General features: G+C 32.8%; 18 protein-coding genes and 2 long non-coding RNA genes across 51 annotated transcripts in view; 10 read left to right on the top strand and 10 right to left on the bottom strand.

The window, feature by feature from the left end:
* LOC118644915 overlaps positions 1–29 on the bottom strand; it is an 844-nt gene extending 815 nt beyond the window's left edge. Inside the window, exon 1 of the long non-coding RNA XR_004962695.1 lies at positions 12–29. This is a non-coding gene — a long non-coding RNA (uncharacterized LOC118644915). The remainder of the gene's footprint in view (positions 1–11) is intronic.
* A 23257-nt stretch (positions 30–23286) lies between these two features.
* Positions 23287–28932, bottom strand: LOC105831843 (methyltransferase-like protein 7A). The gene is made up of 3 exons (XM_012672276.3): positions 28368–28932; positions 24255–24514; positions 23287–23593 (listed from the first exon to the last, which is right to left on the bottom strand). The coding sequence occupies exons 1-3, from the start codon at positions 28642–28644 to the stop codon at positions 23333–23335; spliced, it is 798 nt and encodes a 265-aa protein (XP_012527730.1). The 5' UTR covers positions 28645–28932; the 3' UTR covers positions 23287–23332.
* Positions 28933–40392: 11460 nt separating this feature from the next.
* Positions 40393–42195, top strand: LOC114254554 (putative nuclease HARBI1). Of its 2 annotated transcripts, XM_036284355.1 has the most exons (4): positions 40393–40532; positions 40617–40741; positions 40857–40961; positions 41091–42195. In XM_036284355.1, the coding sequence occupies exons 2-4, from the start codon at positions 40625–40627 to the stop codon at positions 42036–42038; spliced, it is 1170 nt and encodes a 389-aa protein (XP_036140248.1). In that variant the 5' UTR covers positions 40393–40532; positions 40617–40624; the 3' UTR covers positions 42039–42195. The 2 variants fall into 2 exon arrangements, with proteins under 2 accessions (XP_036140248.1, XP_036140249.1); XM_036284356.1 differs by lacking the exon at positions 40617–40741 and having other exon boundaries at positions 40430–40532.
* LOC118644794 lies at positions 42191–44839 on the bottom strand. The gene is made up of 4 exons (XM_036284357.1): positions 44508–44839; positions 44006–44185; positions 43359–43577; positions 42191–43144 (listed from the first exon to the last, which is right to left on the bottom strand). Exons 1-4 carry the CDS (start codon positions 44593–44595, stop codon positions 42534–42536), a joined length of 1098 nt encoding a protein of 365 aa, XP_036140250.1. The 5' UTR covers positions 44596–44839; the 3' UTR covers positions 42191–42533.
* Positions 44840–46624: 1785 nt separating this feature from the next.
* Positions 46625–54055, top strand: LOC105838957 (regulator of nonsense transcripts 3A). 2 transcript variants are annotated; one of them, XM_012684917.3, is made up of 7 exons: positions 46625–46936; positions 48296–48710; positions 48870–49021; positions 50569–51217; positions 51816–52036; positions 53478–53645; positions 53732–54055. In XM_012684917.3, exons 1-7 carry the CDS (start codon positions 46799–46801, stop codon positions 53741–53743), a joined length of 1755 nt encoding a protein of 584 aa, XP_012540371.1. In that variant the 5' UTR covers positions 46625–46798; the 3' UTR covers positions 53744–54055. The 2 variants fall into 2 exon arrangements, with proteins under 2 accessions (XP_012540371.1, XP_012540370.1); XM_012684916.3 differs by having other exon boundaries at positions 53478–54055.
* A 4693-nt stretch (positions 54056–58748) lies between these two features.
* Positions 58749–60640, top strand: LOC105837029 (tRNA-specific adenosine deaminase 1). Of its 4 annotated transcripts, none has more exons than XM_028190514.2 (4): positions 58750–59552; positions 59634–59882; positions 60213–60283; positions 60363–60383. In XM_028190514.2, the coding sequence occupies exons 1-4, from the start codon at positions 58885–58887 to the stop codon at positions 60368–60370; spliced, it is 996 nt and encodes a 331-aa protein (XP_028046315.1). In that variant the 5' UTR covers positions 58750–58884; the 3' UTR covers positions 60371–60383. The 4 variants fall into 4 exon arrangements, with proteins under 4 accessions (XP_012536952.1, XP_028046315.1, XP_012536961.1 ...); XM_028190515.2 differs by having other exon boundaries at positions 58752–59552; positions 60228–60283; XM_012681498.3 differs by having other exon boundaries at positions 58749–59552; positions 60213–60640.
* LOC105837058 (RNA 3'-terminal phosphate cyclase-like protein) lies at positions 60611–64267 on the bottom strand. Of its 2 annotated transcripts, none has more exons than XM_012681531.3 (7): positions 63719–64265; positions 62831–63070; positions 62583–62752; positions 62336–62510; positions 62094–62244; positions 61921–62025; positions 60611–60783 (listed from the first exon to the last, which is right to left on the bottom strand). In XM_012681531.3, the coding sequence occupies exons 1-7, from the start codon at positions 63858–63860 to the stop codon at positions 60642–60644; spliced, it is 1125 nt and encodes a 374-aa protein (XP_012536985.1). In that variant the 5' UTR covers positions 63861–64265; the 3' UTR covers positions 60611–60641. The 2 variants fall into 2 exon arrangements, with proteins under 2 accessions (XP_012536985.1, XP_036140529.1); XM_036284636.1 differs by having other exon boundaries at positions 60646–61829; positions 63719–64267.
* A 3365-nt stretch (positions 64268–67632) lies between these two features.
* LOC105841018 (hydrolethalus syndrome protein 1 homolog) lies at positions 67633–69375 on the top strand. Its single transcript, XM_012688120.3, has 4 exons — positions 67633–67890; positions 68117–68758; positions 68822–69006; positions 69116–69375. Exons 1-4 carry the CDS (start codon positions 67791–67793, stop codon positions 69161–69163), a joined length of 975 nt encoding a protein of 324 aa, XP_012543574.1. The 5' UTR covers positions 67633–67790; the 3' UTR covers positions 69164–69375.
* LOC105841019 (39S ribosomal protein L4, mitochondrial) lies at positions 69255–71695 on the bottom strand. 4 transcript variants are annotated; one of them, XM_028191205.2, is made up of 4 exons: positions 71208–71690; positions 70710–71118; positions 70561–70609; positions 69483–69553 (listed from the first exon to the last, which is right to left on the bottom strand). In XM_028191205.2, the coding sequence occupies exons 1-3, from the start codon at positions 71502–71504 to the stop codon at positions 70593–70595; spliced, it is 723 nt and encodes a 240-aa protein (XP_028047006.1). In that variant the 5' UTR covers positions 71505–71690; the 3' UTR covers positions 69483–69553; positions 70561–70592. The 4 variants fall into 4 exon arrangements, with proteins under 4 accessions (XP_012543575.1, XP_028047006.1, XP_036140525.1 ...); XM_012688121.3 differs by lacking the exon at positions 70561–70609 and having other exon boundaries at positions 69255–69553; positions 71208–71682; XM_036284632.1 differs by having other exon boundaries at positions 70561–71118; positions 71208–71695.
* A 2012-nt stretch (positions 71696–73707) lies between these two features.
* On the top strand, positions 73708–75670 carry LOC118644886 (protein ANTAGONIST OF LIKE HETEROCHROMATIN PROTEIN 1-like). Of its 5 annotated transcripts, XM_036284631.1 has the most exons (5): positions 73710–73913; positions 74100–74405; positions 74479–74772; positions 74941–75008; positions 75381–75670. In XM_036284631.1, exons 1-5 carry the CDS (start codon positions 73850–73852, stop codon positions 75426–75428), a joined length of 780 nt encoding a protein of 259 aa, XP_036140524.1. In that variant the 5' UTR covers positions 73710–73849; the 3' UTR covers positions 75429–75670. The 5 variants fall into 5 exon arrangements, with proteins under 5 accessions (XP_036140522.1, XP_036140520.1, XP_036140523.1 ...); XM_036284629.1 differs by having other exon boundaries at positions 73708–73913; positions 74941–75670; XM_036284630.1 differs by having other exon boundaries at positions 73709–73913; positions 74479–75008.
* Positions 75671–77265: 1595 nt separating this feature from the next.
* Positions 77266–80145, bottom strand: LOC118644884. Of its 2 annotated transcripts, XM_036284624.1 has the most exons (5): positions 79931–80144; positions 78712–78861; positions 78441–78500; positions 78182–78318; positions 77266–77993 (listed from the first exon to the last, which is right to left on the bottom strand). In XM_036284624.1, exons 1-5 carry the CDS (start codon positions 79935–79937, stop codon positions 77325–77327), a joined length of 1023 nt encoding a protein of 340 aa, XP_036140517.1. In that variant the 5' UTR covers positions 79938–80144; the 3' UTR covers positions 77266–77324. The 2 variants fall into 2 exon arrangements, with proteins under 2 accessions (XP_036140517.1, XP_036140518.1); XM_036284625.1 differs by lacking the exon at positions 78441–78500 and having other exon boundaries at positions 79931–80145.
* Positions 80146–80515: 370 nt separating this feature from the next.
* On the top strand, positions 80516–88066 carry LOC105831809 (polycomb protein suz12-B). 4 transcript variants are annotated; one of them, XM_012672217.3, is made up of 10 exons: positions 80516–80784; positions 82674–82720; positions 83129–83312; positions 83412–83521; positions 83646–83838; positions 83902–84267; positions 84351–84658; positions 85159–85210; positions 85277–85412; positions 85495–88036. In XM_012672217.3, the coding sequence occupies exons 1-10, from the start codon at positions 80685–80687 to the stop codon at positions 86135–86137; spliced, it is 2139 nt and encodes a 712-aa protein (XP_012527671.1). In that variant the 5' UTR covers positions 80516–80684; the 3' UTR covers positions 86138–88036. The 4 variants fall into 4 exon arrangements, with proteins under 4 accessions (XP_012527671.1, XP_012527669.1, XP_028050285.1 ...); XM_028194484.1 differs by having other exon boundaries at positions 80685–80784; positions 83430–83521; positions 85495–86137; XM_012672215.3 differs by having other exon boundaries at positions 80517–80784; positions 85159–85412; positions 85495–88066.
* Positions 88067–88176: 110 nt separating this feature from the next.
* LOC105831811 (methyltransferase-like protein 22) lies at positions 88177–92414 on the bottom strand. Of its 5 annotated transcripts, none has more exons than XM_028194486.2 (7): positions 92397–92414; positions 91820–92004; positions 89747–89819; positions 89535–89666; positions 89288–89473; positions 89058–89225; positions 88177–88977 (listed from the first exon to the last, which is right to left on the bottom strand). In XM_028194486.2, the coding sequence occupies exons 2-7, from the start codon at positions 91913–91915 to the stop codon at positions 88679–88681; spliced, it is 954 nt and encodes a 317-aa protein (XP_028050287.1). In that variant the 5' UTR covers positions 91916–92004; positions 92397–92414; the 3' UTR covers positions 88177–88678. The 5 variants fall into 5 exon arrangements, with proteins under 5 accessions (XP_028050287.1, XP_012527675.1, XP_036140519.1 ...); XM_012672221.3 differs by lacking the exon at positions 92397–92414 and adding an exon at positions 92081–92175; XM_036284626.1 differs by lacking the exon at positions 92397–92414 and having other exon boundaries at positions 91820–92163.
* A 955-nt stretch (positions 92415–93369) lies between these two features.
* On the top strand, positions 93370–98322 carry LOC105831810 (protein disulfide-isomerase). The gene is made up of 8 exons (XM_012672219.3): positions 93370–93812; positions 95347–95678; positions 95858–95995; positions 96114–96344; positions 96489–96860; positions 96952–97080; positions 97169–97255; positions 97417–98322. Exons 1-8 carry the CDS (start codon positions 93665–93667, stop codon positions 97465–97467), a joined length of 1488 nt encoding a protein of 495 aa, XP_012527673.1. The 5' UTR covers positions 93370–93664; the 3' UTR covers positions 97468–98322.
* Positions 98323–98519: 197 nt separating this feature from the next.
* On the top strand, positions 98520–100927 carry LOC105831813. Its single transcript, XM_012672229.2, has 6 exons — positions 98520–98659; positions 98802–99005; positions 99112–99582; positions 99671–100009; positions 100093–100372; positions 100453–100927. The coding sequence occupies exons 1-6, from the start codon at positions 98615–98617 to the stop codon at positions 100704–100706; spliced, it is 1593 nt and encodes a 530-aa protein (XP_012527683.1). The 5' UTR covers positions 98520–98614; the 3' UTR covers positions 100707–100927.
* A 106-nt stretch (positions 100928–101033) lies between these two features.
* Positions 101034–106450, top strand: LOC105831812 (dynein intermediate chain 2, axonemal). 4 transcript variants are annotated; one of them, XM_012672227.3, is made up of 10 exons: positions 101034–101231; positions 101310–101471; positions 101553–101811; positions 101971–102137; positions 102214–102373; positions 102978–103170; positions 103238–103373; positions 103448–103594; positions 103968–104183; positions 104270–104627. In XM_012672227.3, the coding sequence occupies exons 1-10, from the start codon at positions 101058–101060 to the stop codon at positions 104345–104347; spliced, it is 1692 nt and encodes a 563-aa protein (XP_012527681.1). In that variant the 5' UTR covers positions 101034–101057; the 3' UTR covers positions 104348–104627. The 4 variants fall into 4 exon arrangements, with proteins under 4 accessions (XP_012527681.1, XP_012527682.1, XP_012527680.1 ...); XM_012672226.2 differs by lacking the exon at positions 104270–104627 and adding an exon at positions 104740–105108 and having other exon boundaries at positions 101058–101231; positions 101884–102137; XM_012672225.3 differs by having other exon boundaries at positions 101058–101231; positions 101884–102137.
* A 154-nt stretch (positions 106451–106604) lies between these two features.
* Positions 106605–118974, top strand: LOC105831814 (jouberin). 3 transcript variants are annotated; one of them, XM_012672232.3, is made up of 7 exons: positions 106605–109796; positions 109909–110054; positions 113201–113554; positions 113737–113892; positions 116891–117339; positions 117816–118540; positions 118613–118974. In XM_012672232.3, the coding sequence occupies exons 1-7, from the start codon at positions 108245–108247 to the stop codon at positions 118801–118803; spliced, it is 3573 nt and encodes a 1190-aa protein (XP_012527686.1). In that variant the 5' UTR covers positions 106605–108244; the 3' UTR covers positions 118804–118974. The 3 variants fall into 3 exon arrangements, with proteins under 3 accessions (XP_012527686.1, XP_012527685.1, XP_012527687.1); XM_012672231.3 differs by having other exon boundaries at positions 106606–107959; positions 108096–109796; positions 117816–118974; XM_012672233.3 differs by having other exon boundaries at positions 106606–109796; positions 117816–118111; positions 118220–118974.
* On the bottom strand, positions 117485–118074 carry LOC114255513. Its single transcript, XR_003626772.1, has 2 exons — positions 117966–118074; positions 117485–117890 (listed from the first exon to the last, which is right to left on the bottom strand). It is a non-coding gene; the product is annotated as an uncharacterized LOC114255513 (long non-coding RNA).
* On the bottom strand, positions 118975–128534 carry LOC105831815 (tudor domain-containing protein 7). 6 transcript variants are annotated; one of them, XM_036284621.1, is made up of 19 exons: positions 128156–128534; positions 127843–128010; positions 127174–127223; positions 126481–126642; positions 125807–126021; positions 125382–125551; positions 125032–125131; positions 124633–124905; positions 123218–123361; positions 122797–123138; positions 122518–122709; positions 122187–122444; positions 121854–122102; positions 121453–121776; positions 121125–121345; positions 120698–120896; positions 120488–120597; positions 120270–120421; positions 118975–120187 (listed from the first exon to the last, which is right to left on the bottom strand). In XM_036284621.1, the coding sequence occupies exons 4-19, from the start codon at positions 126560–126562 to the stop codon at positions 119940–119942; spliced, it is 3279 nt and encodes a 1092-aa protein (XP_036140514.1). In that variant the 5' UTR covers positions 126563–126642; positions 127174–127223; positions 127843–128010; positions 128156–128534; the 3' UTR covers positions 118975–119939. The 6 variants fall into 6 exon arrangements, with proteins under 6 accessions (XP_036140514.1, XP_036140513.1, XP_012527688.1 ...); XM_036284620.1 differs by having other exon boundaries at positions 127174–128010; XM_012672234.3 differs by lacking the exon at positions 127174–127223.
* Positions 128535–129669: 1135 nt separating this feature from the next.
* Positions 129670–136469, bottom strand: LOC105831816 (polyadenylate-binding protein 4-like). The gene is made up of 4 exons (XM_012672238.3): positions 135666–136469; positions 133183–133493; positions 132127–133075; positions 129670–130560 (listed from the first exon to the last, which is right to left on the bottom strand). Exons 1-4 carry the CDS (start codon positions 135856–135858, stop codon positions 130106–130108), a joined length of 1908 nt encoding a protein of 635 aa, XP_012527692.1. The 5' UTR covers positions 135859–136469; the 3' UTR covers positions 129670–130105.
* Between the last annotated feature and the right edge of the window lie 2547 nt (positions 136470–139016).

Here is a 139016-nt window from a genome sequence, read left to right as displayed (position 1 = left end):
TATTAAATAACCTTAAAATTGCCGATTCGGTCTGCAGCAGATCGTGCTCTAAATAATTTTTCTATTAATTTAATATTCTCAGTTCATATTATAAACTGCGTGCCGACAATTTCGTCGGTCTAGAAAAATTAATATTTTTATCACTTTTTAAACTAATAATCTTTTTTTTTTTCAAACATTCCGATGATTTCATTCCCAACAAAACATAATCAGATTTTTATCCAATCTAAATATCCGTTTGTTACTTTTTAATAGGATAGCCAATCACTATTCTCTGGAAATTTTTCTCATTCACAATTATCAGTGTATTATATTAAATTGACCATTTTATAAGAAAATATTTATATGTATTTATTATGTATGTATTTATATATTTTTTATATACTAATTTGTTTATAACTATGAACGTTTAACTATTTTTAAATTTTTTATATATTAAAAGTTTTAATGAATTACACTACATGTTAAAAAATGTATGCGTTTGACATACATAAATTAAATACTTATATATATACAAGCATTATCCGTCTTAAACCTTACTGTCTACTTGTACGTATACAAATCCATATCGCTTTCTCTTTCTCCTTCTCCCTCTCTCTGTCTCTCTCTCTCTCTCTCTCTCTCTCTCTCTCTCTCTCTCTCTCTCTCTCTCTCTCTCTCTCTCTCTCCCCTCTCTTCTATTTTTATAAATTTATATTAATAATGGCAAAGAGATAGGTATATGGAATAAAGGAGAATAAAAAAGAAAAAATTTTTTATTATAAAAACCACTAAGAAACAGATATTATATTTCTTGTTGCAAGTATTAATAAAGCAATCATATCTTATTTCACACACACATACACATACACACACACACACACACACACACACACACACACACAACACTAAATAATATTGAAAAATTATTAAAAAATTATGTTGTAACATTTTCTTGTTTACATACAATACTTATTTAAAAAATTTTATATTTCTAAAATGGGATGCATATTATGAGAGAATAATTGGATATCATATTAGCATATTATATAAAATTAAAATGTAAAGTATTTGATTAAGTTGATATTGCTAAAAAAAGATATTGCAAAATGACGTCACTCAACTATGTAACATGTAAAAAACAAATTTGAAGATACAGATATACATATATACTTACACGAAGAAAATGTACGGAGTAGTAGACACATATGTTTGTGTGTGTGTGTGTGTGTGTGTGTGTGTTTGTGTGTGTGAAACTAGAAACCAGCCATGCTTGACAATAGAATCGCATAAACTGCACGTCACCCTGTTGTGTGTAAACTCGTGGGGCGCAGCGCGCGACAATTGGTGACAACACGTCGACAAAACGTCGGAACGAGCCAAAACGAGTCGAAAGAGCTATGTAGCGAATGGCGATAAATTCGAGCTAGCGATAATGCAAATCAACTTTAATAACATTAAGTTTAATAATTCTATATAGAATTAGTATATAGATAAACCAGATAAAATTCGATATGTAATGTATTAATAGCAAAGTACAATAATAAAACATATATAATTGAAAAGAAAAGTTTTAATTAAAATTAAATGGTTAAAATACATCAACTTTATTTCTATAATACAATTTTCTTTGCTTAATTAATTATATATATATATATATATATATATATATATATATATATATATAAAACTTATAAGTAATTAATAATTATAAATTGCTTGAAATGAATTTAAACTTTAAAGCCACTGAATGTTTCACTTTTTTATTAACAATTTAATGTTAATAAAAAATGTTATATTTTGATAATTTTTAAGTTTTTTTACAACCAAAGAAAAGAAGAAATGTATGATGTACATATTGTGTGCATGCGTATCCTTGTAAAAATATAAATCAGAGCATAACTCGAATGTAAAGAAAGAGCAATAGAAGCGTTAATGAAACTTCTATGAAGCGTAAATTGAAACATTAAAATGTAAAAAAAGCATTAACATTAAAATATGCCGCGCGCGCGCGCGCGCGTGTGTGTGTGTGTGTGTGTGTGTGTGTGAGCAGGAAACATAAGTAATTTTCAAATTAAAACGTGTTCTTTTTCCTATCAAAGATGCCGCCATTTTACACATAAAGAAGCATCATTTATATCTGTATTTAGAAATAATAATCAAAGCGATAGTTCTTTGTCGATCTATTTTCGAAATTTTTATAAAAAATAAAAAATTGTCGAACTTTTAAAAAATATTTATAAAATATTAAAAAACGTATTATATAAAATTATTACAATAAATGCAAGTTTGTATCAACATCTTGTACAAATTCGAAAGATGTTCGTTGACGACACTAGACGGTATGGTTCCTGAGCGAGTCATTAATCACGACTGCGAGTTCCCGATTCTCCGTCATGTCAGGAGTGAAAGAGGGGCATCATACCAGGAAAGATAGAAAGAGATCGTAGCATGTTCGCGGCAAGCAAAAGCCTCGAGGTTAGTTTCTGTATAGCGGGTAATAATAGAGCCGTAACCGTGAACGGGCGCAGCTAATAGTAATAATGTTGGAGCCGTGCAACGCGTTGTGGGGGCAGTACAACAAATGCATACCTGTGTATCTTCGTGTATGTACACGTGCGGTACGCAACGTGGGACACAGGCCAGGCAGGAAGGAAGGGTCCGAAAGCAGTATGGCCATCGGCAGATCACAGAGAGAATGTATGCTTCAATCAACCGACTTCTTCCTTTCTGCATCCTTCTTGGCGCATTTGTCAAATCCAACCAACGACATATCCCACAAACTCAACCGTGCGTCATCCTCGCGCCGACAAACTCAACACACTGTCGCCCTTTTATAGTTTGCTATTTACTTCGAACGTTGGAGATTGATTTCTTAGCACGTCAAGAATTGTATGTTTGTTTGTCCGATGAAAACTAATACTTACCAATGAATGCCAACAATGTAAAAATGATAATGTTGACTTGGTTATCGCCTTAGACATTTTTTATCTCTTTACTGAAAGAAAAATTTCTGTAATACAAAATAATGATCGGATTATCTTCATTTTCGGGCATTCCAATGATTTTATTTCCAATGAAACGTGTTTGGTTTTTGTCCAATTTAAATAATCATAAATATCCATTTGTTACTTTTTAAAAGGATAATTTAATCAGACAGTTTCCTCAGTATTTAATTAAGTATCTAATCAACTTTCGACAAATTTTATTTTTAAAAATTCGTAATATTTATGGTAATAAAACTGTTCGAATAATCTTTTCGCGTCTCGAGCAACGCGTCGCAAATACCCATATGCGTACGTACCTTTCGTCTCTTTCGATTAACACGGTGCAACAAATAAGAACCGCTAAATCATTTTTGCACGCGGGAGAAAACGCGACACAATGTGAGCGATCGAGCGTGAGGGATGAGAGGTGGATCAGTATCTCTCCCCTTGCCGGTCAGGAGATTTGCGTTCGTCGGTTTCTGTGTGGTAAACACGTTGTGTTAGCAAAGGTAACGATGGCCCATCGCACCATTGATTTGTGGCTCTATTAGTTCTGGGCTCATCTGGTTCACACCTGGCCGCTTTCTGCCTTGCGCCTGAACCTCTCTTCGCCCCTCCCCCTTCTTTCTCTCGTTCTTCTTGCACCTCCCCTCTCTCTCTCTCTCTCTCTCTCTCTCTCTCTCTCTCTCTCTCTCTCTCTCTCCCTCTCTCCCTCTCCCAAATTATTTCTTTTTCAAGACTCCACCAAAGTCAATCTGCGCCCATAACGCGCAGAGAAATAAATTTCACCAAATGTAACATTGCAAATACATATGTGAATCTGATATAAATAAAGACATTGATGTAAATGCGTAGTTAATATTTGTAACTTTAAAACTTAAATTTAAGAAGTAATTTGTATTATCAGTCCAAAACTGCAATGTTAAACCATATCAACTGAAAAATTAGGAAATATAGACAAATAACTCTTACCTCTTACGTTTATTCAATTCATTTTTCCATTCTGAGATATCTAGAAAGTTGAGTAGATAACAGAGCAATTATTAAATAATTAAAACTTAAACTAAACAGAGACTCTAAATTTTAAGAATCTAGTTGATGAAAACATTATAGTGATTTCGCTGATAACAAGTTTGAAAAATTGCTTTTTGTATTTTATATACGTCTTGCTGCTTTTTCTTTGTTTCTTTCTATCATAGCGATTTAAAATAATTAATGTAAACATTGAAAAGTTAATGTTCGATATTATTTTCCACAAAATCTTTCAGCTTTTAATTCAAAACAAATTTATTTGTTTTATTTTATTTTGCTGTTATGTGTATAGTAAAGGTATTATAATATCTGAGTAAGCCAATTCTCGACTTTGATGTAATTTTTTTGCCATATGCTCCCCCCCCCCCCACATACATAAAGAAACGTGCATTAAAATACACGAAAAATAAAAAATAAGAGAAGTACTTGAAAGCATTTAATAATATTTTATGTGCGATGTTCTCAAGCATGTACAAAAAAGGAAAGATTGCCACTGATGGGAAAAAGGCAAGACAGTTAACGTTGTTGACCGTCGAAAGATGCCGATAAAGATGAAAGCAGCGCCTTTGCGAGACCACCCTCTGTGAATCCAAGTATTAGATGAGGACCTGCCTGCTCAAAATAGCTCCCATATAAACAACTCTCGATAATTTTTGAGCTAACAAGTTGATAATGAGAACCGCTTCTGCTCTTCTATGTTGGTGAGTAGAAAATCAAAAAATGAATTGTTTTTCAAGTGTGTGTCACAAATATCGGTATAACTTTCCCACCAAGTCTCCTTTAATGATGGTAAAAATAACTACATGAAATTTGATCACATTTTGCTAATTAATAACGATGAAACAGTATACATATGTTACAATACAATATGTATGGATGTATACATGCATGTTATGTACGCAGTAAAAAATTATGTGTTCTTGTTAAAAAATATCCTGGTTAAAACTTTTATGTTAAAATTTAACATATTTGCTTGTTATTTTAACATATTGCTGTTGTGTTAATTCAAATAAAGTGTTAAATTATTAGAATAACTAAAAAAAATTGTAAAAGTAACACAATATGCACGTACTTGTAATTTTACACAATAAATATGTTCCTTATTATTAGTGATAGGATTTATCTGTTAAAATTGACAGGAAAAAAAGTTAAATTTACTGTATAGTTGAGTTTTAACAAGGACCATTTCATTTTTGAGGACTTTACTATCCGAGAGGGCGCATTTCTCGTGAAAAAGATTTACCTACTAGGTAAATAAAAGGGGCTCGCTAAGAACAGGAAGCCAAGTACGATTGCATTCACATATTATAATATTGGACTGATTCCAATAATATACACACATAAAATTTTTATTGATGATCCTGACACAATCTATATATGCAATTGTAAAAAATTTTTTTAGCATTTCTAGACTAATTATTATTTAACATATATAATATGCTAAATTAATATATATATAACGTGTTAAAATAATATTATAATTATGTTAAAATAACAGATATAATATGTTATTGTTACACGTACATATGTTACATTAACATTATAATAATGTTAAAGTAACATATTACATGTATTACTTTGACATAATTTTCTCATTAAATTGTTACATAAAAATTATGTCCAATTATAAAATTTACATTTATTTTTATGTTAAAATATAACATAATATTTATGTTGCTAGTTAACATATGCTTATAATATGTTAAATTAACAGAAAAATTTCTGTGAACCGTTTATTGGAGATGCAATATCTGTTAAATTTAACACAAATTTTTTTACTGTGTATGTATGTGTGTATGTGTGTATGCACTCACGCACGCACGCACACACACACACACACACAGATTATTTGTAAATTATTATAAATTTTTATGCATTGTTCAAATCGTTGAAATTAGTCTTTCTTAAAAACATATAGTATGTATACATATTTATATTTTGATATTTCTATTGTTTTTTTCTTGTTAATGTACATGATTTAAATTTACTTTATTCTTGCCTAAAATGTTTTCTAAAGTATTGACTAGGTTCTTTTCTTTGAATTCTTGATGTAGGGAGTTGAGGAAAATCGGGATAGGATTCTTGGTTCATATAGGGCTAGTAAGGGCTAGTCGGCGTTCTGTGTAGTTTGATCGTGGGCGGGGCGTCGCGGTGCACGGCGTCGTGTGTGAAGCAGATATTGTCAATGGATAGTATTGTTAGTGCGTCGTTCTGCGGAGGTGAATAATAAATGGCTGCGCTGCCATATTCTAGGGATGCGTACGCATGGATATTAGCCTTGACGCGTGTTCCCCTCACCATTTCTTTTCTCTAGTGTACCATTTGCTACCATTCGCTACCATCGATTCGGCGCAATCGATTTTGTGTTTCTCGTATCTCTTCGAAACTTATCGGCAAAATGAAATTTATTGACAACACTTAGGAGAGAGGGTTCGGGTTTTTAAATGTATCCTTAAATGTATCCTCGTCGAAAACCCTTTGAACCATATGGATTACATCTTAACATCTTTATCTCTACATAATTTGTCATTTGTAAGAAAATAATCATTATTTCATTACATCAGTGAGAAATAATAATTAGTATGTATTCGTGTAATCGGTTAGAATTTGTCACGATATTAACAATATTGATCATCGTCTTTTCCACTAATCAAGCAGATTAGTGTTTTACGATAGTATATTATCGTTACGCATGTCACTCTAAATCATATTGTCACCGTGTGTAACACAGCGCAATGCTTCGCTTCACAGAAGGGAAGTAAGAAAAAAATGACGGGACTTATGTTTCACAAAACATCGTCCAGTTAACCATGTCAAAAATCACGAAGGGAATGTTACCGTACACAGTAGCTTTTGCTTTGGAAAACCGAGTTCTCATTACCCATCATTTAACCATAACGCAATGAAGATCACTATTTCATGAGATCGGAACTTTCATCTTCCATGGTTTAATTATATTTTTCTTTTTTTTTCTTTTTGAAATCAACAGGGTTCCATGTGAACAAACTTAACCTTCCAAAATACTCGCACTGTTTTACACTCATACAAATAAATACAACTCCTAATAATGTATAAAATTGGTAAAAGTCGACAAAAAGAAAATAAAATGATAAACTACAATAGGAAAATTTTAAATCTTATTGTCGCCAGTAATAATTAGCAATAAATGATCGAACTTTTTCATAGTCAACTATATTAGCATAGATTTATTATACAATAAGTAGGCATAATGTTTTTGGTGAATATCTTTGAAAATATAAGGTTTATGAAAAAATATTTTATACAAAAGTTTTATGGTATATTATATCTACAATGGTATATTTAGGTTTTTCAAAAAATTTGAATTTTTTTAATTTACCTATTTATTTACCTCTTATTTTGCAAAATTTTGAAAATTTTGTGTGAACAAAAATTAAAGAGCATTACAAGCCAAATGCATTTATATATAATAATATATGGCTTCCACCATTCAATTTTTGGGAAAACAATATGATAATCTCATGCTATAAGTGCCGCGCTAGAAATAGTGCTGCGTTATTTCTTTAATCGCCTCACATTCAATAACTGCCTCTTCTGCATATATTTTTTTATTAGAACATAAAAATTAATCTTAATACGCAACATATTATACGATATAAATCATAAATGCACATATAACAAAAGTAACATATGTAGGTAAAAAAATTTGTTGCTCTGTTAGTTTTTTTAAAAATCGATGTTTCGCTAAAAGAAGATTAAGTTAGCGGAACATTATATAAAAATTATAAAATTATACATAATAATGATATGGGAATTTGTTGCTCATTTGTTACTAAAGAAATATTTAATTTGTTGCCCCCAAAATTAATTTAAACAATAAATAAGAAAAATAAACATAAAAAACATAAGAAAAATTATAAAAAATTTGTTGCTCGTTTAAATTTCATATTGGGGCATCGTCTGAATTTGTTGCTCTCGAAATATGCAAGTTTTATAATTTTTGCTTGCAATTAAAGTTTAAACAATAGCGAGAAACCGACCAGCGTGCAAAATTCAAACGGTGCCCCAGTATCAAATTTAAACGAGCAACAAATTTTTTATAATTCTTTCTTATGTTTTTTTGTTTATTTTTTTTATTTATTGTTTAAATTACTTTTGGGGGCAACAAATTGAATATTTCTTTAGCAACAAATGAGCAACAAATTCCCATATCATAATTATGTATAATTTTATAATTTTTATATAATGTTCCGCTGATTTAATCTTCCTTTAGCGGAACATCGATTTTTAAAAAAACTAACAGAGCAACAAATTTTTTTCTTCCGCAACTTTTTAGCAACAAATAAGCAACAAATAAAAAAATTATTTAGATTTAATTCTGCTCACTTTGTTCCGCTAACTTATAAGACGTGGTATTTTTATTATTTTTTTACTGAGATATTTAACCTTTTGTGAAATGCAAGAATATAAAGTTTTAAGTACGCAATAAGTAGGTAATAGAGAATACGTACCGGCCAAAAGTATAATGTATCACCTTTAGGTTTTTTTAGCATAACTTTTATTTAAGTAAATCAAATGAATACACAGAGAGAAAGATTTCTTTAATTTTAATAAACCGTTTTGTTCAACTATTCCAAAGCATATATTTCTTTGTTTCTAATAAATTTTATTAAATCTAAGAAAATCTGTGTAAAATTAATTAAAACCAAAGAAATATATGCCTTGGAATAGTCGAACAAAACTGTTTATTAAATCTAAAGAAATCTTTCTCTGTATAAAGAAATCTTTCTGTGTATGACTAATTGTAAGTAAATCAACTTTTGCAATAAATATCTAGTATTAGATACATTTTGTATATAATATACAAGATTTGACAAAATATTTATTGAATAGAAATAGATATCGAGTGTTGAAGCCATTTGATTTACTTAAATAAAAGTTATGCTCAAAAAACTTAAAAGTGATATACTTTTGATGGGTGTTGTATATGTATTTATATGCTGTATTTAATCGGCCTTATACGTAAACTAGAAAAATGTAATTGTTATAATTTATTTGTATAAGTTAATTATAATTGTGTAAATATAGTCGATATTTTATTATAAGTTAATAATTAAAATTTATTATAAGTTAATAACTAGTAGCATAGATAATGTTGCCGTGGTGATACTACAAATTATTTTTACAGCTAATGCAATTAAAATATCTTCTGTTCTAATAACTATAATATAATTTATTAAACTATGTACAACTATGCACAGTTCCATGAATAAAACTTGTATAGTTGTTACTTGTGCAGTTGCCACCATGAATTTTTAACTATGAATTGTTCTCTCAGTGCAGAAATCTGATTGTTTAAGCGTATTAATTTATTTTTTATTTGAGTGGGAATTGTGCGATTATTTGAAATTCTTGTGTATCGAAAAAATTTAATGGTTTATTCTTTAATTTTTTTTGTAAACACTGGCGTAATAACTTGATCAAGAAAGTTCTTCACATTGCTATATTTTCAATGAACGAGCTAGTAAAGCCTGAAAAAAGTTTACCTACCGCGATGGTGAATTCCGACAAACGAAAATAAATAACACCACAATCTCTGGAGAATATCTATTTTTCACCATATTCTCCATTGCACGTTTTCGGTACCTGAGCGGGCACAGAAAAACAGCACCACCGACCACGGCGGCATCTGAATCTAAAGATCAGCAAAGATCGCGTCAAACAAAGGCTCTCACAAATCGGCAGCTCCGCCTCCGTCAGAAACGAATCGGGGGCTAGAGACTTAACAATGCCTGGCATGTTTTTCAATATTTAGCCATCATGACTTTTCGTCGGGCCTTTTGCCTAAAATCTCCGCGTCGAATTGGAAACTAGATAATTCAATTAGGCGACAGCTGCCGTCGTAGCTATACATAGACAGGTAGACCCCGTCATGAGATTATAGAACGACTATAAGATGCAGGCAAAAGGGGAAGAGAGGAACGCAGAAACACATCCCCCGTTACGGTAACGGGAATCACGATGTGTTTATTTGCCCCATTGATACTTCCGCAGAATGATCTGTGCGATCAATCTTCCTTTTTTTCTATTTTTATCTATCAACTGCCTGGTAAAAACTAGATCTAAAACATTGGAAATGATTGATGATATCAGTTTGACATATTAGGTGTACAAATAAGTTTCCGCCGTTTTTTATTAAAAATTGGGCATTTATGATTTCAACCGATATGAAATTGCTTGTTAAGTCACTCCTAATGTAAGTGCAAGTTCTTGCGTTTGGCATGAATCTTGATCCAAGCATTATTGGTAATGCTTCCAATTCCGCGTCTTCGTACACTTTCAACCTTCCGCTACGTTCTTTGTCTTCGATGTCAAATTCACCGTTCTTAAACTTTTGAAACCACTCACGACAACTTCTCTCACTTAAGCCAGTCTCACCATATGCTTCTACAAGCAATCGATGCGTCTCAGCCTCAAATTTCTTCAAATTGAAAAAGTAAATCAAAAGTTCCCGCAAATGACGCTTATTCGGCTCAAAACTCGACATTTTCGCACACAAAAGAATATATTATACTGATAAAAATTCACTAATATTTCAAGGTTATGTTGTTGATAAATGTCCAACCTTACGATAATGGCGTTTTACATCTGACAATTTTAACTAGTGATGGGTAAATAATTGATTTATAATCGATTAATCAATTATCTAGAAATAAATAATCGCAAACAATTAATAAAAAAAAATTTAATCGATGTTAATCGATTATTCAAACAATTAATCGACTTTTTTTCGTTTTTTCTTGTTATTTTGACAATGAATTCAATTATTCGCGATATTATTAGATTGCTTTCTATTTAGAGCCACAGCACAAGCTTTTTCGTAACACGCTACGTTACGTTAAGTACTCTACAAATCTAAGTTTGCACTTAAAATTTAACTTAAATCAACGCACAAAAAAACTTTTGACTTAAATTCTTAAGTTTTTACGTTAAGAATGTTTTTGTGCGTTGACTTAAGTTAAACTTTAAGTATAAACTTATATAGATTCATATGGAGTACTTAATGTAACGTAACGCATAACAAATATTTTAAAATACAATAATTTTAATGTAATTTTATAATAAATATTTTTAATAAAGATTTTTTAAATAAAAATTTTTTAATTAAATTATTTAATATTTAATATTTTATTAATATTTTTAAAAATATTTGTAGTAAAATAAGTGTTAAATAATTATTGTATAATCATAAAAAAGATAAAGTTACACGTTTATTGTCGATTAATTAATTATTATAATAGTTTAATCGATTACAATTAATTTCTATTTTTACTATAATCGATATAATCGATTCTTTAAAATGACCGATTATGCCCATCACTAATTTTAACCATAACTTACTGGTGACGCCCACTTTTGTCAAATGGTGGAAACTTATTTGTACATCTAATAATAAATATGTGAAAATATTAAAATAGTATGCACACACACACACACACACGCACGCACACACACACGCACGCACACACACACACACACACACACACACACACACACACACACACACACACATACATACGCGCGCGCGCGCGCGCGCGTAGGGTACACTCAAGTATGATGACGATAGTTTTTTTAAATATAAAAGATATACTTCTGTTTTTATTATTTTTAAAAATGTTTGGTATATTACTTTATTGGAAGCTTAAAGCATGTGATACTATTGACATTAAAGTGAAAATATTCAACAAAAATTTTATATTATCAAAATATTGAAACATGAGCATTGGCTATCGTTTCTGAGTTTCAGGAGTAAGATAGCTACAGTATTAAAACAGATATTGTTGGCCATATATATTTTATGTACTTAATCTATATAAATAAAAATGTAAATGTTTGTTCCTCATTTAAAATTTCCGTAAGTTTTTCACCAATTGCTTTGAAATTTTGACACAATGTTGCATTCGTAACCGGGAGTGTTCTTATAAGGTCTGATTTTGGAAATATCGTGTGTTTCAAAAATGATGGCCATAATTTAATTTTAAACAATGTTTTTTAAATAATATTTTTTTGTAATTTTGACACAACGTTGTATTGAATTTAGTTAGAAGTACGCGAATAAATGAATATTAGATTTATTACTGGTCGTTTCATAAATGCGAGCCTTTAATTTGAGAATGTTTTTTTTTTAGCTTCTGTATATGACAATTTAGAATCAATGGCAGGATTTGAAATTTTGACACAATGTTGCATTCGAAAATAGGAGTGTTCTTAAAGAGTTTGATTTTGGATATACCGGGAAACAAATTAATTGAATACAGTGCCAAAGGCAATAAATAAATGAAGTAAGTTAGAAGTATGTGAATAAATGAATATTAGATTTATTAAAGATAGATAAATGCTTGAATGGTAAATTTAAATAATAAAGAATTTGAGAAAAATGTTTATATTAAAGGACAAATATAGGATTACCTTAAAAAGGGTTTATATTAAAGGACAAATATAAGATTTACCTTAAAAAAGGTAAAATTGAACACTAATTTCAAAATAATTATAGATATGATATTAATTATTTTAAATTAAATCATTTTAAATTAAATAATTTCAAAATAATTATATTGACCGAGAGAGATCGGGAGAGACCGGAAGAGACAGGGAGAGACGGGTAGAGACGAGTAGAGACGGGGAGAGACGGGTAGAGACGGGGAGAGACCGGGAGAAACGGGGAGAGACCGAGAGAGACGGGGAGAGACCGGGAGAGACGGGGAAAGACGGGGAGAGACCGGGAGAGACCGGGAAAGACCGGAAGAGACCGGAAGAGACGGGGTGAGACGGGGAGAGACGGGAGAGACCGGGAGATTAATTGATTGATCTTTTATTAGCTTTCTCAGCTATTTTCAATACATATATATACAATTTTATGCTACATTATTAAAAACAAACTTTTTTAGCATTTGTTTAAACATTTCTAAACGATTACAATGTTTAACTTTGGGTGGTAATGCGTTATACATTAACACACCTTCATAAAATAAACTTTTTTGCGCGCTTCTTGTTTTTTGAAATTCAATAACAATATCCCCTGTCTGCCTAGTTTCGCGTTCTCCCTCTACTATTTTAAGTCTATTACTAAATTGCTTCGGCATTATATTATTTAAGATCTTAAAAATAAATATGCACATATTGTAATACAGCCTTTGTCTTATGATCATAAATTGCAACGCTTGGTGCATACATTTAACTTTGGTACGTCTGTCACATTGCAATATGACTCTCATAGCTCTATTTTGCGCTATTTGGAGCCTACTTAACTGTGTATCTCCCATATCTATTAGTAGCGTCGCACAATACTCAAAGTGAGGTGCTATAATTGTCTTGTATATTGTACATCTAGTGTAAGCCGAGATAAAGTTCTCTATTCTATTTAAAAAACTTATTTTCTTTCCTATTTTCTTTAGCATGTAATCACAGTGACCGCTGAATCTAAGTCTATCATCAATAATAATACCCAAGTACTTTATTATTTCTACGCGCTCAATCTCATTTCCATCCAAACATTTCACAATAGTATTGCCTCTCAATTCTTTTCTTATATCTCTAACTAACATATATTTTGTTTTCCCCGCATTCATCTTCAGTTTATTAATATTCATCCATTCCTCTACTACATTAAATGCAATATTCAATTTCTTCTCTACCTCCGCACTACTCTCACCTGTTACATATATTAAGGTATTGTCCGCAAACATTTTTATATTACACACATCCGAGCAAACGTTAACAATATTATTCATATATATTATAAACAACAATGGGCCCAATACCAAACCCTGTGGCACTCCGTATTCCGTAGTCAGTATCTTAGACCCTCTATCATTAAATTGAACTTGTTGCATTCTATTTTTTAAGTACGACCTAAACCATTCTAGAACTGTTCCTGTAATACCATACTGGTATAATTTCTCTAATAATCTTCCTCTATCAATTGTCTCGAAAGCCCGTTTAAGATCTACAAAAATAACTCCTACTATTTGTCTCTCACTAATAATCAATTTCCATTCATCTATAACTGTTTGAATTGCTGTTTCACACGAATAATTTTTCCTGAAGCCCGACTGATGTTCCGTTATGATATTATTACTTTCTAGGTAGACCTCAATTATCATGGATATTTTCCACTCTTTCAAAAAACAACCCTCACTCAATGATTTATTTATTATATCACAATATTCCTCTCCTATGACACAAAACACCGTTTTTAATATATCGCTAGTTATTTCTTCTTCTGTACCTTTCTTTTTTGGTAATTCCCTAATGATTATTCTTACTTGTTCTGTCTTATTGTTTCTATCTATCTTCTGTTCTAATTGACTCAAATTTTTCTAGCTCTCTCTTCTTTTCAATACAATAAATAGTTCTCTTATTTATGCTTGTTGTATAATTCTTATCTATAGATTTTATTATGTCTTTAATACTTTGTATATAATATAAGTTAAATTTATCAGCTATATCACACTCTATATTATTGTCTAATATTTCAAAATCTATTTTTCCTACAACTTTCACGCCTATTGGTCCTCCTCTAATAATAATTTCTTTTAATGATTTCCACATAGTTGTGGGATTGTTACTATTATGATCAATCATGTTTTTATAATATTCTTTTTTCTTTGTTCTAATTAAATTAACTACTGCATTTCTTTCTATTTTAAATTGTTGCCAGTTTTGTTTTGTGCTATCGTACAGTGCTTTTCTATAAGCCTCATCTCTTCTAGTCGCTAGCTCTTCTATTTTCTTTGAATACCATTTTTTCCCTTCCCATATTTTCGGTATTCTAAAAATTTTCTTAGGTGCTGAGATGTCTAGCGCATCTACAATACTATTAATTAAATTCTTTGCCCTTACATTAATATCTAACTCATTAATATCTAAATTATATCCTTTTTCTAAATTACTCTCCACTAGCTTAATAAACTCATCCGCATTATATCTACTATAATCCCTGCCACTGAATTTTTTATATTTATTTACAATCTTGTTCGTATTTATCACGACTTTTATCCACGCATAATCCGTTATCTTAGGTTCGTACTTGACTTTTACATTTATATCTTTATTCGCAAAAATCTAAAAAAATAGATCTATAATTGTTTTACTATTTTCGGTAACTCTCGTTGGTTTATCCACATATTGCTTCATACCTAGACTTTGCATAGTCGTTAGTAGTTTATTTGTATAATAAGAGTCTGTCATACAATCTATATTAAAGTCTCCTAATATTATACACTCTTCTTTTATCGTTAATTCTTCTACTATCTTCTCTAAGAATTCTATAAACTCTCCATGTGACGCACTCGGTGAATGATATATTACCATTAACACTCCTTTAAACAATTTCTCTTTTACTTCTATTGCAACGCACGACACAATCCTTTCTAATTTTTTCAATACTACTATTTCATACTTGATATCATCTCTTACATACAGAGCAACCCTCTGTATTTCTATTTTCCACGTCGCATCTAACCACACTGTATCTCGGTACACTTATTTCACTGTCTTCAATTTCCGCAATCAGTCTCGACTCCGACAATGCAATAACTGCCGGATTTAATTTCTTCATAATCTGATGCTGTATCTCGTCCTTACGTGCCATTAAACTTTGCGCGTTTGTATATATTATCTGATCCTCTTCTTTCTGTAATTGCTATTTTTTGGCTTCCCATCCACCTCTTCTCTTCTCCTCTTCGACAGCCCTCTTATATGTCGGACATTCCGGATCCAGAGCATCATGATCGCTTTATTTTTAAATTATGTTTTTATTTTAAACATACAATTTACACATTTGTTATGCTTCTCTCTACATTCACTTGCTTTCCTGTACATTTATGACACGTTTCATCCCTCGTACAGTTTTGCAATGTGGTAGAATCCCCAGCACTTGAAACATCTTTTTATGCTGAAGTGATTGAACACAGGACATTTTCTCCAGCCTATATTCAACTTTTATTTTTTTAACATCAATTCATGTGTTACTTTATCTACTTCAATTTTTAAAGACCTTCTTTTCCTTTCCTTCTAGACTGACTATTATCTATATTTTTTCTTTTCGGGATTTTTTTAACTATGCTTATACGAGATTCACCAATACTATTCTGTTTCTTTATTGTATCTATTAGCTCATCATCATCCAACTCTATTTCTTCCTCGCTAATATTAACAATTTTTATTTTTGGCTTCTTTTGTAGTGATTCTGTAACATTATAATTGTCACCTAGTTTAGACTGTACTACATCTTTTAATTTATCTATTTCATCTCCGGTCTCACATCCTAGAATTACTGTTCCTTCTCTTCCTTTTCGGACAGACCGGGAGAGACGGGTAGAGACGAGTAGAGACGGGGAGAGACGGGGAGAGACGGGGAGAGACGGGGAGAGATGGGTAGAGACGAGTAGAGACGGGGAAAGACCGGGAGAGACGGGGAGAGATCGGGAGATACTGGGAGAGACGGAGAGAAACGGGGAGAGACCGAGAGAGACCGGGAGAGACGGGGAGAGACCGGGAGAGACCGGGAGAGACGGGGAGAGACCGGGAGAGACGGGGAGAGACCGGGAGAGACCGGGAGAGACGGAGAGAGACGGGTAGAGACGGGGAGAGGCGAAGAATGTTTCTATTGTGTTTAAATTAAGGTAATAAGAAAAATGAAGATAGCTGTTATTTTATTTAAAAAAAAAAGAACTTATTTAAAACAGTCTTTTGAATGGATTTCTAAATCCATGGCAGCTTTTAGAAAAAAAAGTTAGAAGTACGTGAATAAATGAATATTAGATTGATTAAAGATAGATAAATGCTTGTTCAAAAATAAAATAAAAAGAGCAACAGTAAAGCAAGGCTCTTGAAAGTTAAACAACGAAAGCAAAAAAAAATTTAAAAAAACGTAGCATAAGAATAGAGAGCCACAGCAACGCGTGGCAGGGCATAGCTACTATTTTATAAAATAATAAAAAACTTATAATTTAATATATTTAGTTTTATTGCACATTACATTTATTGGCACATTACATTATCATAAATTTAGTTTTAATTTTATCTAAAATCTAACATTTTTAACTATAAACAGCATTTTTTCAAACAGAATTTTTACAATATATGTTTTGACATATAAATAAACAAAAAGAACTTGTTGACCAGTACATTAATTAAAATTGTTTACAATTAAAAAAATCTTACCCAAATTGTAAAATAACTGTAAAAGAAGACCTGGTTATAATATACAAAAAAAATAGAAAAGAAAAAATTAGAAGATCTAATCACACAATGCAGTACCTTCGTTATGTGTCTAACGTTGATTATGACAATTGACAGCTCAATTTTTGAAATTTATTCGATGTTGTGGCAATTTTTAATGAACATAAGAAACTTTACAAATAGTCAAAAGTAAAAAAAAAAGTAATAAAATATTTATTACAATATTGTTATTTCAAATAATGTACGCACATAAAAATTAGTGTTCATATCTTTGAGAATAACCATCACAAGAATATATTATTTAACAATTATTGGAGAAATTATAGTTTATGGCCATTTTTTCGATATAGTCATCACGGTACTATAGTAACCCTAGTTTACCTTATATATTCACTTAGCAAAAAAAATCAGGTGTATATATATATATATATATATATATATATATATCATGAGTGATTATTGCAAAAATAATTTTATCTTTATATTAGAGTAAAATACAAAAGAGAAAAAATGCTACGCGACAACCGATGCATCATAAAACATCAAAAAAGTATAAGCACGTAAATTGACTTGAATGGCAATATTTGCATTTGAACATTTATTATTGATATATCATAACTGCTGTACAATTATTATATAAAATCTTAATCAGTAAAAACATTCTAAATAAGAAATACTGCATTTTTTAATATAGAAATCTGTGAAAATATTAACATTTTTTAAATAATTATAAAATAATAGGTTTTTGTTGCGACACAATTTCTTAAATTAATTTTGTGAATATTTCTAAAAGTTTGTAAATATTTCTTAGTTATAAATTTGTTATATTTTTTTATTTAACAATACATGCCGTCCAAGAATAAAAAGAGTCCCTTGATGGACAAGTACTATACATTCACAGCTCGTACTACAGACAATCCCGCTATATGAATATTGAATATTAATTACAATTCACCAACAATGAAGACTTCACTGTTTTAGCGACATTCTAAAAAAATGGTTCGATCATCGCCTTCTCCGCCATGTTGCGATGGATACTATATCAAAACAACATAACCTTCATGCACTTTGTTGTTTTACTCACACACGCGCGCGCGTGTAAATATGAAACCTACAGTTTAACATTTTGAATGACTAAGATGAGAGAGATTTCAAGGCACAGAGTACTCTTGATAAGCTACCAATCCAATGAAGAGGAAAACAAGCGTATAAAAATTTTCTAATTTTGTCTGGAACCTGGGACTTTCGAGAACCCGAAACTTTTAGCATAAGCTCAATGCTATTCACGCTACACCATATTCGCTCTTCATCATTATTTATCACATTAATAAAAAATGTTTCACGATAATATATCAATTTAAAAGTATTACTGGTAAAAATATTGCAGATAGTATACAAACAGAATATACATATATAAATTATTATTAGTGCAAATAAAAGTTACTGTTATGTTCACTGTATGGTATAAATTGAACTTTAGAAACTTTTGTCAAATTTATTACGGCGCATTAAAAAACCAAGTATAATTTTTATTTAAATAGATGTAAACCGATTTTTGCAACTATTTTTTCAAACATTAATTATTTATTATTAATGTCAAAAACATTTCATATATACAAGTTTAAACAATAGGTTTCCGACTCTCAACTCAAGTAGCATGTTTGAATGCTCTTTTTTTGCGCTGACGTAGTATTGGATTTGAATCGTAACGTCGATTGCAGAATTTAAATATTTTTCACTTTTCAGAGATCAAGAAGATAAACGGTTCGTGCTTGACAATAAGCTACAACGACACTTGAAAATATTGGGGACTATACATATACGTGTGTAATTCATAACTGCTGACGCGTGTTTTTAGAAAGTATCTGGACTTAAAATTGAATAACAAGCAACAAAAAAAAAATAATCATTCTTTTTTTTTAGTATGTTTTAGCAAAAAAAGAAAGAACAATTTTAAATACAAAACGGGATTTTTCTTTTTTTTTGCATTTATTTATCAAGAAAATTGCAATGTTTGATTGCAATAAAAATACTTTATTCTTTAATTTTTTTATATTTACTGCTATACATTTTTGTTTAGAATTTTACATTTCTCTGAAGCTATAATTATAAAAAAGACACCCTTATATCTTTTACAAACAAGTACAATGTAACTATTTTTTTTCTGAATATATATTGTGTTTATGTGAAAAAAGTAAGACTGGAATTTATAGAAATTTTCGAAAATAAAAGACAAAAGTGAGTTTTAAAAAAATTAATTTACAGGCTTAAAATAAAAGACCGTCATCTTTATGTACAATCTTTATATAATATAAAGAAAAGTTGCCAAATGCGTATCACTTAAATTATTTTGATTATATTTCGCATTTTATTTGGAATGGAAACAAACGTTGGAAATTGTGGCTTGATGTTTAAAATACCTATTATTATATGCAAACTTTTTATTAATAACAAAATGTGTTATATTTTCTAAATAGCAATCAGTTTATCAGCTCTTTTGGATTGTAACCGATAGTTTCGATCGTGATCAAAAATGATAAACTTGATGGAAATCAACGAACAAGGATAGATCTGTAGAGTCTAAATTTTTTATAGGATGTTTATACGTTCAAACAAAGAATATTCATGCGAAAGCGCAGTTTAAAAGACTAAATACAAATCAATGTGTATATTATTAAAACGTGTCGTACGTACGTTTTCGTAGTAAAGAACAGCGCGCGATGACGGAAATGCACAACAGCAGATGTGTCGTTAGCCGCGCGGACTTTTTTTCTCTTTCTCTCCCTATTAGTTGCGTGCAAGGATAAGCGACAGTGAGCAGGAGGCGAGCGATTACGTAAAGTGTGGCGGCATTTAGCCCAACTAATTGCACGAGAGCCGCGATCAAAGGGAGAGTGGCACAGCGCGCGTGCGCTCCTCGCAAGTGACGATTCTTTGACACGCGACGCCAACTTGTTAGTAACGCACGCGGCCAGCATATGTCGTCTTTTAGACAGCATTAATTCTCTCGATTTCTTCTAATATTTGCATGAGTTAATTTATACATATATCTACATATATGTCTACGCGCATAATTGATTATTTTTCCTGTAATACAAACTGTAAAATAAATCTATCCAAAATGTATGTGTGTTGTTCCCTATAACGTCCCAGATAGCACAGAGAGTTCAAAAAGAACTCAATTGTATGTCACCAACTATGTTACCAATTAAACATTTTTTTTATATATTTTTTTATAAATTGGTGATATAAAATTAAATTCTTTTTGAATCTCTGTGCTATCTGGGGTTATATGAAATACTAATAAAAATAATAAAACATATATAGCAGTATCGCATGCGTGTGACGCTTCAAGACGTACAAATTGAATCTTTATCACCGGAAACATTTTGCGGTAAGCATATTGTTCTCTTGTGAATAGGAATAGTGAAAAAACGGATAAACATTATCTAATCACGTGAAACAATAATTGGAAATTTCAATTTCACGATCACAATTCAAAAATATTTAAAAAAGCAAAAATATTAACAAATTAGTCGATAAATCTTTTTGATTGAAAAAAATGTTCTAGTACAGCGGTTGTACTATAATACAACTTAAGAGTACAGACGCGCACGCGACAAGAATAAGGGCCGCAGGATAAATTTTTGCATAACGCATGATGCATAATGCATATAAGAGAATTAATCAATAAGAATCGTCTATTTTCCTCCCCAGAATAGAAATAAAGCTTTCTGGTTGGTTAATAATTTTCTTATGCGTTATGCGTTATGCAGAAGTCTGTGCTCCTGCCCTAAACCTTTTCAGCAAATTGTATAATTTTGGATATGATGACCTCTCTTGTACCTTATGTGTACTACTATCAAATGGTGTAGAATGCTTTTAATGATTAAATCATATTGAACTATATTACATTGAATTATATTACACAGCTTTTTTAATCTTGCCCTCCTCCTTCATTCCTTAAAACTGACATTGTTACTCTTCTGCCCTCATCAAATGTCAACTTTCCTTGTTTCTCCTTTATTATTCTTTTTCCTAGCTCTTTTTACTTCTCATTTCCTTCTTTTTTTCGCGCTTATCTTCACCTTTTAACTTCCAAATCTGCTCACCTTCATTTGCGCATTCTATCTCCGCTCACTATTTTGGTCATATTCCCTCCAATTCTATCGCTTTCTTGCTTCCTCTTCTTTCTTTATTTGCTTATATTTTCTTGTTAATTTTCTAAGTTCTATCTTAATCCTGATCCCGTTTTCTCTTGTACAATTTATACATGTATAGTAACACACGCACACACACAATAAGAGAGTTTCTTATAATAATAATATACCAAATTCTTTATTTTTGTGGCAGTATATTTTTAAATTAACATTTCTTATATTTCAATAAATCCTTTATTATCTTTTTTTTACACCAAAAAGAAATTCCTTTTTGCACTATAAAAGAAATCATAATAGATTCAAAAAAGTATCTCGATAAAGTTCCATTAGAATACTATTTAAAAATAATTTAAATTGAATTCGAATAATTTTTATAGAACATAAAATGAACTTTATATGCATTACAAAAAGGACTTAGAATTGGTGACAAACAAAAGAACTTTTTTTGAACTCTTAAGAATCCTTTTGGTGCAGAAATGGATTAGAAAAAGACTTTATTTCAAAATTTGGGTATCTAAAAAAAATTCTTTTCGAATCCATCGTTGTGCTATCTAGGACTTCCATTCACACACGCCACCCTAATCAAAGCCTTTGCAATAAAATATTATAATTATATAGCTTCAACGTTTAAATTCTACAACAGTATTTGATCCATAAGCAGTTGCATAAGAAAATAGACCAATCGAATTTTTTATGCATATGTTTATGCGCTTATGCAAGTTTATATGGATATACCTTAACGCGGGGTTCCACTGTATGTGATAATTTAACACATTGTCGTTATGTTACTTGGACTTTTGTATAATGTTAAACTTATGTTATTAACTATTTTCAAGAGTTAAAATAACACAATTTATATGTAAATATATAAATTTTTAATTACATTTTATATTTTAAAATGAACAAATAAACTTTGATACTTTTCTTTTTGTAACAGTTATTATGTGTTACATGGACATATTTCTTATGTTATTAATCATAAAATTTCACTGTCTTCTCTATTGTTTGGTTTCAGCTAAAGTTTTTAATACATAAATTATGTCAATTTAATATTTTAATTGCATGAAAACTATAAACAACTACTTTTTAAATGTTAAAATATTTTATTTCAGTCACATTTAACATTAAGTATCCCAGATAACACAGAGATTTCAAAAAGAACTCAATTGTATGTCACCAATTATGAATTCTTTTTGAGATGCAAAAAGAATTCATAATTGATAACATACAATTGAGTTCTTTTTGAACTCCCTGTGCTATCTTGGATGTCAATAAAAACATTTTTAAGTTAAAATTTTGTACATATTATTTGTGTTATTTTTTAACACATTTTTGCTTTATGTTAAATTGACACAAAAATTTAACCAAGATGATTTCTTTGTTCGACACGACTGGCTAAATTTATTTTAAAAAAACTTATAACAACGACGTTTCGACCATGGTTTTTGGTCCTTATCAAGTAATAAGCATTTCAATATAAATCCACACTTAAGTTCAGTCGTTGTTTGTCCATTGCCAAGTGTTAACGTGCTTCCTGATAACGATTTGAAACTATTGAATCTAACGAATTTGACAAATAAATTTGTACGACTTTATATCTCACACGACACGCAAAAAACACATTTTCGGGCTTGTTTTGGATGCCTTAAGTGTAGATTTGTATTAAAATGCTTATTACTTGATAAGGACCAAAAACCATGGTCGAAACGTCGTTGTTATAAGAAGTTTTTTTTAAATAAATTTAGCCAGTCGTGTCGAACAAAGAAATCATCTTGGTTATTTATTTACTGGCAAAGAGAAGACTCACATACTGTTAACAAAAATTTAAGTGGATAAACTGGGACATGTGAAATGTATTAAATTTAACACAAAATTTTTTACAGTATATGCATTAATACAAAAGATTGTTGATGTTGAAAATTTGGTGTTTATTGCAGCGGTAATACATGTCTATCTCGTTGCTATACCGAACACGTGCTGTCTGGAGAGAGTCAAATGAAGCGGATGCGAAACATATCCTTCCAAAGCTAAGAATGTCCATGATACTTTCTTGAAACCAGCATTTTCTATATCCGCAACACAGTCAACATCTAAACGACAATTGCCAAATAAGGAAGGCCATATACCGCAACGTGTTAATGCTATTTGTAACCATCGTATAAAAGTGCCTTCTTTTTCTGGAACGTGTTCCACAAAGATATATTTTCCGCCCTAAAAGTTTACAACAAAAAAGGAAAAATGTATCTGCGTATACATGTTACATTTAATAACTGTGTATAACTATTTATATTTTGCAGGGTTTAAATTGAATATATAAAAAAGGGAATTATACATAATGTTATGAAAATATGAAAGGATAAGATTAATCAAATGTTGACTTGATGAAATAATATTATATATTGTTTCATATTTTGCATACAGTAGAAAAGAAGATATTATTCTTGAAAATTCTACATTATTTTTTATATTATTATTGTTTCGAGTCAATCTAGCAATATCAATAAATTTGACGACAACTTGTAAAAATATAAATTTAACATGCCGTCTGTAATTATTTCGCAAACACGATATAAAATGCATTTTGACATTATGATATAATACAAGAAAAATATATGTATACTTGTGTTTTTACATACTCACATTTTTCTTTTACAATATCATTTTCTCTTTTGTAATGAAGGCAAAAATCACATTTAATCAAAAGTTTATTGTATTTAACACGCACACACACACACACACACACAGAGAGAGAGAGAGAGAGAGAGAGAGAGAGAGAGAGAGAGAGAGAGAGAGAATTGCAACTATTAAATATAGAGCGAGTCTAAATTTTGATGTAAGCTTACAATTTAAAGTTTGCGTAAAGAAATCTTACCGGAGCTAATACCCGTCGAATTTCTTGAAGAGTAGATTGTATTGATTTAACGGAACACAGTGATCTAGTTGTCACAACTACATCCACATATCCCGTTAATATTTCCTTCAAGGAGCTTCCATCGCCCATTATTAGTCGTTCGATAATTACATGAGAAAATTGCCATGAACGATTTCCTTTGATTAGATACTCGCCTAGTTTGACATTCCAATCGACGCCGATGAGATGTGTACCCTCCGGATAAAACTGTATGTTTTCGCCTATGAAAATGCTTTATCAAATTTCTTGAATAACATATTAATTATTATATTATAATAATATTAATTTATGCCAAAAAAAATGAAAAAATTTTACAACAGTATATGTATGCATGTATATGTATATGTAAAGTCTGATTTTAGATAGATTAATAAATAGTTAATTAAACGTCATCTTATACATATATTGTACATCACTGATAAGTATTTATAAGAAAGTCTGTTTTGAGAAGAAATTGGAAAAATAATATTCACAATTTAAAATTACAGAAAAAAGCGGTTTTTATTTATTAAGGTGGTTTATGCATTTAGGTCAAATATAGATAGCCCAGAAAAAAAGACATTAAACAAAAGGTTAACGATTCTAGAATGTCTGCAAAATTTCAGACTTGTTTACCGTTTGGTTCCGGAGATATATGTATGTATATCCGAAAACTTTGCCAATTTTACATGGTGATAATAAGGAAAGATGAATCAGATTGTACATTCATGGAATATGTTCATACTTCTCGACTAGATGAACGAATAAAAAACCCAGATAGCACAGAGATTCAAAAAGAATTCAATTGTATGTCACCAATTATGAATTCTTTTTGAGATGCAAAAAGAATTATTTTTATAAAAAAATATTCAAAAAGAATTCATAATTAATGACATAATTGATGACATATAATTGAGTTCTTTTTGAATTCTTTGTGCTATCCGAGAACTTTGTAATCAATACAATAAAAATTTTTAAAGATACTAACACGACACTAAACTGATTAACCGTACCGTATATAAATAAAGTGTATATAAAAAAATTTTTTGACAAACTTTCGGCAACTTTTGACACGACACGAGAGTCATGGCGAACGTTTTGAATGACTGTTTGGCAACGTTGCATATGTCAACTGACGCACAAGGCGCATCTCGTATGGAAAGGAACTATTGAGAACTATTAAGAACTATTCAAATTTTTATAGTTACTATTCAATTTCTGTAGTAACTTGAATAATAACTATTGGTGACTACGTGCATAAATAGTAATTGAATAGTAACTACAATTGTTGGTGAATAGTTCTGAATAGTAACTATTCGTGACTATGTAACCGAAGAGTAATTGAAAAGTAACTACGACTATTGGTGAATAATTTCAAATAGTAACTAATCGTAACTACGTAACTGAACAACAATTGAATAGTAACTACGACTATTGGCGCATAGTTCCGAATAATAACTATTTACAACTACTTACAACTATTTACTACCTAACTAAACAGTAACTGAAGAGTAACTACATGAATAGTAACTATTTGTGAGTAATATTACTAATGATTTGATAATAATTGTAAATCCAAACACATGATATTATTCTATATTTGGCTTCAAAATATTTCAAACACACGACACACACGACACATGCCACACACACACACGCGCGCGCATATATACTCTGTAAATTATAAGATTTACTTATTCATGGTAGAAATTTATTTAATAAATATTGGATTACGATTTATGTATTTTTACAATTATAAAAATTTTAATTATAAAAATTGTACATTTTGCAAAACGTATATATACTGCCCCATACAGCACATGTAGATGCTAAGAATGTTCGAAGAATATTGCAGCAGTACATTGCGTAAGTTCTGAGAACATTCGAGATACGTACTAAGAACATACTGAGTACATTCCTATTTCCGCCTTCTTCCGCTTCGTAGAATATACTGAGAATATTTTGCAGTAAATACCAAGAATATCACTAGTATCAACGTAGAACCAATGATAAAATGTGCACGGTATATTATGTTAACTGGGCATCGGGTGATAACGACGATGACAATGACAATACCCGCGTGGAAATTTCGCCTTGCATATAGCTAGATTCTGAATAGTTTTTCTAGATTTTGTCTAGCATCTGTATATGTAACTTTCTGAATCTTAGCCTCTAAACATATAATCTATCTAGAAAGTAGCTATAGTGTTTTTCGCTCCTTCCTGGCCACTGCATAAGACCAAAGATGAAGAGTTAAAATTTTATTTTTATATTTTCTCAATTTTCTGAAGCTCTATTCAAGGCCTAAGGGACTCTCTTCGAGTGGCAAAAGTGATACTACACTTTGCTGTTAGATAAACCTATTGAGCTCATTATACACATCGAGAGATAACTTGTTGCTGTGGGTGATTTTCTTTTATAAGCCTTTTGGTGTAAATTTTCTCACGAGAAGGAGAAGCGCCGTGCCCTCGCCTAGCAGCGATCTCGCGAACTACTCGCGGCTGCTGCGGAATAATGATATACATATATATGTATACAAAATAGATCTTATTACAATATTCTCACTATATTATGTACGGTATATATATTTACAGTACAGTAATCAAAATAAAGAAATTATTTCGTCATTTTTGGTAACGTTACATTTTTTGACACTAAAAATAAACTTTAAACATTAAAAGATATTTAGATTGCAAAAGTAAATTCTAAGAATGAACAAGAAATAATATACTAATTTAGATATAACAAATCCGTTCTGATAATATACGAATAATGATATATTATAGACAATATTATAAGAATATTCTCAGTACATTATATACGGTACGTATGTTCACAGTATGAGTATAGAATATTCTAATGATATCATGTGCTATGTGGGGCACATATTACACATATCTATTATAATAAATTTGTTTGGTGTGTCTGTCTGTTTGTTCGCTGTGTAACTCGAAAGCGGCACAATAACATTTACAAATTATTTTTACATCACCATCTTCACTATGAGCTAATCAAGCTGTATTAAATTTGAACCCACTAAGACTATGGCCATCCCTTGAGATGGCTTCGCTTTCTTGTTTATAATATTTACATATTCTAATATAATATATTAATGTATAATATATTATATATTATATTATTATTATTATTTAATATACAGGGTGTAACAAAAATACCTAACACAAAATACACGAGATTCTTTGTATAAAAGTGAGTAAAAAATGTTTTGTGAGTAAAAAATAAGTTATTAAGAGAACTACAAAATTTTAAGTAGTAAATTCAAACATTACTATTCATTATTATTGACGTACGCCTATAGTTACTATTCACTTTAATAGTAAACTATTGACGATTCCAATAGTAATAAATAGTAAACACCTACAGTTACTATTCACACCAATAGTAAACTATTAACGATTCCATTAGTAATAAATAGTAAATGCCTATAGTTACTATTCATTTCAATAGTAAACTATTGACGATTCCAATAGTAATGTCCAAATTTACTACTTGAAATTTCAAATAGTTCTCTCAATAGTTTTGAATAGTTATTTTTCAATAGTTTTTAATAGTTTCTTTCCGTACGGGCATGGCCTACCATTTTTGTATCCTACCATTCTTTGTTTCGTCGGAATAATCTTTGCATCGAGGCTGTTTGCTCATATTTACCAAATATATGGTTCCAACTCTAATCAAATTTGTGACATATCGCTGTTGTGATATTTTCAGTTTATAGCGACGGTTCAATGAAGAAAAACCTTACGAAATAATTAATTTAAATGTATGCTGATTTTTACATATTAAATCATTCATATTTTTTACTAATAACAATAGTTGCCTTTGTGACTTCAAAGTACACTGCAAGAACCACCTTAAATTAGAGTAAACGCATAAGATACTTTTAATATAAAAAGAAAGGAAATAAATAAAATGAAAAAAAGAAAGAGAAAGAAAAAGAGAAAAAAAAAGAGAAAGAGAGAGAGAGAGAAAGAGAAAGCTCTGAATACAATAGATAAACAATTGTTCAACCGCCCTTCTCTGTAACGAGGACAACAAAAAGATCTTAATTCTATGTCGTGATAATTTTATTCGCACCCGTTTTAACACCAATTTCGAGAATACGAATAGAACCCATAGATCGCAACATTTCGTCGTTGGAAACAATATCCTGTAGCGCTTTAAAAAGATGTTCCTTGTATGGATTAGCCAGTTCAGCGCATTCCATTTCAAATCCCACAAGATGAGTTCTGTAGGTATCTTTTTGCAACATTGGCCATTTCTTAATCGTCCAGATCACGATGTATAAAATGATTAATGCGATTATTCCGTAACTTCCAAGGACGTCACATATCCATAAGTCAATACTGCTCATTTTTACTCAACGAAATAATTTTTTTAACAAAATAATCAGCACAATTCAATATTAATTGAATCCTTCAAGTATACATGACATTGTATAATAGGTCGTTTTCGCGTATCAGTGTTGTAACACAAAAATATAGTATCTTTTGTTTTTTTTCTTTTTTTTTACACTTACAATTGATTCATCTTTTTGATCAAAAACAATGAGTACGTATCTTACATCGTGATTACCTTTTTTATTTGTAAATACGTAAAGAAATAATTTTCCGAATTTATTTTTAAAAACACACACACATGCATATTTTTATATACATTATATATAGTTTAGATAAAACATTATTGCTGCATGATTTTATTTGCGATTTTATATAATGAGATCTATATTCTGATTTATATATCTAATTTTTATATTTATAATATTCACTCAAACTTTTAATTAGTTTATATTAGGATTTTACAAGGCGTTTTATACTTCTTTACGTAAGAAGATTATTATTCTGACTGTTTACTTAATGCTGAACGGCATAAATATGTTGTCGAATCTCATTTTCAGAGACGGATCTATATTTTTGAGAACCTATAGTTAATATGTTCCAAAATTTATTTTAAATAAAAATTTGATTTAAAAATATTTATTGAAAAAGAAAGAGAAAGAGAGAGATGAGGGGGAGTATTTGTTTATTTGTTATTAAAAAACTCATCGAAAAAGAAATTTTTTAGGAAGCATTATTTTACCCCAAAATAGATACGTCGTGTTAATGTATAAAATGATATAATTAATGATTTTAATCATAAATCAATAATAAATTTGAATTCACATTTTTATTGTGCAACTAAAAGCTAACATAACAAAATAGAAAGAAATAAAAGCATTTGACATTTACGTGTGATTACAAAATACTATTAGCATGCAAAAGTCCAGAGTTTAACTTTTTGTTAGCTTTAACCGATAAATCCACTACTGTCTACGATAAGATAAGAATTAAAATTTTCTTTCTTCTCAGTATGTATAGTACAGATCAAAAGTATTACATCACCTTCAAAAATACAGGAAATGCAAATAAATTAAGTTTTCTGTTTTTTCTTTAAAATGTTTATATCAAAAAGCATAAAATAACAGCGTTAAAATAACATTTCTTCATATACGTACATTTTTCTTCATCAAAGCAACAACTTTCCTGTTTTCATAAGTAATATAATACTTTTTATCAGTACTGTAAGTTAATTTTATTCACGGTCAATTATTAACATTAATAATTTCTTATATGATTCTTTACAATAAAAAAAATTGTTCTCTTTTAAGCTTGATATCTTGAATCTGTATACATAATATGTACTTAATTTTCTCTTAATTGTATGAAGCACATTCATATTGTAATAAAATATTGTTATTATAAATTACGAACATATATAGATTATGAGATTGTGTAAAATATTAGTAATAAAATCGTAATGTTAAAAGATACGTAATTGTAATTTATTTTGTAATAATAATATAATTTATTTATGAACGTAACGTAATTTGCAAAAAAATTTTGCAAAATTGATGCAAACTTTTACTTTTGTTATCTGAATATATATATTTTAATAAAAAATCTATAAAAATTTTATGAATCAGTAACTCTTAAAGTATAATTAAAAATTCTTTTTTATATCATTAGCAAACAGATCCACAACAAGGACCTTTTTCCTTTTAGTAGTTTAACCTTTTATTGCACAAATTTATCTATTAAACATATTCTACTGAATTTTAATATATAAAGGTTTTTAAAATTGTTATTTGCAAATATTAAATAAAAATTAAAAAATAAAAATAGCATATTTAATATAGCCCGGAGGAAAAAATTATGCAAAAATTACTGCATAAAAAATTGCATATTTTTGTGCATAAATTTCTACAGATTTTTGTACAAAGTTTTTGCCTTCAGAATTTTTCTACAGAATATTTTGCAAAATTTTATGTAATGTTTTTTGAAGTTTTTTGTCTTTAAAAGAAATTTATGCAATTTTTTGTGCAATAATTTTTGCATAATTTTTTCCTACGGGGGTCGCCAAATTAAAAAAATTAACTATGCCCAGACAGCACATGTAGATTATGAGAACGATAATAGGATATTGCGAAAGTATATTGCAATATTCGTATAATATTAGAGATACGTCTGTGATATGGCGAGTATATACTCATAACGTACTATGTCCGCGTTGCCTTATCCCATAGAATTTCGCTGGCAGTTTATGAGAATATACCGAATATATCTTAAGAATGTTATACGTATGTCTAAAGTATATCTTCAGTATATTCACAATATGTCTACAGTATGTTCACATTATATGGGCTCATGCATAATGAGAGGAATAAGGAACAAGGAATTAAACATACAGAATTAGCAAGAAGAAATAAGAAGAGGAATTAATCATTTTGCACATCAGGAAGCTATCGCGAGAAATGAAGCGTAATATCTGTTGAATACGCTGGGGTGCTTTGGGAAATTATGCTCAGATAATTGTAGGTTATAACCTAAATAATATATGTATATATACAATATATATATATTATTATAGTTTACGTTACTATATTATATCTTATGTACATACCAGAGTTATCTGGGCGTAATTCCTGAGAAAACCACGTTGTCCGTGAGTTCGTGTTCGCACGTTCACACCCTACACTTCACCACGTGTCTGCATCACACGGCAGACGAAAATGCGTAACGTTACAGATCATAGATAGCGTTGACATGATTCACTTTCGATATTACGTGGATATTTTGGAAATATGTGATAGATATACATGAGATATATCATAGGATATTTTACGGATGTTTTGAGTATATTAGATATAATCTCAGTATATTCGGTAGGAGTTGCGAAGTTCAGTCGCTATATTCTAAGTTTATCTTGAGGATATATCAAAATGACATTCTACTGAGACGTTATATGAATGTTTTACGTATATTCGGTATGATCACAGTATATTACGTATGAGAGTATAATATTCGTACGATATCTGGTGCTGTCTGGGTTTAGAAGTGAGGTTATATCCCTGGTGAAAATGTAAAATCGGAGCGTAAGTCAAATGTAAAGAGAGAGTAATAGAAGCGTTAACAAACATTCTACGAAGTATAAATTGGAACAATGAAATGTAAAAGAAGTGTTAACGCGTTACATGTAACTTTGTGTTTGCTGGGACGAAGCGTAAATTGGAACAATGAAATGTAAAAGAAGTGTTAACGCTTCTTTTACATTTCATTGTTCCAATTTACGCTTCGTCCCAGCAAACACAAAGTTACATGTAACGTGCTTGTTAGTTGTAATTTCCCACTCAATAATATAATTGCAATATAACACACGTGTTATATTACAATTACATTGTTGAGTGGGAAATTACAACTAACAGGTACGTTACATGTAACTTGGTGTTTGGTGGGGTAGAATGTTTGTTAACGCTTCTATTACTCTCTCTTTACATTTGACTTATGCTCCGATTTTACATTTTTACCAGGGATATTGAGATAATTTTATCATTAAAATAAGCGTGATCACTTGCATGTTTCTTTAAATCACAGAATAATAATGTCACTATCTGAGTATAAAATACTCACGTTACTAAATGACTCAGTCTCATTTTCAAATAAATGAAAAGCAGTAAATATCTTTCCACTACCGCTTGGGAATATTTGTTATAGATCATTACAATAGATGTTGTCAGAAGGATGAAACATATATAGTTAACTTATATTTTTATAAATAAATATAAAGTTTTACAGTTTTTTAAAGTCATTTTTACATATGCGCGCGAAATAGCATGTGGAATAACTTATTAAAAAACTGTTTTTGCGCCGTTTGTATAAAATAAAATTAAAAAATTATTTAATGTCATCTTTTATAATTTTTTAGTATTGTTAATATGCCATATTGTTTCAATAAGTGTAGACATTCAATCTGACTTTAAAGTCAACATTTTTACACATTTGATTTTGCAATACATTCTAGAAATACATACGATATTCAAAGATTTCTCACTTGCTATATTAATTTACGTTTTTTTTCAAAAATTACTATACGTCCAGGATGTCCTGAATACTATTTTGGGATGTCCTGAGGACTTTCGTAGGATGTCCTGAGGACTCTCTTAGGACGTCCTAAGGACTGTCTTGGGATGTCCTGAGGATTGTTTTAGAATGTCCTGAGGACTGTCTTAGGATGTCCTGAGGACTTTCAGGATATCATTCTTAGAACATTCTGTGCTATCTAAAATGTCTGGTATTTATACAGTCATTATATTTAAGTTTATCTTCAGACATTTTGTAGCTAATGAAACTCTTTATACAATATTTTAAGAATAACGTTTTCAGCTAGAATACATATATCCTCAGGACATCCCAAGGATGTCCTCAAGACATGAGTAAAATTTCAATTTATATTAATACTATTACAGAATTTAACATTCTAAACTTACTTTAGAAGTCAAATTTATACATAAAATATTTACAATAATACAACTATTATATCCTGACAAGATCCCAGGACATCCCGGGACATATTCAGGATAATCCTGAGGACGTCCTGTGCTATCTGGGTACGTATAAATCAAGCCAAATCCGCATTCGAGTAAACATTAAGGAACAATACCACGTTTTCAGATTGAGCCTAGGCATTTTAATAAAAAAGTAGCACGGCAAAAAATTTGTGTCTGAAAAGAGCAATCTAAAAAATTTTTTTTAATTCTCGGTATGAAATTCAATTCATAAGTTGATATTAATACATAAACTTTTTAATTCTAGAAAAGAATTTTTTAAACTGTAAAAGAAATACATACAAAATATTGTTAATAATGTGCATGACTCTACATTATCGACCTCGATCAAATTTGACGAGCAGTTTAGCATCCCTTTAATGTATTGTAAAAAAAGTACATTGTGTAACAAATACAGAAAGTCGATTATTTGCAACAAATACATTTACCTGCACGAGTGGGCAATAGCCGATTCGTACAAGTTGCACATACTATTTTTTTGTTACGAGTGCATAGAAAGTGTCGGAGACAATAAAGCCCGTATCAAATTAACGATTGGGATTGAGATTGGATTGAAATTTGACGAATCAGAACAAAGTTTTTAAAACATTTGCTTAATTTACTTGCTCTGATTGGTTTATAGATTTCAATCCAATCTCAATCCCAATCGTTATCCACATAGCACAAAAATTGTAATTACATTATAGCAATATTGCTGCAATTTTGCAACCTTGTTGCAACATTGATGTAATGTAACTGCAATTTTTTTACTACATGAGTAGTCTGATACAAATTTAAGGGGTTTAAAGAAGAAGGCAGGAGGATCAGGAAAAAGAGGAGTTTGCCAAATAAAAAAACTTTATTTTTATATTATTTTTGAATAAATTAATTTGCAATAGTCTCTTTTACAGTTTAGACAATCTCCAGAGGTGTAAGTTTGCTGTCACTTTCGCGGGTAGTGTTTTGAATTTTTAATGTTGTAAATTCATCTTTACTGTCACTATAATCACCACATTTGATTGATTTTACGCGGCCTTGTTATGACCGCGATGTCTGATCTGATGTCTTCGAATGACATGAATTGACAGGTTAGTTAAGATTTAGGTTAAGTTTCCGAAAACGATGAAGCATCAGTGGTTCTTCGAGAGTTCGTAAACCATATTACCCAAGTGGCATTATTTTTATTAAAATAATATCTTTAATTTTCAATACTTAATTTAATTCCCGTAGTGTCTAATTTCCGAGAAATAAGGAAATGTCGTTAAATCTTTATCAACGTTGGTGATCCTTTAACAAGAATAAAAGAATAAAAAACCAAGTAATTGATTTGATTTTTAATAAAATAAAATTTCAAAATGGAAGAAAATTCTACACTAGAGAGAGAAAGAGAGAAAGAGAGAGAGAGAGAGAGAGAAAGAGAGAAAGAAAAGATGAGGGAAAAGAAAGGAGAAACGTTGGATAAAAACAAAAACATATCGACGTTGAAAGAACCTTCTTTGTTCTAGCCCGCCTCAAGAGTGACCATAAACAAAAAGCGTGATGTCAAGCAAATTCAGTCCGTTTAGCCGAGTACTCGTGGTACGCATACGTGCGAGCATAAATTCCATTGAAGAGCATTTCACGAGTCTATGGAGAGGCGTTTTGTTTGCGACATTAAGGCGGAGAGGAGGTTGACCGTTTTTACGGTGGTTCGTTGATTCGAGAGAATTGCTCATAGGATCAAATGCGTCTCGCCTGATCATTGTTTCTGTCTCGTGGACGCAACGATATTAATGCGTTAATACGAAACGTACCATTGTTTTTTTTCTATTTGATATACAACGTTTAATTCAGTTATCTATATCTAGATAACAAAGCACTCTGAACAAGATTGCACAAATTGGTGCTTGCTTATAATGTTAGCAATTCATTTTATAGTATGTTGTATTTATTTCAACTATTTCGAAAATCCCAGATAGCCAGTTTGGTATAATAAAGATATTAGTATCTTCCTATGCATTTATGTCGTCCGTTGTGCTGTTGTTTGCTAGCATTTGATGTCGGAAATAAAATTCTTTGCACGTTTCAAACATTATGCTAGCATTATTTAAGATCAGTGTCGAATGCTAGCAAATAACAGCACAAGGGACGACGTAAATGTATAGCAAGATGCTAACATCTTTATTAGCAACATGAGAACAATTTGTGCTCATACATACATTTGTGGCTATCTGGGATACCGACGTAACGATTAAGAGCCACCGCACAAGCTTTTTCGTAACACGTTACGTTACGTTAAGTGCTCCATAAACCTAAGTTCGTACTTAAAATTAAACTTACGTCAACGCACAAAGAAACTTTTAACGTAAGTTCTTAAGTTCTTACGTTAAAAATTTCTTTGTGCGTTGATTTAAGTTAAATTTTAAGTACAACTTAGATTCGTATGGAGTACTTAACGTAACGTAACGCGTTATGGAAGAGTTTGTGCGGTGGCCCTAAAGATAGATTGTGCTGCGTAAACTTCAAGATTACATCTACATGGATTATTCACGTTATATTTAAAATAAATTGTTCATTATTAAGTCAATTATTAATTTTATAATATTGTTATTAACGTTTATTTTCTATAGCAGCACTAAGTTTTTTTTAATAAAACTTTTATCTTTATTATACTTTTCTTATTTTCTATTTAATGTTAATATCAGTTAATATGTTAATCAAACCGCTTAATGCCCGAATCACACTAGCGTTTAACGATTGCGTTTGCGTTCGCGTTTGCCGTCTACAATTGTGTTCTAACCAATCAGAAGGCAGCTGCTTGACATTACGATTAGCGATTCTTAAGCCTTCGACACACGATACGATTTTTCATGCTAGATCGCATACGGGGCATCTTAATCATCGACATATAGAATGGACTGAGCATTGCGATGGGCAAGCGCGCGCCTGCTTTAGAGTGAGAGGTACTACACCTGAGGCCTATGTTTGTCTCTCTTGCAAGCTTCTGATTTGTTATTTCGTCCTCCTCCGTGAATGGAGGGGGACGAAATAACAAATCAGAAGCTTGCAAAAGAGACAAACATAGGCCTCAGGTGTAGTACCTCTCACTCTAAAGCAGGCGCGCGCTAACCTATCGCAATGCTCAGTCCATTCTATATGTCGATGATCTTAATACGTACGTGTCCTAAGGCCCGTTCTTTGTTTCTGCACTATTGAACTGGTGCAACAAGTTAGAATAAGACAAATATATTTTTTCTCATTCTAACTTATTGCATCAGTATAGCGGTGCAGCTACCAAGAACAAACCTCTGAAAGACCCTCACACATGAATTGACATAACCGTAACAGTAAGATTTCAACCAATCACGTACTTGATTCAGCCGGTTACGGCAGATTACGATTACGGTCGTCCAATCCGACGCGTCGAAATCTTATGTTATGGTCATGTCAATTCGTGTGTGAATCCCCTAATAGCCCTTAAGACCCTCACACATGAATTGACATAACCATAACGTAAGGTTTTGACGCGTCGGATTGGGCGACCATAACCATAACCTGCCGTAAAGGGCCTCACGCATGAATTGACATAACCGTAACAGTAAGGTTTCAACCAATCACGTACTTGAATTAGCCGATTACGGTAGGTTAGGTTATGGTCGCCCAATCTGACGCGTCAAAACCTTACGTTATGGTTATGTCATTTCATGTGTGAGGGCCTTAACCGGCTAATTCTAGAGATACGCCAATGTGCCGTTTTGGGGTAAAACCGGATATCGGATATGACGTTTTCGATGGCGGTTTATTTTGATTGTAAATGCAAGAATACAATATATATATATTTTTATTTGTAGTTATTGATATTTAATAATCGTGAACAAAATAAATATTAAACACAATATATTTAAAAAAAAAGTTTAGGCATATTTTATTAACTTTCCCATGTAAGGTTAAGTAATATAAATTGATTATTAAGAAAATATATTATTATATATAAATACATATTATGTTTATATACACATTATGTATTATAAATATAATTTAAGCATTGTATTTAGACTCGTAGAAAAATATGTGCAACCTCAGGTTTCTCTCTGATTTTATATTCTATTTGGTAGACACGTAGACACTCTGTTTTCTTTTGACAGGTGACAGGTTAGGTCGGCTAGGCTTTCTCTGTCAGTTATATCTATCTTTCTCTCTCATACTTCCGGTTATACCCCAAGCGATGGGAGCCAATCAGAAATCGTTAACGCATTGGCGAATCTCTGTTATAGTATCTCTAGCTAATTCAAGTACGTGATTGGTCGCAACCTTACTGTTACGGTTATGTCAATTCATGTGTGAGAACCTTTACGACTCCCGCACAGATTTTTGCATAACGCATAGTGCATGACGCATAAGAGAATTAATCAATCAGAATCGTCTATTTTCCTCCTTAGGATATAAATAAAGACCTTTGATTGGTTAATTCTCTTATGCATTATGCATTTTGTATTATGTAGAAGTCTGTGCGGAGACCCTTATGGCTATCACACACAAAATGACATAAGCTGCATAAGCATAGCTCTAGTTTACACCGAGCACTTGGTACGCGTATCAAGTAGTGAATTTAAGCTGATCAGCCAATGATTAAACACATTCACTAGTTATTTACTATTTGATACGCGTACCAAGTGCTTGGTGTAAACTAGAGTATAGCATAAGAGCTCTAGGCCAATAAGCAACTTATGTATATCAATATGGCAACTTTATGCTGGGAACTGATTGGTTCAACGGTCTTATGCTATGCTTATGCAGCTTATGTCATTTTGGCCGGTATTCATAGTCGGGTCTTATATTTAAGATTATCTTAAGTACTGTCTTAAGATGCCATCAACCAATCACAGAGCCGTATTAGCATCTTAAAACATTGCTTGAGACGATTTTGAAATAAGATTTGACTATGGCCTAGTTTACATCGTGCATTTGATACGCGTATCAAGTAGTGAATTTAAGCTGATCAGCCAATGATTAAACACATTCACTAGTTATTTACTATTTGATACGCGTATCAAATGCACGATGTAAACTAGGCCTATGACCTAGTTTACACCGAGCACTTGGTACGCATATTAAATAGTAAATAACTAGTGAATGTGTTTAATCATTGGCTGATCAGCTTAAATTCACTACTTGATACGCGTACCAAGTGCTCGGTGTAAACTAGGGCTACATTCCAAAATGTCCTTTCCGAGGAAAATTTTACTCGATGTAATGGGTGCGTTCGAAAATAGCTTTCGCTGGTGCTGGGAGAAAAAGTTAAGTTGGTAATATTGAGAATTTCCAACGCTGCGTTTGTTTTCTCCCAGCTGGGAGCTAGGAGTAGTTGGAGACCGATCAAATGAGTGCATTTAGCGCAAATAGCAATGAAATATTATGTCAGGCGCGATAACGTATGCATATATTTTATATAACCAAAATTTATCAGTCAATTCAAGGTAATGTTTTTTCTTTGTTTAATAATACTTAAATATAAAATAAAGTTTAACATTTATATTAATAAATAAAAAGCAAAGAATGAAAGGAACATTAAATTTTATTAATATTTTTTATTATAATGTATGGTTACCGTCTATGCCCTATAGATAGCAAAAATAGAAGGTACAACCATATGCAAATAATAGTTCGATAATTCTTCATGTATTATAACTTAATTGCTACAATGTATTCCAAATAATTTTTTATTTTTGGTATGTTTCTCCTTTCATCTTGTGTTGTTACTGAACAAGATATTTTGTAATTCTTCATCGTCGTCATCACTGTTATTAAACGATAAACTATACTAGAAAAATCAAACATGTTTTCGAGTAAAATATTCTTCAATAATAACTTTTCCATAATAATAATAATTAATGTTGATTAAATTTGTATATTCTTTTTATTGACTTTCGTTTCTTATTCAATAATACGAAAAGAAAAAGCCTGTAAATACATTATATTAAATAATTATTTATATATTCAGTAATTTTTTATATTGATTAGTTAATTTACGAAAAGTAATAATTTATAAATTTGCATTAAAAAAATATTTTATTTCAAGTAATTTGTTAAATTTTATGTTACAATCCCACATAACAATAAAAGATATTAAGAGAATTTTAATGTTCCTCTTATTTCTTGCTTTTTATTTATTAATAATGTCATTTTATATTTATTCTATTTTACATTTAAGTGTTATTAAACAAAGGAAAAGGATTACCTTGAATTTGCTAAATTTCAACAATCGTAGGTATAAGTTATATAAAATACGTGCGTACGTTAAGAAAACGAACGCAGCGTTGGAAATTCTCAATACTACCAACTTAACTTTTTCTCTCAGCACCAGCGAAAACTATTTTCGAACGCACCCAATATAGGATACGTTACGTGTACTATATATTTTGAGTAAAATTTTCCTCGGAAAGTACGTTTTGGAATGTAGCTTAGAGCTATGAATACCGGCCTTTGTGTGTAATAGCCCTTAGACTGGCTGCACACGCGATTTACATCCAATGAATGACCATCTTTCCGCTCATCTCTATATGCTGATTGGATATCGCGCATCGCGCGCGACAGAAATCGCACTAGTGTGCAGCCAATTATAGCCCTTAGAGCCATTACATACGAAATGACATAAGCTACATAAACATAGCATAAGACCGTTGAACCAATTAGCTCTCAGCATAAAATCGCCATATTGATTTACATAAGATGCTTATTGGCTTAGCGCTCTTATGCAATGCATATGCCATTTCGTGTGTGATGGCCTTTAAGGCCCCCGCACACACTTTTACATAAGGCCGGATCTACAATAGGTGTAGTAAACCTTAAGCCATAAGAAATTAACCAATCATATTTGATTATTCTTTTCACATTTAATTATAATTGGTCAGATTCTTATGGCATAAGGCTTACTCACCTATTGTAGATCCGGTCTAACGCATAACATAAATACATAAGAAATTTGATTGGTTGAATTTCTTATGCACTTTGCTTATGGACCAATCAATTTGCTTATGTACATACGTTATGCAAAGTGTGCGGGAGCCTTTAAGACCCTCACACATGAATTGACATAACCGTAACAGTGCTCTAGTTTACACCGAGCACTTGGTACGCGTATCAAATAGTAAATAACTAGTGAATGTGTTTAATCATTGGCTGATCAGCTTAAATTCACTACTTACTTGATACGCGTACCAAGTGCTCGGTGTAAACTAGAGCAGTAAGGTTTTGACCAATCACGGGGTGCATTCGTTTACGCAGCGGTTAGCGCATCCACTGCGCATCTCATCTGCCAGTCACGTGATACATTTTACCGAATGAATATCTGCGTAAACTACTGCTCGGATTGTCTTCTCCAGTTAAAAGACTAGGAAAACTAGGTTATAGTTTGTTTAAAATTTAAATATTAATTAATTTTTAAATTAAGTATTTGAATTTATTTATTTAAAAAATTCTATTTTTAGAAATCACAATGGATACAAATAATATTATTCATAGTGCAATAGAATTGATCAATGATAGCTCATCAGATGATTCTGATTTATGGACAGATAGTTCTGATGAAGAGCTACTATTGTTAAATGATGTGGTATTATGTATATTTTATTTATTAGTTTTATTAAAATTTTACAAGTTTAAATAAATAATATTAATATATATAATAAATCTAGAAGTATATATTTTTGTTTATTTTTTGTTTATAGGAACATAGACAAGTACCGAAAGTTGAAAATTTTTGCGGTATAATTTTTAGAATGCACGAAAAAACATTTCAATCGCATTTTCGTCTCACGAGAGGTTCTTTCGAAGTAAGCATATAAATCAGAAAGATTTTAATTTAAAAGCAATGCATGGTATTAATCTTTAATGTCATTGAATTGGTTAAACATAAAAAAAGATTGCAAATTTATGTAATTTATAAACCTACTTTATTTTAGATTGTTAGAAGAGCAATTGGCCCTATGCTTGAGCCTAAAAACAAAGAAGGAGGTCATCCTAATGTACCATTAGAAAAAGCAATATTGTCAACAATATGGTTATTATCAAATCAAGATTCTTTTCGAGAAGTCAGTAATCTATTTGATTTAAGCTCAAGTACTACGCATAAAATATTTCTTAATATATGCGGTGCTTTATGTAAAATTGTAAATGAGTATTTACACTGGCCAAATCTAGCAGAGTTTCAAAATAAAAAACAACAATTTAATAATCTCAGAGGACCAAATGATTTTCCAGACGTTGTGTGTGCAGTTGATGGAATGCATATCGAAATTCCAGCTCCTAACGTCGATCCTAAAAGTTATTATAATCGAAAAGGTTTCCACTCTATTATTTTACAAGGGATATGCGATGCAAAATGTCAATTTATTGATATTTTCATTGGTTGGCCTGGTGCGACTCATGATGCCAGAGTGTGGAGAGAAAGTCCTATAGGTCAGGCACTTGCAGAAGATCCAACGCTTATACCGGAAGGAACTCATATTTTAGGAGATTCTGCATATAGTTTACAACCTTATTTATTAACACCATTCCGTGATAATGGTCACTTGTCTCGGAGGCAAAAGTTGTACAATGCAAAATTAAGTTCAAAGAGAGTTGTCATTGAACAAGCATTTGGAAGACTAAGATCTAGATTTAGAAGATTAAAATTTTTAAATATGTCTCTCATGAATGAGATGAAAATAGTTGTTGTTGCTGTTTGTGTTTTGCATAATATTTGCATTAGAAATAATGATGAAACGGAATTAAGTGATGACGAACATGAGGAAGAAAACGAAAACCAGGATGAAGGCAATGCCAATCCAAATGACAATATTCTTTTAGAAGCGGCTAATGAAAAAAGAAATAGAATTGTAGAAACTTTGTGGGCGAATAGAGGAAGATAAAATAGGCGAACAATAAATAAACAAAAAAAAAATACATTAATGTTAACATGGGCCACAACTATTTCCTTATTTACTACTCAAATTTTATGCATTTATGATAACACACGATAATAAAACTTAGTTATAAATACGAATAAATTATGTCTATTTTATAATATTTGATATTTGTTTATTTTACTTTGAAGTACATCACAGGTACATCACAAACGAATAATGAGTATTATATTACTTTTAATTAAGCATAAAATGTATTATATTAGAAACATACGAATATACATATAAATGTTTTTATATAAAACAATAATTCTATTAATAACCGAATATTATTTTTTACTTAATAAAAAATATAAGAAATATCTTAATATTGTAAGAGTGTAACATTTGTCTTATATAAAACATAAATATTTTATTAAAATAAGACAAACAAAAACATAAACGAAAATAAATAAAAAACTTAAGGAGATCATACTTGACTTTGTAAAATATCATTTTATGTTAGGCGGTTTTCTTTTCATCTTTTAAGACAGCAATAAGATTATTAATCGCTTCAATTTTACTTGTAGCAATCTTTTTCTTATCTTCCCAAATCTCTTTTTTGAGTTTTAATGATTGTGATTTTTTTTCTTTCAAGAGTTGTAACATTTCTTCTTGAAATCGCGTTTTCTTTGATTGTTCTCTTTTTCTCTCTTTTGGTAAAATATTTTCTTTAACATCTATATTTTCCTTACATACATCAGTTGATTCATCCTCTGACAAGGTAAGTGTCTTTGGTTTGAAAGTTGAACCTAGTGATGCTTCTACAGGATTTACACTTTTCTTCTCCGCAAAAATTTCATGCATTTGTTCAAAGTATTTCCAAGTAATAGCACTTTCGCCCGTTCTTTTCAGTTTACTTACATTCCGATTGTAAGTAACTTGGAGATTTTTCCATTTGTTTATTAAATCACTTGCTTTTACATTGTAACCCTTTTCTTGAAAACTTTTAACTATTATATTCCAATATGGTGTCTTTCGTGTGTTTGGGTTTTCAAATTTATGATTCATATTGAGTCGTTGCTCAAGTAAAAGCTGTATCTCTGCTTCTGTCCAGTTTTCTTTAGAAACACCTAAAATTAAAACAAAAAAATTACTTATAGAACACATAAATATGTTGAAAATATCAACACTTTCAAAATTTTCTTTATATTTTTTCTTACTGGTCATAATACTAACAATTTTTCCAAAAATAAATTCCATAAAATAGAAGTTTGACAATTAATTTGATTTCCACTATGCACAGTAGAAAACAATAAACAGAAATTAAGATCCTTGGTTACTTACCTTCCGCTGATGATGAACATTTTTCCATTTTTAGTTTTTTTGGACATGACCCTCCCATATTATCCATATCATCCGTAGAACTTTGTGAAAGTGTGACAGTTGATGGAACAGTGAAAAATGGAAGTTCAGAAGTTATCGTTGATGGAATAGCAGATTGAGGACCCGAAGTTGTCGTTGTATTCAAATCGACCAAACGAAAAACTTTACAATTGTCCAAACCTATTATGATAATACACAGGAACATAAATGCAGTTATAGGCAGTATTTAAAAAAATAATAAAAACAAATAAATATTAACACCAAAACGGTTGACTAATGCAATCCTATGTGAGTTATGAGATAATTACAAATTGATCAATTTTTATAAGTAATATTACAGTATGCATTTATTATATCTATATTACCCAGCAGACATAGAACATTGCAGCAACATTGTGACAATGTTGTAACATTGTAGCAACATTACAGCAATATTGCAACATTGCCGCAATGTTCTGTGTTTGCTGGGTGGAATCTGTGATATTTGCAACTATTTTATTACATACACATAAATATATTTATTTATTATAATATTTATACATATTATAATGAATATAAATTTTTTATAATACAATAAGTATATATATAAAAAATTTATTTATTTATACCTTGGACTACTGGTGAAGTTGATTCGGATAAAAGCCTTGGAAAAATTGACGGTGTACACAAGACATTTTGAGAAAGTAATGACGGATCCAAATTCTTATCAAATTCAGGCTTCTCTTGTTTTTCTATATTTATCGTAGACGACGTCGTGTTATTAGGAATAGTTGCAGTAGAACCTGCACCTAAGATAAATTTATAAAACCACAAAAAATTATAATTTGTTTACTGCAAGTTTAAAATGGTTACGTTCAGAAAACACAACCGTTACACAGCAATTGAGTAATTTGCTTATATAATTTGTCTAAATTTAGAGATATAACAGTAAGAATCAATAATCACTGACTGCTCACTGAGCACTTGTGTTTTCTGAACATAATCAATTTTTTTAATATGTTGCGGATTGATTTTCAATTTACATTCTTAATAAATATAAATTTTTAGGTTATTTGATTACGAAACAAACACAAATTAATAAACTTTATAGCTTTTTATTATGTAATTTACCTGGTATTATTTTTAGTTTTGTAGGATCAATCTTGAGGAGTTGTTCTCCACCTTTTTGTTTTTCAATTTTAATAAAGTAACTTGACATTTTTTAAATTTTCAGGCACAATCTCACGTAAATAAGTGAAAATACGACGATGAAAATACTGCGTGATACTGCGTTTGTTTATGCAGTACTGCGAGCAGAGCATCCAAAGCAGGACCTTCGAGGTAGCTGCTCAGATGAGATGTATCACTGCGTAAACGAACGACAAACTGCGCCGCAGTAACTTTCGCAGACGAAGTAAACGAACGACAACTGCGGCAGTTACTGCATAAACGAACGCACCCACGTACTTGAATTAGCCGGTTAGGGCCACCGCACAAACTCTTCCATAAAGGGCCATCTACAATGGAGAGTCGTAGGCCGTAGCAGTAGTCGTAGAAAATGTCTCCACTTCGTATTGCTTTACTGTTTACAGCCTACAGCAGACATTGATTCAATTCATTGCGTGCTTACGATGAGCGTTGGGGCATTCGGGATTAGCTTTTGGTCGCCTTTCCTTGATGGCCGGCTTGTATGTTATTGCTACGTCGTTTTTATTCTAGACAGCATTGCCGTAGTTTTAGTGCTGTTACGGCTAAAACACTCCATTGTAGATGGCCCTTAACGCGTTACGTTAAGTACTCCATACGAATCTAAGTTGTACTTAAAATTTAACTTAAATCAACGCCCAAAGAAATTCTTAACGTAAGAACTTAAGAACTTACGTTAAAAGTTTCTTTGAGCCACCGCACAAGCTTTTTCGTAACACGTTACGTTACGTTAAGTGCTCCATAAACCTAAGTTCGTACTTAAAATTAAACTTACATCAACGCACAAAGAAACTTTTAACGTAAGTTCTTAAGTTCTTACGTTAAGGATTTCGGGCCACCGCACAAACTCTTCCATAACGCGTTACGTTACGTTAAGTACTCCATACGAACCTAAGTTGTACTTAAAATTTAACTTAAATCAACGCACAAAAAAATCCTTAACGTAAGAACTTAAGAACTTACGTTAAAAGTTTCTTTGTGCGTTGATGTAAGTTTAATTTTAAGTACGAACTTAGGTTTATGGAGCACTTAACGTAACGTAACGTGTTAAGGGCCATCTACAATGGAGTGTTTTAGCCGTAACAGCACTAAAACTACGGCAATGCTGTCTAGAAGAAAAACGACGTAGCAATAACATACAAGCCGGCCATCAAAGAAAGGCAACCAAAAACTAAACCCGAATGTCTTAACGCTCATCGTAAGCACGCAATAAATTGGCTTAATGTCTGCTGTGGGCTGTAAACAGTAAAGCAATACGAAATGGAGACATTTTCTACGACTACTGCTACGGCCTACGACTCTCCATTGTAGATGGCCCTTTACGAAAAAGCTTGTGCGGTGGCTCTTCTTTGTGCGTTGATTTAAGTTAAATTTTAAGTACAACTTAGGTTCGTATGGAGTACTTAACGTAACGTAACGCGTTATGGAAGAGTTTGTGCAGTGGCCCTTAGGTTTATGGAGCACTTAACGTAACGTAACGTGTTACGAAAAAGCTTGTGCGGTGGCTCTTACGGCAGGTTACGGTTATGGTCGCCCAATCCGACGCGTCAAAACCTTACGTTATGGTTATGTCAATTCATGTGTGAGGGCCTTTAAGGGCCATCTACAATGGAGTGTTTTAGCCGTAACAGCACTAAAACTACGGCAATGCTGTCTAGAAGAAAAACGACGTAGCAATAACATACAAGCCGGCCATCAAAGAAAGGCAACCAAAAACTAAACCCGAATGCCCTAACGCTCATCGTAAGCACGCAATAAATTGGCTCAATGTCTGCTGTAGGCTGTAAACAGTAAAGCAATACGAAATGGAGACATTTTCTACGACTACTGCTACGGCCTACGACTCTCCATTGTAGATGGCCCTTTAATCTTGCCCCGAACGCACCCTAATACTCTAGTTTACACCGAGCACTTGGTACGCGTATCAAATAGTAAATAACTAGTGAATGTGTTTAATCATTGGCTGATCAGCTTAAATTCACTACTTGATACGCGTATCCCAAGTGCTCGGTGTAAACTAGTGGATTGTCTTTTGTATGCAGGATCGAACCAAGATGGCCGTAATAGTCACATAAATTGCTGGGAGAAGATTCTTTCGTTTAATCTTCGAGAAGGCAAAATTGTATGATTGTATATTTCGAACCGGTACGAATCGTGCAGCGACAAAAATTTCTCTTAAATTTCGGAAAGCGATCGCGAGCGTGTTGTGAGTCAAAATGACTGAGGAAGCGCAACAATCTGAGAGTGCTGCGCATAACGACAGCTGTTCCATGCAAAACGACAATCAGACCAATTCGTCGGAGGTCGGAAAAGTCAAAGATAACAAAAAAGAAAAATGTCGTCCCCTAACGAAGGTTCAACATTCTTACCATATACAAATTTTTCTGCGACGTTAACTTCTCCGTTTTTTAACAATAGTACGAAACGCGACATAGGTTATGCTCATTCTGTCAAATAACAAATGAAAAGAACTGAATTTTATTAATTTGGGAAATCTTTGGAATGTGCAAGATAATTTCAAATTTATGTAAAGTTTATCTTGTACATGTGCTTAATGAATTTTTTTTTAACAATGATTGTATTTAACCCTGATATTTTGTTTCAAATCATATGTATAAAAAATATAGGAAGAGAGAGGTTTTCTGTATAAAAAGTTTAATGGTAAATTGACCATTAGAAGAAGATTACTAAATTATTATTTCGAAATATTGATGTTTAAGTAGTTTGTATGAAAAAAAGGGACAAATTACTTTTTTAGATAAAAGAAAACTATAATAGTTAAAAACTTACATGAATATTATATGTGAAATGATATTGTTACATTGAAAACAAATTTATTTTTTGTACATTAAAATCAAACAATTTTTTTATAAAATAAGGTTGAAATTTAAATTTTCTTAAACTATATTTTTTGTTTTCTAAATAATTATTTTTTTAAGTTATTTTTTAAATTTATTTTTTAAGTTATCTTTTTAATGATATTTAAATTAAACTTACATTTTTTTACATACTTTACAAAAATACAATAAAATAACCCAAAAAACTTTAAAAAATGATATTCACAATATAAATTTTTATTAAAATATATTAAAATGTAACTGAGTCATAATGTTGAGAAAAATTTTAAGTGTGATCGAGATTTTGCAAAGTATAACATTTTAAAAAATAAACATGTTGATCAGCAATATCAGTTATAAGTATGATATTTTTAGGACTATATTTTTTAATTTTTTATTTACAAAAAACATTAATGAAAATATACTTTAATAAAAATAACTTTTTATATGTAGAATTCTTTCTTAAAAAGTGTTGGTTTCTTTTTTTAAATGTATATAATAAAGAACAATGTTAAAAAGTTAGTTTTTTCCAGAAAGTTATTTGTCCCTTTTAATATATTATTGTATCATTTGTATATGACTGAAGCTCAATTCCATGAAAAACTTAGAGGAAACCAAATACATTCTCTTATAATTTACTTTTTACTATTAACATTAAATGGATTTTTAACATAATTTTGACATTGTATTTAAGTAGAATGTTTTTAGAAAGAATATTATTCATATATGAATAATGCTTGATAATCACAATATGGTAATTGAGATGTCTTAAAATACAAATATAAATTTAAGATTTATTTGTTACACTTTTGTCTTATATTTTTCAAGCTAATATTTTTTTATGTGATAAAGTATATTATTGATATTTGGGATTAGGTGGTGATTAGAAGACTGCCTCCAACAATGACTCAGGATCAATTCTTAGAGCAAGTCTCTCCATTGCCAGAACATGACTATATGTACTTTGTAAAGGCTGACATGTCTCTTGGCCAGTTTGCATTTTCTCGCGCATATATTAATTTCATGGAGCAGCAAGATATTTTCATATTTCGGGAAAAGTTTGATAACTACGTCTTCGTAGATTCAAAAGGGGTGGAATATCCTGCAGTAGTAGAATTTGCACCCTTTCAAAGATTACCAAAGAAACGAGCGGGCAAGAAGAAAGATCTCAAATGTGGCACTATTGAGAGTGATTCGTATTATATAAGCTTTTTAGAGAATTTAAAAAATCAGGAGGTTGATTCGAGTATAACCCAATCGAAAACAGAGTATTCTTATCAACCATCAGACAGTAAGTGCTTTTCGTTTTATTTTTAATTTTCTGTTCCAGTAAGTGTATATACATTATATTTTATTTTTAATTTCTTATTGTAGTAAAAAAAAATACATATATGTGTCGTGTGTGTAAAAGCCAAATTTGTTTTAATATTATAATGATTATATTATACAGATATAGTGAAAAAGATCACGACAACTCCACTGCTCGAGTATTTGAAACTTCGTAAGCAAGAGAAACAACGTCTTAGGGATGAGAAACGTGAAGAAAGGCGACGGAGGGATATGGAAAGACGGAGGACCAAGGACGATCCTGTTATCTCTAAGGTAGAATAATCAAATCTATACATCAAATTTTTCTATACAACAAATACAGCATGGAATATATGGGATAAATAACATTTTGTTTGTAATTATTTATCCAACGCGATCAAAAGTTTTTTGTATCACATATTTTATTCTTTACTGTATTTGCTGATACTGAACGTTTTCAGCATATATATATCGCGGAAGACGAACAATCACCCAACTTTCCCACATCTCACCCTACAAAAATCAAATTTGAAGACGCGTTCTTTCAGTGTTTTGTTGAAAACGCAAGTACATATAAGTACGAAGAAGAGATTTTCCTAAATAGATTTCTATACAATCGAGCCCAAGAGAAATTGTATACGACTTATGAAAGATTTTACGAGCACATTAGAAAAACAAAACCGATTAGAAGCATGTTTGATGTCAAGAAACAATATTTAACTGGCAATAATCAAGTTAACCCCAAAACTTATTTCTGTTTCCACAAAGGCAACCATGTAAGAAAAAATTCTTTATCAGCAAAAGAAGCTTTTTGTAATTTTTTTCTATTTAAACTATCTTTAATGTGTTAGAATATGTACTGACAATGAGGTTCTTTTCATTTATATTAGTAGCCATGAATTTCTCGCTGACTTTGATCTGTGAAAAAGTTGTGGTACAATATTTACGCCAAAAGAATCGTGTATCACCTTAAAGTGATGTGAAAATAATGGGATCAGGATTTAACTTTGCGAAATTGGTCTACTGCTGTATCGTAAGACATGCGGAAAAATTGGTGCTGATATTTGACAAGCTGGTTTGGTGATAGTTCTTGAGAAGGGAGCGTTTATTGCATATATTTGTTGCAATTAATTTTATATTTATGATTTTCTCGAAACTTTATGTAATTCTATACATGTATATTGTCACTTTGTAATTATTTTAATCTCTCTCTCTCTCTCTCTCTCTCTCTCTCTCTCTCTCTCTCTCTCTCTCTCTCTCTCTCTCTCTCTCTCTCTCTCCCCCCCCCTCCCCCCCCCCTCTTTGTGCGTGCGCGCGCGCTCAATTTTTGGAAAGAATTAGAAAAAAGTTTATATTGTGTTCTATAGTTTGTTGTAGAACAAACTTGCGAGCGTAAAATAAATATGGCATATAAACAGCAAAAAGCTTGTAAGATAATAAAATGCAATAAGTACATTGAAAGTAATTGGCAGTATCAGAAAATATTTTGATCTATTTTTCACATAAATATTTATTATTATCCCTCCTTTGCTATTCACATCATAACAGATCACTTAATAAGCATCAACATGGAAATCTGAAATGTTTATCTGATACTGACCACTGCATTAAATAAATACTTTAAAAATAGTGTTGGAGAATTGGAAAATGTTTGATCTAATCTTCACGTAAATACTTATCATTTTTTCTTTTCTATTCACATTTTGATAAACTACTTAACAAGCATCAACAATAAATCTCAACATAAGAATGTGAACTTTTTATCCAACACTGACCACTGCTTTAAAATAGTATAAAAATAACATAAAGAATACAGATGTACACTTTTTAATTTTTTATAGGTTTTAAGGAATCCAGACTTGGATAAAGAATCGAGCAAAGATGATAAAGAAAATAAAGAAGAGAGAGATAAGCTCTCACCAAAGGAACTAAAAAATAGAAGCAGAAAAGATGATAAGATTAGAGAAAAACCAATGCGAGATCGAGAAATTAAACCTATCATTAAGGGATATAGAGAACGAGTTGATGACAGGAATAAAGAAAGAGAGATCAAGCAACGACGATATGATGAGAAAAAGCCTTATGGAAGATGCGATGATCGAGAAGAGAGGAGACTCGATTTTCGAGACGACAGAAGGTACGAGATAAAAGAAGAATTTAGGGACTCCAGAGATAGAAAGGTTGAAGAAAGACGTGGGAAAAGTTATGAAAAAATGAGACAAGAGAAGAAGAAGTTGGCGGAGACAAAAAAACAAATTGCCGATGCCAACGGGGACGATACAAATTCGAAGAAAGCAAAGGAGGAACATGATATTGTACAAGAAAGAAAAAATGAAAGTAATAAGGAGTTCGTGTATAACGGAAATGAATTAAAACATGCAAAAGACAATGAATGTGAGCAACGTAACACTGCCGAAGATGGAATAACAACGGACATAATACAAAATTGCCAAGAGAGTGTGGAAGAAGGGAACGATTTGGTTAATGCAGGTGAAAAAAATTTATTTGTATAGTCATAGAAGAGAATTTTACTTTTTCCCTCATTTTTCTTTTTTCTAATGTAATTAATTTCAAACTTTAAGAATTTAAAAATGTTCTTTCGTACAGTCGGTTGTTAAAAAATTATGACACTTTTTTATTAGTTTTGAAACGCAGCTTGTTCACCGATTGTTCTTATAGATCTAAGGCCTATTTCTACTTAACATAGATTAATTTTAATTTTGGATTAACTTACTCTTTATCTCTTTCTCATTTTTGGAACTAGAATAAGATAACAAGTAAATTAAACCGAGATTAAAGTTAATCTACGTTGGTAAAAACAGGCCTAAACCAATTATGTTCAACTGCTCTACGAACAGAACAAGCATTTTGAAATTCATCGAAAGAAAGTATTTCAACCTTTTAGTACAAAACTAGATAGGAAATACTCTTTCTTACAAGATAATTACATACATTTTTTTATGAATATTTTCTAGTTAGCAACAGAATCGATTTTGTGTGTAATCCTTAAATAAACAGGAGGGAGGATATCTGTGTAGAAATATTTTTGTGATAAATATAACATGATGTAACAAACACATTTGCATAGATGTCAACGATGAAGATAATTCTGAAGATAAGGAATCAAAAGTTGTAAAGAGGCGTAATTCTCTCGAAAGTAGTGGTGAAGGCGGTGCAGGTGATGGTAACTGTTTACGACGTCACAAGTCGTTAGACGGAGGAGGCCAAAGCAATCTTCAGAAGAATGATAATGAGGAAAAAGAAAAGAATAAAAAAGATCCACGATTGGAGCGTAGAATACGAAATAAGGTAAGAATAATCTCTTCGATGATAGTCCGAATTGAATCTCGATTTCTAATATTAAAACTATGGGGTCCCATAGATCTTAATTATCTCTATCAATTTCGTTATAATTGTAATTTTTATGGGCAAGTGTCATAAGTTGCGTGTCTAATTTTGAAGAAAAATTGTTTAAGTTTCCATTCTCTAAGGAAATAATACAATGTCGCGATTTATTTATTCCCAGTCAACTAAATACATATTTTGATTTGTTTATCATGGTAGAATATTTTTCTATTAAAACTGTTTATGACGTGCATAAAAGATAATAGTGGCGGCTTTAGCGTTCCAAGATGAAGGCTACGTTTTGCATAATTTACACACATTACATAAAATATTATTTGACATTGTCTCTTTTATGTACAGAAAAATTATCAAAAATTTATAAATAAATAAAATTATTATAAATAAAATTTATATTAAATATGCAAATTATATATACTTTCTTAAACATGTACAATATATCTTGCATCTTTTTTAATTCTTATTTCTGGACAGCGATCATGTAATTTTTTCCTTAAGGCGGAAACGTGAAAAGTGAAAAGTTTCATGTAACTATCTCTTTCTATTGGTGTTGAATAGAAAGAGACAGTAACTTGAAACTTCACTTTTCATGTTTCCGCCCTAGGGGAAAAATTACATAATCGATACTCTGATTAAAGTCTTCAGCACACGATACGATTTTTCATTCTAGATCGCATACGAGGCATCTTAATACGTGTCCTGATTGGCTCGAATGATTATGTCACCAATCGTAAGCCAATGAGGATACGTAGTAAGACGCCTCGTATGCGATCTAGCATGAAAAATTGTATCGTGTGCCGAAGGCTTTAATTCTTATTTCTTCATTAATTACCTCGAATTCTTCATTAATTACCTATATTCTTTCTGCGCGCCTGTATCTTTTTTACAATGCATGTGAAAAAATGTGCACTTTATTTTAGTGCTTGTCCATACGATTTATACAAGGGACGGAATTCATAGACCGATCTTAAGTTCAAGAATTGTCTTAAGTCTAGCTTCGAGCCGACTTGAGACTTACTTAACCAATGAAATAACAGCATTGACGTCTCAAGATCGTGTTTAAGATGGGTCTTGAATGAGATTCGACTATGAATACCGACCAAGGTGTTTGACAATAGAGGGGAAAAATTTAAGAAGTGATTCTAGTGAGAGGTTATAAAATAAGATAAAAATGAGAAATACTAAAATTGCGATTAAGGTTTTGTAAAGCATATAAATATTTAAATATTTATAATCGCACTTTTTTTTTATTTTTTGACTTTTTTAATTATTTAGAATCACTTTAAATATTTTGTTATCTATTGCTAAATATCTCGTACATTTTCTCACACATATTCAACACATTTGAGAGACAAAAAATATTTATTGACTATTCGGTCAATTGTAGGATCGCCCGGCGATGGAGATCTACAGACCAGGTATGGGCAAGTTTAGCAAGCAGCGGCTAGAACGTGAGAAATCCAGCGACGAACGTGCGTCTTTGTCACAGAGCCCTACACCAAATCCCAGTGCTTCCTCCACGACCGGCAAGGCTGGAAAAGTTGGTGCAACGGAAGTACGCTCGATGACATTCAAACGCAGTATCACCCGCGACGCAACGTAATTCTTTTATTTTTAGTTTTTATCATTTTCTATTTACAGACTCACCGATGACGCTTTGACTTCTGCTCGGCAGATTTAATTGTCATGTATATAATTTTTCTTGTATTACATAAAACATATCGCTATCTTTAACATATATTAAAATGATTTTGTACGTGTATGTTGGATAAACATTTCACGCATAGTCTGATTATATCGTACGTTTTGCGGATTTCTCTTTTTTAGATGCAATTTTATTACTGTAATATTAAAGAATTAATAAATAAATGTTTCTTTGTTCTAATCTATTTAGAGTACAGGTCCCCAACCAGGGGTCCGCGAGAACTAAATTAAGGTCCGCAAAATAAAGTTATAAACCTATAATAAATTGATATTGTTACACGCGTCATCTAGTATGATGCCTGGTCGCTTATTTTCAAATTCTCGGAATATTTCTTTTAAACCTAGGGGTCCCTGATCAAAGAAAGGTTAGGAACCACTGAACTTTATTCTAAATCTAAATTTTAGAGCAACCAAAAAAGTATCAATTATTTTAATATTTTTTAAACAATTTGTTTGAAATCTTATTGTACAGAATAAAAATGATTAGATAAGGTTCTTGATAATTAAAAGTCAATATTCGTGCGCGCACACATAGGCTGCGTTCCGTTTCACGCATGATGCGCATAATGCATTGTTCATCCTCGTTTAACGTTTGACAAACAATAAGGGTGCAGTCCCATTAAGCACGGATCGGAATGACGGATCGGATTTCTCACTGGAATTGAGCGATCCGTTCCAGTTCCGTTCCGTAAAAGTTTGCTCTACCAGTCCCATGTAGCCAAAACGGAACGGAATGTCACATCGGTCGCAGGTTAATATGCATAATTCACCGATATTTTGTTATTTTGATGCGACTGAAGCGATCACATACATAATTTGTTTAATTATCTTGCCAATAACATTAATGTGAGTACTCTAAAATACTGAATTGTAAGAATAAAATATATTTTATAACCAAATTCCGTTCCGTTTTTGCTATATGGGACGGGTAGAGAAATTTTTTACGGAACGGAACATGCGTGAACGGAACATGAGATAAGAAATTGTAAGAAACGTAAACAATACTTTGTATTATTAGACAGGTTTAATTTTAACGTGGGAGTGCGTGCTCTTTGGACCCAAAGTTTATGATTTCAACTACATATTTTTGGCGAAGTCGTATTGTTTGGATAATTTTACATTTATATCTGGATATTGCCGAACATCAGCTTACTGGAGCTTGTATGAAAATATATTTTGAAACACATAAAACGATGGATGAAAAAACAATCTTATTAATTATGTTTAAAAAACTGCAAACGGTTAAGAATTTGTCAACTTAACATGCTGTATCGGTGTTCGAGAGAGTGCGAAAGCTGTATTCAACATAACAATATAACGATACGTATCGTATTGTATCGTATTTGTATCGTTATAACAATATAAAACGATACCGAACTGTTGTTAAGAGTTATAGAATAGGTCTACTAATGATGTTTTTCCAATACAATGGTGTTTTAAAACTTGTGCGGTCAGAAACACTCGCCCGATCCGTCCGGAATTGAGAAAATATACACGTTCCGATCGGACGGAACAGCCGGGTCAAGAATTCACTAGAAATCTCTAGCAGAATCCGTTCCGTCATTCCGATCCGTGCTTAATGGGACTGCACCCTAAGGGTGCGGTCCCATGGAGCGGATTATGCGGAAGCGGAACGAACGGATCACCAATCACAGAACCGTTTCGACGGAATCTTTGAAAGAGTTCTATCAGAATGATCTCGCGATTGGTGATCCGCTTCCGCATAATCCGCTTCATGGGACCGCACCCTCACAAACAACAAGGATGAACGATGCATCATGCGTGAAACGGAACGCACCCATAGATATTTACTTACTACAAATAATTTTTTACATAATAGAATACCAAAGACAAAAAATAACGATTGAAACGACTAATCTATGTAAAAAAAATTTTTGTTACTTGTCCCAGATAGCACACAATATTTATAAAATACTACTGCGATCAGAAAATAAGGTAATTTGTTTATAAAATAAATCTTTATTTATTCTTCCAAATCAATTTTATCGCCTTTAAAGTACTCCCCGTCCAATAAACGGGCCGGTTTTTCTCGCGCATGCGCGTCAAATGTAACGGTATTGAAGTATAAAAATCTGATTTATACAGGTTTTTAGGAGCTCTTTTGATTATATATTTAAACATATAAAAATTTTTTTAAAAACCAAGATTGTATATTAAATGAAATAATAGACAATTATATTGCTAATTCTCGCGCATGCGCGAGAGTAAAACCGGCCCGTCTATCTATCATCACTGGGGGTCTATTCTTGAAACGAGGACCCTAGATGTCGTATGCGATATCGCATACAATGGCCTAGTTTACATCGTGCATTTGATACGCGTATCAAGTAGTGAATTTAAGCTGATCAGCCAATGATTAAACACATTCACTAGTTATTTACTATTTGATACGCGTACCAAGTGCTCGGTGTAAACTAGTAGAATTTTATCAGTAGAACTAAGGCACTATAAAAGTGAGTATTCTTACGTCCGCCATTTTTCTTCTAACTAGCAGGAAAAATTAGATATGTTTTGTATATATATACGTCAATAATCTTTGGGAGCACCAAACTTTATGCGACAATGGCTTAGTTTACATCGTGCATTTGATACGCGTATCAGGTACCATATTCGTATCAAATTCGTACTAAATATTTAGTACGCACGATGTAAACGCTGCCGGATCAATTTGGTACGAGCGTATCAAGTAGGAGTATCGTACTAAACTGATACGCGTACCAAGTGATACAAATGTTGATGTAAACGCATAAAACGCATTTTAGAGAGAATTTAGCAATTGAGCATAACCTCAGTGCTAAAATCTAAAAACCGGTGTGAAAATGTCTTAGTAGGAGACATCAACATGAATTAAATTTGTATTATATTTTTCACAGTACATGCTTAGTACATTCGATGTAAACGCGCCCGTACTAAGGCTTTGGTGCGCACCAAACTTAATACGCGTACTAAGGTTTTGACGATGTAAACTAAGCCAATGAAACGAAGACACGATATTTATGATCTTGAAACTAAAGGTTATTGCGATGTATTATATATATAAAACATTATGCTAGTTACTTGCTAGTTTGAAGAAAAATGGCGGACGTGAGAATACCTACTTTTCTAGTGCTTTAGTAAAACCAGAGAGGAACCTGAGAGCGGCCACCGCGGCTTTTTTCGTGCAACCAATATTTGACTAACATCAGCGCCAAACGTGGATGAAAAGGCCATTCTACATTAATTGCAGTCGCCAGTTGCAATTTGCAACACCCAATAAATGTCGAGCTTTAACTAGAAACTAAGCGCCTATTGGATGTCGCAAGTCGCAACTAGCTGCTTGCGATTAATGTAAAGCCTCGTCTACAGAAGTTGCAAGCAGCCAGTTGCGACTTGCGACAGCCAATGATTGTCGAGCTTTAACTAGAAATTAGGCGCTCATTGGCTGTCGCAAGTCGCAAACAGCTAGTTGCGACTTGCGACAGCCAATGATTGTCGAGCTTTAACTAGAAACTAGGCGCTCATTGGCTGTAACAAGTCGCAACTGGCTGCTTGCGACTTCTGTAGACGAGGCTTAAAACAGACTTTACATCCACGTTTGGCGCTGATGCTAGTCAAATATCGGTCGCACAAAAAAGACCGCGGTGGCCGTTCTCAGGTTTCTCTCTGGTAGAACATTAAACACTGAAAATATGTGAACTGATTTTTACAGTGGAACATTAAAATTGCACTCAGTGCGCACCAGTGTTGCACTAGTTTTCCCAGTAGAAAACGCTATCAATAGGTGCGGACCGTGGAATCATTTCATCCTTGTTGGTTATCAAATATTAAACAAGGATAAGCAACGCTCGCAAGCGTTGCGGGCATTAAGTGGAACGCACCCAGTGTCTGCTATAGGCCCTAAGGGCCACCGCACAAACTCTTTCATAACGCGTTACGTTACGTTAAGTACTCCATACGAACCTAAGTTTTACTTAAAATTTAACTTAAATCAACGCACAAAGAAATCCTTAACGTAAGAACTTCAGAACTTACGTTAAAAGTTTCTTTGTGCGTTGATGTAAGTTTAATTTTAAGTACGAACTTAGGTTTATGGAGCACTTAACGTAACGTAACGTGTTAGGGCCACCGCACAAGCTTTTTCGTAACACGTTACGTTACGTTAAGTGCTCCATAAATCTAAGTTCGTACTTAAAATTAAACTTACATCAACGCACAAAGAAACTTTTAACGTAAGTTCTTAAGTTCTTACGTAAAGGATTTCTTTGTGTTGATTTAAGTTAAATTTTAAGTACAACTTAAGTTCGTATGGAGTACTTAACGTAACGTAACGCGTTATGAAAGAGTTTGTGCGGTGGCCCTTATGCTAAAGGGCCATCTACAATGGAGAGTTGTAGGCCGTAGCAGTAGTCGTAGACAATATTTTCATTACATACAGGGGCCCGATTCTTGAAGTCATTCGCAAGAGAAACGTATACGCAAATACTCGCTCTAACAGAAAGTTGTAAGTTTATTGGTTAATAGCCATACGATAGCCAATAAATTTCTAACTTTTCTGTAAGAACAGAATTTGCGAATACGTTTCTCTTGCGACTAAATTCAAGAATCGAGCCTCAGACATTGAGCCAATTCAGTGGGTGCTTACGATGAGCGTTTAGGTGTTCGGGGTTAGTTTTTAGTCACCTCTCTATGATAGCCGGCTTGTATATCATTGTTACGTCGTTTATATTATTGACAGCATGGTCGTAGATTTAGCGTTGTTACGACTAAAACACTCCATTGAGTGTGTTCGAGGAGACGCTATTAGCGCTACCAGCATCAGTTTATCCTTATTCTACTTTTAATGAGTAATGAAGATGGACTGATGCTGGTAGCGCTAATAGCGTCTCCCCGAACGCACCCATTGTAGATGGCCCTTAAGGCAGTACGAAATGAAAATATTTTCTACAACTACTACTATGGCCTACGACTCTCCATTGTAGATGGCCCTTTAAAGAAGAAGAAGAAAGTGTCCATAAAAGTCCATATAGCCGTAAATTACGTGGTATAGGCTGAGGGCACACTAAACACCTACCAAAAAAAAATCATGTTAAATGATGGAGAACTTTGCAGATAACATAGCTAGACTATGTATAGAGAAATATAATTTCTTAAAGGATACTGGTAAACCTAACGCTCACGAATGGACCATATTGTCTGGCATTGTTTTAAAAAATGGTGACGATTTATTGTCTTTGGTAGCACTTGCTACTGGGACGAAATGTTTAGGAGATTCAGAATTAACAGAGAGTACTCGAGGAGAGAGAGGTTCTCGATTGGGCGACTCGCACGCGGAGATTCTAGCCAGACGTGCGTTTATACGTTACTTGTATGATCAAATCGACTTGATTTTAAGTGGCTCTGAGAGTGCAATTTTCTCACGAAATAATGATAATAAAATCGAATTAAATAATGGTGTATCATTTCATTTTTTTTCGAGTCAAACACCTTGTGGAGATTGTTCCATTTTTCCCAAACAGGAGGCTGTGGACGATGGCTTGTCTCCATACAAAATTAGACGTGTTAATGAAGATAATAATGAACATGTAATTGCAGAATCATATAAAGATGTGTACAGAACAGGAGCAAAATGTTTGAAAGAAGAGAAAGCACAGGATCCTCATTTGCCTGGTGCAAAGTATCATGTTGTAGGCCCTTTACGTACTAAACCAGGTAGAGGAGATCCCACTAATAGTTTATCTTGTTCAGATAAAATAGCAAAGTAAGTAAAGCTATAGTTTAGATAGATATTAAGTGTTATGTAAGAGTAAGCATATACGAACTGACAATGCTTTTGTTCAAGATGGCTCATTCTTGGCTTACAAGGCTCACTCCTGTCGTTGATAATACCACCAATAAAGCTACAAAGTATCACAATTGGAGGAGACTGTCCATTTTCTTTCGATGCCATGAAGCGTGGATTATATAAGAGATTTAACAAGTCGGTTAGACTCAACATTTTTCAAGCAAATACTGCTTTTTTACATAAGAAAGGACGACAAAGATTGTATCCGTGTCCAATAAGCATTATATGGTGTGATGTAAAGAACAGGTATCAATAATATTTTAAATATTACTATGCATTTAATCCTCCGTCTGTACACTTATTTTCACTAATACAATCTGTACAATGACCTCTTTTTAAATGTCAAATACATGAAAAAGATCTGGAAAAATTTCTAATTACTCTTGAGTGACTACATTTTAAAAATTTTAATAGTTATTTTGGTCATTTATGAAAGGAGAGTCAAGCTCCATCTATCACCCATTTTGTGGTTACACAAGTGAAAAATTTCGCTTGTTCCCTTTTGGGGTCAGTGTACAGACGGATGGTTAATATCAATATCATTTAAAATGTCTTTATGCAATGTATAAAATTTAGATTTTGTGTACACAGTGCATTAGAAATGGCAGTTGCAGGCAGAAAGCAAGGGGTAACAAAAAAGAAAAAGGGTAATAATTTATTTGTAACTAGACGAATGTTTTTACAAAGGTTTTTGCAAATTTTTGATAAATATCAGCATTATTACAGTGAAATAAAGCATCCAAAAAAGATTACTTATTATGATTGGAAGCAATGGTCAAAAATTTATCAAAACAAATGGAAACAATTTAAATGTGAATCATTTCACAATTGGCCATCTAAACCGATGCATTTGCAAAATTTTATATTATAAAATTTTATTGACTTATTTTTTATATATTTATATTGTAAATATACTCTTCATTATTATTGATGTTCAGGGTAAAAAAAGGCAAAAAATATATTTAATATAGTCGTACTTTTGCAATAATAATTATATTTATGGCATTACAGAGTTCGTTTATTTATATTGGTATAACCAATACCTAAACAAGTTAAACGTACTTGCAATGACGTTTCTTCTCCCTTAATTGGTTCTATCTTGAAGGTAACTCCAAAAAACTCTCGTAAATCGCGTAGAAATTGTATCCTGAAAATTCACATAAATATAACTATTAGCGTCTTTCATTGGAAAAAACTTAATGGCACTCAGTGCCCCATAGTTTTTCAGTTTTTTATTGGGATAATTGAAGACTAGAACCAGGAGACCGAACTAATAGCGTTTTCGATTTGGTGACTCGACCCGACTCAGAGTCAATGGTTTGTTCTTTTCCACCGCAAAAAAAGTGATAAACTGTGCAAGAAATGAAGATAAAAGGAACAGACCATTGACCCGGAGTCGGGTCGAGTCAACAAATTGAAAACGCTATAAGCCCGGATCTACAATAGTGTAGTAAGCCTTATGCCATAAGGAATTAACCAATTATATTCGATTATTCTTCTCAAATTCGATTATAATTGGTCAATTTCTTATGGCATAAGGCTTACTACACCTATTGTAGATCCTAAGCCTGATTTCGCCTCCAAAAGTGAGGCGAAAATCTGTTAGAAATGTAGTACCAAATGATGGCGCTGGCGACAATGATTTACCGAAAAAATATGAAGTATAACGACGAATAATTGTAAGAACTCAAATATTTGACAATAAATGCAAATTTATAATAAAAATCTTAGCAATTTTACATTTTAGAGTACTTATCTCAGTTTTCTTATACCAATATTCCAGTGTAATTCCGATGTATCAGCATCGTCAGCGCCACCATTTGGTACTAACCTCTTTTCAAATACAATTGTAAAATTTATGTAAAAAATAATTTTGCAATGCTTTATAAAGGAAACATTTTATTCTTACTCAATTTTTTTTAATTTATAAAAGAAAAAATTTTTATAATCCATAATTGTTTCTTTTTTTTCACATTTGTAAATAATAAAATTTCATCCTCACTTGATGAAGACGATTCTAAAAATTAATTTACTAAACATAAAGTCCATTGTCACAGCAGTGAACAGTTCAAATAATGTAACATTGAAGTAATCCCTGCCTCTATACTCAGGGTTAGTTTTACCTCAGTACACACTCGGTACACACTGAAAGCATTTTGCACTCCCAAAATACGCTTTAAGCACTCAGTGTTGCTAGTGCCAGCGAGTTCGCCAATAAAAGATGTCATATGTTTATTTCTTTTTGTAATATAATATAAATAAGAAATTATATAGTGATACTTACATGGCTGGAGTCAATGGCCCTACTCTAACTTTACAAACATCTTTTTTGCCAAGAGCCATAAATGTAGCAGTCATGCTTTGAAAAACAGAATCTACACACCCATTCCTGCAAATAGGTAAATCATAAGATTTTTAATAAGGAATTTTTGTATTTATTAGAAAAACAGTTTTTACCTATAAATTTCATCTAAAAGTTTCATTGCGGCTTCTTTTCCAAGATCTTCAGGTACACATGGCAACGACCCTGTTGTCATTAGCGGAGAGAATGCTTGCCCACTAAAAAATACTTCTTTAGTAGTTTCCGCTGCCAATGTAACTCCAAAACCTGATATATAACAAATTACAAATGACAATCTAATGCAATACAATAAATAATATTTGAGAGAGAGAGGTTAGTATGAATATACATACTATACCTGGGGACTTTCCACTGGTTGATCTTTTACAATGGTCCACATAAATATATACATCTGGTAAGAATTTTAAAAGGACACTTTTTGCTGATTCAACAATACGATTAGCGATTGCTGGAGAAACTCTTATACTACATGCAGTACCCCTGATACGTTTTACCATTCCACTATCTTCTAACTGATAAAAAGGTAGAAGATTATTACATAATGGTATAAATATGTGTATGTGGGTGGAAAATTTATTTAATACCTGAATTGTTTTAAGATGACGATTAATAGGACATTTAAATTGTACTTCTCCACCTCCCAAAGGTGCAACTCCTCTCTTGCGAATAGTTAAAACAATTTCATTGTTACCTACTACTAGAAATCTTTTTAGTATTGGTATGCCAGCGGCCTGAATTCTATCCACAGATGGATCTTTTAATACAAATTATATTAATTACCTCAGTTATACATAAATACATATTGTCAAGTATATATTGTATTATGCAATACCTATAGTATTATTAGTTACTCCTTTGAGCTTCAAATCAATACAATTTTTACAAAATGGAGCAAGTATCATAACTGCTTCCAAATAATAACCAATACCTCTTTGCAAACTGCAATCATGTTCCAATTCACCACCGTTTAATAAACCAGGATTATAATATATACTGGTACCTGTTTCATTCAGTTCAATTTTTGTTCCATTAGTTATCTTATCCAACAGACGGATAAAATTAATCTCATATTCTATTATAAAAATAAATGATATACCATTATTAAAACAAGTACATGTGTGTGTAAATTAATAGTAAATATTAGCATGTTAAAAATTGAGATATTATAATACATATATATAATTAACCCTTGTGTGCAATAGTTCATGAAAATTAAGTTGATGCACTACAGAATATGGAGCACCCTAGCATGTTTTTGCAGTTGCCACACGTAAAAATTTCTAAGTATTTAAATCTTTCAAACGATAATCCAATGGTTTTCAAAGAATTTTTATTCTAACATGGTTAAAGAAATTAATGAAAAATTAATTATTAAGAAATTATTCAATCCAGATTTTTACTGAAGTGTTGTATACCCCTAGCTGCATTTGAGGATTAATAGAATAATTTCTGTTGTAATAAAGATTTTTTAATAGAATTTTTTATTCAACAAAAAAATATTGCTTAATATTGTTAAAATTTAGCTTAAAAATTTAAAAAATAACATTTTTTTAAGATCACAAAATTAATTACAAGTAAAAAATTATTGATAATCCTATGCAATTTTTTACTTTAATTATTCAATATTATATCTCAATTATTCACATATTATTTCAATTACAGTATATAAAAAAATGCAATGCTCAATAAAAATATATATTTAACAAATATTGGTGCTAACCTTTAAGACCAGGATCGTCATTTTTTGTTCTAATATTAGTAATCTTCACTGGTTTTCCAGATAATGTGGATAGTAATAAGCGATATCTCAAGTAATTGCTCCCCTCGTATATAAGTATTTTGTTTTTTATTTTGGCTGGCATCTTTTAAAAAACTTATATAAATATTCAAATGTACGAATCTCAACCACGTGCTACCAGCAAAGAAAATACTATGAAGACTAGAACCAGGAGACCGAACTAAACCTGATTTCGCCTCTAAAAGTGAGGCGAAAATCTGTCACAGAAATGTAGTACCAAATAGTGGCGCTGGCAACAGTGATTTACCGGAAATAATATGGAGTATAACGACAAGCATTTGACAATAAATGCAAATTTATAATAAAAATTTTAGCAATTTTACATTTAGAGTACTTATCTCAGTTTTCTTATACCAAACATACAACTGCGTACAGCCTAGCACCACTAACACGGCTGACTACGATAAACTTAGGCCCAAATTTATAATCGTCACACTTGGCACTTGGCACTCAGTCGCCGCCATCTTGTTGCTTTTTGTCCAATTACGTTCCGTAAAACAAAACGACTAAGGGTGCGGTCCCATGAAGCGGATTATGCGGAAGCGAAACGAGCGGATCACCAATTGCGGGATCATTCTGATAGAACTCTTTCAAAGATTCCGTCGAAACGGTCCTGTGATTGGTGATCCGCTCGTTCCGCTTCCGCATAATCCGCTCCATGGGACCGCACCCTAAGTACCAAGTGCCAAGTGTGACGACCTTTGACTATCTACTAGTTTACATCGAGCACTTGGTACGCGTATCAAGTAGTGAATTTAAGCTGATCAGCCAATGATTAAACACATTCACTAGTTATTTACTATTTAATACGCGTACCAAGTGCTTGGTGTAAACTAGGTCCATATAAGTATGGACTGCTAGGCCGGTATTCATAGTCGGGTCTTATATTTAAGATCATCTTAAATACTGTCTTAAGATGCCATCAGCCAATCACAAAGCCGTATTAGCATCTTAAGACATTGCTTGAGACAATCTTTAAATAAAATTCGACTATGACCTAGTTTACACCGAGCACTTGGTACGCGTATCAAATAGTAAATAACTAGTGAATGTGTTTAATCATTGGCTGATCAGCTGAAATTCACTACTTGATACGCGTACCAAGTGCTCGGTGTAAACTAGTAGTATGAATACCACCCATAGCAGCCTGTAGTCAACATCTGCAGCGCTACAAGAAACCAAACGAGAGAACGGCGAACTAATGTACGACGCTATGGCTAATATTCATAGTCAAATCTTATTTCAAAATCGTCTCAAGCAATGTCTTAAGATGCTAATACGGCTCTGTGATTGGTTGATGGCATCTTAAGACAGTACTTAAGATGATCTTAAATATAAGATCCGACTATGAATACCGGCCTATCACAGTATAAGGGGCTCGATTCTTGAATTTATTTGCAAGAAAACGTATGCGCAAATACCCGCTCTAACAGAAAAGTTGCAAGTTTATTAGTTGAAAGCCATACGATAGCCAATAAATTTTCAACTTTTCTGTAAGAACAGAATTTGCGAATACGTTTCTCTTGCGAATGAATTCAAGAATAGGGACCCTGGTCAATATTTCATGTGTCGTACGACAAGTTAATTAGACTTTTTGATTGGCAATAAGATAGAACCTTTCTAGAGACTCGAAAATCTCTCTAGTCTATAACCAATCGAGAACGTTCAAACAGCTTGTCGTACGACACATGAAATATTAGCCTATGGGTGCGTTCGAGGAGGCGCTATTAGCGCTACCAGCATCAGTCCATCTTCATTACTCATTAACAGTAGAACAAGGATAAACTGATGCTGATAGCGCTAATAGCGTCTCCCCGAACGCACCTTAAATGTGCATATATATATATACCTATACTTTGACGTTATGCTCGTAGAAGACACACACTTACATGTGATAAATCTCTATACTGCGCACACATTTGAACATAACCTCATAGCATTTAAAACTCCTGGGTTTTTAGTATTTGGTAGCGCTGCAGATCGTTGTCATGTTGGATACGAAACCTCTCACTTGCTCTAATGGAAAAAATAGGCTGCTAGCAGTCCATACTTATATCAGAGAGAAACGTGAGAGTGGCCACTGCGGCCTTTTTCGTGCGACTGAGAGCCACCGCACAAGCTTTTCGTAACACGTTACGTTACGTTAAGTGCTCCATAAACCTAAGTTTGTACTCAAAATTAAACTTACATCAACGCACAAAGAAACTTTTAACGTAAGTTCTTAAGTTCTTACGTTAAGGATTTCTTTGTGCGTTGATTTAAGTTAAATTTTAAGTACAACTTAGGTTTTATGGAGTACTTAACGTAACGTAACGCGTTAAGCTGGTCACACACACTTTCCGTAGAACGTAACAGTAAGATTTCGACATGTTGGATTGGGCGACCGTAACAGTAAGCGACTAAATCAAGTACGTGATTGGTCAAAACCTTACTGTTACGTTCTACGGAAAGTGTGTGTGACCCGCTATATGGAAGAGTTTGTGCGGTGGCCCTGATATTTGACTAGCATCAGCGCCAAACGTGGATGTAAAGCCCGTTTTACACGCAAGCAGCTAGTTGCGACTTGCGACATCCAATAAGCGCTTAGTTTCTAGTTAAAGCTCGACAGTCATTGGGTGTTGCAAATTGCAACTGGCGACTGCGATTAATATAGAACGAACTTTACATCCACGTTTGGCGCTGATGCTAGTCAAATAGCGATCGCACGAAAAAGGCCGCAGTGGCCGCTCTCAGATTCTTCTCTGCTTATATAAGCTGCGTTTCGATATTTACTGCCAGTACTGAAATTCTACAGTGTATGTGACGTAAACTATAGATTTTTAGTACTGGCAGTAAATATCGAAACGCAGCTCATGTATGCGGTGAGCCCGGCAAACGCATGTGGTGATCAATCAGAATTCAAGCGCTTGCTGTGACTTGCCGGAACCCGACCTGCGCCTGGTTGTTGATTGGTCAACGCATGCGTTTGCCGCAGACATGGGCTGCGTTTCGATATTCACTGCCAGGGGCCCGATTCTTGAAGTCATTTGCAAGAGAAACGTATACGCAAATACTCGCTCTAACAGAAAGTTGTAAGTTTATTGGTTAATAGCCATACAATAGCCAATAAATTTCTAACTTTTCTGTAAGAACAGAATTTGCGAATACGTTTCTCTTGCGAATAAATTCAAGAATCGAGCCCCAGTACTAAAAATCTATAGTTTACGTCACATACACTGTAGAATTTCAGTACTGACAATGAATATCGAAACGCAGCCATGGAGTTTTAGCATATGCCTAGCACTGAGCAAAGAACCAATAAAAGTAATTGGCTAATCACAGCTCAAAAGTTAATTTGACCACGGTCATCATAGATCTTATAAGATCTATGGTCGGTATTCATAGTCGAATCTTATTTTAAGATCGTCTCAAGTGATGTCTTAAGATGCTAATACGGCTCTGTGATTGGTTGATGGCATCTTAAGACTGTACTTAAGATGATCTTAAACATAAGAATTGACTATGAATACCGGCCTATGACGGTCATTTTAACCTCGAAAATGGCTCTGGAAGTAAATTGAAGTAAATTTTGGAACGCAGCCGAAGAAGAAAATACGAACGTCTATTGGTTTGTTCGCGTCGCCATGCTCCGACATGCTCCTACTCACTCCAACGCATTCTAATAGGTTGGCGTCATCGGAATCAACGTATTGGAGTGCGTTGGGGTAAATAGGAGCATGTTGGGGCATGTGACGCGAACAAACCATATGGGTCTGTTCGCGTCACATGCCCCAACATGCTCCTATTCACCCCAACGCACTCCAATACGTTGATTCCGATGACGCCAACCTATTAGAATGCGTTGGAGTGAGTAGGAGCATGTCGGAGCATGGCGACGCGAACAAACCATATATGTTTTTGCTTTATGAGTATTTGAATAGTAAACGTTAACGTTTCTCTTAATTTGAAAAAGTAAAGAGTATTGTCTTTCAAATTTCCTCAAATTAATTTGACTATGTCAGAAATTAAAGATGATCCACGACAAGTTCTCGTTCTTCTGAATTCACTAGGATTTGTCGGCATAACTGCGATTCAACTAAAAGGATTTATGAAAGGTAAATGCAACTGTTATAATATTTAACTTTCCTCTTTCTATCCGTTTATTTTCTATTATTATTATTATTATTATTATTATTATTATTATTATTATTGCACCAACATGCTAACACATCGTTAAGACATTAATTTTTATTGTTTCCTTTTATTATTTGTCACATAGAGTGAATGTCTTTTTATACTTGGTTATAAAGTACAATTATAATTTTACTACATTTTTTCTAGATTTAAAGATATACAGAAAGGTAAAAGAACGGGAAAAACAACAACGGAAAGAAGAGATTAAAACGAAAATAATTGGCAAACAACAGACCCTGTTCAAGGAAGATTATAAAGAACATGTTAATATAGATTATCCTTCGAGTAATATTATTCATTCTGAATCTTCAAATTCCCTTGATAATGAGTCAGTAGTAAAAGTTAAAATAAGATATATTCCTAAAGAGGAGGATGTACAAAAACAAAAATGTTCAAAAGCAGCTATGATAAAATCAAATGAAAAATTATCAAAATATAACAAGGAAAATGTTATTCAAGAAGCTGAATCTGTTGGAGTTTGTTTTGAACAAAATTATTCAAATAAATTTTATCCAGTTATTAAAGGCTTAGAAAGTGAAAGCAAACAAAATATTTCTAAATATTTAATAAAAAATAGCTGTTTAGTAGAAAGATGTAAGCAGAATTTAATAATAGAGGAACAGATAAAACCAATGACTCTAAAAGAGGAACATCTAGTAAATGTGCCTGTTTCTTTGAGTCATGCAAGTCAATTGGAATTAAAGAGATCCAAATTAAATTCAATTGGAAACATACGCACACGAAGTACATTATCTGCAAGATCATCTGTTAATTCTGGACACAAATCATGTAAGATTTATATGTAATTTGTTAATATTTTTAAAGATTATTTTATTTGTTTCCTTATTCTAGTTATTCGGCCATGGAGATTACAATCAGAGGTACAGAAAACTGCTAACAAGAAATGTGATCCTGTTGCTCTTTACCAAAAGTATCAACAAGAATGGAAACAGATATCTTTTCCTGGAGAAGCAAAGCACTTAAAAGTGAGATGGGCTGTGCGAGAAAAAATGCTTGGTACAGATCCACATCCCATGGTAAGATTTCTGTGGTAAAATGTCATTGTTATATGTTTAGATAATTATTATTATTATGAGTAAGCATTGACATTTCTTTTATTATTAAAAAATTGTTTTACCATTTTAGCCACTTTCTAAGAAGGCAACACATATGTCAATATTAAAGAGGAAATGATGCGTATGATGTGAGCAAGTTGTTTTAGCAAAAGGAAATATACATAGCTATAGAAAATTAATTTGGTAAATAATAATATGACAATAATTAAACTATTTTACTTTATTAAATATATTTAAGATTTAATTTGAATATAATGAAATGATACAGATAAAATATGTACATACACAAAGCAATGTAATCTGTATATAAACAGTAAATTTTTAATGACATACGAGTTCCTAATTTCATTAAAAATTGTTCCTCATTGTTGATTAAGTTTAAATGGACGAAGTACTTTATTGCTGTCCACCCTATGTAAGTGATAAAGCAATTTTTCTTCTATGAGTCTGGCTGCTTTTTCTGTAAGTACCAGAGTGTTGTGTTTCAGCATACTGTATACATTCAAACCTGTATATAAAAAGATAAGTATAAAACTTCACAGTGCTAATGTTACGAAATATTGTTACTCATTGTCAAAAAGACTATAGGTTTCAATGGAAGTAAAAATTAATGTTGAAGAAAACATTTTCATTTCTAGTTAATTTAAATATCTGGTTAATATAAATATAAAAAATAAAAATCTAAGTAAAAATGATAGGTATAGAAACATGTTAAAACATTGGAAAACATTAAAGATGTGCATTTGCTCTCCTCTTTTCCTCCCCCTTCCCACTAAAATCGTGTGATACAAATAAAGTAAAATAAAATTGTTGCCCCCTTTTTTACAGCCAAAATAACAAACATGCAAGGGGGTCAAGTTATGGGAGTTGTTCTGTGTACTTTTCATTATTTCTATACATAGTTGCCACAACGGTTCAGGCACCTGTTCTATCACACCATCAGTCTTTAGACATTGCCACTGCAAAACTTAACCAGTAGAATGGGAGATTCTGCAGCATGCACCGTATAGTCCAGACCTTGCCCCATAATTATTCCATGTTCTGCTCACTGAAGTTCCTGATAAGGCAGAGGTTTATTTGCAACAACTAAGTGAAAACCACTGTCCAGCAGTGATTCTAATCAACCAGCTGAATTCTAAAACAGCAGTACCTCCAAATCAGTGGTGCGCAACAGAACAAACGCCCAAACTGCTTTGAAAACTATGAGGAAAAATAACATAAGGAATACAGAATAACTCCCATATCTTGACCCCCTTATATGTTTGTTATTTTGGCTGGAAAAAAAATAGAGGCGACTCTTCCATTTGTCCTTGTACATAAAGATGGAACTTGAGAATATCTAAGTAATTCAGTTAAATACAGTATTCAGTGATTTACTTTAGCTACAATACTGTATATAATATATTTATCTTATAAGATTTGTGACTAGATAAAATTCATATATAGCTAACACACAGCTAGCATACACGTGTACAAATATGTCAACTTAAGTCACACACTGGTGTTACACATTACCTGTTGCTAAAAAGCACCCTTCAATAGCTGTGTCAAAATGTATTGTGTTCTGTTATAATAGGAAAGCATATACAGTGACACTATTACATTATTAATTATATCATTTGCTGTAAAACTATATAGAATTAGACAATACCGCATTAACTTACCATAAACAGGCATTAGATTGACGTGTTTAATTTGATCAGTAGCTAGTGTAATATTTTGGGGCATAATATCATAACTGTCTACAAAAAGAACAGATGGTCCCCAGTTCCTTTCCTCAATTAGCTGCTCTACGTAAGAAGGCTCCGACGTTGGAATTTCTAATTCATCAATTATATGTAGATCATCTTGTGCGAGTTTTACAGATAATGTTGCTATAAGGCCTGCTATACGGTGATAAAATGGTAACATATAAAAGTGTGGCGTTGGAGATCGAGGACCATGTGCCACTCCACCACCTTTCCACAATGGTGAACGTATACTTCCATGACGCGCTCGTCCCAGTCCTTTTTGTGGCCAAGGCTTTCTACCACCACCTCGGACTTCAGCACGCGTTTTTGTATGGGCGTAACACTTTAAAAAAATTATCATACTTAACAAGTCATGCTTTATATAAAATTGATTCGCAAATTCAATTACACGATTTACACGCAGATACTTACGACCCAGCGATACATTTGTTGCCATCTCACATTCTGATGAATAATATCGATACGAGGTGCTGCCGCGTAGATATGCGGATGTAAGGTTATCAAACCCAATTTCTTTTCCTCTATGGTATTTAAATTTTCTAGCCACACTTGCCGAGGTTTCTGATAAAAACTGTTCTCGTCGTCATATTGTATCTTGGATATAATTGGAACATGCTCAACTTTTGCTCGATTTTCTACGATCGTGCAATATTTCAGCGGTGCAACTCCTTGCAATTTGCTAACAATTCTCCGAAATAGCATTGACATTTTTTTAGCATTGACAGTCAAGAAAAAGATCCAAGTTTCATAACCTATCTCTGTCTTTGACTATATAAGTCATAAAACTCAAAGAGGATCAAATATAGCGTTTTCGATTTGTTGATTCGACCCAACCGGGTCAATGGTCTGTTCCTTTTATCTTCATTTCTTCTTCTTCTTCTTCAAATTTCCCCAGGTGGATTTCCGACCCAAGCCCGGATCTACAATAGGGTAGTAAGCCTTATGCCATAAGGAATTAACCAATTATATTCGATTATTCTTCTCATATTCGATTGTAATTGGTCAATTTCTTATGGCATAAGGCTTACTACACCTATTGTAGATCCGGCCTAAAAGAGTCACAGTACCACGTTTTACTTGGGGCAGAGAGAAACCTGAGAGCGGCCACCGCGGCTTTTTTCATGCGACCAATGGCTTAGTTTACATCGTGCATTTGATACGCGTATCAGGTACCATATTCGTATCAAATTCGTACTAAATATTTAGTACGCACGATGTAAACGCTGCTGGATCAATTTGGTACGAGCGTATCAAGTAGGAGTATCGTACTAAACTGATACGCGTACCAAGAGATACAAATGTCGATGTAAACGCATAAAACGCATTTTAGAGAGAATTTGGCAATTGAGCATAACCTCAGTGCTAAAATCTAAAAACCGGTGTGAAAATGTTTTAGTAGGAGACATCAACATGAATTAAATTTGTATTATATTTTTCACAGTACATGCTTAGTACATTCGATGTAAACGCGCCCGTACTAAGGCTTTGGTGCGCACCAAACTTAATACGCGTACTAAGGTTTTGACGATGTAAACTAAGCCAATATTTGACTAACATCAGCGCCAAACGTGGATGTAAAGTCTGTTTTACATTAATCGCAAGCAGCTAGTTGCGACTTGCGACATCCAATAGGCGCTTTGTTTCTAGTTAAAGCTCGACATTTATTGGGTGTTGCAAATTGCAACTGGCGACTGCAATTAATGTAGAACGGGCTTTACATCCACGTTTGGCGCTGATGCTAGTCAAATATCGGTCGCACGAAAAAGGCCGCGGTGGCCACTCTCAGGTTCCTCTCTGCTTGGGGTCACTGCTCTAGTTTACACTGAGCACTTGATACGCGTAGAGATACACAGACCTAGTTTACACCGAGCACTTGGTACGCGTATAAAATAGTAAATAACTAGTGAATGTGTTTAATCATTGGCTGATCAGCTTAAATTCACTACTTGATACGCGTACCAAGTGCTCGGTGTAAACTAGAGCACTGGGGCTCGATTCTTGAATTCATTCGCAAGAAAAACGTATTCGCAAATTCTGTTCTTACAGAAAAGTTGGAAATTTATTGGCTATCGTATGACTTTTAACCAATAAACTTGCAACTTTTCTGTTAGAGCGGGTATTTGCGCATACGTTTCTCTTGCAAATGAATTCAAGAATCGAGCCCCTGATGGCCGATTTCACCAACTCCGGTTACTTTAACCGGCCGATTATTCCATTGGAATCGACCAATCGTATTTGTCGTCAAGCAAAATTAACAAATGCGATTGGTCAATTCCAATAAAATAACCAACCGGTTAAGGTAACTGGAGTTGGTGAAATCGGCCCTTAGGGTGCTGTCCCATGGCCTCGGAAAACGGAATCGGAACGAGCGGATCACCAATCACGGGATCGTTCTGACAGAGAACCCTTTTATTAATTCCGTCAAAACGGTCCCGCTGATTGGTGATCCACTCATTCCGATTCTGTTTTCCGAGCCCATGGGGAGCGGCCCTCAATGGGTGCATTCAGTAGCACAACCGCTCACTGAGCAGCCACCGCACAAACTCTTCCATAACGCGTTACGTTACGTTAAGTACTCCATACGAACTTAAGTTGTACTTAAAATTTAACTTAAATCAACGCACAAAGAAATCCTTAACGTAAGAACTTAAGAACTTACGTTAAAAGTTTCTTTGTGCGTTGATGTAAGTTTAATTTTAAGTACGAACTTAGATTTATGGAGCACTTAACGTAACGTAACGTGTTACGAAAAAGCTTGTGCGGTGGCCCTAAGTAGCAATTGAAGATGATTGAGTCTTACCTTTGGATCCAACAAATCACCTTCAATTGCTACTTTGTTAGCCACTCGGTGAGCGGTGCGCTCCTGGGGCTCGATTCTTGAATTTAGGCTGCTTTCCAGCTATAAAACATTGTGTTGTCACTGTGTGACACAGTGTTACACAATGTCGACTTGTAGCTGGAACGCTGTTTAGCTTTTTTATTTTACCGTCAGAGAGCAGAGCAGTAACTTGTCACTAGCTTTTTCAATGTATATATTCTGATTCATAATTCTGATGAACACGGCTTTAAAAAAGTCTATGGATGTAGTTTTTAACTTTACAAAAAGATACTTGTGTTGTAAGTTATTATTTAAAAAAATTTTTTTATAAATGAAACATTTCTAATAAAAGATACATTTATTTTATTTGTTTAATATTTGGAAAATAACGAAGATAAAATGATTCACTAAATTGCACTGTATCAACTTTCTAGTATAATATATTTATACAATTAATAAATTTTATTTATAAAATACTTTTATAGATATGATGGACATGAAACAAAAGATAGCGGTTAATTTTTTAATGGAAAATGTACTAAACACTAGTACAAGTACTGAGAGTTCAGATATAAGTGAAATCAGTTGGAATAGCAGCTTTTCAGTCAATACATCTTTAAACAGTGAAGAAAATGATAGTTGTATATTGTTACTGCCTTTACTGAAATATTTAATTAATGGACGTAAGAAACATCGAGTTGAACATTATCTTCATGTTGTTGATAGCTGGACAGATTTAGAATTTAAGGAACACTTGCGAGTTGAGCGTACCACTGCAATTCAATTAATAGGTAATAATATTTCTTTAAACAATGATATAAAACTTTATTTTTAAACATTATTTTATTATTTTAATATTTGAAGTATATAATTTTTTATATGTTTTAGATGAATTACGTGAAAGTAATTTTATTCCTTCACACTCATTTGGAACGAAACCAATTGAAGCAAAACTGAGTTTTCTTATTTTTTTATGGCACATGGCAAACACTGAACCTTTACGAACAATATCAGATAGATTTGATGTCTCAATTTCGTCTGTCTTTCGAGTAATTCGCCGAGTAACAGCTTGGATTTTGACAAAATTAGATAACGTTATCAAATGGCCTCAAGAACAACACATCGAATATGTTTGTCATCAGTTTTACACTAAACGAGGTATTTCTAATGTAATAGGTGCTATAGATTGTACCCATATTAAAATAGAAAAACCTAATGTAGAGAATGCAAGAGATTATTGCAATCGGAAAAAATACTTTTCTATAAATTTACAAGCTGTCGTAGATGCGGATATGAAATTTACTAATATATATTGTGGTCAGCCAGGTTCTCTTCATGACGCACGAGTCCTGAGAAAATCTGTTTTATACAATTCAGCTAATGAACATAGAGAGGTAATTTTTCCCAATGAAAAATTTATAATTGGCGATTCTGCATACCCGTCATTACAATGGCTTGTTCCTCCTTTCCGTGATAATGGTTATCTTACTCCTCATCAGACCGAGTTTAATTTTATACATTCTTCAACACGTATGGTTGTAGAAAAAGCATTTGGTTATTTGAAAGGACGTTTCCGACGAATTAAATTTTTTTCAGAATACCGCAAAATGTCATTTATTACAAATACAGTTGTAGCTGCATGTATCTTACATAATTTATGTTTGAATTGTAATGACGACAATTTTAATGATAATAATGTAGAAATCGAGGAACCAAATGATAATATAAATAATGATACTAATGAAGATGTTAATTGTGAACTTCAGGTAGATCGACGAATGCAAGTATTCAGAGAAATATTTGGCCAGGAATAGATATATGTGTGTAATGATTACTATATATATAAGTTATGTATAAATACTGATTACGTATATAAAAAATAATAGGAAAAACGTTGAGACACAATATTATATAAAATTTTCTTGCAAAATGCTTATAAATTAATTGCGATACACTTTAATGTTCGACTTATTGATTAATAAAATTAAGTATAAAAAAATAAATTGTACTGAATGAAAAAGGACCAAAATAAATTTGAACTTTTCTTAAGCTTTTATATCTGATTTATTATTCTTAAGAATACAACAAAATCAATCATTGTTTTCAAATGCTACGTTCTAATATTTAGATTTTACATACATTACCATAGATAAAAATAAATTTTCAATACTAATAATAAATATTAGAATGCAGTCATAAAAAGTAAATAATACTCTTTATAAAATAATTAACAGTCAATAACGATTTACTCCTACTCCTATTCCTACTCCAACAATTTACTCCTAGAAATTTTTTTTGTCTATTTTTTACATTTTTAAATAATGTTCTTAATACTTACATTTAATTGGATTGCACATTATTGCAAATTTCACTTAATGTTACTTCTTACATACTAAATCACATTTGTTTTAATTGTAGTTTAAACAAAAAGCATTTTTATAAAATGTAAAAAATAAAAATATGAAATAAAAAAATAAAATACAATATTTTAGTAAAAAATATACTTGAAAATGCAGAGCAGTTAATTAAAACTGTTATAATTAAAAATAAACTATAGTATATTATAGTTTATAAATATATATTACTTCTGTAGTTTTTAACTTTACTAAAAGATACTTGTGCTGTAAGTTATTATTTAAAAAAAAATTTTTATAAATGAGACATTTTCTAATAAAAGATACATTTATTTTATTTGTTTAATATTTGGAAAATAACGAAGATGAAATGATTCACTAAATTGCACTGTATCAACTTTCTAGTATAATATATTTATACAATTAATAAATTTTATTTATAAAATACTTTTATAGATATGATGGAACATCATAAATGTATTTTTTATTAGAAAATGTTTCATTTATAAAAAAATTTTTTAAATAATAACTTACAGCACAAGTATCTTTTAGTAAAGTTAAAAACTACAGAAGTACACGAATCAAAAGATAGCGGTTAATTTTTTAATGGAAAATGTACTAAACACTAGTACAAGTACTGAGAGTTCAAGTATCAGTGAAATCAGTTGGAATAATAGCAGCCTTTCAGTCAATACATCTTTAAACAGTGAAGAAAATGATAGTTGTATATTATTACTGCCTTTACTGAAATATTTAATTAATGGACGTAAGAAACATCGAGTTGAACATTATCTTCATGTTGTTGATAGCGGGGGCTCGATTCTTGAATTCATTCGCAAGAAAACGTATGCGCAAATACCCGCTCTAACAGAAAAGTTGCAAGTTTATTGGTTAACAGCCATACGATAGCCAATAAATTTTCAACTTTTCTGTAAGAACAGAATTTGCGAATACGTTTCTCTTGCAAATGAATTCAAGAATCGAGCCCCTGGACAGATTTAGAATTTAAGGAACACTTGCGAGTTGAGAGTACCACTGCAATTCAATCAATAGGTAATATTTTAATATTAGCTTTTATTATTTTGAGTTTTTCTAGAACTTTTAGGCCCGGTTCCACAACTCACGGTTAAATTAACTGGCCGATTATTCCATTGGAATTGACCAATCGTGTTTGTTAATTTTGCTTAACGACAAATACAATTGGTCAATTCCAATGGAATAATCGGCCAATTAATTTAACCGTGAGTTGTGGAACCGGGCCTTAATACTTCACAAATAATAAATTTATCTTCAATAATTTCTAACTATAACAGTTTTATTAACTGCTCTAATATTAGTATCAATGTTAATCAGTTACTATTCGTCAGAATCGTCGGATATTTTTAAATTTGTTTGATATAATAATTTTTTCAGTAATTTACATTTTGTTTTTTCTATTTGTATAATTTCAGCATGCCTATTTTCTTTATCTTTTAATTTTTTATTTAATAATTCTCTTTTTTGTTCTATTTCTTGTCTTTTTAAAGCTATTAATTTTTTCTTGAGCGTGAAACTCTCGGTTGTTCTTTCTTCAGATTTCGCAATCCTTTTATCACGTTCAGTATCTCTTACTTCTTTGTTTTCTAAAAATTTAAGCCACTGATGTTCAATGTTTAATTTTTTATCTGCTAAGTTCGAACCTGTTCCACGCCGAATACGAAATGGTTTTTTTGCATTTTTATTATTAATTGGCAAAGAAGTAGAAGCAATAGGAGTTGCAGGAATCTCAGCCGACGATGGCGACTCAGAAGTACAATTTCCAATGTTCTTTTGGCTGGATAATGTAGACTCGGAAGCTTGTTTTATTATTTTACTTGATACGGTATGGGCAGCAATAGCGTCTTTATTTCTACCAAATATTTCATCCAATTGATCATACCATTTAAATTCCATTTTACCCCTACCGGACTTGTTATTGTTGTCACAACATTCTTTGTATTTTTTTTGCAATATGTTCATCTTCCATCTTACTTGATCAGGGGACATCTAAAAAAAATTTTTTAAATAAAAGCATGATGAAAATATATACATATATGTATGTTTATGGTGTGTGTAAAGCTGGATTTTAAAATATCGTTGATCGTTAAATTGAGATGTTTTTAAAGATAACATACAAATAAAATTGTTTTATTTTGTTTATAAAAAACGTTTATAATATACTACTTTTGTCATACCTCGATTTCGAAATCTTTTAAACCATCTGATACTGCTGTCCAAATTTTGGTTTTTTTCTTTGGATGATCCAACATATGCACATTGGCTTCGTAAAGGCTGAGAAGAGCCATTATAGCTTTATCAGTCCACACAGCACCTGTGAAATATAAATAGCATTTAAAGATAATTTGGAAAAATAAAACAAACATATTGTATATACATATACATATATATATATAATATATATATACAATAAATATATAATATATATAAATTTACTTTGCTTAGTGGATTGTTCACTACTTTCTATAGTGTTTGTTTTCTCATAGTCATTACATGCTGAAAAAAATAAATGGAAAATATAAATTATGTATATTTAAAAAATTGTATGAATAACATAAAATGCACATGCACACACACACACACATACAGAAATTTTATTTAAATTTTTATTTATATGAGAGATAGAGAAGGAAGAGATATTTAAAAATAGATCAAGAAATGGCTTTTATAATAAGTAAAATAAGGTCAATTTAATAAATAAACTTACGTTTATCATGGCCATCCAAATTGTCATGTACAAATAAAACATTATTGTTGTCTACATATACATCTTTGTTTTTAAAACATTCATGAACGGATGCTGTTTCTAACAAAGGAATATATGCACCGCAGTGCCTGCAAATAAATCCTTCCACTGCTGTAAATGAAAAATTATGTAATTATTAATTAGTAATAAATGAGACTAATTTTTTTCTTCAAGTTGACGCAAATTTTATTCAGACAATTACACCCAGATAGCCACAAATGTATGTATGAGCACAAATTGTTCTCATGTTGCTAATAAAGATGTTAGCATCTTGCTACGCATTTACGTCGTCCCTTGTGCTGTTATTTGCTAGCATTCGACACTGATCTTAAGTAATGCTAGCATAATGTTTGAAACGTGCAAAGAATTTTATTTTCGACATCGAATGCTAGCAAACAACAGCACAAGAGACGACATAAATGCGTAGCAAGATGCTAATATCTTTATTATATCATACTTGCTATCTGGGCAGTTACGACGTTTTGGCCCCTGCTTTGGGCCCTCATCAAGTAGTATACAATCACATATGAATTTGTGACTCGCGTCAGCGAATCATGATTATAGGTGTTGTTACATTAAATATTCGTGTCAATTAATAATAATATAGTTAATGAAACCACTGCCTGTTTAATTTATAAAAATAATACTATGAATATTAAAGTTGACAATATAAGTCTTTACTGGTGAGCAGTAATTGTCACGGGCAGTGGTTTCATTAACTATATTATTATTAATTGACACGAATATTTAATGTAACACCTATAATCATGATTTGCTGACGCGAGTCACAAATTCATATGTGATTGTATACTACTTGATAAGGGCCCAAAGCAGGGGCCAAAACGTCGTAACTGTAATTGTCTGAATAAAATTTGTGTCAACTTGAAAAAAAAAATTAATCTCATTTATTGAAAATCATCACTGGCGACTTTCAAATTATACCGTTAATTTTATTAATTAGTAAATTTATGTAAATTTTTAATTATAAATTTATATCGTGGTTTATATTAAAGAATCAAATTCTCGAAATTGATTAAAATTAATAAAGATAAAAATGTATAAGAGTTAATACGGTTAACATGTATGTATAAAAGATAAGTATGATAATAGTAAATTTATCAATGTATTTATTACATTTGTAGTTGCAACAAATAATAAAATAAAGTATGCATTGAATTACCTTCCATGTGTAAGGCAAATTTTCTTTACATTGGTTAAGGATGGCAGCGACAAAACAAAATTAGATTGCATTAATGTCAAAAAGTTCAGAAAATGGATCAGAAATCGATAAACACCTATGATCACCTATGATAACAAACGAAAATAACCTAAACCTAAACGTAACGTTTAATCGGTTTAGCCAAAACTAGAAATGTATAGAAATTTATAAAAAAATAAGTGATACCAAATGTAAAAATGTTGGCATTCGTGGAGTGACGGCACGGTCAAACTTAGCTTTTTAGCTGTGTACGATTGTGTCGACTTGTGTCGTAGTTGGAAAGCACTAGTTCGTACACTGTGTTACACAGTGTCGCCTGTGTACATTGCTGGAAAGCACCCTTATTCGCAAATTCTGTTCTTACAGAAAAGTTGAAAATTTATTGGCTATCGTATGGCTATTAACCAATAAACTTACAACTTTCTATTAGAGCGAGTATTTGCGTATACGTTTCTCTTGCGAATGAATTCAAGAATCGAGCCCCAGAGAGGTCGCGATCAGGCGCAAGCGCGAGTTGCGCTACCGCATAGATATATGGCGCGCCGTAAGAGAGCGCGTCAGTAGCAGTAGAGGGGAGCCGCCGCTGGAGCGCCGCAGTTTTCGCGCGGGGCGGGTGTTGTCGTTGTCGCGTCGTAACTTTCGCGCGACCAAGAGAGAAAAGTTGGAATTATTGCGGGGGGGAGGAAGCTCGTCGTGCACGGAGGATCGCGCGAAAATGCCGCCGAAGAAGCGAGAGAAGGATCTCGACGGGCAGAAGGGACCTCGTATGGATCAAATCCAGGCCGACCACGAACTCTTTCTGCAGGCCTTCGAAAGTAAGGGAAAAAATATACATCGCGCGGGTCTTTATCTCCTTGCCGCCTATCAGCGGCGCGCGTCGCTCGTCGCTCGTCCGCGATAAGCGGCTTCGGTCCACCCCCGCATCGATATCCTCCCCCTCCCCTCTTTCCCCCGGACGACTCTGCCGCGCGGAAGGCGCGCGACGCCCCCGTCGACCTCGGGCCCTCCGCAACCGCTGTTATCGTTGTCGCCGTCATCGACATCGTCGTCGTCGTCGTCTTTGTCTTCATCTTCATCTTCATCTTCATCATCGTCGTTGTCTCGCTAATGTGAACCTAACCTAACCTAACCCCATCCGTCGCGAGTCAACTGAGGCGCTAATCGTAGCGCGCGTCGGTTCTCTCTCTCTCTCTCTCTCTCCCTCCCTCTCCTTTTCTCTTTCTCTCTCTCTCTCTCTCTCTCTTTCTCTTTCTCCGCGGCCTCCGTTACTTCGGAAACCGCGCGGACACCTGTCATCGTACCTCGTTTGCTCATTTTGCAGATCGAATCACGCGTACGCTATGAGCGGGAGAGAAATACTCGTACGCCCCGTTGGATGCATACAAGTATTTATCTTCTGTTCTTTTAAAAAAGTGCTCGTTATACAAGAAATATACGTAAGGAAAAAAAAAAGATGGAACTTTTTATAAAATTTAATTAAAAGCAAATAAAATTTAAACTGCACCATGTGAATTGAATATTTTGTTATATTATTGAGAAACAAATTTGATGAATAAAGATGCATCCACGCTTTTAGTTTTTTTTTAGATTAAATGCATTTGAGTAAGCACTTTTTGTTTTCTTCGAGTATTCGTGAGAAATCCCAGAGGTATTATAACTTTACAAGAATTTTAAAAAAACTAAGATTGGGATCAGAGGAGTTTAGCCTGCTTGTGTCGTAACAATCAGGGTGCAGGCATCTCAAATAACTTTGAGTCAAACCCATTCATCATCTCCCATTTTGATACCTCGAGAAGGATCGTCTCTCGTTCCGCTCGCGCTGCCTTTAAAGCCTAGTTGATGGTTTTTAAAGTCGAGAAAATAGATCAATGTTGAGGCCCTCTAGGAGTTTTATCCTATACTAACATGGACATGAATAAAATTTATTATCAATGGCCAGTATTCATAGTCGAATTTTATTTCAAGATCGCCTCAAATAATGTCTTAAGATACTAATACGGCTCTGTGATTGATTGATGGACTGTACTTAAGATGATCTTAAATATAAGATTCGACTATAATACTGACCAATGAAAACAAATATGAAGGCACACATAAAAAAACTTAAACGATAAACGAATCAGCCAATCACAATCAAGAACTTAGACAACAAAATAAATATACTATGACATAACAAGCAGTAGCAAATTTAAATTATAAATTTCTTTATTGCTTAAGTTTTTTGTGTCCTGGCCTTAAAACAATTAATCTGCAATCAAACAATCTTAATTTTTGTATATTAAGAAAGTAGATATTAATTCAATGTAAATAAATTTTATACTTTAATTATATATCTTATTTTTATATTTATAATTATAATTGTTAGTTATATGATATAAGTTGATTTTTTTATTTATTATTTGAATCATTTTGTTAAAATCTAAAAATCCATATAATAAATTAAAGAAAATAGCTTTTTAACTTACAAGTAATGTATTTAACTCATTCTGTGCATATGGAATACCACAAATTGGCATAAAAATTATCAGAGAAGAATTAGGAGGACCAACAAATATTATTCACTTGGAATACTTTCTGCTATAATATTATATAAATTTACATACCACTTACACACCACACGTAACTTTACATATTTGTGTATTATTTTAACTTATTCTAAGATTTAACATGTTTCAATTGTGACTTCAATATTTTATTTTTTCAGAACCAACGCAGATTTACCGATTCCTCCGCACAAGAAATCAAATTTCAGTGAGTAGATAATATCTTCTTTCTGCCTTTACAATTTCCTTCCTAGTTTATAATTTTAATTTGCGTTGCCCTCAAAGCGTTAATTATATTTTATTTGTTTTTGTTATATATGTATAATTTTGAAAATATAGTGTATCAAAAGTTTTTAATATAATTGCAAGAAAATAAATTACGACATTTACAAGCATTTGATAAAGGTAAGTTGTGTTTCTTTGTTTTAATTGAAAAAAATGTCTATCGTAATTTTCATATGCTTTTCAAAGTTTTTAATATGAAGTTTCTGTAGCATGGTAGGTATAAAAGTTAAATATAAGTTATATTGTAAAAATTTGAATTATTTTGAGGCTATGGTAAGCTATCTTTCCTGGACTATGTGGACGCCCATTAAAATTTAATATTTCTTTTTAGCCAATATTTCTGTATAGAAACTTAACATATATGCGACAACGTATGTCCAGAAGTCACAAATCACGACGAGGTTTTAAAGTGGATACCATTTTGGATAAATTAATAGCAAAAAAGAAGCACGAACAGAATCTCGGTGTCCGCGGATACATGACTCTTACGTTCTTAGGATTTTACGACAAAAGAGGTATGATTATATAATTGTTTTTTTCTTGGGTATATCTGATAAGTTCTGATAATATTTGTTGAGACGTTTTTTATGTAACAATGATGTACTTCTTAAAAGGTTGTGATAATATTGTAGCTCAAGTATCGCAGGACCCTGTCAAAGTAGAAACATTGTTATTGAAAATCTGCCACAAGAAAAGAAAAGACGTTAGCTCGCCTATCATGCAAGTAAGTTTGTGTGGTATGGTCTGTCGAGTTTAAAATTTATAGTGCACAAGGTGCTAGTCTTATGCTAGTTCTAAGGCAAAAGATTGGTTTAGAGCCATTAGACCGATTAAGAGATTTTGTTTAGGTGTCAGTTGGTACGAGCGAGGTCCCGATCAATCCTTCCGAGAGTCAGCCTCCGCCAAAAGCACCCACAATTTCCATACCCAATGAATCTTTCAGCTTAAATAATGGTCATATAGCGAAGACTTATATGCTTTTGCTCAGGGTTTACTGCATGTCTAACAATGGCTGCCTTATAACTAACTGTGATTTAGAAGGTAAGTAAGTACAATTGCCAAAACTACAATACAAGATATATTACAAATTATATTTTCTTGCAGAACCAGCTCAAAAACGTCGTAAATCAACCACGGGCACATTAAAGATTAATGGCGAAGAAGTGAAACAGTACGGCTCGGAGCTTACCGTGTATGACAAGCACAATCGATGCCTGTTGACTGACGGCGAGTATGAATTAGGTTTGCAGGAAATGCAGACCAATGTTAGGTCTAGCCCTAAGAAGCACAGCTCATGGGAAACTGTGGCCGACATCAAAGACTGCGAACCGTTCGACATGTTTAGACAAGGACCGACGTTAAAATTCCGGCTTAGTTGGACGATGGAACCAAGCAACGGTCTGGTGGATAGACCAATACCGATACCTCCGATACCGAACGGTGACAATAAAGAGAATCGATCGGCCAATGGTCAGTTCTAGATATTATGCGTACAAAATTACTCTGATATAAGCAAAAGTGCCGCTTTTAAACGCTTATCATTATCTTTTCAGCTGGTTTTGAACGTTCTTCCGTAAATCACAATAATAATAGCACAAATAATAATAATAACGCAACACTGCCAACGCCTAGTCCGCTAACGCCCTCGTCGAGAATGAGCATCTCCAACGAGAAAGTGGACGCTAACGCTAACGGAACACAGCAAATAGTCTATCAATTTTTGTACAATAATAACAGCCGGCAACAGACAGAGGCCTGCGAAGACCTACACTGCCCCTGGTGCTCGTTGGACTGTGGCAAACTGTACTCGCTTTTAAAGCATTTGAAGTTGTGTCATTCGCGATTCACATTCACATACGTGGTAAGCACACATTTACATCATATATGAATACTACATTTAATTTGTGTACTTTTCATACAGTTTACACATGCACACACACACATCAACATTAATGAAAATCATACAGTATGTTTTTGGGTATTTTGGGGAAATTATTTTTAACTTATTAATAAGTATAATTGTACACACACACACACACATGTGCAACATTTAAATAACTTCTATGAAATTTTTTATGGATGTATATATATATATATATATATATAATATATAATACATTAATAAAAAATTTTATAGAAATGTTGCTTAAATGTATGAATTATATATATAATATAAAACTCATATATTAATAATATGTCTGAAAGAGATTTTATAGTACAGTTTCTATTGATACTATTGACATATTATGATAATCATGTGTTTGGGGAGAAGCAAACAATTAATTTGATTAAATAAAATAAAGAATTAAAATATATATCCTCTGTGATACTAATTGATGGCAAATGTTTTTGTTTTCTTAGCCAATTCCACAAGGTGCCCGAATTGACGTAGCAATAAATGAATGCTATGATGGTTCGTATGCAGGTAGTCCTCATGAATTAATTTCACAACCATCTAGTATATCTTTTTCAAGGACAGGACCAACAAGACGTACTAGTGTGACGAATATTCTGGTTTGCCGTCCGAAGAGAACAAAGCCAAGCCTGTCTGAGTTTCTTGAACTCGACGAGAATGAGTTTGAAAGTCAGAGGCCTTACATCACCGGCCACAACAGGTAATGTGTTACGACACGAGCAATTATAATAGTTCAAATAATGTTTTGCATTTACATAACAAATTGGACATACACCTTTTAGACTGTATCATCATACTGTGACCTGTCTGCCTATATATCCCAAAGAGATGGATATCGATTCCGAGGGTGAGAACGACCCTAAGTGGCTGCAAACAAAGACAATGATGATGATCGATGACTTTACGGACGTGAACGAGGGCGAGAAGGAACTGATGAAAATGTGGAATCTACATGTGATGAAGTATGGATATGTGGGAGACTGCCAGATACCACTAGCTTGCCAAATGTTCTTAGAGAATAAGGGAAAGGAGTTGCTCATGAAGAACCTCTATCGCAACTTTGTATTGCACATGTGCAGCCTGTTTGATTTCGGGCTAATTAGCCCGGTGATATTGTATCAGACCATACAGAAATTGCAAGAAATCATGAAGGAAGGTGGTGAGGATGGGGACGTGCGTAAGGTTCTGCAGAAATCACACGAGGCGCAGGTGGAGCATTGGAGGGTTACAGGTGCACAATCGATGCATGACGCGTCTAAAACAAACAGTATAACGGCCAGTGCTAAGATTAATTTCAATGACGGTTCCTCGAGCTCGTCGAACGCCAGACGAAAAATGACATCGGCCTCTATGCCACTGGGTTCGCCCAACTCGCAGAACGTTAAGAACACGATGCACAACAATATGCACAATGTCAGTACGTAAGCGCAAAAAGTAATATACGTAAGCGAATAAATGACACGTGCTGTTGCCATCGTCGTCGAGGAGCTAGATTGTCATTCACAATAGTTCGATGCACAGAATTCCATTGTCGGTACGAATCCCGCCTTTTCACTGTTCTTCGGCGATGCCGAATCTTCTCCGACGAAGCATCATAAGCAAAATTATGCCCAATGGTGTGTCCAATTAGAAGAGATACAAGCTATCGAGCAGGCGGTTGAATGATTTATCGGCAAAAAGTACAAATTCTGTAGTGCAAGTGACAAAAGCAGCAGCGCAACGCGATTCTGCTGCGCCGGCATTATCGATGCAAGCTGGCGAGAACGCGTATATCATCAAGTACCACCAGAATTGATACTGGACACGATACTGGCGACAAACAATAACGTCGCCACATCCGCTAGTTCCAGAAACCGTCCCCGAACGGAGGTAGCTTCCAGTAGCTACTGATCAGTAGTAGTAAGATCGATTTCGCGCGTTTTTAATGCAAATTGCATCTTCTTTTTTGTACAGTATTTGTTGTAGTAATATAAATGATTATGCAATTGACATTTATTAAACTGGATAATTATTGTTTTTGCTGTTAGATCGAGATTTGAGATTTAATTTAAAGCTTATAAATTGATTATTATGAAATGAAAAGAAAGATAACAGGGAGAAGGATATCTGGCGAACAATTTTATCTTGCTCGCTTCTGTGTCGATGATTCTGATCGTGAACAATAAAGCACGATGTTTGCAAGCATGCAAATTTTATCATATTCATTTCTTTTTTATTTCTAGTCAGTGGCGTTTTATTAATTCAACTTTTTAAAACTTCTATTAACGTAACATTTCAGACAAATTTTGATATAGCTACATAATTGATTTGTGAAACAGCGATCCAGCAACAGCTATTTCAAAAGCACAGAACTTTATTTTATCATGTGCACTCTTGTATTATAACAGAAAAACAGAGAACAAACGATCTCAGGATTAAAAAATTAATTTTTAGATGTGACTTTGGCACGAATAAGCATAAAAAATTTTTTTCTAGTTCTACGTTCTGCTTGCGAGATAACTCAAGATTACGGAATGTCTTTTTACATCCGATAGATTATTCTTTTATATAGCAAAATTTGTACTTTACAAGCGGATTGATCTAGCCGAACTTTATGAACTTTTTTCGTCCTGAATTTAATCATTTTCAGTATACGCTGAGTGATGAAAAATGCTACGATATAACCGGTTACAATTTCTGAGATTTCAAGTGTATGTATGTGTGTGTTGTGTGTTTGTGTGTGTGTGCGTGCGTGCGCGCGCGTGCGTGCGTGTGTGTGCATACACAGATACACGTAAATGAAAACTCTGTGAGGCTGTAAATTATACATTACATTTTGTACATCGAGACGGATCGGTAGAGTGAAAGTGCCTTTTACCAAACCAAGCGCAGGCCTGCATTCGCAGAACGACGGTCGACAATAATAAATATTGAATATTATTATTCATCATTATTTCTAAAATTTGTATAATTATATATAATCGATTTCAATTAATGAAATTTATCACTTGCACGATCATTCTTTGACGATCGTCGTTCTTTCGTGAGCGATTCAGACCTCTAGTATATCATATTAGAAATGTTATGAATTTGCGTGTAACATGTACAAGTTCTACTGCCGTGGTCGTTCGAAGAAGCGTTTACATTCCTTATGCATACTGTCTTTACATTATAGATAGTCTAATGAAATTTTTAATCTTAGAACGTGTCGCCGGAGTATTTAAGTTCAATGGAATTATCGTTCTCTTCGAGCGACTTCCAATTCACTGTCCATTAATATTATTCATGGTAGGTTGTAAATAGGAAATTAAATGCGAAAATAAATATGTGGACGTGAGAAATATATATTATACAGCTATCATGTTTTTATCACAATCCGAGTATTTTTACTTTTCCTTTTATTAATCCTTAGAGTATTGTTTCTTGTCCATTACATGAAATAATGATCTGGAGATTAAATTCCGCTTTACAATAAGTGTAGTGGCTTTTTTTAGTTTTTTGCTTGTAAATTCTGAGCTGTGAAATTAACTTGCTTTAACCTTTACACTTAATAATCTAGCCAGCTCCATTTAAAGTTTAGAGATTAAGGTAGATACAGAAATGCGCCTTTTGCCAGAAAAACATTAGTTTAGAAATTCGAGTAAAAGACTTGCTACATCTACTGTAAACCGGGTCTAAAAGGAAAAAATTGATTTCTATATTTTTCTAGCTTAAGCCGAATCCCGTTTAAAAAATACTGAAGTTTTATTATTTAATTAATTCATATATGTATTGAGACTAATATTTATAAAAAAATGTCCTTGTTTTAAATCATTATTTCGTACTTTTACATTAATTGTGATATTTTATTAAGTGTGTGTGTCTACAGAGATCTTGACTTCTTAATGTGGCAACTTTTTGTAATATTTTTTAACATAAATATGATAATTATGATAATACGTGTTATCGTATTATATTATTCGTGTACCTAATTAAAAAAACTATTCGCTATGCATACATAACGGGTCTCGTATTGTTTTGTATCTTCATTAAAACTAAATGTTTAACTCTATCGTATTTAAAGTAATGTGGAAAATCTATATTTATATAATCTGCAGACCAATTTATTTTGTATTTTTCAACGCAACGTAAAAATTCTTCATACATTGGAGCAGTGGTGTCCAAGTCGGTGATAGTAAAGACATATCTTTTCTCGAGAGCTATGTAAATGATTTTTTTCTTTTTTGTGTACAAAAGTTTTGTCAATGTGCGGACAAATCCATCCGTAATTTTGTCGTCATAGATCACTACGTATCCAAGAAAGAATACGATTATCATTTCTTATCATTATTTTATACTTGTTAAAATATTGAACTATTAAGTTTACCATCCGCGGCCAATACAACATCTGCGCTTTGTAATTTTTCCTCCAACGTTTTCGACCATTCCAATTTGAGAAAATTCACTTCCTCGATGTGATAACTGGATCTAATATAGGTACGATTCCTCAAAAAATTCCGTTCGATTAGTTTCAATATGCCACCAACGTTGATGTCTGGAATATTTGGACAAGTAAGATTGAAATTTTCAACAGAGCTTCTCGAATATTTGTATTACCGGTGCAAATGACCTCTTTAGCTAAGTAACTCGCTACGATGCTGGTCAGACCAACACCAGATCCTAGTTCTAGAATTATTTTATTTCTAAACAGGTCTGGATGTGACAGGATGTAGTCTGCTAACAAGAGAGCAGCTCTCCACACTTGCAAACCGACTAAATTGAGTTCCGTAGATAGGCTATGTTCTGCAAAGACAATTTATTAAATATGTTTACTCACGAAAATTCACGAAAATTAATTCTGTACCTATAACAATTACTCCTTCTCTGTCTCGATCTATATCCACATCATCATCGCTGTCATAATTTAGTGTCTGAGTTGTAGATTGTGCTTCAATCATGTAAGATGGACATTTAAAAGCAAATTTAGTTACCGCATCTGAAATCAATTATTGTATGTTAAGGCACGCATTATGTGTTATTTTCATCACCTAAATATTCGATAAGCATTAAACTTACTGCCACTGCCAAGTTTCTCTGAGATATGATTATTTTCTGTATATATCTCTGACGTTACCTTATGCATCGCCGCCTTAACAGATAAAAGGATATTAACAAATATCTCTTTTTAAATTGTGTTTAATACATTACATAATTATTACCCAGATAAAAAAATGTTAGCAATATACCAACAAATTCTATCATCACTATAGAGTAGATTCCTGTCTATTCTTGTACATCATTTAAGCTTAATTTATTAAATTTTTTTTTACTTATTTATTTAATTTTAATAATATTACATTTTATTAAAGAAACAGTAGATTGTACTCGGCTGTTGCTATATTTCTGATATGATATATAATACACATTTGCATACATGCTCTTGACAAACTTGTCTATCTGGATAATTATTCATATGACAAATTATTAATATAGATTAATCTCAATAATAACAATCTTATTAATAATCGATAATATTAAATTTACATAACACATACAAGACATAATGACATTAGCTTGTTATTTCACTTATACATACTAATCCGTTTTCAATGTGTGTTTTTCAATGTGTTTTTATGTGTGTGTACACATACACATTAATAATAAAGAGTATCGGTAAAGCACGTAATGTCTCGAATCAAACATTGAAGATTAACGCGCGTAAATAAATTGGGAATCGACTTTGTGGCATGACACTGGCCACGCGCGCTTCGCGACTACATTTATTTCGGGAATTTGTGTCTTAACATGTCAATTACATAATCTATAATCTTATGCCATCATGTACTCTATATTATTACTATATTGAGTAATATACATTGACTCTTCAAAGATTAAATCATGTCGAGTTTAAAAAAAGCTTTCTATTTTACAATAATTTTACGATTGCAATGACAATTCTATTATTTTGAGAAATGCAAAAAATATATGCATTTTATGATAGTAATAAAAAATGTTCATATAAAAATTAACGTTTGAAAATTATTCATTGTTTTCATGCATTAATGATTTTATTGTTAAATACCCAGGAAAAAATGTTTCATATAAAAACACATATGTATAAATATATATAAAATATGTCTATACATGTTTATACTAGTTTCCTTTCTTTTGTAAAATTTCTGTTTGATATAAAAAAATAATAGTCATACTGAAAAAACAGAAACTAATTTAAAAAATAATTTTCGCATTGTTTCTTTTAAAAAAACTAAGTGTAAAAAATTGTCCATATTTAGGATGTGTTCGAGGAGACGTTATTAGCGCTATCAGCATTAGTTTATCCTTGTTCTACTTTTAATGAGTAATGAAGATGGACTGATGCTGGTAGCGCTAACAGCATCTTCCCGAACGCACCCATAATCATGTTCTGGAAAATATATGATTATATGTGGACAATTTTTCACATTTAGCTTTTTTAAAAGCAATGCAAAAATTATTTTTTAAATTAGTTTCTGTCTTTTCAAAATAACTATTATTTTTTTATATCAAACAGAAATTTTACAAAAGAAAGAAAACTAGTATAAACATATATAGACATATTTTATATATATTTATAGTATATGTTTTTATATAAAACATTTTTTCCCAGGTATGCATTATCTAGATTTTGTTTAAAAAAAATTGAATTTTTTTTCATATACTTAATCTAAGAGTAGCTAAGAATCTGACTGGTAATTTTTATACGTCAGAAATGATAAAATTAAACTCATAGTAATTTTCTTTACTAATTGAAAATCTATACCTATTTTTTCTTACCTCATTAAAAAATATTAAGTCTAAAATTTCTATAATCTACAAATCTACATAATTTTGATTACTAATAAATTGTAGAATAACATACAATAATGAATAACATACAATATATACATAGTTATAGTAATAGTGACTTTTAATTGAAATATAAAAAACATTCCAGATAATTGTTATTTATGTTAAAAACATTAAGTAATCATTTGTGTTTTAAGAACATGCAATGTTTGAGTTTTTCAATCTAAGTTCTTGAATATAAATAAAATATTATAAATCATGATAAAATATAAAAAGTTAATAGTAATCACTTTTGATCTATTAAAAGTAGCCTTGTTGTTACACCTTGGATCGTGTTTTACGTGGACAATCGTCGCGCCGTTTCTTCGACGTGATCTTCGTACAAGTCTTCCTCGCAGCAGTGTTTATCATTTTTGTCATTACATCACCGTCAAATTGCGATTGAGTTTTTAGTTTTATTGAACCTAGATCCAAGACATTTAAATTTAATCCGCCAGTCTCTGTAACATCTACAAATTTTGCAAACTTTACGACCGTGGTCTTTTTCTCTCGTCTCTTCTACGTTCGACCACATCATTAAATCACCAGTATCGCTGTCCTGCACGGCACTACACGGTAGGCCATTGCAACGCCACAAGTGGCCTGTTCTTTTTAGCTACACTGGTGCACTGGTGCAACAAGTTAAAGTGAGACAAATATATTTTTTCTCATTTTAACTTATTGCACCAGTGCAGCTAAAAAGAACAGGTCTATGATTATGTGTGCTTTCCAGCAAGACGCAGTAGAGGTTTGTTTTTTATTCCTGCACTGCTGCACTAGCAATAAGTAAGAATGAGAAAAATATATTTGTCTTATTATAACTTATTGCACCAGTGCAGCAGTGCAGGAATAAAAAACAAACCTTAGGCCTGTTCTTTATCGTTGCACTACTGAACTGGTGCAACAAGTTAGAATAAGACAAATATATTTTTTCTCATTCTAACTTATTGCACCAGTACAGCAGTGCAGCTACCAAGAACAAACCTAGTGTAACACAGTGTCCATTAGTGTGAGAAAGAACGTATCAGTGTGTCTCACTCATACTAGTGGACACTGTGTTACACTGTGGCTGTTTCAAAATTGCTATCAGGGCAGCTATTATGTATCTATTCGGAAACGTTTCCGCTCGGAATAATTCCGTTTTTCGTCATTTTCTTATTATGGACTTCAGTACTGAAAATCTATAGTGTATGTACGTAACAGACACTATAAATTTTCAGTATTGACAGCAATTTTGAAACACTGCCTGTGTCTTGCTGGAAAGCACACTTTGACAACCGAATGCCAGATGATAACGTCATTTCTTAATAAAAAAAGAACGAAGTCCGTATACGAAAAAAAACCCACGTGGTTTTTACAAGATTATCGATTTGTCGAGTACAAAGTGTTCAAGTAATATTCAAACATTGATTAAGCATTGTTGATGATTAATAAAAAAAAAGTATACAAAATCATAACTTTTCGTCCCGCTGAAATATCAGTCAGGATTCGAGTAATAAAGTTTTGCGCTAATCATCGAACGGTAACTCGCGATTGATTTCGATCGCATTAGAGGAACACGCGTTTCCGGTCAATCCGGGGCCTGTCCAAATATCCCGAATTCGTCGGACAGGCTGTGCTTACGCGCATGCCGCTTCGCAAGCTTATATCATCGAGATCTCGATACCAGAAAAGTATTAGAGCAGTGTAGTTAGAGCTTAGCGCGCGCGGTCGGCAACTCTCTATCGGCAGCGCGACAGTGGGTAATTCCTGGCGCACGATGACTGGACGATGACGACGACGACGACGACGACGATGCGCGGCCGCGGATCGGGGGAGTCAGCCAATCAACGATCCCCACGATGAGGACGATGCCACGCGTATGAAGCCGCGAGCCAACGCAAACCTATAGCTCCATATAGTTCGCCGACGCAGCGTCGCGTCCGTTCATTCATCGTACGGACGGTGTGTCTTCCCGGACTGTGGGCTGATTCTCTCTCGTCCTCATCCCGTCGACGTCCATCTCATTCCAGTGAGGTAGACCGCCCTTCGACGCGCAGGGAGAGAGACAGACAGAGAGAGAGAGAAAGAAACAGATTACAGAGAAAGAACTAAAGAAGGAAGCAAGGTATTCGAGACTCGATCGTCAGGATGAGATCCTTCGGAGTCTGTTTGGCGGCATTCTGCCTGATCGTGACCTCCCTCGCCAAGGTTGAAACCGAGGATGGGGTTCTCGTGGTTACCAAGGACAACTTTGACAACGTCATCCAGGACAACGACTACGTGCTCCTTGAGTTCTGTGAGTATATACTTCAGAGTCCGTGTTTGTTGTATCTGTTGCTCCTCCCGAGGCAAGCTGCTACGTCTTCCTCATGCCTACACTCTCTGTATCCCTTGGGTCGGTTGCTCGCGAACGATCCGAGGACGAGAAGAGAGAGAGAGAGAGAGAGAGAGATCGCGGAAGGACGGATCTAAAGAGAGAGATTTACCTCGGATCCGCCGTGATCTCTCTCGCGACGCTCCCACCGACGCTCGCTCCTCGCCGGTTCCTCCGCCAGATGCGAGTCCCGATACACGTCATCACTCGAGCATCCTCGAGGAGGAGGAACGATATGGCTCGGGGTGACCCCGGTATTTCGCCAGCGTTGCATTTATACTTTTTTCGATGAAATATCGTCAGATTTTTTTTCACGACTCTTCCTCTGTTCCCTCCTCTAACGCTTCTACGTCCACGGAGTAATAATGAGAGCATCTACTGTACTATACTCCCGACAGTGTGAGAGAGTCGACCACGCGGGAAGAAAGGTGCAAAAAACGCCCCGAGAAAATTTGGACGACAATCGTCTTGAAAAACGTTCATCTATATATCTAGTCATTGGAGTTTATTTTACTCGCCCTTCAGTTGCGAGTATCGCGACTTTTCCAAACCGTGTGACCAATATTTCCCCCCCCCCCCCTTTTATCTTTCCGTATATACCTCTTCTTTTCGTACGTTCGTCTCGCTTGAGTGCGGAAAGTACAAGAGAAGTGCAGCTGCCAAGATAAGACGGCTCTCGCTTCTTGGCTTTTTTTTACCGTTATGTCTGTCATGCAAAATTGCTTGGCGATTATGAGACCGAACGTAGCATTATATTATGATGATGATGAGAAGGATTGTCGATAACCGATATACCATCTATAAATGATAAACGAATTGTGCCGTACACAGATTAAAAAACAGAATTAATCACGTTTTTTCATCGCAGAATCAGAATTCAATACGTCGATTATCAAATCGCTATCTACCTCTGTCTATCTCTTGACGCTTAAGCAACCATATGGTATCCCAATAATTTGATATTAACGAGTAACTTTTTAAATGCCTTTTAATATTATTTAATTTTCGAAACACCGTATAAAGCTGCATTACATTTCTCAAGTATTTTTTAATTTTTTATTTTATCAAACGTTTAGTTCTTTGGGATCCATGGATGTCTCACCAGATTTCATTTCCTGAAAGTTTTGATGCTTTAGTAGATCTAACTGTATTATCGTTTACAAGAAAATTAAAGTAAGTTCAAAGAATTAAAATGTTTAATGTTGAAAAATTTAATTGTGGAAAGATAGAGGATTATGTTTCATAAAAGACGATCACGTTTTTCATTAATGTCCATTTTTGTTAATGTAAATTAATTTTAATCTCAATTACTTTTTATCTTTCCTTAGTTTGAAGGAATAGAGGAGGATAAAGATTAAGCTTCATATTGGGATAGAAATGGACATAAGGGCAAATGCTGGCAAATACTTTCAAGCTGGTATGGTGATAAGCTATATTTGTACACTATGTATTATAGATGCCCCATGGTGCGGACACTGCAAAGCACTGGCGCCGGAGTACGCTAAAGCGGCAAAGAAATTAGAAGAAGCCAACTCGCCAATCAAATTGGCCAAGATAGATGCGACGGTCGAGACCTCACTCACCGAAAAGCATTTAGTGAGAGGATATCCCACTCTGAAATTTTACCGCAAAGGTACCCAGATCGAGTATACCGGTGGTCGTCAGGCTGACGAGATTGTCAACTGGCTGCTCAAAAAGACTGGTCCGCCTGCCAAAGACTTGTCTACAGTTGAAGAAGCTAAGACATTTATCGACGCGCATAAAGTCGCCATTGTTGGATTCTTTAAGGTATGACCAATATTCTCCTTTTTGCGCTTCTCATCCCGTATCGGTAATTCTCATTACCTTTGTATTATCTTTTTATTAACACTGACATGGGGGGATTTGTTGTAATAACCAGGAGTAATCTCAGTTGCAACAGCTTGGTTACGTCATCTATTTATATACATATGTAACGACTTTATTAGGATGCCGAAAGTGATGCTGCCAAGGTGTTCTTGGAAGTTGGTAGCACAGTGGATGATTATGTGTTTGGTATTACAAGCGCTGATGAGGTGTTGAACGAATATGGAATTGAAGATGGAAAGATTGTGCTATTCAAGAAGGTGCGTCTTTATATTGATGCATTATACAGCATTAGCATTAGAACAATCACAGATTAATTAATTTCTGCTTTTTAGAACTGTGATTTAAAATTATCTAATTAATCTCCACTCTTTATAGTTTGATGAAGGTAAAGTTGTCTTTGATGGAGAGCTTACGACTGCAGCTGTACAAAACTTTATTTCCGTATATTCGTTGCCTTTGGTTGTTGAGTTCAATCAGGACACAGCACAGAAGATCTTTAGTGGAGATATCAAGAGCCACTTGTTGGTTTTCCTCAGTAAAGAAGCTGGTCACTTTGAGAAATATGTCGACGGAATTCAGGAGCCAGCAAAGAAATTCCGTGGCGAGGTATACAAATTTAGGCATCTTTATTTATTTTGCTATCATTTTAAAAAGGAATCAAGAGACACGGTAGTGGCTCGCGCCAAGTGAACGCGTAGCGCGAGACCGACTGTGTTCTTTACTCGATATAACTTTTTAATATATGCGCAGATCTTATTTGTGACAATCGACACAGATGAGGCTGATCACGAACGTATTCTGGAATTCTTCGGTTTGAAGAAAGATGAAGTACCCGCTATGCGGCTTATCAAACTCGAACAAGATATGGCTAAGTACAAGCCCGATAATCCAGAGATAACCGCTGAAAATGTCTTGGAATTTGTCACTGCTTTTGTGGAGGGCAAATTGAAACGACACCTGCTTACGCAAGATTTACCAGAGGATTGGGACAAGAATTCAGTTAAGGTTCTCGTCGGCACAAACTTCCATGAAATTGCCTTTGATAAGCAAAAGGATGTTCTAGTTGAATTCTACGCACCTTGGTGCGGCCATTGTCAGCAGCTGGCGCCTATTTATGAAAAAGTACGTTTTTTTTCCGTTAAAAGTAATCTCTTGTAACGACATGAATCGATAATGTAGTTTTATCAACTGAGTTGACTTGTATTGATTTCAGCTTGGCGACAAATATAAAGACAATGACAAGTTGGTCATTGCAAAGATGGATGCCACTGCTAACGAGTTGGAGGATGTAAAGATAACTAGCTTCCCCACAATTACACTTTACAAGAGAGAAACAAATGAGGTACAAATTTTTCTAAAACAAATCTAACTCCATTATTATATTTATAAATGTTAAAATATGCGCTTACTTAAATCATTTTTTGTTTTAGGCTGTGGAATTTAAAGGCGAAAGAACGCTCGAAGATCTTTCCCGATTTGTCGAAAGTGGTGGAACACATGGTCAAGGTCCAGAAGAGGTACGTTATTTATTTTTAATTGTATAATATTTTTTAATTAAAAAAGAAATAGTACAAACACTTTGGTCTAAATGGCATTAAATTGTAATAATATTGTCTAGAACTTTGTGAGACATCAATTTTCTTTATCTTATAACTATATTACATTATTTGCTTCCTAGGCTCAGGAAGAAGATGAGGACGATGACGTGCCAAGGAAGGACGAGTTGTAAACGCACATAATCATTATTATAAGAAGTAAAATCAACATTGACTCGTCTATTGTATTTCCTGCATCCAGTCAATGAACTCCACAATTTCCCGTTTTATAAAAGATATTTCATTTCTCTTATAAAGATAAAAAGAAAACTCGATGGTGCATCCCCATATTAATTTGTTATTTTAGGAATTAAGTTTAGAAATTTTAGGAGTTAAATGTTGCAGTGTACAATTTGTAATTAAGAATTTGCGTTCGCGGTTTTCCATAGGATCATTGTCATTGTTAATATCTGCTCAAATGATACTTTCATGATACGTAGAATCATTTTATTACGTTTGTAATGCAATGCAAATTATGTAAACAGAACATTATAAAGATCTATGATGTACTTGAGACATTTAATACGCGATAACATAAATATTGAAATTATGAATCTGGATTTTTACATGATTATGCTAGTTGCGTTATGCAACCTAATGTGACTTTTTGTCCTTTGAAAACCGCAACGTTTGTCGTTCATAATTTCGCACTTTTATTGTTCCACATCGCATGCGGAACAGGAAAGTAAATTATTAATCTAAGATCGTCCTGAAATCACTTTTTATTTTTATAAAAAGTTCTTATTTTATTAACACAGATGTCTGAATGATTCGTTGCTCGTTACGATGCACAAGTGGAAGCAAGTCTTCGAGCGTCCTGTGAGAGCTAGTGGTTTATACATATTTCCAATTTACAGCATTTAAAACTGTCACAACGGGTGATGGTTTTAGATATACATAGTTAGGATAAGCAGCCGTTTCAATGTTCTTCTAGTTTTAATTGACTGAAACTATAGGAAATTAGAGATGAAGCACATATTGTGAAAAAAGAAGTAAATTTTATATGTGTATATATACATATATGAATTCTTTATTATACATATATATGTATATACATATTCTTAATATATGAAGATTATATATATTCTATTTTGGTTTATGTCTATTTTTTATTACCATTATTATATATACATAAATGTACGTTGTATACTATATACTGTATATATAAATATAAATTTTAACATTTTTTTCTACACATGTAAGTTATCAAGCTCGCATGTTTATAGCTTGTGTTCGACAGTTAATTACAATATATAGATATATTTACACAAGTGAACGAAAATGATGGATGGTTACATAACCGTTACATTTCACTCGAGCAAACAGGTATTTATGGTTCCCTGAGGCAATAACTACGTTACTCGTGTACAATAATTATTAACGCTTTGAGTGGCATAAACAAATAATTTTCCCTGTCCCATTAATTTCTCTATTTGCAATAATATTTTAAAAAAATTTCTTTTACTAGGCTCGCAGACGTACGGGAGTTATGGATCGTACGTTGAACTTGTCCAATTTGTACGAATTGTTATACAACACTTTGCTAATCACGGAAGAAGTGAAAGAAATATTAAAAAAAGACTGTAACGAAGCGACATTTGTTTTAAAGCCGTGGCAGATGAAAACCATCGTTGAAAAACAATTCGACGAAAGCACCTGTAATTGCCAAAAAGTAACCGATTTATTTATATACTTTTACTTATAATTTATATTCTTCCTGTGTGCATATAAATGGACGTTGTGCATATAAATTTGATTTATTTACTATTAATTAATAGAATGAGAACGAAGCAAAGGAAATCGCAGCAGGGATAAGCAGAGCAATCATTCTGGCGCAAGAGTTGCGAGAAAAACTGAAGCTTAATGTAGCGTCGAAAAAAAAATCCTTGACAGATACAATTGAAAATATTTATTTATCTAATCCTGCATCAACTTGCAATCGCAAGAGAGTATCGAAGAGCAATAATACAACGCAAAAAGTGAATGTAGCAAAAAGCGGCCCTGACTGTAAAAGCTCGAATGCGCTTCAAAACAACAAAGTAACTTCCGTTCCGACAAGAAAGTCTGTCGGCGATACAAAACAGAGTAATTTAATCAATAAGATACAATCAAAGTCATCTGCAAAAGTTACGGAGAAATTTAAAAAAGGAAAAAATTTTATACTGGAAAATAAATTAAATGTCAGGAAGATAAGCTCAGCGAATAAATTACAAATTCGTGATACAAATTCTAATGATACCCAACAAAATGTAATGCAACAAATGATACAATGAAATAATTTTTTAGTTGAAAAATTTTGAATTTAATTTTACTTTATTGTGTACGTTTTTATTTCAGTCAAGGAAGTCTTTATCGGTTGAAGCATCAGCTGCTGAATTAAGCAATTTGATACACAAAATGGTACGACAGTCTACCGAGAATGCTTTAATTTCTTTTCCCGAGAATGCTAATAACGATTGTCCATTACACGGAAATAATGCGTGTCAATCCGTTCAAGAACAGATTGTAGCGATAGATGTAGTAGAAGCGCTTCAGCATTTTAATGTGCCAAATGAAATTGTGAAGGTACTGAGTACTTATCACGCATTTTTAAAAACTAATGTAGACTTGAGTCATACTAAAGAGAACAAATATAAAAAATCGATCGATAATTTTCTGAAAGAATTTGAAGAGATGGTAAGTAACATAATGGAGAAACGTGCTTTAAAAGTGTACAAGATCGGCTTTTTATAATTATTTTACCTTTATTGTTATTGCAGAATATAATTATGCAAGATTATTTATTAGAAGAACCTCACTTACTTAATAAGGCAGCAAAGTCGATAACGGCATTTAGTAGTATTTTTAATGATGATTTAGATACAGTACAATCTAATGACACGAAGATTGTTTCCACTGAATTAAGAGCCTCTTTTGAACAATGTGGCATTAAGAATAAAATAGAACCAGTTAAAAAAAATTTATCCTATAATGTTTCTTTGGCAACGGGATGGGTGTCGAACGGCATTTGGAATATTTCCTGTATGGAGCATTTTAAAAGTAAACTCACATTTTATAAATTTACATTTTAAATGTACTTATTCTTTTGTTCGTTTCAATTTATCTGAATTTTATTATAGATTTTTCTAAAGTGTACAACATAAGATACTGCAACAAGAAGCAACTTTTATTGTTATACGAAGCTATACAAAAATTACAGCGCACCAAATATTTTAATACATTGATTGAAATTGTTTTACGCGATGTGATACCCACCGTCAAATCTAACATCGAGTCTGCAAGCGCGGAATACGCGCAAACATATAAGACAATATTTGTTCTTTATCAAGGTTTAAATCCTAAAGTGCCGGTTTTAGTGAGGACTGATAACTAAGTCTCACATCATAAGGTATTCTCTGTTACTATAGCAACTACTGTGCTTGTATCGTCTAATTGAAGTCCACTTTCCAAGTGAAACTCTTCAGAAATATATTTTTTGTTGTAATGTGATTTATTGTATTATTGCATTACGGTAATAACAATCCAAATGTTTTGTGCTATTAAGTATTTCTTAATAAGTGTAGAAAATAAAATTTTTTGATATTCAACTGAAAAGTAAACTAAATTTAACTAAAGTTATAACGCAAGTGCATTCTAGATTTGTTCCTTTCCCTACGTACAATTTAAGTTATTTTTATACACATACACACACACACACACGCGCGCTCATACATATACACCCACCATGGAGTACACTTATACAAAGAAGAGAATGCATTTTGGGAAGAGATGTAACTTCTCCGACTCAGATAAAATAGAAGTGGAAATCAAATCGAATCCAGCGCTGATGAATAATTATGTTAGAATGGATCCTGTGACACACGCTACGCAATGCAGTAAAGTCTATGCAGTTCACGAGGTACAAATATCTGTTAAACGATATTTATGAGAAAAATATACAGCAAAGTTATTATAAATAATGTATGTATTTGTTCAGGTGAATACTACTACTGCGACGTATAAGGACAACAAAATGTTTCATTATGAGGGTGGCTGGCCGAAGGATATAAATATGAAAGACTTGGAACAAACAGTTAGATATAGACGCAAGATTGAGAAAGATGAATTATATATTCATACGATGCTTCAACTGCTACCTGTAAATATTATTTCTTTTCTAGGTTTTTTTAAAGCTATTAGAATTACTTTATACACTCTTATACAAAATATTCGTTTTAAGTCGATAGAGCATTGCATTTTGCAAAACAATGCTTGCAACGTTTACGAACACTATTTCGCCGACATGGAGACGATTCCATTGAGACAAAGAGCTTCCTCACGTACGGTGAATGTTTACCGCGATCCTTTAACATTGAAAAGACAAATCACTCATCTATCGTGGTCACCTGACCAAGGTAATCGCTTTGCGGCTAGTTATTGCAACGCCGATTACAAAAATATCTCCAGCGGCAATTACACGTCGTACATCTGGGAAGTAGGTGTGTTGAGTAGGCTAAAATTTATTAAGATTGTTTGTTATATGATGTATTTAGTGAAAAACTATTCTACAGAAAATCCAAATAATCCTTATGTAACGCTAAAACCTTTTTGCCCAATCTTGACGTTGGAATACAATCCTAAGGACAGCAATATTTTAGTGGGTGGTCTGACGACTGGGCAAGTGGCTTGCTGGGATATTAGAAGGGGACCAGAAACGGTGGACACTAGCTCAGTCGAGTTTAGCCACAGAGATCCCTGTGATAAGACTCTATGGATTAATTCTAAGACTGGTACCGAGTTTTTCAGCGCCTCAAAAGATGGACAGGTGCAATCTCGCACGAAATTGTAATTACTGCATCGACAATGAATCTACATTGAAATATACGTCGTTTTTTTTACAGATAAAATGGTGGGATACTAGAAAGATGCTAATTCCAACGGAGACTTTGGTAATAGATTTAGTGAAGCCAGAAAATCAGAACGTGGACAAAGCTACCGGTATCTCGGCTCTTCAGTTCGAACCTTCGATGGGAACGCGTTTTATGTGTGGCTTGGAAAATGGTACAATAAATCTATTGTTGTTGAATAATATTTATATAAATTTATAAGTAATCATCTTTCAAAATTTTGTGATAACATATTGAACAAGAGAGAGATTATACTCCATTAAATTTTAAAGTAAAAAGAATTGAGTATTATGTAGAATTATTTTTCAAAAAATTTGAATGTATTATAAGTTTGTATGGAAGAGACAAGAAATCACAAAAGGAAAAAGAATTTCGAGTTTAATATTATTTCATAAGTTATTTTATAAATCACAGGTAAACGCAGTCGTCAAACACATTACATGAAGTTTATTTTTTAATTTATAATTTGTGTTAGAATTCAAAATAATTTTACTTATAGTTTTATTATAAAAATATAATACTTAATATGAAAAGCATTTGAAAAATACATATAATGCATATAAATACATATAAATAAAATAAATTAGATACATACACATATAAATATTTAAATATATGGTTTATAAAATTTTAAATAGAATTCTATTCTCTCTCTCTCTCTCTCTCTCTCTCTCTCTCTCTCTCTCTCTCTCTTTCTCTCTCTCTCTAGAAAAGAAATAGATTATGTGAAAATAATGAAAATAATTGTTGTCTTTTAGGTGTTGTAATATCAGGTAATCGCAAAGGTAAAACACCCGGTGAAAAAATCGCAACTAGATTTAGAGCTCAGTATGGGCCAGTCATAAGTCTAGAGAGAAACCCAACATTTGTAAAAAACTTTTTAACGGTCGGCGATTGGACCTCGAGAATTTGGTCTGAAGACTGTAGAGAATCTTGTATAGCATGGACACCGTAAGTTTAAACAATAGGATCAGAAATTCGCATACTTTTATTTTTGTATACAATGTCCAAACTTCAGCGGTCATCGAGATTTTTTAACGGGTGGTGCATGGAGTGCTACACGTTATTCCGTGTATTTCCTGATCAAAGTTGACGGCACTTTAGACGTATGGGATTTTCTAATTCAGCAGGACAGCCCAGTTCTCAGTATAAAGGTGTTTGATTAAGCTATCTTTTGTCGATAATAATTTAATAATTAATAATAGATTTTATAATCCTTCTCTCAAAGGTTTGTGACGAAAGCTTGACCTGTTTACGAGCGCACGAACAAGGTCAACTGGCTGCAGTGGCGAATAAAAAGGGTTCAACTTATTTGCTCGAATTTTCGGAAGCTTTGACTATTAATCAAAAAAATGATAAATTACTATTAACTGCGGTAAATATTTGATTAATAAAAAATGTATTTCTTTTTTTATTTTTAGAGAGTGTAAGAAAAAATTATTTCACGTATTTCATATTACTATATCAATTTATATCAAATATAAATATAATTAATAATTAAATTTTTATTCTTATATAAATGAAAAAGAGTTTATTTCATTATTTATTATTTTTTAATTATATAAATTTTTAATATACTTTTAAAAATTTAACAAAGATTTTTGGAGAAAATTACTTTATAACGAGCAAAAGGAATAGATTAGTTTTAATTTATCACAATGTAATATGTATCGTGAATGAAAAGTATATTTATTTATTTACATAAATCGAACACTATTAATTTAGTATAGTACACTAAATTTCTTTAGCTTCTTGATCGTGAAACGCGCCGCGAAAAAGTAATAGAAGCGAAAAATAGGGAACAACGATTAAAAATGAAGACTTTAAAGATGCATGACGAATCAGATCTCACTGATGCTTTCCCGAAATTGGATGAACGGGAAGATTCTAAAGAATTTTCAAGCGGTTTGAGGAACGCACTGATAGTACAATGCGAACAGGAATATGAAAATATTATTAACGTGGTAAGAAGATTTTGCACCACTGGGCAATGTCTAAATTAACTCTACGTGCGCAAATACATTTTCAAACATCGATTATTATTATATAGGAATTAACACGACAGGCAGAAACAGATGCTATTGAATTGAATAACAACGTGATGCTGAACAATGCTATTATAAATTAATTTAACTATTAATAAGTTAACGTAGTTAAATTTAATTATAAATAATTAATATAAGTTATTTTGACCTATCTTAGTTGGATTTTAATGCTACATATTTTAACAAATAAATATTCTAAAAGAAAATAATTTGTATTTTGTTAAAACGGCTAAAGAACCAAATATGTGTTTTGCAATCATGTAAAATAATATTTTTGTTTTGTTAATATTACTATTAGTATTTTATGTCGTTTTTTTCACGCATGTACTTAACAGACATCAGTAAATTTTTTCTCTTTTTCGATTTTTTCTGTAATGTTTTTTCTAGATCTTCCTTGCGTTCGCTTTTGTTATTTTCTCTTCTGTTTTCTGCCCTTTAATTTTAACTCCCCTCTGTTTTCTGCTTTTATTTTCAGGTATTGGTAGCTAGGACTGTAGGAGGTGCTTAAGTTAAGTTACTTATAGCACATCATTCGTTTCCGCATCCTTCCTCACACGATACTTTGCAAGTTTAAGTCAGTTAGCTTGTTGTGCTTTCAAAACAAGGACATTTTCTATATTTTTATTTTCTGATTTTTCATTCGTAGCAGTTAAATAACGAAGTAAGTTCGAATATTTAATCATATTCTATTTTAATGACAAGTCGGAATATAATACATAGCAAAAAATGATAGATTCAAGAAACATTTTTCCTATTTTTTAATTTCATTGTTTTGTTTGAATATACAGTCATTTAAAAATTTAAAACGGATTTTCCAGGATTTATATAGATAAATAAATATATTTTATCATAAAGAAAGTTGAACGAGTAATATATATATATAAAATATGTGTGTGTGTGTGTGTTTATAAAATATTTTAAATAATGTTTTTTAACAATAGTTTTTTGTTAAGTTACTGTAAAATTTAAAAAAATGGAGTTAATTGCTTATTGCATTAAACTCTTCAATATGAGATTTTTATTATAACCTTTAACTGATTTTTTAACTTTTAATGTTACATATCTTGAGTATCGTTACGCTAATCATTGTCACAAATTTTTTTGTTAAAAATTTATCTATATTAAATTTACATATTTAGACCTCACGTATTATAATAATTTTCTGATAATTCGGTGTTTAAACGTAATGATGTAAAATACTTTTTATGGTAACTTTACGGTAACTAAACACTTAATTATAATTTACAAATTAAATATTAAGTCGGGGATTTGACTTAGTAATTAAAAATTATTGTAACTATTTATTTTGTAAACAATATTAACTGAAAATTGAACGATAAAAGTGTCGGATAAGAGAATAGAAAGCTATTAGCGGATATTTCTTGATACCTGATAATAATTTTTGCATAAATTTTAGCATTTCCAGTTTATATGAACTGTGCGCCAAATATTTGCTTGCTTGAAACACATCAGTTCTAATTAAGTAAAGCGGCAATATCATAAATTACAAATTGAATTGACAAGTAACCCAGTAAATAAGGAATATAAATTAAATTTTTAAAACCTTTGTTCCACGTAAATTTTATAAACATTATGACATAAATGTTTTAAATTATTACTTTGTAACTTAATCCTAAACCTAAACCTAAACCTAAACATTACAATTATAGTATAGAAACATTATTTTTAATGTTTTATTCAAATATTTTTCATAATAATTTTTGTATACAGCATTAAGAACTACATATTTGAAATTATACGTTATAAAATATTATTATAATAACATTATATTAATGATATATTGTTTGCTAGGAAATTAATAATATTGATGGTAATGAACATTTTAGGATATCATAAAAAATCGCGCAATTTGCATGAATTGAAAAATTTATGCAAAAATAGTTATTAGGCATCAAGATCCGCAATAACTCTCTCCTCCCACTTTGTGTTGTATAATACATATATGTATAATACATACTAAATCGCGTATTAATTTTCTCCAAAAAATTTTTTTTGTTTAAGAAACTCTTACATGATGAATCCTGAACAGAACCTGCATACGCTTGAGTTTTCATACTTGTCCACTTTGTCGCGGCAGGCCCAAAAGCGGTTAATAGGAACGTATTTGTATCCATTGATTTATAACGCATATCCGAATTTTATGCCTCACAAGCTCATCGATATCGTGCTAGATATCAATTCCATCAGCGTACTGATTCAAATGATACATGATTCCGAGGTGTTCAAGATCAAACTTAAAAACGCTATTGATGTGCTTACGACTTATCATATTCTTACTATGTCTGGAAATGAAAGGACTTGACGTTTGATTATACTATGCCTGGAAATGAAAAGGACCTAACGTTTGATTATTCAATGAATTTGTTTATCAATAAAATTTTGTGTTATCTTTTTTATTTTATTTTTATTTCTTTTTCCTTTTTTTTCTTATTTACGTTGTGCTATTGTTTAACTGTAATGTTACCAATGTGGCATAATTACAATTTAATTTGGCTAAATGAAAGAATGAGTCGAATAACTCGTCTACTAAATTATATATGTTATAATAACATATAGTACATATATTTTATGTTATTATAAATATATGAATAATTAAATTATAAACTCTAATCAAAGACTGACCATAAGAACTGTTCATTATCGCTTTTAATTGATTCGTCGATACTTCATCTTTTACCTATTGCTTACAAAATAAAGAAAATGAATGAGACCAAGCTAATGATATCGATCCTTTTTTCTCGCAGGATTTTAACGAGAAATATCCTTTTTTTTACGATCACACTCTATGATTAAATCTCTATTTATAATATAAATAGTTTCTTTTATTATAATCACATTTAAATATAACTATATGTATAGTTCAGCGATTGTCATTGGAAACATGGATTTAAATTGATTTGAAAGCAGGCATTAATGACAAACGATCATTTCTCAACGTTTTCGCAAATTGTTAAGTTCGCTTAAAAAAAGATTATTCTTTATTTTCTTTTCTTACTTTACCTGTTTTAAGGCACATTCCTTCAAAAAAAGGAAGTTGTTTTTCAACTACGTAAATTACTTTTCGTATTTGGGCTCATTGTTTTCTTTGTTGCATTTCGTGTTTACGGAAACTTTCACTTCTAAGAGTTCGAGATATATTTGGATATATTTCATTTTAAATAGAGAAAATATATAATACAAAGAATTTATAAAAAGAACAGTCGTGCGAAGTTGAGAAAATAATAGCTTTCGATGTGTGATTGCACAAGATTAATATAGAAGTGGAAGGGGCGAGTTACGTTTCAACTCAAAAAAGTAAAAGACAAATTCATGTATTATAAATAAAAATTTAATGAAACAAAGCGATAATGGACCGATCGCAGAGTGATTCTAAAGAAGCAATGGAAATAATTTTCGAAAGAAGTATTAAGAAGAATAATATCGTAGTAACGGCGGTTTTTATTATTTTTTAATTCCATTTCCTATTTTATCATGCAAACATTTCACGGATTGAAACACGGGAATTGTTTGCGCAGAAATGAGAGAATATGAGAAGACGCGTTAAGTGAGGGTTCGTAAACGATACGAGTTTCGAGTTCGGAGTTGGTGGTCGCCGCCGTCGTCCTCGTATCGATCGATCCATGCCTCCGATGAGCGTAGTCAAGTACACACTCCCGCACCTGGTGTGCCGCCTGGTTAGTAACGCGCTTCTCCCAACAAACATGCAGTATAGCGTAGTATATTCATATTACGAGTTTTAGTTTAAGTTTACACATATATGTGAATATCACAATAAAGATTACAACGAGGACAGAATTATTTTCTTTCAAGGCCGCGATGTTATCGCGGTGAGCGATCGATCGACTCTCGCACAACTGGAGCACACGCGATGTTCTCTCGCGAGCGACCTTCTTTCTCTTAACGAGGCCTCAAAGAGAGAGAGAGAGAGAGAGAGAGAGAGACTTCGCAGAGCTGCAGAGATGGCCAAGTCCATCGAGACCGCAAGGAGAAGATTGAGGAGATCGCGTAACGTCTCCTCCTTCTTTGAGGAATCAACGGAGAACGAAGCGAAGACAACGATGAACGTCGTCGTGGACGTTCACAACTGCAGGAGTGAAAGATCGTCGGGCCGACGCCGGCAGCCACGAGACAACGAGAACGATCTCGCGGACAACAAGCGATCCTCGCAAAGCTCCAAGGCTTCTTCGCGAAGCTTCGTGAGCGAAACATCTCGAAACGCCGATCGCAGCAAGCGTGACGACACTGCTGACGACTCAATGCCCTCGATGGCGGCGGTGGAGTCGCTGGAGAAACCGCGACGCAGGAAGCAATGGAGCACGGTAGCGAGCGCGACGAATGAGACGGAAGTAGATTCAAGGAGGCCAGCCCGGAAGAGGTGGTCCAAGGACGCCGGGGTGATCCGATTGCCCGAGACGACAACCAGCGACGACGCGTCCCCGTTGATCGAAAACTCATTACGCAAGACACCGGTACCGGCGCCGCGGACCAGCCTCCTCTACGACAATCCAGCATTCGTGTCCGATAACGAGGACGAGGTGCTCCGGATCGAGACCGATCATAATCGGGACAGAACCAAGATCGAAATGCGGAGGATGAGCGACCGCTCCTCGAACATTGTGCAGGAGGCTGCGCTCACCGGCTCCTCGTCGAGAAAGGCTCAGCGGCGGGACAGCGACGATTGTTCTTCGAAGGCGAGACCTTTGGCAGATCCTCGAAGGAGTCGGAGGAACAGCAGCAGCAGCAGCAGCAGCCATCACCGCCACCGCGTCGTCGTCGGACGGCAAGCCGATTCGTCTGCAGGAGCGGCGAGTCTGGAGAGAATCATCACCGATCGCGCTCGACCGAGCTCACCGAGCTCGCGAGCCTCCGAGGAGCGAGTCTCGAGCAGCCACCGCAGGTCTAAACCTATTGGAGGAGAGCGGTCCCCGAGGAGGAGAGACCGGTCGTTGTTCGGGAAGATAGACCCTTCCGGCGACGACCCTTCCCTCGTCAGCGTCGATTCATCTGCCGCGAGGGATGCCGCGAATTCGCAGAATTCGGCAGAGGCCGACGACGCGAGGGTCAGAAAAAAGAGAAAGAAGAAGAAACGGAAGCAAGAAAAGGAAGCGAGGAGGCAGAAGGAGGAAGAGGAGGAGGAGGAGGAGGAGGAGAAGAAGGAGGAGGAGATCAAGTTTATCTCTGTGACGATTCATCGGGCGGACGTGCTGGAGGTCGATTACTTGAACGTGAGACGACCGATGGTCCGGGTGCATATCGTCGAAGCTCGCACGGGCTCGTACCTGAAGAAGACCATCACGGAGAACGGTAGCGTGTATCTTCAACCGATGATCACCGGCAAGTTCGACTTCAAGAAGAACAGATCGATGATTCCGGTCTGGGAAGAAGAGCTCATCTTTGAGCACAATTTCGACGCGATCATGAGATACGAGGAGGGCGAACAAGTGGTGATTCTCTTCGAAGTGATAGAGCTCCTGAGCTTTGCCGACGCGAGCCACAATTACGACAAAATTGGTAAGTTTCTATTAAGATATCATATTAGCCAGTGGGTTTATTTTTTAAAAATAATAAAAAAATTATTTACCCGTCCCTTTTCAAATCTAATAATTCACAATCAATTCTTCAGGTAGCGAGGGATGTTGGAAAAAAATTGCCTGGGCGTTTCTCAAACCTGTAGGAATAAATAACATTTTTCATACTGACAAAAAAGTGCGATTGCAACTTTATAAACCCAGGCAAAGCTTTAGAAAGTATGGGAAACAAAAATGCGAGGTAATTCACCGATCATTATTCTAAGGAATCTAGTATTTTATAGTTGCAATTTAAACTTCTTTAGATCTTTCTTAAAAGTTGAATATGCATGTGTTTTCATTCTACTTTGATTCATCGTAAATTAGATTTTTTAACTCGACTGCATCCAACACAACACGTTTCTCGCGTGCTGCCATTTACGTTCGATAATTTTAATTGTTACAACGTGCCGAAACTATTTTTTTATCAATTTTTAGTAAAAGAATATTTTGACATATTTTTGTCTATGCACATCCTGGGTTCTTCTTCGATGAAAGAGCCTTTGTGACAATCAAAATTTATAGCTCTCTGAACTAAAAAGCCTTTCGCATGGGCATCATTATAAATATTGAATTATATTGTCGGCTGCATCTAATTTAACATGATATATTGTGTAAAAAAAGAAAGACCGTGTAACTTCTGGAATGCAATTTTTTCTTTTGTATAAAACTAAATGTAAAGACGAGGGACTAGAAAGAACAAAAAGTTTGTATGGTTAAATTGGATGCAACCCTGGCGGAAAATTTTCTACGAAATTCTAAAAAACTACAAAAATTTACAAATGTTCCAATTCTAGCATTTTTCTGCAGTTTTTACAGAAAAATGCTAGAATTAGAACACTTTTGTAAATTTTTGTAGGTTTTTAGAATTTTGCAGAAAATTTTTCTGCCAGGGAAAAGTTACGAATTTATTTCTAAGAAAAAGAAATGCATTTCTCTCTGTTTAGATGTTATTTACTACATTATACCCACATAGCACAAAAATTGCAATTACGTTATAGCAATATTGCTGTAATTTTACAACCTTGTTGCAACATTGATGTAATGTAACTGCAATTTTTGTGCTACGTGGGTATTTAAGATGTAAAAAATTAATTTGTGCAATTTACAAAACTTAATAAAAATATAGAAACATTCTATCATTGAAGACAAATCCGAAAATTGAGCTTTGCCACGATGTGATAACTTTTAAGGAATCAATCTGCTATTTTTACTCTAATTTTTTTCAGGATATCTTAGTTTATAGAATCTAAAATAAGACATTAAAAGTGTTATTGTTACAAAATAACAACAGAAATGGTAATTTTTACGCGAAAATTAAAGTATTATGTTAATGCTGTTACTATTTTGAAAGAATACTTTTAACGGATTATTTTAGATTAAATCTGTAAGTAGAATGTTCTGAAACAAAAAAATAAGTTTACTTATTTAAAGAAGTAAAAGATAATGCAAGATGCAAGGCACTCGAAATTTTTGAATCTGTTTTTAATAACAGAAAACTTTTATAAGTTTTGTATTAAATTTACAAATTAATTTTCCATGTCTTAAGGGGATGCTCGTCAAACTTGATCGAGGTCGATAATGTGTCATTTGTGCACGTCATTAACAAAATTTTGTATGTATTTCTTTTATAGATTAAAAAATCCTTTTACAGAATTAAAGTTTATGTATTAATATCAGCTTATGAAGTAAATTTCATATCAATTAAGAATTTAACAAAATTTTTCAGATTGCTCTTTTGAGACACGAAATGTTTACCAATGTGAATCTTTTTTATGCTCAATCTGAAAGCATAGTATTGTTCCTTAATGTTCACTCATATACGGATCTGACTTGATTTATACGTACAAGGTGCATGCACAACTTTTATATTAAGCACATTTTGTTACGAGTCCACATCAGACCCTGACAATTAAAAAAATTTTTTTTTATTTTTCGTATGAAATCGTTACGTCCGCACACTGTTATCGTCTATACTTTAATTGTGGAAAAGAAGTTTTAATTCTGTAAATGCAATAAAAAGTTGAACATTGAAACAAACATTGTACAATTCTGTCGGTAAAACAGACGATTTTAGGATTCCCTTAAATAATATATAGTAAAAGATAATGCGAAGAAAATTGCGTCCATTTTTTCTTTGTCTGTAATTCACAAATTTTCTATAATTTGATCAGCAAATCACCTGTGTTTCTTCCTATGTCAGTGCCCGTTTTCGGGAATTTACGCAGATTTATACAAAAATCGTATAAACCCAGTAAACACATTTTATAGCGGCAATATAACATGGAAGTTACATGTAATTTAACATTGTTATTCTTGTGATATGTAGGTGCTATATGACATGGAAATAACCTGTTACGTAATATTTGTTATACGCAAGTGATCTAGCTGTTATACATCGTTTTGGCGTTACAGTTATTCAACAAAATTTGTATAATTGTAACATAACACGTTCGTATCAATGTTATTACGGAACGATGCGTCGTAGTTGACTCAGAAATCAGACATTATAACATCCTGAATGACAGATCTATTTAATAATAAAAAAAATTATTATAAAGATAATGTTTTCAAAAATAACGGTTTGTCTACAATTACTGCAAACAAAAAATGCACAAAATCGAAATTCATCATGTGCTGAACAAAAACAGAATAATAAATGTATACTATTCAATTCTTTCTTAGAATTACGATCTATATAATAGTTAACCATCTAATTAATCATTTGAACGCTTCAAAGATTAGTGCTAAATAGATCGCAATTTTCATCAAATTATTAAGGTTATGGAAAAAGATAAATTTAACAATAAAATTAATAAGTAAATAAATTAATGCTATTTATTTTTAATATGTTTTGCAAAATTTAATTGCTTTTATAAAAAATAATATAGTTGCGTCAATTATAACATATAGGTTTATGTAGACAATAACAAGTACCCATATCGATGAGTCAAATTGGTGTAGCAGGTAGAGTACAAGGTTCGTCATCCTAAGGTCCCGGGTTCAAACCTAACAGCGGCAAGTAAGAATAAAAAAAAATAACATAATTTAAATTTAATTAATTATTAAAAATTTATTCTAAATGTAGTATGTGCTGTTGATAAAAATAATTTTAAAAAAATAAAATTTTTATTTTATTTTATTTTTCTTTGTAACTGTTGTGTAACGGTTAGATAACATGTAATTATAACATGTTATATTGCTGAGTCGCAAATTGTAACTTACATGTAAGTTACGTGTAATTTCAGAGTAACGTAACCTGTTATATTCGGTTACATTGCTGTTACACTGCTGCTATATTACTGTGTTCACTGGGAAAGTTCATTGTTGTATTTTAATCCTGCATAGGTTTATACTTGGTGGCAATCGAACAACAGGGACAGGTATCCCAGTAGTCTTCTGGTAACAGTGACGTCAGTTTCATCACCGAAATTCGAGCCTGTGCTTCATCAAAAATTGCCAATAAACGATTTTTTTAATGACGCACAAAACTCGCAAGGTATTTCGAAATGTACGTCGGAATCGATAGGTCTCCCTAAATGGGCGCGACTGGCCGCTCAATCGTGTAAAATCCCAAACGAGAAGATGTTCGAAACGGAAGTGAGCGAGAAAGGCTGCTTCTACGTCGCCTTCAGCAACGACGGCAAGTATCTGGCCTGCGTCCATTCCGAGGAGTACTATTACCCGATTATCGTTTATGAGGTGCGTTAAATCGCAAACAAATCGCATAGAGAGAAGAGTGAAAAAAAAAATAAAAATAAATAATTATCTTTAAAACTAAGGTCATAAAATTCAATTACATCAATATAATTAAATGCACCAATACAATTAAAAACTGTTGTCGTTTGATTCACTAGATGTGTTTATTCTTACTTTGACTTCAGGTCGAAATCGGCAAGACTCATGTTCGATTTCTTGGTCACAAGACTTTCGTGTACTCTCTAAACTGGTCCAGCGACGACCATTACCTGTTGTCGACGTCCGCGGATCAAACGGCACGTGTCTGGGATATTCACAATCAAATCGTGCAGCACATCGAGGTAACTACGCAATACTGTCCACATACAACAAAAGCCTCTTGTAAATGTCTAGACATCAATGTCATGAAAATGTATAATTTTTATTAAAAAATGTTTGTATAACTTTTTTTTATAGATGCTTAATACTGGATAATATCTACAAATCTATCTTTTGTATCTTCATTCGATTTTATTCTTATTCTTCTTTGATGATTACTCGTAAATGCTTTTTTAAAACATAGTAAAAAGTATAAAAGATTATAATAAAAGATAATTACATGAAAGTTAAGAAAAAATATTATAAATTTCTTCCGAATGTACATAAAATTTGTTAAATAAAAATTTTAATATTGACTTTGAATACCGACCTAAGCCTATGCAAGTTATTTAAATCAAGTTCTGTATATTATTTAAATTTTTATTTACTAAATTTTATGCACATTCAAAAAAAATTTATATCTTTTCATAACTTTTATGTAATTATCTTTTACTATAATAAAAACTTAAATGTATACATCTTATGCAGTGTCTTAAGCTGTCTTCGACCAATCACAGAGCCGTATTATCATCTTAAGACACGACTTAGGATTGTCTTGAAATAAGATTCGACTATGATTACCAGCCTTAGACATATAATTTTATCACATTTAACTTTTATGATGGATAGATATATCTTTTATGGACATTTATAATGGATTTGTATTAATATCCTTCAGGGAGATGACATAAATATCTTTTAAACAGTTTACCCTGGTGGAAAAATTTCTCATATTTTTTCAGAAAATTTTTATGTATGACAACTTCTGAGAAATATAAAGAATTTTTCAAATTTTTCAGAAATTATTGAATAAGAATTCTCAAAATATTGCAGTATTCTGTGGAAAAAAGTTTCTGAATACTAAGAATTTTTTAGATTTTTTTAGAAACGATTGAATGAGAATTTTCAGATTATTTCAATCTCTGTATATATGAAAATTTCTGAAAAATATTAAAAATTTTTTCCGATTTTTTCAAAAATAATTGGATAAGAATTCTCATAATATTTCTACACATGAAAATTTCTGAATAATAATAAGATTTTTTCAGAAATAACCGAATAAAAAATCTCAGAATATTTCAAAATCTGTGTATATGAAAATTTCTGGGAAATATTAGAAATTTTTTCAATTTTTTCAGAAATAATTGGATGAGATTCTTAGAATGTTTCAAAATTAGACATGAAAAATTGTGAGTGCAGTCTACATGTAATTGTTAAGTCACTTTGAACAAAAATGTTCTTTATTATTTTAGCATTGAGTCTAAACAATTTCTATAATAAAAATATTAAAAAGTTAATTATTAATTACTAAAAATGATCACATATAAAAGTTTTTATGATTAATAAAATTAAATATTTACTTCGTTTGCAATATAGTAAAAGAAATTTCTGCAGTTTTTACAGATTCTTGTACAAAGTTTTCGCCTTCAGAATTTTTCTGCAGAAAATTTTGTAGAACTTTATATATTTTTTTCTGAAGGCAAAAAACTTCAGAAAACATTACATAAAATTCTGCAAAATATTCTGCAGAAAAATTCTGGAGGCGAAAACTTTGTACAAGAATCTGTAAAAACTGCAGAAATGTTTATGCACAAAAATATATAATTTTTGCATAATTTTTTCCTATTATTCCAGAATTTCTCATAAATTCTCATAAACTTTTTCATAAACATTCAGAAATTTTACATAAATTCTCAGAAATTTTTAGAAATAATAAAAAATGTTTAGAAATTTTCAGAAATTATTACATTTTTTATTTTTTTCTGAGAAATGTTTTAATTCTCGTAAATTTTCAAAAATTCTTCCCGTAGGAAAAAATTATGTAAAAATTACTGCACAAAAAATTGCATATTTTTGTGCATAAATTTTTGCAGTTTTTACAGATTTTTGTACAAAGTTTTCGCCTTCAGAATTTTTTTGCAGATAATTTGGTAGAATTTTATGTAATTTTTTCTGAAGGTAAAAAATTTCAGAAAGCATTACATAAAATTCTGCAAAATATTCTGCAGAAAAATTCTGAAGGCGAAAACTTTGTACAAAAATCTGTAAAAACTGCAGAAATTTATGAACAAAAATATGCAATATTTGTACAGTAATTTTTGCATAATTTTTTCCTACGGGAATATTCATAAATACCTGGGAATTCTTAGAAATAATTTTCAGAAACAATTTTTCTTTAAGTTTTTTTAAGAAATGTATCAATTCTCAGAAATTGTTAAAAATATTCAGAAATATTTTCAAAAATTCTCTAAATTAATCTGAATTTTTCTGAGAAACGTTCCAATTCTTATAAAAAATCGGAAAAATTATCAGAAATTCTGAGAAAAACTAAAAAATTCTGAAAAATTTTTCCACCAGGGTAGACATTTAACATACCTATATATTTGTGCTAATTTTTTTCTATTAGAGTATTTCTATATAGTATATATACATATATGTCTATAAAGACATATACGTATTATATATATAGATATATATGAAATATAAATTGATAGGATAAATGTTGATAGGGCCAAAGCTGGTTATTGTTTACTTGTCCGGTTTTAATCATTAGAAAATGGGAAGAAAATAAAAACAAACAACAATGTATAACGAAGGATCATGTTGACAACGATCGATTTCCTAATTATGTGATTAACAGATTAAGAATATTGTATACTGAGGATGGCCGAAATATTTGTATTGAAGATATTCCTAGAATCAAATACACAACAAGCAAACAACAACCTGCAGCTTTGGCTTTATCAGCATTTATCCTATCAATTATTTTAATATTAAGAGCCATTTATGTATATACGATTATTATTTAAATGTTTATATATTTATTTATTAAAAAAATACGCCAGATTGAGTAAAACTTGTTGAAACATAATATAATCCGTGTCGCAGTCTTTAAAATACATTATGTGCAAAAGGAACGTCTCAAGGAAAAAATTCGTATTATATAAAATAAATGTATATAAAATAAATATATTATTGTAGATGCTGCCGCATCCTTCGTATGTTTATTGTGCCAAGTACGGGCCCAACAATGCGACGATTGTGGCGACAGGATGTTACGATCGAATAGTTCGCATCTGGGCGATCGACAAGAGATCAGGGAAGCGAGAACTGAGCCAGGAATTGGAAGGCCACGAAGGTTTCGTCAATTCTATGGTCTTTCAAAAAAACGGTAACTTGATTACCGCCGACAGCATGGGATTGATAATCCTTTGGACAATCCGCAAAGATAATAAAACACCACCAAAGATAATAGGAAGTATCTTGAAAAAGATAAAAGTCCGCGAAATTCAGGGTGTCATTATCAACACGATCGTCTTACATCCCCTCGAGTCCAGACTCCTCGTGCATTCGAGAGACAACGGTCTACGAATGCTGGATCTCGCAACCGGCGTGGTCTTGCAGAAATACAAACGGCTGGATAATCAAAGGCATATTTTTACTTTTTATGCATTCTTAACACTCGTGCTCTTTTTATATATCTTTACATATGACATGCGAAGACAATATTTAATATTTTAAGATGGACTCTTTCTCTTGTGCTGCCTTCTTTCCATTTTTCTTTACTTCTTCTCGGCATTTTTTAAATATTTATTTCCTTATTCTATTTTCTCTTTTTATTCGTGTTTGTTTTTTCTCTATCATATGCCTTGATGTTTCTATTTCAATTTAAGTTAATTGAATATTGTTCACTGACACTTTTTCCCATGGTTATTTTTAGCTGCTTGTTTTATTCTATTCATCATTGTAATCTTGTCTCAACAATTCTCCAAATCTCTTTCACTAATAATACTTTATATTTGTTTCATATCATTATCCCTTTTTCGTTCTATTCTGCTGTTGTCTTGCACTGGTTAATTTTTTATTAAAATTTGTAATTTATCAAATTTTTCTTTATTCTTTATAGAATACAGTTAAAAGCCTGTATATCTCCCTGCGGTGGATTTGTTATATGCGGTAGCGAGGAATCCGTATTAAATATCTGGAATTTGGAGACAGGTAAACAAGTAGCCAAATATACGATTGATGAACATAGTTCGGTTAGAATGATTATTACCTGCGTGGATTATCATCCCTACGATCATGTTTTGGTATATTCGATATTCGGCAGTTCTACGTCAGTTCGTGTCTTGAGGTACAATAAAAACGCGAACGGCAGCGACGTTGGCCTGCATCTTATGGAAGATACGTCGCAAATTCGAGGTAACGAAGTAATCTTGAATCCCACGAGTTGTCCTCCATCTCGACAGAATAAACCTAGTTGCACAGCAGAAAAGAAAGAAGTACCTCTTCTGTCTTATCATCCCACAGTCAATCATACGATAATACAAATTGAAAATAATGATTACGAGCGACCATGGACGATGCCGCATCATTCGAGAGAAATGGAGCGAAACTGGAGAAAGAAGAGCTGGGATCGATTGCACTGCATTATCGAGAAGATAGATTCGATATTGTTCGGAAATTCAATGTTTTTCGATGATGTTGCTGAAACCAAACAGAGTTCTAGCGCGAATGAGTACTGTGCATCCTGGACCAATGCATCCAACAACGTCGCACTTCAACGAAACGATATTCTCTTAGAAAACCGTACCGCAAACTACAAAAGATCCCAAGGTTTCCTCGAAAATGGTAACACGCAGTCTAGCTTCACGACTACATCCAAGAGTCCGGCTCACTCTTTTGATCTTTATAATTCGACAGCTCCCTTAAAAAAGTCAAACTCCCGCGAGTCGTCACACGTAAGCTCTCCAGACAGCGCCGGTACTTATATCGTGGAAACATCAAACTTGAGTAAAAACATTAAGGTTGCTAAAGAGATAGATTCCGTTCAAGTGGTTGAAAGCGATAGTTCCCGGAGCAATGTTACATTCCTCATAGAGAATGAGCGGTAATGTATTATTTTTGTACTGGTCCCCTTTAGAATGCAATTTTCTTTTCTTACATTTAGTTCCCCATTAACATGACGATGATTTATCTTCAATCAACGCATCATACAAAATTTTACACGATATTTTATATTTTAATTACATATGTAAAAAGGAATAAAATATACATGGAAAAAATTATTGTACATAAACTTTATTTTATACATCGTAACTTTAGTTGCACATCAATAGAAAAATAAAAATTCATTACAAATAAACCACATGAGAATTTCTAATAACACGCTTACAATATATGACAAAAAAGTAAACAAATTATTCCAATTCAAGAGGTCAGATCACGTATTAGAAGCGACTAATCGTGTCATATTCAATATATTTTGTGTGTGTGTGTATTTTATATGTATCAATGTATATATATAGAAACTATACATGTATTTATTTTTTATTTATATATATATGGAATGCTGTTACTTAATTAATATGTTACACAGCCAATCTTTTGTCGTTAAACAATCATACTGTTTCGTTTAATATCATGAATTAACCCTGCAAAGTTGAACAATATAATTGAATAATAGTCGTTGAATAATACTCGACATATAAAATCAATGTCTTTAAAAAAATATAACAAAATTATAATAAAACTTGTTCATAAATAAACTGCATTTCGTTATAAGTTTAATAGTAATTACATCTCTGTCTATGTGGGATAACAAAAGTATAATTAATAATAATGATAAACGTTAAAAAAAAAGACTATCGTAATCCAAATATAATAATCGCAAACAAGCCTTTAAATGAAAAAACTTTGACAAGTTTGTGCCATGTGCGTGTAATCTTGTTCGTATATCTTTATATTTAAGAAACAGAAAATTTTTTAATAACAATTAAAAATAAATTTAATTGACATAAGACTAAAATAATCATTTTTTATATCTTTGTAAAGCTCATGTGCGCGGCCAATGCATCGCCATGCTTTTGGCCGGGAGAAAAAAATAAAATCTTAGAAACAATTCATGCGTTATCCTTGTACGACAGATTTGTGCATATCGCACATGAGCAATCCATTATTATGGCGTCATAGAAGGATAACAATATCGTACAGAAAATAAATATTTCTGCTTGCCGACTAATGTAACGAGCTAAGAAGGAAGCCCTTCAAATCCATCAATATATTTGGCACGCCTCTCGTCTACCAATAGTTTATCAATATAAATGTCCTTATCTGTGCTGACGTCAATCAATCGTAATCCCAACATAGTACCATTAACTGGTGAGAGATCGTCAAACATTGATTCGATGATTACAGAGACAAAGTTTTTTTCGAGCACTAATTCCTTAAATTTGACGCAATCGGTCACTGTCCAGTCAACATTTATCGGCTCTATTCCTAATTAATGTTAAAAATCATCGTTAGAAATTCTTGCGGAAGTCACAAAATTGTTTAAACTGAAAGATGTTTTTTTTCTTACCGACAAGTTTAGCCTTTACCGCCTGATACGGTAATTTTAAAAATTTGCTCTTCAACGGCTGCAAATTGGTGCGGGATATTATCGTCACGTCGCCATAGTCGCAGAAGTACACAGATACATCATTGTCATTGATAATGTTAGTAACGTATACTCTAAAATGAATAAAATATTTTGTTACTTTTTTCTTTCAAAGCATTACAAAGTGATACGTTGCATACCTGTACCACTCATTTTGCAATTTTCCTGCGTAGAGTTTGCCTTCACTGACATACTCTAAAGGTGGATTATCATTCGTCTCATAGCAATCTTGCAAATCGATCATCATTGCCTGGAAATAAGATCCAGCGTGGGAATATACTTTCTCAATTCAGTTTTAATGTATTTAACATACATAGGTATATTAAAAGGACTTATTAATTTTTACGTACTTTTAATTCATCAGCATCATTTAACGGTTGCACAATAAAGTGTCCTGGATGCGCGACCAATGCGACATGGACATCAAAGTATTGGCCAATATCCGAAATTACGGGTGGATTCAATTTTCCAACAGGTTCTGAAGCGCGAGAATTCATGCGATCCAAACGTTTCTTAGACTTGTTATTATTGTTCCCGTCTTCATTGATTCTACATATAGAAGGTTATTTAGTCAAATTTATAAAGTTAGTACTAAATTTATACAAAGAACTACATAACATAGTAAGTAATGTTATGTAGCGCGCGCTAGAAATACATAGTCAATATAGTAAAACAGAAAATAGACAAATAAAATAAAATACAAAGACCTAGAGCGTGTGCATACAAATAATCGAAATAGTTTATTTTATAAGAAAAAAATAGATATAAAATGTTTACTTCGAGAGTTCGCCTTCATAAATCAATGATGTATTTATTGAAGCCAACATGTTACTTGGTCCGACTCTTTTAAAAATTTCCACCACTGGAATTCCAGACGTGCTAATCCTTATGACTTTCGCTAAAAGCAAATCTGTATCCAAGACTAATTCACGAAATCTTGTCTCAAGCCTCTTATTATACATCGACTGATCAATGCTGTGCAAAAAGATCTGCATCGCCTGATTTTTCATATACAAACATAAATATAAAAATTTTATCTCCACATGAAATGTCAAGGAAATATTCAATCTAAATTCGACAAATATATTATTGATTCTTTTTATACCTGAGGAGGAATGCACTGCAGAACATTTGAGACTCTATCCATTTGAAATAGTTGGTCTCTTGATACCAAAATTTTTCGACCGACGTCAATTAGAAATACTGCTACTTTCTGTTCATTAGGAATATCGGTCACTCTCGCCCTGTACCATTGTGAATTCCACTTCACAAGATATGTTTTCGTGAAAGCAATAGCTTTCACTAACGTCGCATTAGTCGCAGACATTTGCATACTATTCAATATAATTTTAGTAAACGAATTTAACTGAGCAAAAATTTTACCATATTCGTCTATGTGCGTAACATACAATTCGGTTAATTGTCCTGGCTACAAAAAAGGCAGTCAAATATAAGAAAGAAAGTAATAACAGAAAATCCAGTAGTAATAAATTGAAAGACAATTACACGCATTTTGCACGCGTTAGCCATATTCTCCAAAATTTTGTCGATTAGTATTTGATTCATATCAACATCTTCGTCATCTTTGCTAGTGTCATAAAAAGTCACCGTTACGTACGAGCCATATTCATCGGCCTCTCTACCATGTACTCTCACATTAAATACTTGATCAACCAACAGATGATTTTCGATCTCTGGCACTATTTGATCGCAATCGCGGAAGTCCTTCAATCCGTAAAGACCTACTCTGATGGCCTAATATCAAAACAGAAACACACATAGTGAGATACGTGATGTAGAATCTGATTAATGTAAGGCTAATTCAAACAGACGAATTACTTGACATGGAAGAATGCAGAATTTCTTGTCCAAAGGATGTAGAACGTCAAGTTTATATTGTTCCACAATTCCCTCGTCGATAAAGAAAACAGTGGCGATTCCCGTTTCGTCATTAAAATCTATACATTGAACTCTATGCCAATAGTTTTCCTCCAAAACAGCATAGAAATTATTACGCACGCATGTCACTGGCGAGATGCGTTCGTTCATTTGATCATAATACCTCATCATTTCGTTTGTCATATCAACAAATTCGTTCTGAAAAACAAGGCGAGAGTAAGCTCGCAGAAAAAAAGCGAATAGATAATGAATGATATGATCGGATACTTACATTTTGATCGTAAAGCCGAACCCAAATTTCGACAGTATTTACAACGCAAGTGGCACACACTAGCCAAATAGCCGCATCGGGTACTGGCAATATGTCAGGTGTGGCAGATCCAATCGGACTTAATTGTATCTTCTTGTTAGACGGTAAGGCATTCTCTGAGACTCGGAATGACACGGAGTTACTTTCCGATCGCTAAATAAAAGAAATAGAAATATAATGCTTACTTCGATCTGCGTGATCATCGAAACAAATAAAATACACGCATATATTGAATATTACTTTCGAAGTTGGAGAGGTTAGACAAAGTATTGTGGAATTCCCGACACCTTTCTCCTGATTAATATCTGTATATTCTCCAATGATCGTTTGCCAATTGTAGGGCAAAGCCTCTCCATATTGTTCGTTGTAACATTCGGGTAGTAAATGCATGAAGACCCCACCATGATGTCTTGTTATAATGTTTAAAATGCGTTTTTTCATCAATTCCGCGTCGGCAGTCGTCACCTCGGGGCTCGACGATTCCTTAGCAAGATTTACCAAAGCCAAACGTGCTGCAATTTTCTCGGCTTCCTCTTCAGTCATCGCGTCCTCCGGGAATGTATGGAATGTATGTATGCCAACCTGAGATATTCATCGAGCAATGTAAAAAATCACATCTTCCAATAATGGACAGTCAGATATACACAATTGATATATTTACTTTCACGCTGGCATAAATGGTGATCTTAGCAGAATGTTTCTCTTTTTTTGAATACATTTTATAAATTGGTGATGGTAAATTTAACATGTTGGCACGAATCTCCAACTCTTTCCGAGGATCGGGAACCTCGAATGATGGTGCAACCTGTGAGAGTAATAAAATTGCATAAAAACAATTCGCACGTACGAATCAAGGCCGTATCAAGTGTAATATTCGAAAACATTAAATTATTGATCGAATAGTTCTGACTGTTCAAATCAATCAAGTTCTCAAAGTCAATTCTATATAACTTGAGTAAAAATCACAAAAGTAAACAAGTTTGTTAGATGTCGACTAATAAAATCATAAATATTCAAGTAAATGAGCGAGATGCACTCACATCAAGAATGTCACAAGCGATAAAAGTGTCGGGTGACACCTCACGCGTCTAGCTTTCACACCGGATGTTGCACCAGGCAACGCACCAATTGCTACCCTAAATCTTCTGACTTCGTGGTGGACTGATACGTGTCGATTTATTATAACAGATTATTATACTTTATCATTTATTATAACGGATTTACTACTGTCTGTCTCGCTAAGATTTCTTATAATACTGCAAGCCCAAAAACCAACTTGTAAAGTGTAAAAAAGAGTTTGAAACAAATATGTACATATATCTTTTCTAAACTCGGCATTATCACTCAGTGCAACCTGATCCCAAAGAGACTCTGGCAACGATTCCAAACTGTGTCCCATAATGCCCAGAGGCACAACAATTTGCTCACTTTTGTAATTTCTATCAGGTGATTGTGCGATACAGAATAGACTTAAAATTGAACGATTTGATCGTCAAAGAGTTAAAACTTTTCGAAATAAAAGTATGTTCGAGTTATTTAAATTCACTTCAAATTCGAAAGTTTGAAATTATTTAAACCTAAAAAATTTTTTGATATATTAGAAGACTTGTAAAAATTACTCAATACATTCTGCGTTTCCAATCTTCTTTACTGTCCAAACCGTTCTAACTTTAGATATGAAATAACATTAAGTATAGATCAATCAGTAAATTTGTTGCTCGAAATCTTCTAAATTTTGTACAGTTGAAACGAAATATATATTCAAGTTACAAAGCAAAAAAGAGAAAGCAAAGATGCTGAGTGCCAAAAATGTAAACAATGCGATCAAACCTAATTAAATTCGAACTGTCCAAAATATTTTATATGGATGCTTTTTTTACTTCAAACTATTCAAACATACAATATGTTAGAACATATAATGGTTTTTTTGAGTTTTAATCGAAAATAATCATAAAAATTTTATTTCATAAATTACCTATATTGAAATGTAATTATAAATATTATATACTTCATATATTACCTATATATTTTATATAGCAGTGTTTTAACACACATAAATTATATTGTTCTACTTACCGACTGTGTATCAAAAATGGATGGGGCAGGTGTAGTTGAACCACTGTCGTAGTTATTAGTCGGTAATAAAGGCGTTACAGGAGGAGTAATTTTGAGCCTTTCACTTAGTTTTGAAGTTTTCAACTCTACAGTCTTTGGTTTTTGATTTATCACAGACGAAGCTGCTATATTGTCATTTAATACTTTTAATCTTAAATTTTCAATAGTCTTATTATTATTAACACTTTGGTTTATAGTCCCTATAATGGAACTTGTCACTTTATCATTCAGTCTCTGAAAGTATGAATGATATGTATATATGTCATGTGAATAATATGAAGTATGAATCAGCATGAACGAGGCAGATTTAGTAAAAGTTGTCAAAATCAATTCGAATCCATATATTGAACCTGTACTCACTTTAGTAGGGGTGCTTGGTAGTGTAGTCGGCGGGAAGCTCAGTGTCGTGTTATTGCATAATAATGGACGCTGTACTATAGCTTCCATAAGAGGTACAGGTCTAAAATAGATAAAATTATTCATATATTACGCTTATAAACATTTTAATCACAAAAACTTGTAATTAAATTAGTTATAGAGAATAACATCAAATCGTAAATAAAGGCAAACTTAAATCACTACTTACTGTCAATATCAAATCAATACCTATTATTGATACGTTACATTTTTTTACTTTAATAAACAACATTATATTTAACAATAGTAATAACGATAATAATAAACAAAAATATAATATAATAGATACTAACTTAGGTAAGTACCTGCAGAAATCTGTATACAAGTTAGTTTTGCCAGGGGTGGATTTAGTAAAGGAATTGGAAGAACTAACATAATTATTTCTGGTAGACTGAAAGCCACTGCTCAGATTATTACTTTTATAACCAGATGAAAAATTTTTTGTATGCCGAGGTGGTGTCCACTAAAAATACATAATACAATATTATATAATATAACTTCAGAGCAAGCACAAAGTTCTGAATTCTAACAATTCATGCTATGAAACACTCAAATTAGATAATTTTTTAAAATAAATATTTCGTAAAACAATCTTCGTATTAGGAAAATGTGTGTGTGTGTGTGTGTGTGCGCGCGTGCGCGCGCGCGCGCGCGCGCGAACATGTGTGTGTATATATAATAACAATAGTTGTAATAAATATAAAATACTAGTATTTACTTTTTTTGGTTGTGGTCGTATTTTTCGTCGTGTCTTCTGTCGTGAAACTAATTTTGTAAGATGCGCTGTTGTTTTGGAGGGTAAGGCTTCCACATACAGTTCTCCATTTTTTTTAGTTAGTGTAACATCTGGGATGTTACGTATAAAGGCTTCAACAGAGGCATATCCGAATTGTTTAAAAGGTAATGGTTCTCCTGCTACCATACTATAGTCCGCTATAAAATAAAAATTTAAAAAATGATTACATCAGGCTTTGAGAGTGGCTGCGTTCAGCAGGAAAAAACCCTGGTTTAAAAATTGCTTGTGAATCATTAATACTAATTCTTGTTTTTAATTTTTCGCTGGATCTCAATGTATAAATTAATCATATTAAAAAATCACTAAAAATTTAATTGCTTTTTGTTGATTAAAATTATTTGCAGCAAATTGATTAATGTTTTTTTTACCAAAGTACTTAAATTAAGTTTAATCTTTAACTTGTTCTTCATTTTTTTCTAGTTCTAAGAATTAGAAAAAGAGTAAGTTAAACCGAGATTAAAGTTAAACCAACATTGATAGAAATAAGCATAATAGTTATAGGTAAAACACATAGTCATTAGCAGATTTAAAGCAACGTAAAAGTTTAAATAACTATGTTTACAATTGTTTTGTGAATAAATAAAATTAATATTTACCTCTTAAGTTTTCTAACTTGATACCACCCTTGCATGATATCAAACAAGAACGTAAATTCTTTACAACTTCGTCTTGATCCATAATAATTCTTTCTTATAAAAGAGAACTCAGGTAGAGAACTCAGGTATTTAAATATATTTAAATATATGCTAATCGATGATCTACAACAAATTTCAGTAAATATTAATGTATATAATTACATTATACAATAAAGCATAAAGTTTTGTGTTTAAGACTCTGAAAAAATTCCCTAAAATGCAAGAGAAAAAAAAACTGGCATAAATAAAGGCAGAAGGACATGATCTGTTATAAAATATATTTTTATCGAATATATTTCAGTAAGCAAAAGCAATTACACAAATGTATCTTGTTAAATATAGATATTCTTTGATGTAAAGTAAAATAATATGAAATCTAGTAATAGAAATTTAGCAAAAATAAACATGTAAGAATTTACTCACAGAAATTATATAGTTATCAAGAGGAAAAGCTGATAAGATATTAAAAAAACTAGCTTATAATTTAGCTGTTGCTAAGACATTAATTATATTTACATTGTACTTAAACGACCTATAACCAGATAATACACAACAAAATAGACAAAAAGATACTGATACTTGTGGGAAGAGTAAATATATTAATAAATTAAATAATATATTAATCAATAGTAATTAAAATTTCTTTTTACTTACATATATGTCAAATTTTTTCTTCTAAAAAGAACTCTACAACCACTTTCTCTCTTTATAGATAAGAGAAAGGTGGAAAAAAAACACAAGAGATATATTTTTAAATGACTAACATCATTCTAGATAGAAGTAAGTGTTCTACGATTATATTTGCTGTTAGGCAAATAGCCAGGGTAATAGGTCAGACAATTAGGCTGATAGATTCAATATTGACTATAAATGATATAAGAATAAATGGGGTTCCTATTGGAGTAAGGTGAGTTAGTAGGTTATTGAGAAAGTTTAAGATTCTATAGATTATTATTCCTAATCAAAATGTAAGTGAGAGTAATAGGCAGAAATTTATGACTAGGGGTCAGTTGTTCCAACTTCTTGGTAAACTTATCTACCAAGTAAGCATGTGTCTATCTTCATTTCATTTGTCTCATATTTATCTGCTAGGTAAGTTTACCAAGAAGTTGAAACAATCGACCCTAGATGCAGTAAAAATATAGGGAAAGTCTTAAATTAGTTCTAAGTCTTTCATAATATCTTTATTTGTCTCGTAATCTTTTCTGTTGTCTACGAAATATACTGATATTTAACGTCCATTAAATTACCTAATTATTCTTAAATTTCACTTCGATGAGCAGAAAAATACACTAAAAGTGACAAATTACAGTCTATGTGTACCTGTAGACAATGCAGGCTTTTGTGCGCCGTATAAGAGCAATACAAAACTGTCGCTTGAATAAAGGCCCTGAGATTGACCAAATCGAATTGACAACAGGTAAACAAATACGACCTCGTAGGCGGGGACGATTCCACTGCCATATGTCGCAATCGACGGCGAATCCGAATCTAAACGAGCGAGCGAAACGTATCGGTTACACCCTGGCGACAAGTCGACCGCAATACCAGGAACCAGGCGATGATTAGAACGAGGTCATTAGCGCGCGCGCGCGCGGTCGGGAGAGGGACAACGACATTACATGCGGTAACATACCTTCTCTCCTTCGAGTAATGAAATTCCGCTCGGCCACGGTCACCACCGTCGTCGTCGCCGTCAAAGCCGCTAGCGCGTGTTGGACGACGACGAACACGGTAATCTTGATTGCCGTCACTTGCTTTCAGGAGCCTCCGTTTAATGCCGATTAAATCTGACACGAACCTCTTCTCGCGACCAAAAACTCTTCAAATCATCCACGAGTAAGACACGCCATACACATCAACTGGCAACTAATCGCCGACGTTTTCCCGTTTCCCGAGCAGCGAGAGGCGCACATCCGTATATATATATTTATCTCTTTCTTTCTATCTCCTCTTCTGCTGCTCTGCCCGCTCTCGCTTCTCCCGCGCAACAGCCGATTCGCTCGCTGACACTCGCCGAAGTGGGTCGTGACGTGTCCACCAATCACGCGCCTGCTTCCCGGAAATGTGAGAAGGTAATTAAAAAAAGAAGAATGCAGAGGAATGCTTCTTTCTCGCACGAGACTACGCGAGAGTGCTCTTTGAATCGTTTCCCGCTTTTTTATCCACCAAGTTATTGAACGACTTCAAAGGCTCGCACGTAATTAAAGTGCGATTGAAATCGATCCCATTATCGAATCAAATTAGAAATACTTATGTATATGTAATGCATGTATATAGATAAACAAAACTATACGTATCTTTTAAACTCGGAACTCCTGTAAAATAATTCGTCTGGCTCAAAACCAATTATATTAAATTTGTTGTGTATATTTCAATTTTGTTAAAATTTCTCTTTTGCTCGAGAAGTTTAATTATATAATATGACCTATTTTCTCTCAATTTGCTGCATCAGTTCTAAAATATCACTTCGTGCATAACTGTAGAAATAAAAAAATGTATTCTATATATATATAAATTTATATATATATATATATATATATATATATATATATATAAAATATATATATATATATAATTTTATCTATATATATATATAAAAATTTAATATTTAATATTTATGTTTGTGCGTATGTTATATATACAAGATGTTCGGCAATGGGAGGAAATTTGAGATATTCTAGGTTCTAGGTTCTAGGTAATAAGATCACATGGAAATAAGGATTACAATAAAGAATAAAATAAAAAAACAAAATAAAGAACAAAATTACGATTAGTTTTGTTTTTAAATCAAACGTAGCTGAGATTATTTCACAAGTACTATCTCAGCTACGGCAGATTTCCTGAACGTAACACGAGTCAAGTGGCTTATCTTGAGATAAACGGTGACAAACGAATGACCAAAGCACAAACACTTAAGCCATATAATTCATGAAGGATAAATTATCCAACATAATTGCCTTAGAGATAATTTCGTTTCAGAAAGGGAGAAAAATATTTAAAAATGTGCATTCAACAGATGTAACAATTGTAAACACCGTTAGAGAATTTGCTAGGTCGCTTGCGATTGTATATATATTGAATAAAAATAATTTTTCTAAAACTGACTGGCTTAAAATTGTTACATCCATTGAACGTCAGTCGTATACATATTTTGAAAGAAAAATTTATTGTAAAATTTTAGGATTGGAAATCCTTTACATTTTGGTTTTCTCGGTAAGCAAAGATTACTCTTGCTAAGCGAACTTAGTCCCATTGTTTCCTTGCAAATATCCGCAACTCTCCGTATTCAGATTTATCTTAATGAAGAGGTTTTCCTCCCTAAAACTTTACATTGTGAGCATAGGTTCGCATAAAGAGCATACGTTCACGTATCTTCCCAAGCAGCAATCATTCTGAAGCCGCCGGTTACGTCTTTGAAAGTAAATTTATCACATAAACAACATTAGATGATTTTAAATTGCGTAAATTCAGAAAAATAAAAATTAAATAACGAAAGGATAACATTGCGTATATATCCAATCAAATTCAAAACAGTCGAAATTTATTCTCACAAATTATAAATAAAGATAATCGATGCAATTGCTTATTCCTTTTTCGGCGCGACCGCTTGTTTGGCTTGATGAGCCTGTAATACGGCTACGGCTTCCTCGACTTTGGCTTTCAAGGACTCGCTGTGTTCAAGCATATGAAGTAGTTCGCTGTTGTCGATCTCCAGTAACATACCGGTGATCTTACCGGTCAGTTGTGGATACATGCATTGGATTAGAGGGAATAACCGTTCGCCTAACATTTGCTTTTGCTCCTGTGGCGGCGCCGCGGCTAGCATCGAGGCGGTGAGCGGTTCTTGACCCTGTATGTGAACCGCCTGCTGCACAGAAGGACCACTCGGTGCGGGTAGAGCCATGGTCGCTTGCGGCGGATTGCGCATGTTTGCGGTGTACTTGTAATTCGGCGGACGGCTCTGACCGGGCGAGACACCAACAGCGGGTCCTGCCATTGAACGAGCCTGCATGTTAGCGCCAGCAACCGCTTGTTGACCTGAGACAAAAAATTTGTCAATTATTATCGTTTTTGTTAATAAAAATTTATGCAATAATAATTATTACCATTATATTATTCATATATAATAATTAATGTAATGGGTGTAATAGTGTTGTGACAATTGTCCTTGTAATTAATTGTAATATTTAGCTATAATAGAAGCGATTAAAATCCAATGCGAGAAGCAAGTTTTATAATTATGTTCTATCGATAGTTATAGACTAAAGAGACAAATACGTCTTCTTTGATATTACTCTTTATATCGCTACATATATGAAATCGACAAACTCGAATTTTTCACACAACACTATAAATGTTTAAGATAATATGGAAAAAACGAATATTTTTATATGCACAACATTCAATTCCATTGAGATGTCTATTCTTTATTCGGTTAAACGTTTTGTGCACTCAGACTTAAGAGATAGTTGTTTCTGTTATATATATCAATAGTAATAATGAAAGTTTGCAATCATTTCGATTTTGAAAATGTGTCACATCTTGAAAATCTTAAACGTTACAAATCTCAAATGTTTTGAAATTCTTATATGTCAATTATTGTAGCATATAATATATCTATTTTTAAATATCTAGTTTACATATACTACATTAAACATACATAAAGATGATTATAAACACATATTTTTATGTATGTATTTATATATACTTTCCATATTAGTACTTGAGAATTTAACATATATTTTCAAATTTCGATTTAAATTACATTAAATCTAATTTTTATAAATTTATATTCAAATATATGGAAATGTGTATAAATTGTGAAAACAAACCGTGATGTCATTAATAAACGATTCGAAATTACATTTGTGAAAAGTGTTAATCAATATACATTTATTCTATCTTATATATGTATTTCCTTTTAATAGTAAAATATAAATTTTAATAATTTGTTCCACTATTTCATTTTCTAATAATCTATTTAGAAAGAACTTACAAGAAATGAAAGATAATCGTTAAGTGATATAATCAATAACATTTTATAAAATACCTTTTTCTTTTCTTACTTTAAAAATAGATTTTATGCATGGAAAGAATGGTTTTACTCAAGTATCTAAAAATGTAGCTACATACAATTGTGAAAATAATTTCATTGAGCACCATAAAAATTATGTAGCACGCTCAAACTGATTGGTAGAATGTCGCAATTTCTTATAGCGTTACCACTCGTCATGCTTGAACGTCCCACATAATTATTTTGACGACTCAACAGAATTATTTTTAAATTAGTATCCAATTAAATTTTTAGATGTTTTGACAAACTTTTTTTTAGATATAAACTCAAATAGAGTAAAACGTCCTAAAAAGTAAATCGGTTCATATATATTGCTAAATTTTTTTATCATTTAAATCTTTCAAGACATTACGATTTTAGACATTACAATTTTTTAATTTTCAGTTTTGAAAGCGATCTAAAGCTTTCCAAGTTTTTACAAGATTAATGTTTAATATTTAATATCAAAACAAATTTTCATGACAATATGATAATAATATCAAGATATTGTAACCATTAACATAATTCTGTCAAATTTATTTCGCAATCACCTGTAATAGGTCGGGCGGACATACTGTTACGCAAGGCACCAGCCTGCGCGGTAGGAGCACGTGGCGCCGCTCGGAACGGTGCAGCTGGCATAGACGCGAACCCGGAGGTGCCAGTCTGGGCGTTCGGTCGTACTTGGTTTGGTTGTGCCGGCCAGCGTGGAGTCGCGCGAATTTGCGCCATCTGAGCAGGTCCGTAGAATCGCTGTGGCTGCGGCAGCGTAGGCACAAAGTAACTACCGGCATTACTGGGTTGGAATATCTGACCCATTTGCTGCATGCGCACGTTCGCCATGCGTTGCATATACTGCGAGGCGAGATGCGCTTTACGATCCTCCTTGCGTTGCGCTAGAGCGACATAAAGGGGTTTGGAACCTACGATACGTCCGTTCATTTCGGTAACTGCCTTTGTGGCTTCCTCCGGTTGTGAGAAGCACACGAAACCGAAACCCTTGCTACGTCCTTCCTCCATCATCACCTTTGCGGACGTAATTGTTCCAAATGGCGTAAATTCTTTACGCAGACGTTCATCGTCGATCGTATCGTCTAGGTTCTTCACATATAAATTCACGCCTTGGTACCGATTCAGTCGCTCAATCTTCAGCTGCTCGAACTTCCGTTTAAGCTCCTGTTGGCGCTCGGCTTTCTTCTGAGCTCGTCCGACGTACATGCACTTGCCTTCGGCGATCTCCTTGCCGTTCAATTCCATCACCGCCTGTTCGGCAGCGTCCGGGTCCTCGAATGCGACAAATCCGAAACCACGTGACTTGCCATCGTCCTTGCTCATCACTTTGTGGCTTGTAATGGTCCCGTACTTCTCGAACATGTCTTTCAACTTGTCCTCGGTCATATCCTCGCCGAAATTTTTCACGTAGACGTTCGTGAACAGTTTGGCTTTCTCGCCCAACTCTTTCTCACGTTCCTTACGCGGGATGAATTTGCCAACGTATACCTGTGAGCACCATGTTGAAAGTTAGAAGAGAAATATTCAACGAGAACATGAATCAATCGAATTCGACAACTATTGTCTTAAGCTAAGTTTAAAAAACGCCACTTTACCTTCTTGCCATTAAGCAACATCCCGTTGACCTTGTCGATAGATTTGTTAGCCGCTTCTTCCGTTTCAAAATGTACAAAGCCATAACCCTTTGACGCGCCCGATTCGTCTTGCGCAACTTTACAGCTTAATATGTTACCGAACGCGGAAAATGTATCATACATCGCTTTATTGTCTATATTTTTGTCTAAGTTCTTAATAAATACATTTCCAACGCCCGATTTGCGTAAGGAGGGATCGCGCTGAGACCACATGATTCGAATAGGCCGCCCTTTTATCATGTCGAAATTCATGGTATCAAGGGCGCGTTCGGCTGAAACAAAAACATTAAACAAGAGTATTTACTTTGTTTTTACAAAAATCAAGTAAGATCATTTCAAAGATGTTGCCACTACTTTTATCAAAAGAGATTTCTTATCATTAAATAAATTCATATGAATGTACAAGTGTTCTTGTCATTGCCTAGAATTTAAGCTAAACAGGCATCTGCAAAAACTTAATGTGAATAAAATGCTTGAAGCAAAAATGATAATATTAGACATGTTTGTAATAAAAGAAGTTTTCTTCACTTAAGATTTACAAGTGATACACACAAGAATAAACTTCTAGGCAATGCACAATAAGTAATAGCGGAAGCACAATTGTAGTGACCAGGATTTTCTATAAACCTTTTCTCTCATATAGCAAAGAAAATTTCTATACTTGTCTGATAAAAGTATGATTAAACATTCTATGAATTGATAAAAAAATATCTACAATTGTATCAAGTAAAAAGAAAAAAATATATTATGTTCCTGCAAAGTATGGACAAATTATCCTTTATTATCAATTATATACTTATTTTTAAATTATTATCAATTACTTTCTAAATGGTCATACTCATGAAAAATATTACATAATTTGCGAGTGCTACCATATTTTTTTAAAATACAATATTGCAAATTTTATGATAAGATATAATCTCTTTTATAAACAGATTTTATACAAAGCACAAATGCATTTCGCAAAGAAAATAAAGTCCCCATTTTTAAAGTTAAAAGTTAAACAAATTAAAGAGTGACAAACTGTTTATTTTCCAAGAAAAAGAAACTTATTACTCATTTCTTAGATACGTTCCAACAATTAAGTTTTATTGTACTTTTTCTGAGTTTTGTTTTTGCAAGAAAATATATTTATTGATTTGGACTTTGAAGAAAGTATAAGAAAAAATCTAATAAAATAGGTACATATATGAAAAACAAATAAATCTCACATTTATCTACTTGCATATGCTGCAATATATTTATTAAATTAAATTGTATTTGTAAAGAAAGAGAGATTCATTCCTTTCAGTAAAAATTCCTATTCTTTCCATTTTTTTTTCCTTCATCGGATCAAGATAATAATAAAATTATGTTAAGTATATCAATATTTTTAATACTTTCATACAAAGAGAAGATATTTTGATTAATAATTTCTCCTTTCTTTGGAACAGACAGAAAGAAACATTTATATCTTCAAAATTTTCAATTCTTTTCAAGATGCGTTCAACTAGCCGCTCACTTCCATGCATTTGTACTTGTTTAATATTTGCTAAACAAAACTGAAATAATTCTAACTTCATTTTGTTGCAAGCAAATTCAAGTGGAACGCAATCTCATAATTCTATTGATCTAGTCTACTCCATTCCAAAACTATATAATGAGATTTAAAAGAGAAATTAAGATTAGATTAGATTAGAACGAATCAACATTCCTTATAATAGCAGCTAAAAATTCGATGAAACATGCATGTCCTGCCACCCATAATCACTGTTTTAATATAAATTAGAGAAGATGGATATTTTTTTCGTTTTTCTTTTACATCTGTGTATCATGGATTTTAGAGAAGAAATAAATACAAAATTATGTAACAAGAACTTGGAAACGAAACAGATGCTACAAACATGTGCATGCATGTGAGAGAGGTACGATGAGCACGTGGCAGCATTAAGGAATCCTCTCGTCCAATAAGAGATTTAGATTTTTGCAACAAAAAATGAATTTTAAAGGTGCCAATCCGGAGGGAGAACGGAAGAGTAGAAAGTTCAAAAGTATCATAAACTGTCTTTCGATTTTGTAACATCAAAATTTCATTTTCAAATAAAATTTCAAGTCAGATAGAAGGAAGAAAAAAATTCATTCAACTCTCTGTTACATGACCATGAATCTCGTAGTGCACGATACAGAAAAGAAGAGAAAATATTCTCGCCCCTCCCGCGCGACGAGTTCGTTTAACCAGCCAATGCGGTAGAGCGAAGACGTAGATCCAACATGGTGGACACGTTAGCACGGCACGTGTATGGCATGCAGCGGGCAGCCATTTGAGCAGACCCACGTTGCGTCACCACGTTGACCACTATTGCTCGTCACCCGTCACCGTCGACGGGGGAACAGAACGCTATGTTCGATTATACTAAGACTATGATTACTACGACCACGACATGGGCGACGAGATGATGACTCACCATCAGCCGGTTGCTGGAAGTTGACATATGCGTAGCCGAGCGAGCGACGAGTGATCATGTCGCGACATACGCGGATCGACAGCACGGGTCCGGCTGACGAGAACTTCTCGAACAGCATCGCCTCGGTGATGTCGGTGTGTAGGTCACCCACGTAGAGCGAGGCCATGGGGTAGTTGGGCGCTCCAGGATTCATGATTGCGACGTATCAATGTCACGTCGGGGGAAATAAAGGCAGAATGACGAGTTCCTCCCTTAGCTACGACGATCTTGCTTAACCACTTCTAATCTACCTCGCAATATGGCCCGTCCTCCAAGAACCTGAGCTCGTGCTTTGTCGCTAGCACACGTTTCGCGCCCACTTCCCTCTTTTATGTCTTCTTCCGCTTTTACCTCGTGCGTGTTCTGGGTGGCAATTCCTTTTTTTTTTGTTTTTTTTTTTGGCGTGCCTATTAGGTAAATGAGCCTTCCGTCTGTTTCTCTTAACGACGTCGGCTCACTGGCTCGTACTCACTTCCTTCTTTTTCTTTTTTTCTTTTTTTTTTTTTTTATCACCACGTTGTTACCCGAGGTTACGACAGTTTTCGCCTACGATTTTGCGATTTTTTTGTATACGTTTTTTACGAAGATTTTTTACTTTTTTTTGATTTTTTTCTAGGAGAGTTAGTTTCACGGAATGGACGTAGGTTGTGTGGCCTATTTCCAGGAAAAAGGAAGCGCACACAACCACACGTGAACCACAACTCTACTCTTACTGAGGCAGAAGAGCATCGCGCGGCTTCCGGCACGCGCTTATATACCCCAGTCGCGCAACCATCGTCGCCGACTTCCGGCGAAATAGTCCTCCAGATGGCCCCCAGATGAGTCTGTCGGCGCCATCTCGAGACGTTGCATCCAGGACCGCTATTCCGTAACCACTTACCGACACTATCGCATATTTTTTCATATATCAAAATACATGCGCAAAGACACCTAACGATATTGATAGTTGTCGGTAAGTGATTACGGAATAGTAACCTCAGTAATGCAACCGCTCACTGACCCCTAGGTCCGGTTTCATTGGCCGCCGCGTTCAGCAGACACAATTGTTGAGTGAGCACTCAGTGATTCTTTAATATGATTGGTTAATACCTTTAGATCTAACCAATCATTAAAGAATCACTGAGCGCTCACTCAACAGTTGTGTCTGCTGAACGTGGCCATTGGCTACGTTCAGAAAACACAACCGTTGCATAACAGTTGAGTAATTCGCTAATATAATTGGTCTAAATTTAGAGATCTAACAGTAAGGACCAATAATCACTGACCGCTCACTGCAGATCACTTGTGTTTTCTGAACGTAACCATTCACTTCACACTTGACCGAAAGTGAACATTTTTTTAAGTTTTTTTAATTGCTATGTATAATCGTTTGTATTTCGTATGAACAGAGAGGAATCTGAGAGCAGCGTTTTTTGTGCAACCGATATTTGACTAGCATTAGCGCCAAACACATGGATGTAAAGCCCGTTCTACATTAATTGCAGTCGCCAGTTGCAATTTGCAACACCCAATGAATGTCGAGCTTTAACTAAAAACTAAGCGCTTATTGGATATCGCAAGTCGCAACTAGCTGCTTGCGATTAATGTAAAACAGACTTTACATCCACGTTTAGCGCTGATGCTAGTCAAATATCGGTCGCACGAAAAAGGCCGCGGTGGCCGCTCTCAGGTTCCTCTCTGATTTAATCAACCAGCTTCGACTTCTTTCCACATTCTTATACGAAAAATCTACTACGGTTTTTAACTATAAGGATACGTGTTTCAGTCAACCATAAGTATTGTTGGAAAACTGTTATTTCTCAGCTACTTGGGCGATTCTCGTGAAATTTGATGAAAGTATTAAGAAAAAATAAAAATTTCTTTGATGCCATTTTCTAAATAATAAGCATTATTAAAGATGTATTATAAAATCCCTGTTGAAAATGTAAAATCAGAGCGTAAGTCGAATGTAAAGGGAGAGTAATAGAAACGTACGTTAACAAACCTTCCGCGAAGCGTAAATTAAAACAATGGAATGTAAAGAAGTGTTATCAATAGTTACGTTCAGAAAACACAAGTGATCTGCAGTGAGCGGTCAGTGATTATTGGTCCTTATTATACTGTTAGATCTCTAAATTTAGACCAATTATATTAGCGAATTACTCAACTGTTATGCAACGGTTGTGTTTTCTGAACATAGCCAATCTCTTTCTTGACAAATATTTCGTACATATTATATGCAATGTTCTAGCTTAATCAAAAAATTTTTTTCAAAAAGAGCCTGTTGGAAAATTATCAAATTTAGTACAAATGAGTAATGATTGCAAAGTGAAAAGAATGGCATACTGAAGATAACGCTGAGCACCCAGCAAACACAGAACATTGCAGCAACATTGCGGCAATGTTGTAATATTGCTGTGATGTTGCTATAATGTTATAACATTGCCGTAATGTTGCTGCTATGTTCTGTGTTTGCTGGGCATGCTCACATCAACACAAATAATTTTCAATTTTTAAAATTTTGAAGCCACATATACACTCTTTCAATAATCCACATTATAAAAGATAAAACTTATCTTTTCTTAACCCCCTTAATTCCCTTCCTTTCTCAACAACTATTTAAATTTTACGCGTTTTAAAATAATATAATTCAGACGAAGCTGTCGCATTATTGATCAACGACGTTATATATCATCGGTCTTTACTTATTCAGTCAAAAAATTTTTTAATATTTAAGTTTAATTGTATTTTTTACAATTGAGATTTTTATTTTATTATCTATTATTATTTATTATATATTTATTCTAGATTATATTTTACGTTCTTTATTAAAGAGAAAATTTTTTTTTTCTTTTTTATTAATTAGTAGCGGATTTACATAATTTATAATTAAAAATCGTTATTTTATTTGCTTTTCTCATATTATATAGGAACTGTAGGTTTTCGCATCACGAACGAATACTGTTCGTGATCTACTGTTGTCAACTGTTTTGTTATATCTGTATAATAAATAAAGAAAAGTAGAATTTAAGCGACTTTTGTTTCTTCGCGCAATTTCGAATTAATTATCGTTTTTTTATTCCAAAGAGTATAGTATTTGATTAATCAAGTTAAATAGATACAGAAGTGAGAGAGAGAGAGAGAGTTTCGATTTTATTTAATACATATATCCATAAGATATTAATTCGTTACATCTTATACCTAAAATACGAAAAAAATGTCTGCCTTGAATAGTCACAGATCAGTATAAATCATGTTCGAAATTATCGATCACGATTTACTTCAATTGCAAAAGAGAAAGATTTTAGTTATAATTACTCGCAATAATTACAA

Source organism: Monomorium pharaonis, chromosome 3, assembly GCF_013373865.1.
Source record: "Monomorium pharaonis isolate MP-MQ-018 chromosome 3, ASM1337386v2, whole genome shotgun sequence".
Lineage (NCBI taxonomy): Eukaryota > Metazoa > Arthropoda > Insecta > Hymenoptera > Formicidae > Monomorium > Monomorium pharaonis.
Note: the sequence above shows the minus strand (reverse complement) of the source record. Positions and strands in the feature narration are given on the sequence as shown.

What these genes read in the sequence shown, in the direction of transcription:
- LOC105831843 (XM_012672276.3), bottom strand. Translation starts at nt 28,644, where the DNA reads ATGAGCAGTATTGACTTATGGATATGTGACGTCCTTGGAAGTTACGGA. An exon ending in CGAAATTGGTGTTAAAACGG is followed by an intron (nt 24,515 to 28,367) that starts GTGCGAATAAAA and finishes GCATTTTCATAG; the next exon opens with GCGAAAACATACAGTTTTAT. An exon ending in TTCGACGGGTATTAGCTCCG is followed by an intron (nt 23,594 to 24,254) that starts GTAAGATTTCTT and finishes GTAAACTTTTAG; the next exon opens with GGCGGAAAATATATCTTTGT.
- LOC114254554 (XM_036284355.1), top strand. Translation starts at nt 40,625, where the DNA reads ATGGATACAAATAATATTATTCATAGTGCAATAGAATTGATCAATGAT. An exon ending in TACTATTGTTAAATGATGTG is followed by an intron (nt 40,742 to 40,856) that starts GTATTATGTATA and finishes TTTTGTTTATAG; the next exon opens with GAACATAGACAAGTACCGAA. An exon ending in TCACGAGAGGTTCTTTCGAA is followed by an intron (nt 40,962 to 41,090) that starts GTAAGCATATAA and finishes ACTTTATTTTAG; the next exon opens with ATTGTTAGAAGAGCAATTGG.
- LOC118644794 (XM_036284357.1), bottom strand. Translation starts at nt 44,595, where the DNA reads ATGTCAAGTTACTTTATTAAAATTGAAAAACAAAAAGGTGGAGAACAA. An exon ending in AAAACTAAAAATAATACCAG is followed by an intron (nt 44,186 to 44,507) that starts GTAAATTACATA and finishes AATTTATCTTAG; the next exon opens with GTGCAGGTTCTACTGCAACT. An exon ending in AACTTCACCAGTAGTCCAAG is followed by an intron (nt 43,578 to 44,005) that starts GTATAAATAAAT and finishes TTATCATAATAG; the next exon opens with GTTTGGACAATTGTAAAGTT.
- LOC105838957 (XM_012684916.3), top strand. Translation starts at nt 46,799, where the DNA reads ATGACTGAGGAAGCGCAACAATCTGAGAGTGCTGCGCATAACGACAGC. An exon ending in AATGTCGTCCCCTAACGAAG is followed by an intron (nt 46,937 to 48,295) that starts GTTCAACATTCT and finishes ATTTGGGATTAG; the next exon opens with GTGGTGATTAGAAGACTGCC. An exon ending in TTCTTATCAACCATCAGACA is followed by an intron (nt 48,711 to 48,869) that starts GTAAGTGCTTTT and finishes TATATTATACAG; the next exon opens with ATATAGTGAAAAAGATCACG.
- LOC105837029 (XM_012681498.3), top strand. Translation starts at nt 58,885, where the DNA reads ATGATGGAGAACTTTGCAGATAACATAGCTAGACTATGTATAGAGAAA. An exon ending in TGTTCAGATAAAATAGCAAA is followed by an intron (nt 59,553 to 59,633) that starts GTAAGTAAAGCT and finishes CTTTTGTTCAAG; the next exon opens with ATGGCTCATTCTTGGCTTAC. An exon ending in TGGTGTGATGTAAAGAACAG is followed by an intron (nt 59,883 to 60,212) that starts GTATCAATAATA and finishes TATAAAATTTAG; the next exon opens with ATTTTGTGTACACAGTGCAT.
- LOC105837058 (XM_036284636.1), bottom strand. Translation starts at nt 63,860, where the DNA reads ATGCCAGCCAAAATAAAAAACAAAATACTTATATACGAGGGGAGCAAT. An exon ending in GTCATCTTAAAACAATTCAG is followed by an intron (nt 62,511 to 62,582) that starts GTATTAAATAAA and finishes CCTTTTTATCAG; the next exon opens with TTAGAAGATAGTGGAATGGT. An exon ending in GGGCCATTGACTCCAGCCAT is followed by an intron (nt 61,830 to 61,920) that starts GTAAGTATCACT and finishes CGCTGGCACTAG; the next exon opens with CAACACTGAGTGCTTAAAGC.
- LOC105841018 (XM_012688120.3), top strand. Translation starts at nt 67,791, where the DNA reads ATGTCAGAAATTAAAGATGATCCACGACAAGTTCTCGTTCTTCTGAAT. An exon ending in ACTAAAAGGATTTATGAAAG is followed by an intron (nt 67,891 to 68,116) that starts GTAAATGCAACT and finishes CATTTTTTCTAG; the next exon opens with ATTTAAAGATATACAGAAAG. An exon ending in GTACAGATCCACATCCCATG is followed by an intron (nt 69,007 to 69,115) that starts GTAAGATTTCTG and finishes TTACCATTTTAG; the next exon opens with CCACTTTCTAAGAAGGCAAC.
- LOC105841019 (XM_012688121.3), bottom strand. Translation starts at nt 71,504, where the DNA reads ATGTCAATGCTATTTCGGAGAATTGTTAGCAAATTGCAAGGAGTTGCA. An exon ending in AACAAATGTATCGCTGGGTC is followed by an intron (nt 71,119 to 71,207) that starts GTAAGTATCTGC and finishes ATTTTTTTAAAG; the next exon opens with TGTTACGCCCATACAAAAAC. An exon ending in CAATCTAATGCCTGTTTATG is followed by an intron (nt 69,554 to 70,709) that starts GTAAGTTAATGC and finishes TTTTATATACAG; the next exon opens with GTTTGAATGTATACAGTATG.
- LOC118644886 (XM_036284627.1), top strand. Translation starts at nt 73,850, where the DNA reads ATGAACACGGCTTTAAAAAAGTCTATGGATGTAGTTTTTAACTTTACA. An exon ending in TACAAAAAGATACTTGTGTT is followed by an intron (nt 73,914 to 74,099) that starts GTAAGTTATTAT and finishes ATACTTTTATAG; the next exon opens with ATATGATGGACATGAAACAA. An exon ending in CACTGCAATTCAATTAATAG is followed by an intron (nt 74,406 to 74,478) that starts GTAATAATATTT and finishes TAATATTTGAAG; the next exon opens with TATATAATTTTTTATATGTT.
- LOC118644884 (XM_036284624.1), bottom strand. An exon ending in TGAACAATCCACTAAGCAAA is followed by an intron (nt 78,319 to 78,440) that starts GTAAATTTATAT and finishes TATATTTCACAG; the next exon opens with GTGCTGTGTGGACTGATAAA. An exon ending in TAAAAGATTTCGAAATCGAG is followed by an intron (nt 77,994 to 78,181) that starts GTATGACAAAAG and finishes AATTTTTTTTAG; the next exon opens with ATGTCCCCTGATCAAGTAAG.
- LOC105831809 (XM_012672215.3), top strand. Translation starts at nt 80,685, where the DNA reads ATGCCGCCGAAGAAGCGAGAGAAGGATCTCGACGGGCAGAAGGGACCT. An exon ending in AGGATTTTACGACAAAAGAG is followed by an intron (nt 83,313 to 83,411) that starts GTATGATTATAT and finishes ACTTCTTAAAAG; the next exon opens with GTTGTGATAATATTGTAGCT. An exon ending in GATTCACATTCACATACGTG is followed by an intron (nt 84,659 to 85,158) that starts GTAAGCACACAT and finishes TTGTTTTCTTAG; the next exon opens with CCAATTCCACAAGGTGCCCG.
- LOC105831811 (XM_028194486.2), bottom strand. Translation starts at nt 91,915, where the DNA reads ATGACAAAAATGATAAACACTGCTGCGAGGAAGACTTGTACGAAGATC. An exon ending in AGAGAAACTTGGCAGTGGCA is followed by an intron (nt 89,667 to 89,746) that starts GTAAGTTTAATG and finishes AATTGATTTCAG; the next exon opens with ATGCGGTAACTAAATTTGCT. An exon ending in TAAAGAGGTCATTTGCACCG is followed by an intron (nt 89,226 to 89,287) that starts GTAATACAAATA and finishes CAAATATTCCAG; the next exon opens with ACATCAACGTTGGTGGCATA.
- LOC105831810 (XM_012672219.3), top strand. Translation starts at nt 93,665, where the DNA reads ATGAGATCCTTCGGAGTCTGTTTGGCGGCATTCTGCCTGATCGTGACC. An exon ending in CTACGTGCTCCTTGAGTTCT is followed by an intron (nt 93,813 to 95,346) that starts GTGAGTATATAC and finishes TATGTATTATAG; the next exon opens with ATGCCCCATGGTGCGGACAC. An exon ending in CCATTGTTGGATTCTTTAAG is followed by an intron (nt 95,679 to 95,857) that starts GTATGACCAATA and finishes CGACTTTATTAG; the next exon opens with GATGCCGAAAGTGATGCTGC.
- LOC105831813 (XM_012672229.2), top strand. Translation starts at nt 98,615, where the DNA reads ATGATGGATGGTTACATAACCGTTACATTTCACTCGAGCAAACAG. An exon ending in CTAATGATACCCAACAAAAT is followed by an intron (nt 99,583 to 99,670) that starts GTAATGCAACAA and finishes TTTTTATTTCAG; the next exon opens with TCAAGGAAGTCTTTATCGGT. An exon ending in CTGTATGGAGCATTTTAAAA is followed by an intron (nt 100,373 to 100,452) that starts GTAAACTCACAT and finishes ATTTTATTATAG; the next exon opens with ATTTTTCTAAAGTGTACAAC.
- LOC105831812 (XM_012672225.3), top strand. Translation starts at nt 101,058, where the DNA reads ATGGAGTACACTTATACAAAGAAGAGAATGCATTTTGGGAAGAGATGT. An exon ending in TATGTGTGGCTTGGAAAATG is followed by an intron (nt 102,374 to 102,977) that starts GTACAATAAATC and finishes GTTGTCTTTTAG; the next exon opens with GTGTTGTAATATCAGGTAAT. An exon ending in ATGAAAATATTATTAACGTG is followed by an intron (nt 104,184 to 104,269) that starts GTAAGAAGATTT and finishes ATTATTATATAG; the next exon opens with GAATTAACACGACAGGCAGA.
- LOC105831814 (XM_012672231.3), top strand. Translation starts at nt 108,245, where the DNA reads ATGGCCAAGTCCATCGAGACCGCAAGGAGAAGATTGAGGAGATCGCGT. An exon ending in ACCCGATTATCGTTTATGAG is followed by an intron (nt 113,555 to 113,736) that starts GTGCGTTAAATC and finishes CTTTGACTTCAG; the next exon opens with GTCGAAATCGGCAAGACTCA. An exon ending in AAACGGCTGGATAATCAAAG is followed by an intron (nt 117,340 to 117,815) that starts GCATATTTTTAC and finishes TATTCTTTATAG; the next exon opens with AATACAGTTAAAAGCCTGTA.
- LOC105831815 (XM_036284620.1), bottom strand. Translation starts at nt 126,562, where the DNA reads ATGGATCAAGACGAAGTTGTAAAGAATTTACGTTCTTGTTTGATATCA. An exon ending in TTCTGCAGGTACTTACCTAA is followed by an intron (nt 125,132 to 125,381) that starts GTTAGTATCTAT and finishes TATCTATTTTAG; the next exon opens with ACCTGTACCTCTTATGGAAG. An exon ending in CTAACGCGTGCAAAATGCGT is followed by an intron (nt 121,777 to 121,853) that starts GTAATTGTCTTT and finishes CCTTTTTTGTAG; the next exon opens with CCAGGACAATTAACCGAATT.
- LOC105831816 (XM_012672238.3), bottom strand. Translation starts at nt 135,858, where the DNA reads ATGAATCCTGGAGCGCCCAACTACCCCATGGCCTCGCTCTACGTGGGT. An exon ending in TGTTGCTTAATGGCAAGAAG is followed by an intron (nt 133,076 to 133,182) that starts GTAAAGTGGCGT and finishes TGGTGCTCACAG; the next exon opens with GTATACGTTGGCAAATTCAT. An exon ending in GTCCGCCCGACCTATTACAG is followed by an intron (nt 130,561 to 132,126) that starts GTGATTGCGAAA and finishes TTTTTGTCTCAG; the next exon opens with GTCAACAAGCGGTTGCTGGC.